Source organism: Panulirus ornatus, chromosome 62 (genome assembly GCF_036320965.1).
Source record: "Panulirus ornatus isolate Po-2019 chromosome 62, ASM3632096v1, whole genome shotgun sequence".
Classification (NCBI taxonomy): domain Eukaryota; kingdom Metazoa; phylum Arthropoda; class Malacostraca; order Decapoda; family Palinuridae; genus Panulirus; species Panulirus ornatus.
In genome coordinates, this window is record NC_092285.1 from 12,440,849 (window position 1) to 12,585,027 (window position 144,179).

The 144,179-nt window shown below is 38.6% G+C and overlaps 4 protein-coding genes across 27 annotated transcripts in view; 1 reads left to right on the forward strand and 3 right to left on the reverse strand.

Annotated features, from left to right (window-relative positions):
- Nucleotides 1-6,633, reverse strand: part of LOC139745702 (uncharacterized) — a 130,254-nt gene extending 123,621 nt beyond the window's left edge. The window contains exon 1 of the mRNA XM_071656140.1: nt 1-6,633. This exon is cut by the window's left edge and continues 1,710 nt beyond it. Coding sequence (XP_071512241.1) covers nt 1-6,613 — 6,613 coding nt within the window. The 5' untranslated portion in view covers nt 6,614-6,633.
- A 16,485-nt stretch (nt 6,634-23,118) lies between these two features.
- On the reverse strand, nt 23,119-116,952 carry LOC139745817 (histone deacetylase 11-like). 5 transcript variants are annotated; one of them, XM_071656394.1, is made up of 10 exons: nt 54,706-54,723; nt 52,890-52,948; nt 47,964-48,024; nt 46,206-46,344; nt 45,863-45,973; nt 42,597-42,688; nt 41,575-41,782; nt 39,246-39,412; nt 35,660-35,768; nt 24,936-31,659 (listed from the first exon to the last, which is right to left on the reverse strand). In XM_071656394.1, exons 3-10 carry the CDS (start codon nt 48,017-48,019, stop codon nt 31,495-31,497), a joined length of 1,047 nt encoding a protein of 348 aa, XP_071512495.1. In that variant the 5' UTR covers nt 48,020-48,024; nt 52,890-52,948; nt 54,706-54,723; the 3' UTR covers nt 24,936-31,494. The 5 variants fall into 5 exon arrangements, with proteins under 5 accessions (XP_071512498.1, XP_071512496.1, XP_071512495.1 ...); XM_071656397.1 differs by lacking the exons at nt 24,936-31,659; nt 52,890-52,948 and adding an exon at nt 23,119-23,287 and having other exon boundaries at nt 54,706-54,768; XM_071656395.1 differs by lacking the exons at nt 24,936-31,659; nt 52,890-52,948; nt 54,706-54,723 and adding exons at nt 23,127-23,287; nt 116,511-116,952.
- On the forward strand, nt 54,939-108,742 carry l(3)07882 (Nucleolar protein 14 homolog l(3)07882). Of its 7 annotated transcripts, none has more exons than XM_071656351.1 (16): nt 54,939-54,998; nt 59,395-59,587; nt 63,317-63,466; nt 65,023-65,143; nt 70,528-70,793; nt 75,602-75,828; nt 82,322-82,446; nt 83,086-83,319; nt 84,356-84,510; nt 91,180-91,320; nt 94,393-94,458; nt 95,376-95,540; nt 99,243-99,409; nt 105,115-105,447; nt 107,573-107,728; nt 108,551-108,742. In XM_071656351.1, exons 2-16 carry the CDS (start codon nt 59,405-59,407, stop codon nt 108,639-108,641), a joined length of 2,580 nt encoding a protein of 859 aa, XP_071512452.1. In that variant the 5' UTR covers nt 54,939-54,998; nt 59,395-59,404; the 3' UTR covers nt 108,642-108,742. The 7 variants fall into 7 exon arrangements, with proteins under 7 accessions (XP_071512452.1, XP_071512448.1, XP_071512451.1 ...); XM_071656347.1 differs by having other exon boundaries at nt 54,946-55,041; XM_071656350.1 differs by lacking the exon at nt 54,939-54,998 and adding an exon at nt 55,149-55,167.
- A 19,188-nt stretch (nt 116,953-136,140) lies between the features above and the next one.
- The window catches only part of chb (chromosome bows), a 238,667-nt gene continuing 230,628 nt past the window's right edge, over nt 136,141-144,179 (reverse strand). For 13 of the 14 annotated variants that reach the window (XM_071656220.1, XM_071656217.1, XM_071656214.1 and 10 more), the window contains 4 exons: nt 140,455-140,659; nt 139,252-139,604; nt 138,902-139,090; nt 136,141-137,285 (listed from right to left, as the gene is read on the reverse strand). In XM_071656220.1, the coding sequence (XP_071512321.1) occupies nt 137,082-137,285; nt 138,902-139,090; nt 139,252-139,604; nt 140,455-140,659 (951 nt within the window). In that variant the 3' untranslated portion in view covers nt 136,141-137,081. The remainder of the gene's footprint in view (nt 137,286-138,901; nt 139,091-139,251; nt 139,605-140,454; nt 140,660-144,179) is intronic. The other variant, XM_071656212.1, reaches the window with a different exon arrangement.

Genomic DNA, 144,179 nt, shown 5'->3' on the forward strand with positions numbered 1-144,179 from the left:
CATCTTCTGCTAATCCTTCAGCCTCAAAAACAGTTTTAAAAGAGAGAACTTCATCCTCAAACCCAGAATCACTAACAACGACAGTCTTAGATACTATATCTTTAACTTCAGGAAAGGCTTCAATCATGTGGGTTTCAACATCACTGGTTGATTCAGCTTCTGGTAAGACACCTTTCCTATCAACCATGGCTTCTTGTAAGGTAACATATGCTTTAAACATGGCTTCTGGTGAGACAACTTTACTCTCAATTATGGTTTCTGGTGGGACAATTTCAGCCTTAACTATGGTTTCTGGTGGGACAATTTCAGCCTTAACAAAGGTTTTTGGTGAGAAAATTTTATTTTCAATTACTGCTTCTGGTGAGACAACTTCAGCCTCATCTTGTGCTTCTGGAGAGACAGAATGAGTTTCAACAATGGCTTCTGGTAAAGCAACTTTATCCTTAACTAGGGTTCCTGGAAAGACAGTTTGAGTTTCAATTATGACTTCTGGAGAGACAATTTGAGATTCAACCATGGCTTCTAGTGAGACACCTTTAGCCTCAACCAAGGCATATGGTAAGGCAGTCTTAATTTCAGCCATGGCTTCTGGTGGGACAGTCTTAACCAGGGCTTCTGGACAGATAGTTTGAGTTGCAACAATTGCTTCTGGTGAGGCAACTTTAGCCTCAACCAGGGCTTCTAAAAAGACAGTGTGAATTTCAACCATGGCTTCTGGAAAGGTAACTTTAGCCTCAACCAGGGCTTCCGGAAAGACGGTTTTAATTTCAACCATGCCTTCTGGTAAAACATTAGTTTCAATCAGGGTTTCTGGAGAGAAAGCTTGAGATTCAAATATAGCTTCTGATGAGACAACTTTACCCACAATCTGGGTTTCTTGAGAGACACTTTGAGTTTCAACCACAGCTTCTGGAGAGACAACTTTAGCCTCAACCAGAGCCTCAGGCGAGAGTGTTTGAGTTTCAACAATGGCTTTTGGTGAAACAACTTTAGCCTCAACCTGATCTTCTGAAGAGACTGTTTCAGCCTCAACCAGTGGTTCTGGAGAGACAGTCTGAGTTTCAACCAATGCTTCTTGTGAAGTGCCTCTAACCTCAACCAGAGCTTCTGGAGAGAGAGTTTGAGTTTCAACCATTGCTTCTGGTGAGGAAACCTTAGCCTCAACCAGTGATTCTGGAGAGACAGCTTGAGTTTCAAACATGACATCTTGTGAGATAACTTTAGTCTCAACTAGGGCTTCTGGAGAGATAGTCCAACTTTCAACCATTGCTTCAGGTGAAGCAACTTCTGCCTTAACCAGGGTTTCTGAAGAGGCAGTCTGACTTTCAACCAAAGCTTTTAGTGAGACAACTTTAGCCTCAACCAAGGGTTGTTCTGGAGAGATGGTTTGAGTTTCAACCAAGGCTTCTGTTGAGGCAACTTTATCCTCAACCAGGGTTTCTGATGAGACAATTTGAATTTCAGCCAAGGCTTTGGCCGAAACAACTTCAGCAATGACCAGGGATTCTGGAGAGATAGTTTGAGGTTCAACCAAGGCTTCTAGTGAGATAACTTTAACCTCTACCAGAGTATCTGAAGAGACAGTTTGAGTTTCGACTAAGGCTTCTGGGGATGCAACTTCAGCCTCAACCAAGGTTTCTGAATACACAATCTGAGTTTCAATCATGGCTTCTGGTGAGGCAACTTTCGTCTCAATCGGGATTTCTTGTGGGACAGATTGAGTTTCAAGAACCACAGATTCTGGGGAGGCAGCTTTAGCCTCAACCAGTGTTTTTGGAAAGACAGTTTGAATTTCAACCAAGGCTTCAGTTAAGGCGCCTTTAGCCTCAACCATGGTTTTTGGAGACACAGTTTGAGTTTCAACTATGGTTTCTAGAATGGCAACTTCTGTCTCAACAACAGCTTTCAATAAGATAATTTCAGTATCAACCATGGCTTCTGGAGAGAGAACTTTTGCCTCAACCAGGGCTTCTGAAAAGATACTTTGGGTTTCAACCATGGCTTCCGGTGAAACAGCTTCAGCCTCAGCCATTTCAGCAAGTGAAAAAGATTCAATTTCAGCCACTGATTCAGAAAAGTTAGTTTTAATCTCAACCATGACAACTTCATCTAAAACCATAGCTTTACAAGGGACAACTTCATCACCAATCACTTCGTCAAGTGAGAAAACAGACCCAACCATGACTTCAGGTGAGATGGGAGCAACTTCAACCATAGTTTTAGATACAACATCAGCTTCAATCATGTCTTCAGTTACAAATAATCCCACCTCACCTGAGGCTTCATATGATAACATTTCGGCCTCAACCATAACACCATGTAAAAGATCTTCACTCTCAACCAAGGGTATACTTGAGACAGGTATGACTTCAGATGCAAAAGATTTATCCCTGACCATAGCTTCAGATGAGAGAGCTTCAACCATGGCTTCTAGGGAGACACCCTCGGTCTCAATAATGGACTTTGGTATGAGAGCCTCAGTCTCACTAGATACTTCAGGGAAGACAGTTTCAGATTCAACTACAGCTGTAGGTGTGGCAAAATCGGCTTCAACCACAGCATCAGGACAAACAGGTTCAGAATTAATTCTGGTTCTATGTGAGAAAGTATTAACCTCAGATATAGATTCTGTTAACACATCAGACTTAACCAAAACTTCAGAATAAGTAGCTCCAGCTTTAACAATGTCTTCAAGTAAGACAGCTTCAATTTTAAAAAAGTTTTCAGGTATGACTGCTTCAGTTTCATCCAAAACTTCAAGTAAAACCGTTCCTCCCTGAGCCACATTTTCATGTGTAAAATCTTTTGAATTAACTTTATCTTCAGAATTACCCATGACATCAGGTAAAACTTCAGACTTATTTAAAGTCTCAGGTAAAATGGCTGCGGGGACAACCACGACTGTGGGTAAAACAGTGTCAGCCTGAACCATATCTTCCACCTGCCACAAACTTTCAGATGATATATGTTCTGCCTCAGCAATGACCTCTCGTAAGCCAAATTTTGCTTTACTGAATGTCTCATTTAAAAGAGTTTTACCTTCACCTACTACTTCAAATGAAACTGTTTCCAATTCAGCCAAGGTTTCAGGTGAGAAAAATTCATCTTCAAACTCAGCTTCATGTGACAAGATTTCACTTATGGAAAATTCTGGTAATACAACTTGAGTGAAAACTTCTGGAGAAATAGCTTCAATCTCCGATACAGTTTTATCATTTGATGTAAAAGCCTTAAGCTCATCCATAACTTCAAGAGAATAACTTTCATTCTCAATGACATTAGATGAAACATCTTCATCCTTAATAACAGCTTCAAAAGACATACTTTTAGCATGGGTTATGACCTTTGGTATGATGGCTTCAACTTTAACTTTGGCCTCAAGTAAAGAAGATTCTACTTTGTCTCTTTCGCTTGCAAAAAAAGACTCTTTGTTCAACACTTCTGGTGAGTGAACTTCAATATGAACCAATGCTTTTGGCAATTCTGCCTCATACTGAAGCATATCTTCAGGTGACACTGCCTCAGTCTCATCCACTGTTTCCACTGAGTTAGATGAAAACTCATCTCCGAGTTCTAATAAATCAATATTGTCTTCCACTGAAAATTCAGGTAAGGTTAATTCAACCTCAGTTATGGCTTCAGGTGTAAAGGCTCCCATCTTGACTACATTCTCAGCTTCAACTATTACATCAAGCCTAACCACGTCTACAGTATCAACACCTTCAGCTATCGCTTCTAATGTGATAGGCTTAACTGTTATATTAGATGAAAAAGCATCAACCATGCATTCAGAAGATAAATCTTCAATCTCAACCAAATCTGGGGAGACAATTCCAGTTTCAACCATGATTGAAGCACAGGGTTCTTCAACCTGATACACAGCTTTAATATCAACTTTACTCTCTGTCTTACCAAAACCTTCTGTTACAAATGATGCTTTAGCTGTAACCACCCTTTCATCAACAGAAAGTTCATTCCTATGAAGAGTTTCACCCATATCCTCTGTTACACCTTCAAACAAAGCTAGAATATCAATTACTTCACTTTCAACAAAAGATTCACTTTTGATTACATCCTCCTCCTCCACCACAGCTTCATTATCTTTAACTGCACCTTCCTCTACAAAAGGCTTATCTATAAAAATAAAATCATCCCTATCCAAAATTTCAGCCTTAATCAAAACTTCAGTCCCAGCCTCATATACATCTTTAATTACTGTTTCATTTTCAACCACAGCTTCCTTAGTCATACCTTTACCCTTCAAAATTGCTTCCTTAATAACAACTTTAGCCTTTGAAGTACTTTCACCCCAAATCATAGCTACATTCTTGACTCCACTTTCATCATTACTCAAAGATTCAACCCCAATTGCACCTGTAAGATTAATAAACACGGAATCTTCCTCAACTATAGCTTCCTCTTCATTCAACAAGTCAGAATCAACCACTGCTTCAATCTCATCTAGAAGATTACCCTTTACTAAACCTTCAGCTTCATCCCCATCTTCAACTTCATTTACAATACCCTTTTCAATGCCAACTACTGTGGCTTCATTCTTAACCATAGTTTCATTCTCAATCATAGTTTCAGTCATTAACACAGTTTTAAGCTCAATCAGTGCTTTAACTTCATCACCAACTTCACCTTCAATCACAGTTTTAGCATCATCAGCAAAGTTATAGTCAACCAAAGCTTTGTTCTCATTTATAGCTGAAGCCTTAGCTTCTGGGTGTGCCAAAATCACATCCTTAATTATAGAATCAGCCTCAACTATAACTTCAACATCTCCTATAGCTCCAGTATCAGTGGCAGTTCCACCTTCAACTGCAGCTTTTCCATCAATCACAACTTCAATTCTGGGCAGAGCTTCAGCTACTTCATCCTCAATCTTAACTGTACTTTCAGAATTAATAGTACTACTGTATATATTTTCAGCCTTAATAATATCAGATGAGTCACTTAAAATCAATACTTTAGTTTTATCTGCAAATCCTTCTTTACCTACAACTTGAGCTTCATTCACAACTCCATGCTCAACCACAGGTTCAGGTTTTACAGCCTCACCCTCAGCTCCAGCATCAACCAAAGATCCATCTCCAACTACGAGTTTATCCTCGAACATTACTATATCCCCAATCATAGCATCAGCTCTGTCTACAGTTTTATAATCTAACATCACCTGAGTTTCATGTATAGCTTCACTACTAGCTACATTCTTAAAGATACCTACATCTTCAGCTTTAATGTCAGTCAAAGTCATAAGTCCGTCTGTACCATCAACATACTTAACTTCAAACTCATCTTTGGCTTTAACCTTAACCATATCTTCAGTCTTAACAAAAGATTCAACTTCATCATTAACCAAATATATATCCTCTCTCAAAACCTCTTCCTTAATTACTTTACCTTCAATCAAAATCCCAGGTTCAAATGCAAATAAATCTTCATCTTCAACAACAGACTGGGCCTTAAATATGACTTCAGTTATAGCCCCAACAGAAGTCTCAACCACATCTTCAGTCACCATGATAAGTTCATCCCCTAATAAAGATTTAGCTTTAAACACAGCCTCAGCCTCAATCATAGCTTCAGCTTTGAGAAAAGCCTCACCCTGAACAACAACTTTAACCTCAACTACATCTTCAACATCAGCCTTCATCAAAGTTTTATCTTCAACTAAAACAGCAACTTCTGGAACATTTTCAAGTACAGTTTCAGACTCAGCCACAGCTCCAACCTCACTTACAGTTTTAGCCTCATACATTCCTTTAACCTCAGCAGCAGTTATATCCCTAAACACATTCTCAATTTCAAAAAAGTCTACAGCCTTAAGCATGGTTTCAGCTTCAACCACTGTTCCATGCTCATCCACACCACCTAAGAACATACACTCAGTATCAACCACTGGCTGTTCGTCAACATCAAATTCATCCAAAAAAGCTTCACACTTAACGATGGTTTCTGGTGAGAGAGATTCAGAGTCACCTAAGATTTCATGAAGCTGAATTTCCACTTCACCTCTGGGCTGAGGCCAAATATCAACTTCCCTATGGAAAGTTTCTGGAGGAAAGGCATCTGATCTTTGAATTAATACATTAGGAGACACTTCATTAACGTTCTTAACTTTACCTTTAAGGACAGCAGAATCCACTTCTGAAACTAAAACTTTTGATACTTCTAATACACCAGCCTCTAGTTCCTTCTGTGAAGTTTTATTCAAAATATTATCTTCTTCAAAAGCTACAGCTCCAGTAATAACATTTTCCTTGCCTGCCACATTGATTGCAGTATCAGACAAATTAACACCAGTCTCACCTCTAGGTATTTTACCAATGGATTTAATAGCATAATGATCATACTCCTCAACCACTTGATCAGAAAGTGAGTACATGTTACTTGGCACATCAGTGACAACTGTATCATCTGACACCCTTGAATTATCTGATACCAAAATGTCCTCTTCTTCATGAGAGAAACTGACATTCTTTTCATTCGCAGACCCATTTCTACCTTGTGACAAAAGTTCCAACTTTTCCTCTAAATATTCTAATGTAGCATATCCCTGATCTACATCAGAAAAGAGCTTTTCAATGAGGTTAATAGCAGTATGCATATTTTTGTTGTGTGCATTACGCCCAATGATGCTACTAGCTAACAGTTTGAGAAAAGAGTCATTAGTCCTAAAATGAGCACAGATTAGATGGTCTGTGTCATTATAAACAAGGCCAGTGATATGAAGCAAATCAATAGCAAATGCTTTGGCTCTAAACTCACCTGCAAGATATGCCAACTCATCATGGTCAACATGAGATTCTGAGGAGTAACCTTGGGATGCAGGGTCAGGCTCAGCATACATTGGTCGAGCAGTACTGGGCCCAGGTTCTTCCTCCTCATCACCTGAGGGGGAAGTGGGAGGGTCCTCTACTTCAGATTTGGTTGTAATTTTGGGTTCTCTGTTTACAGTATCTTCTATGAGAGGTTCACTATGAACTACAGATAGATCTAGATCTAAAAAGGTTGTTTGATTTTTAATTTTCTCTTCAACGTCAGCTGATTCCTCTATAATACTTACTTCAACTTGCTTAATATTAGGGTCCAAGTTATCTACTTCTAACACAGTAAACTCTGAATTAAAGGACTTTAACATGGAAAAATCTAGCTTTTTGTTTTCTGGATCTACACTTAATGCACTGCTTGTGACCATGGTATCACTCTTACAAACAGCATCACTAGATGTACATGCATTCAATGTTACTGATGCAACTTCACTACCAAACACACCAACAGCCTCTACAGCATCTTCAGTATGTTTTTCAGAATCATATTCCTCTGCAGCAAGATCATTATACAAACAATCATCTGTAAGGGACGTATGGACAACACTTCCATCATTTCTTTCATTATTGTCATCTGTGGCCATTGCTGAAATAGCAACTTTAATTATGCTATGGTTAACAGGCATTACTATACTATCTCCTTCTTCCAGATGAGAGAGGGTGAGTACATCAAAGTTACTAGAAGTACCATCATTTGACCATGAACTTACTTGCTGATCAAAATTTGTGTTGTAATCATTCAAAGTATCCATGCAACTACTTACTGGTGCATTGCCATCATCAGCTAAACTGTCAAAAAACTCCATTTCATTTCTCTGTAAGTCACTCACCAATGGGTCACCTGCCAACTGTGTGTTTGGAGCTTCATCCATTCTAGTATGTTCCCCAAAACTAGCTCTCACTTTGTTAAAGAAAATTTTGTTACCCTTATCAACATCCCATAAATCATAGCCATCACCAACCAAAATGCCAAAAACATCCGTACCTGTATTAATATTCGCATCCTCTTCAGTACTACCTCCCACCTCACCCAATTTATGGATCAGGTCTCCCTCAGGAAGCTGGCCATCACTTCTGAGGGATATTTCTGGGTACTGCTCCAGGCTGGGTAAAGATGAAGAATCAGGATTGGCATCTACTGGGGAAAGGGTAGAGTGCTGGGAGTTGTAAGCATTATCATCTATATTATCTGCAGAAAATGGTGTTTGTGCAATATTTTCTGGGTTCTCAGTTTGATCTACAAGGACATCAACAGTATCAGTTGAGGAAATTTTAGCAACTGTATCAATAGGATCTGCCTCTGAACCATCTGCTCTACCATCTTTAATAGCTATATTAGGTTCTACTTCATTAAGATCATTAGAAACTGTGTCAAGTTCAGAAAAATCTTCAATCTCCATGGAAGCCTCAGTTTCTTGATTATCTGTGTTTTCTGAACTGGCAAACCAAGAAGAAAATAAGCTTCCACTTTCTGTAGCTTCCTCCACTTGCCTATCTAAATTAATTACGTCTTCAGGATCTGATTCTCCAAATCCTTCATCTGTAGGTATGATATCTGCATTCATGATGCTGTCATCAACTAGAGCAATCATGTCAGGTGGTGTATGAGTGTTGGTTTCAGTAATACTCTCCACAGTTTCATGCGCATTACTTGCTTTACTCTCTTCTTTTTCTGTTTTTTCTTTTTCTTCACCAGTGAGCCAAGATGATACTGTGGATGCTGCATGAGATAACCAAGATGAAGATGGATCAATACCTGGCTTAATTTCATTTATCTCTGCTTCATTTGGAGGATCCTCTGCAGCTAAAACACTGGTTGTGGGCTGCTTAGAAATTTCTTCCATCCGAGATGAACTAACAATGTCTGGAACTGCTGATCCAGAGCCTCTAGAGCCTGGTGTTGCTGTGGGTTTTATATCAACATTTTGAGAATACACAACATCAAATGATGCCTGGGAGAGTAATGGTGAGGGGTGAACAGACACAAAATTTTCATCTATTGCAGATGAAGCCTCAAGAACAACTGAAGACATGGCATCCAGTGCTGGGTGTGCAGTAGTTATTACTTCATCATCATAGAGAGTTGTACCTTCAATTACTTCAAAATTTGCTGAAGCTGATTTGACAGCATCCACACTCCTACTAACATAATCATCATTAATACCAGAAGCCTTAATGGATTTATTTTCCTCAATTGATGGTGTAGCTGGAGCAGATGAAACCTGTGGAGATTCAGTGTGTGGAGCTGGATCTACAGCTGTCATATGCTCCGGAATCTCTGGCAAATTCTTTTTCTGTGCAGTTTCATCTGTGGTATCTTTCTCCTGTTGTTCAACATAATCTTTTTTGCTAGATTTGTTTCCTTCAATACTGACTTCATCTTTATCATCATCTACTCTTTCCTCTTTCCCTTCATACTCCTTCATACCTTGGTCACCCTCCCCATCATTCCCATCTACATCATTTTCTTCTTTCTTTCTTTTTCCAGTTTTACTTACTGTATTTTCTTCCACAACATCTGACACTTTTAAGAGATTATACTCCACATCCTCAGCATTAATGGCAATTTCTTCTAGATTTGATGTTCTAACACCTTTATCTTCCTTCTCAGTTATATCACCATTCTTAGATGATTCTTCACCAATTACAGCATCTTTATGAAGACTACCACTCAGTTCTTCTCCATTGGCAAAAGCTTCAGTTGATACTTCAAACTTAAGATCTGCTTGATAAACCTCTGTTTCCTTTACATATTGTTTAGGCACATATCCCCGTTTTCCTTTTATCTGAAAAGAAATAAATAAAACGTATAATCTTGTTTATGAGATAGCTATCCACATTACTTTCTACTCCATCCCCACTTGCTTAAGATGAATTGAATTGTGTAAATTCTGTGATAATTTATTTGGTGAAACTGAGGAATGGGTTCCCTAACCCTAGCTCTGCTTGCTAGCAGAGAGCACAGACATCCAATTCCCTGCAACAACAATAAACCAAAACATGCACAAAAATATGTAATTATGGCCTGCCTGTTTTAAGTAAATAATTTCCAAGCAGGCTTTGGATAATATCAATTCACCCATCTATCATCAACAACTTCAAATCCATACAATGTATCAGGTAAAATCCCTCATATGCATCTTCAACACATACCTAGTCTCAAACTTCAACATGGACTACCACACATACAAGACCTAATTTTTCATTCGGCATATGAAGATGATTTATCTAAAAAGGCCAATGCCTCTATTCAAACCAACTCTCTTCACAAAATGCTTCAACTGAATTTAGTCCTGTCAGTCCACTGAAATATCCCTAGCCATAACCAATTTTCAATACAACTACCTATCTTTTCTGTGGTGTTCCCTTCCTCACTGTACCTTACACTGTATTCCTACAGACTTCTATCTTCCTGACCACCCAATCATCCACTCCACACTCTAAATGCCATATCATCCTAAATTACTCATCCATGCACCCATTTAACAATTTCTTCACAACACAAATCCTCAATTCACAACAATTTCTGGTGTTATAAGAATCCACCGCCCAGAGGCTACAAGAGTGAAAGGTCACCTTTGGCAAGGTTGTATCAATGGGAGTATGGTCTCATTAAAGAACTTCTCACTCCAAAGGAGGCTACATTTCCCAGCTTATGGAAGTAGTGAAGCCTTAGGTTGCAAAATTCTATAGAAAGGTCTTGGATAATACCTGAACTCTCTCAAAAATTAATCTTGTGGTAATCACAAATAAAAATTAATAATACAATTTAAAAAATTCTATTTTCATGAGAAAGGGATCCCATCCATAATACAATGAGGTAGCTGCTGTGCAATGTTATCAGATTTATACATGAAGTCAACACATAACATTCTAATGCCTAAATCATTTCTAAAGTCTAACATAATTAGAAGCAGCAGGTGGTAACCATCCACCATCCTGGGAACTACTTCTGCCTGGGTGTCAGCAGGATTAGTGATGATGATGCAGTAAGCCGTCAAAGTGCTGTTTGTAATATACACCCCCTAACCCAGTTTGCTGTTTCTTTTCATTTCCTCACATAAATGTGGGTTGCTGGCCTGCAATCCACAAATCACATCCTTTTCATTTCAAACTCAACAACTGACAACATATAACTTAACCCTTTAACACTTTTCTCTTGTTTTCCTCTTTTCTATAATAAGATTATGGCAGTACACTTTCCCATTGATTATCCAATGTTTAATCAGAATGGTGCCTTTAGTCAAGGATGGCTGAATAGCTTCTAGGGCCCCCTTGACCAAAAAGAAGCAAATGAGACCTATCCCATTTCTTCTGAGACAGCTTTTTTATACAAAGCTCTCTCAACTTATTTATACCACAACTGTGGTCTCAAATTTAAGCTTCACTGTGCAAAACAACATCTGTCTGCTTTTTGTCTGATCTTGTCACTGAAAGCTAGTAGTCCAATCCTGTTTCTCCTCTACAATATTACTTCTCAATAAGTTTTTAACTTTACCACTGTTTCCAATCCAAAGGTGGTGTTTGTGCTTCCTGAAACACAAAAACTCTCTTTGTGAATTTCGAGTCTTCCCACTTGAAAGCCCTGTGACTCAAAATTTCTCTACCCCTAAAACCTTGTTTATATGCTTTGTAATTTCACCTTAATTCCTCCTCTGACTATCTGCCATCCTGCAATAAGGCACTGCTCTCTTCACATCCATGTGCTGAAATCCTCTATGCAGCAGACTTCAATGTACAGCACTAGGATTGCTTAAGCTCAACTTGGAAAGATCTTGGTGGAACTGAAGCCCTTTTCTTCTACCTCCTTACTCATCTAAAACAAATAATCAAACACTCATCATGAATTCCAGGACACCACGATCATGCTCCCAACATGCCTGGCTTCATCTTTTATTTCTGAATCCACTCACAATGTCCTAAAAACATTTCCTACCCCCATACGTTGTCAAAGGCAATGCATGGCTATAGTTTATTTACATTATGCTCGGAGAAATCAGATCTGTTCACTGACTAGTACTTCTAATTGCATGAGCATCAGCAACCCGCCTCAGTATGCCTCAGGCTATCTTGAGGAAAGATGTTCTTTTTTCCTCTTCCTGGCTCCCACTTTATTTGGGAATGTCACTTCTGGGTGATATATTTCTTCTACCTTCAGGAGAAAGCCTGAATTTTCAACTGGAAGCAAGAAAAAATAGGCACATACGAGATTTCTAGGTACATTGGGTACTCAGAATACATGATCAGGCAGCTGCTTCTTGCAACATCTCATCACTGCATTGATTCAATCAGGATATCAATACTCTATGGACCCAAAACATGAACCTTAAAGACTTCAGGAACCTTCTCAGTTCCATACCCAATGTCCACAGAGGGTAATCATGTCCAAAAAAGAGAGATGACTTAGTACTTAAATGTGTGACAGCCCATGACAGCTCCTAAATACTTAAATTCCGTCACCTCTTCCAGTCTCTCTCATATCTATAACACAGTCTAATATACCTTCTTTCATTACATAAGGTTTTGCAAAATCTATACTTTCACTCTATTTCCTTTCAAATGCCATTACTTTACCTTCACACACATTTACCTTCAACTGCATATGCTTACGCACATAAAGCACAGCCTTCTACAACTCCTCTTCACTCTCAGCACACAACACAGTATCATTTGCAAACAGGCTTGTCACTAGCTACCATGCCTCATCACCAGACTCCATCTCTGCACCCTCTTACTTAGTTTTGGTTTCATCTTTCATCACTTCATCCACATGAATGTTTAAAAGCAAAAGTGACATCACACAGCCCTGCCTCACACCCACATGTATCTATTTCTTATCTTATTTTCCATATATCAATTTTCATAAACTCAAAATAAATCCAAAAACAAAACTTACCTCAACTCCCCAGAGATCAGACCTCTCACCAGCTTCCTTACTGTATACAGTCACCTCTGCATTGACAGGGAAGGAGAGAATATCCTTATCGTTGCTAGGGTAGCTAATGAGAGTAATACCCTTTGACACACGTTCTGAAATAAAAACTTTCTATGATCATGCTGTATCTTAATATTCACACTTGGGGAAGAACAACGTGATTTCAGAAATAGTATAGGATGTGCAGTTCAGTTGTATGCTTTAAAGAATGTGTGATAAGTACTGAAGAGAATCAATGGGATTTGTATGTGGCATTTAGGAATCTCGAGAAAGCATATGATAGGGTTGCTACAGAAGCCTTTTGGAAGGTGTTAAGAATAAACAGTGTGGGAAGAAAGCTGCTTGAAGCAATGAGGAGTTTCTGTCAAGGGTATAAGGCATGTGCACAAGGAGGAGAGGAGAGATAGTGGTTCCAAGCGAAGGGGGGTCTGAAGCGCAGATGTGTGATGTTACCATGTCCGTTTTATTTGTTTATGGAAAGGATAGTGAGGGAGATAAATACAAGTCTTGGAGAGGGGTAAATATGCAAACTGTAGGGGATCAAGGGGCTTGGGAAGTGAGTTAGTTGTTGTTTACTTATAACACAGCATTGATAGCAAATTCAAGTGAGAAACTGCAAAAACTGGGGACTGATCTTGGAAGACTGTGTAAAAGGAATAAGTTGTGAGTAAATGTGGAGAAGCAAGTTTGTAATGTTAAGCAAATTAGAGAGTGAGGTTAACTGGGTTGTTAGTTTGAATGGAAAAAAATTGGAGGAAGTAAAGTGTTTTAAATATCTGAGAGTGGACCATGGAAGTAGAAGTGTGTCACATGGTGAGTGAGGGGTTAAAGGTTCTGAGAGCACTGAAGAATGTGGAAAGAGAGCTCTTTGTCTGGTAGGGGAAAAATGGGTATGACTGAAGGTATATTAATCAAATGTTATATGGATGTGAGGCATGGACTATAGATGAAGATGTGTAGAAGAGAATGGAGGCGTTGGAAAAGCAATATCTTGTGCCAATATGGGGCATGAGGAAGTTTGATCAAGTAAGCAATAAATGGGTCAGATGGGGAGGGGGTGGTAATAAAGAGTGTGGCTGAGAAACCTGAAGGCGTGCTGAGGTGATTTAGACATATGGAGAGAATTAGCAAGGAGAGGTTGACAAAAAGGATAAATGTGTAAGTGGAGGGAACAAGGAGAAGGGGGAGAACAAAGTGAAGATGGAAGAATGTAGTGAAAAAAAATGAGATCAGGGCCTGAAAGTGCAGGAGGGTGAAAAGCTTGCATGGAATTGAGAGGATTGGAACAGTGTGGTGTGCAGGAGTTGACGTGCTGTCAATGGACTGAACCAGGGAATGTGAAGCAACCAGGGGATATCGTGGAATGGTCTGTTGGGCCTGGCTCTGGATAAGGAGCTGTGGTTTTGCTGCATTACACACAACTAGAAAATGGGTTGTGAGGGAATGTGATCTTTCTTCTGTTCCTGGCACTACCTCACTAAAATGAGAAATAGTGACTAAGTATAAAATATATTTACAAATACAACATTTGGAATTGCAACATATCTAATAGAACATAACCTCTTTGCAAGTAAGGGTATAGGTGTACCAAATTTGGTAAACATCCAATAATACAATGAACACTTTGTTAAGCATTTAGAGCAAAGAGCTAACTCATCACAGACAATAAACAGCCAACGGACAAAATACTAGAACATGAACCTGATTGGCTGTTGATCATTACAGCCATTAACTACATCCTTTATAATCAATTTCTCTTTTATTAGTAGACAATAATTTTGGAGTTCTAAACTCAACCAATATCAAAACAATATTAAACAAGAGTAATTTACATCGTCCAATGTCTTATCATATGTTAGAAGTTGTTAAAGGAAAAATCAAACTCATTCACTTGCAAAAAATATTCTATGCCATATATACCTCTGGCTAATGCATATTACAGGATGTTATAACTTACAGCTTCCCTTCACTTGACACCAATGAGTTATAACATTTGATAAAAAAAATTTTGTACTGCAATTTTCAAATATAAGTAAAAATGTGCCCCCAAAATCAAGTTAGTTTATCACCTCGACAATTGCCTAACATGTAAGTACGAAGTATCTATCATGTTTTGTTCCCAAGTAAAGCCTGCACACAAGAATATGTTCAAAGACAGAATAATGTTGGCAATAAAATGTTCCATGACAAACCTGTACTGAAACTTATTGAACAAATATTGCAGTCATTCTATGAGACTTGCTTTATGTAACAGCATATCATTCCATAATCTATATCTGACATTTACCATTACATGTAAACAGGCACCTAATTTACAAGTCTTAGCAGAAAACTCCATAATAAAGTATAAGAAGACTTGTATAAGCTCCACACTGATCCCAAAGAGCATATGGCAAAGCTACCCATATCCAGACAGAAGCCTTAACAATGCACCAGACTAAGTCGAAACATAAGCCCTCTTGGTATGATAATACTATTACCAAAGCCAGCGTCACAGTACTATTAACTGAACATGTATGTCTCCCTTTAACTTCCACTTAGAGAGGACTCATATCTGATATATGCACAAATTGCATGGAGTGATTCAGCTGTCTTATTTTCCATTTTTCCACGTAGAAGTCAAAAAGATTGTCCTTACTGTTGCATAATTCTTAAAAATCTAGTTACATAATCATGAAAAAATTATACACAACAGCACCAGACCATTCCCCCCAAAACCATTCTACAACTTAACATTAACCCAAAGCAAAAATAAAAAGCTTGCCCTGACTTGTGCTTTTGTAAACAGTACTTACAGATCCCCGAACCCTCAACAAATATATCACTGATAAAACAGAAATAACCCAACAAACACTATAAATGACCTCTCAACTCAGTTTTACACTCTAACCCACCAGAAATACACCTATTAGAAATATACTCCTCAGACAAGCACAAGTCACACTCTCCTGTCAGGGCGATGGACATCATCCATCACTACAGTCTCAACATACCCCGAGACCTTACATGACCACATTGCAACTCCATAAAGAAGACACTGAGGACTGCTATGGACTTAATGCACATAAACACACACACATCACCACACTTTTAAACCTGGCTTGATAAAGATAAGGGTGTTGTGAATAATGAAAGTAAAAGAGAAAAGGATATAATGATGGTAACAGAGTAATGCAGGAAAGGGTGTACTGAAGACATAAATAAGATAGGGTGTAATTTAGCAAAACAGAATCTTTTTATTTACCTAATCCTGAAAATCACCCATCTAGGTTAAAGGCCAGCCACAGATTGGCCAAAGAAGCTTGCTAAGGATAACAGTCAACTTCAGATATTGCACTGCTAAATTCTTCAATATTCTACAGCTGATTCTATTGGAATATCTATTGGAATTTTCAACAATTTCAATGTCATTTTTAATTACATTCATTGCTGGAGCATGTGTTTATTTCTACATTTGGTATGTATCATTTGGATCTACCGTAAGGATGGCTATAAAGTCTGCCAAATATATGCCTGAGTTTTGTGACTATCAGTGAACTTTTGTTTATGGACACCAGAGTGTAAGTCTGTTACAGAATTTTCTTTTTAACATTTTTGACTTTAAAAACATCCTAAGTTTCTCAAGATTCATCTGTTAACCATCTGTTTAACTTGTAACTCACAGCTTACCTAGTTAGTCTTCTAACCTGACTAGACTCTGTTATACTCATCTCTTATTTGATTATCTCTAGTATTTGTGCCAAAAGCTTTTCTTCTATATATATTTCATTTGTCTGTCCAACACAAATGATTTTGTCTGGCTCTGTCTTGTCCTTCATTATTGAAATCTTTGGCACATAATATGACAGGTGACTGCACCTTCATTTCACACAAATCCTATTGTCATTCAAAGTTTTTGTTTCATAACTGTTCTAGTCTATATCTAGAATCTCCCTATCATAGTGGAACACCTAAGAAAAATGTCACTTACCTTGCCTTCTTTACTACTAAACATTATATCTAACAGTGATGACTTGTTAGTTCCCTGCCTATAGTCAGTATATACTAAAACAAAAAAATAATCCCTTAAAATATCTATACGCACAATGTCCTCATTTTGTTGTATTTGTGTCACAGTCTATGTCTAGGTACTTAATATCTCTTCCTACAAGATTGAGAATTTTCTGTGATTTACTTCACTGATTAACCTACTGACATTCTTACTGATATTGATACTAAAGTCTGACTATATATATGCTGTATGAAAGACACACATTTTCTTTTTATGAAGTGGTATTTGAATACTAATGCATTCTTGAAAGGTACTTTAAAAAAATTATAACCGAAGCATGATGCATCATATCTACCTAGACCTCAATCATCTTCCACTATCATCTTTACTGATATTCAAAGTCATGCAGCACACATGGCCTCTACTCTAGTAACTAATTCAGCTGATTTCTTTGGTAGAGGAAATCCTTTGGATTTATACACAATAAGACAAGGTTGTCTCAGGGTTAGTACGAACTTATAAATCTGTCAGTTAATCTGCTGATGAGGCCAACATTTAATAAACATATGAAATTAATGAGACCTAATTACAATTTTTGTAACATCATTATCACTTACTGGGGTATGGGAAGACCTGTCTCTCCTGCCTCTTTTTTTTTTTTTTCATTATCTTCCAACCCCAGGGATGCCTTCTTACCAGGAAAATCTCTAGTTTCATCTCCCTCTTAAATTTTCTCCTTTATGTTAATTTAACATCACAGAATGAATAAAAATCTTATCAATGAACAGCATAAATCAGTACAGTACTTAATAAAATAAATTCTCTTCCATGACAATCTGTTCGGCTTTCTTTCGCCCTTCGATAAATCATTTTGTAGACAGAGTCCTACATTTTCAATCTATTTTCTTAGGTTAACAAAACTACAAGACCTTAATCCTGCAACATTCCTTTTTAGACATTCATCTTAGGCTTTTCACAGCTTCAAAAGTGCAGGAAAATCATTGCACTCTTGTGATGCATATTGTCAATCGAGGTCTGTCACAATCTTGCGCCAATCATCATACTTCTAAGTATCATAATACAATGCTAAGTCGCAGTCAGAACTTACCTTTGCAGTGCTGATCTGCACACAACCGTAAATTTGACACTCTGGCTACTACACCACCAAACACCATCAAAAGGAAGAGCAAAGCCCCTGGCCAACGTTCCATGGTGCTGCCATCCTACAACTCAGCTGTTTATTGTTCCAACACTGTGTCACCTGTCAGGCTCCCGCACCGCTGGCTCACCCCCTACCATTTTCTGGGAAAATACTTCGGGATTCTGTGATAGAATAGGCAGAAAAGTTTTCTATACCGAGATATATTATCCAGAATTATATATGATAAAATCAAATAGATCCTTAGATAATAGGAGGATATTATTCATATCTCACATATATATCATATTTCAGATGAGTTAATGAGACGATTAATCACTATTCATATGCGTATACGAGTAAAAATGAAATGAATACGTTTGAGTAAAAATATGAGATGATTTTCTTTCAACTAAAAATCTACATTTGGTCTAATATAATAGAATAAACATTTCAGCCTTCATGGAACAACTTTATTCTTTTAAAAGCGTAGCCCCAGTAGGAGCTTGGTAGAGACACGTCAACTTTCTAAGTTTCGGGCTCGTTTGTTTCTGATATTGCATTAGTATTTTATTAGTTATTTATGCATGCTTTCGTTAATAAAAGGATAACCATTTGTTAACAAGACATACATTTATCCTCTGTATAAATGAAACCTATCAGTATATGATCAACCCAAAAAGCTCAAAAACTTAAAAAGCTTGTGATAATTTATCAAAATGAAAAGCAAAAAGACTCCAGCAATAGCAATAAACCTTTTCCCCATATATGCAACCGGCTATCATTTTAACCAGCTGGGCACAAACATTATGGCTGCATCTTTTGTTTACACTGCATATCAAGAAATAAGTACGATACTGATTTTTTCACCATTTGCATATTTTATCAAAATCCATAGACAGTGAAGATATTTACATATTTTACTGAGGAGAGCACATAAACTATATACAAAATAATTATTTACGGTGTTTTCCTCATTCTGCAATTAAAATGACTGCTGGCATAGAATCCAACCTAACAACGAGAACAAAATTAAATTGGGCTGGATAAAATTAGAATTTCATGAATGATAAATTATCTTCAAACTCAAGAGAATGTTTTAATAATTAATAACTAATATCAGATGGCTAGGTGCAGAAGCCCCTACTTAATAAGAGATAAGTTATAAACACATTAAGATTATTGCCACCTAAGTTTTTTTTCCATAGAAACGATTTTATTCGTTTTTTGAAAACATCTTTAGTTTGATATTGTCTGATGGTAGAATATTTCATAAAGCTACACCGGTATACCGAGATCATTTCTGTATTTTAATTACAGCAACGTATCATGCTAAGCTGATAACTTAATCACCGATAAGATTTGAGATGTAAATAATTCCTTTACTTATATATATATACTTTTGGAAATATTATCCATACAACTGCCTCGCATGAGATTTCGTAATTTTTTCTCAAAAATATAATTTCTTAGTAAGACTGTGACGAAACTTTATCTTTTTTATGCAAATTGTAATGAATTTGATCTCTACGATTTGTTTGACGGGGGGTTAAAAAAAGCGGTGACCAAACTCATTACAATTTGCATAAAAGACATAATTTTGTCACATTTCTTACTGATAAGTAATATTTATGAGAAATTTGACGAAATTTTAGGCGAAGCAGTTGAAACATTTCTAAAAGTATATAACTTGAGATATTTGCATTTCAAATATTATCAGTTATTGAGAGAGGTAAACTAGTTGTAATCTATATTTTTAAGCATGAAGGATTGACTCAGTTACCAGTAGTATGAGTGAAAGACATACATTTCAATATCAAACATAACTGCAAATCTTTTTACCGCATTCATAAAAAGAGACATGCATACCAACATTGATATCATTTGAATACACGAGATATGAAGTTAAACACGATAAAAAGTAATGACAATTTTCAATATATAGTGAATATAGATTGGGTCATTGTTCACTTTTATTACCATTAACAGTGAAACTGGTTTTACATTTAGATAAGGAAAGGTGGACTTTTTTTGGGTGAGGGTGGGGGAATAATTAACTGAATGTTGGGAGAATTTAGGGATGGAGAGGTAGTCATTATGGGTCATGGGGATGATATATACAAATGTAGGGTGGGGAAACAGGAGGCACTGTAGCAGGACGGGAAACACCAGGTGGAAGTGCAAGCTGCTGGTTAAGTTTCATGGCAGACTCGTGTGCACTGAATGGAATGCTACATGTAAATACTGATTTTGAACAGATGACAGTAATTCATAAACGTACTTGAAGGAAGGATGTGAAGGAACCAAAGGTCGTAACAAATTATGGAGTATTAGTTACAAAACGTGTAGGGAAATGTTGGTTATGACTGTAGCAAGAGGAGGTGCTTAGTGGACATCATTATTTTGTGATAGTAAAGGTGAGGATTAGGACAAAGTGGGTATATAAATTCAAGGTGGTAAATGTGAGGTGAGAGTAGTCTTGGAGCATATAATTGTAAAGGTGACTAAGTAGCATCAGAAAAAGGAAGTAGGGAGAAAAAAAAGGCTGAAAGTGGACACATGAGGAAGATTTGGAAGAAGTGGTGTTACTTTCCGTACAGTATAAAGAAGAAACAGATTAGTTTAGCGAGGAAGTAAAAAGGGTAGCAGGGAAAGGTAGCTGTGTGATAGAGATAGTTAAAGCAGTAAATAAGGAAAGTATTTCTTAAGTATTGCAAATAGACTAAACGAAATGACGGCCAGGATGGAAAAGTAAGAATGTAAAACGGGGGAAACAGGTAATCAGATAAAGACTGGAAGAATTAGTGAAACTTATGGAAAGGGCATCACTAACAACTGTCATTCTATGTTTCCTTCACTTCTCGGTCATGACAGTGCTATAGCTGTCTTTCCTATATACAGAGCAACTCTCTTTGGTCCTCTTCTCTCCTCTAAATCTACTTTGGATAACTTTAATTTTCTTTTACCCCCCTGATACCCCTTTTCAGACTTATGCCTCACCCCTTAATCTCTTTTGTAATGTCTGAAAAGTGCTTCTTTCTCTGGACTTCAGCAAGGCTTATGGACCTGATGGCATCCATCCCCATGCAACGATTATACCTCTGAACTGCACCCATTCTTGCTTGTCTGTTCATTTTCTATATAAAAACCATAACATATTCTGCCCCTTGGAAGTACATGTTGGTTCATCCCGTTCTAAAAGAAGGGTGACAGTTCTACGCTCTCCAACTATTGCCCTGTCGTTTTGACATCTACTATATCCAAAGTCTGAATCCCCCTCATCTCCCATACCCTCAGACATTTTGAATCTCAGTCTTCTCTTTGATCACCAGTATAGCTCCCATGTCTGGTCATCACCCGAGAGATTTTGGGGAATTGTACACAGTTGCCCTTGATATATCCAAAGCTTTATAAATGGTGTGGCATTGGGATCTCATTCCTAAACTTCCCTCCTTCACTTTGCTCCCTTATACCTAACTTCCTCTCTGGCCGATCTATCTCGGTTGTTGATGGATCATCCTTTCCCCCTTTCTCCATTACCAGCAGTGTCCTTCGAGGTTATGTCCTGTTTCCTACACTTTTATCTCCTTATCAACTATTCCCTTTCTTCTACAACTGACCAAATGCACCCATATGCTGTGATGATGAACACTGCATTCCTCCGCATCCTTCAAATCTGCTCTCTCTCACTTGATCTGCATCTCGTCTCAACACAACTTCCTCAGTAAAATTAGACTTGGACAGGCTATCTCAATGGGGTTGATGAAATCTGGTTGAGTTTAATGCCTCTTTGACCCAGTTTTGGCCTGTCTCTTTATTGAAAATTCCTCACAACCTTCCTCTTTCCTTTCTTCTTGTTTCAGTTCTTGGTTTATGTTGAGATTTAGAGCTTAAGTGAATTGAGGGGACAAGAGTGTGCTGGCACAGTAGATATAATTCAGATTTTATAAGATTTAGAGACTTATGTTCTCTGTCAATGGTTTGTAAAAATTCTAATGGTTATCTTTTCTTATAACAAAAAGTTTTAGGCAACATGTATATGCAGAACCATTTACACAAATTTCCAAAAGTTGTGATTTGTTGTTGGAGACTTATGTTTAACCCATTAAGAAATAGCAATATTTAGATCACTTCTTGAGGCAGCATTGGTAATGTTTATAAATTTCTTTGCTCACCCGGCCTAGTGCTTGGCTTTGCTTCAAAGAAAAAGTGTTATTTTTTTCCCACAGAAAAGGGTTCAAATTCATTTTAAAACTCCTTGAAAATATGAGGTGACACATTGCCTATATTGCCGCAAAGTCCTTTTAACTTATGGGCAAAATCCTCTGTGGATTCCCAAGATAAGGGCAACATCAGTGTTGCACCTTATTAATATTCCCTCCACTTCTAGTATGTATACCCTCACTTATCCAGTCTTATTTGTCTGAATTACTTGTCAGAAACCTATCTTTAGCTCTCTCATGTATGCTCCTCTTACAACCAGATCCCTCTTTCTAGATTATTTCTTATTCAGTCAAGCCTACTCACACCACATACTGTCCTTAAACAAATAATTTCCAACAAACTGACCCTCTTTCTTACCTTGTCATCTATGGCATATGCCTCGAATCCATACATCAACAGAATTACTATACTATCAATCATACTCAACTTTGCCCTCACAGACAGTGACCGATCTTTTCTCATATTCCTTAATACGTTCATGATCTTCACCCCCTAACTCATTTAATGGCTCCCTTCAGTTCCCATGGTTCCATTTGCCGCCATGTCCAATCCTAGGTATCTAAAACTTTGCACTTCCTTAAAGTTCTTTCTGTTCAAATTCACATTCCAGATAATATATCTACCTAAACCTAATAAAATTACTTTTATTCACATTTACTCTCAACTGTCTCCTTTCCTACCAAACTCAGAAAACAGTTTCTGTAGCTTTTCACTTAAATCTGCCATCAGCGCCATGTTATCACCAAACAGTAAATGATAAGCCTCCCAGGCCCTCCATCCCAACAGAATACAAACATGTTCCTCTCTACAAAACAGTGTTCAAAAGTAATTACAGTTATCTACTAGGTCCATCTTCATTTCTCCATTGCCAACCAAAAGGTGGTCTAGCTTGGCCATACATGAATACTACAGCAACTGTCATCTGTGTCAGTCAAGCTGTCAACGTACCTACCTCCCTCCTTCAGTAGCCCCAAGAGACCAAATGATGACTCACCTTTTTTTTTAGCAGCACCATGAGACTCCTGCTCCACTTCTTTTCCTGCTTCTGTTTCAGCAATAGCTACTGATGTAGTGCTACTGCTTCATGCCTTTATATATATCAATACAGCATTGTTGTCCATACTTTCCTTGGAGAGTGTTGTAGTAGTATTACATCAAGATATCTAAAAATCAAAATTATTAAGGTATAACCACAGGCTCCCTTCTTCAGATCAGCCACAAACCTGACTACAATAATGTTCACATTAGATTATGATGGCTACATAATGATATCTTTATTGAAACATGTGAAGAATTATATTAAATGTTGAATACATCATTAGAATATACTCTTTCGTTTGAGGAGATATACTGCAATTCAGTTTCGAATAAAGTTATCCTCTTTTTTGCAAGTGTATCACACTGGGAAACCTAATAACTATGAGAAATACATATTTTACTCCCTTGAAAGCCATGAAATTACCTCACAGTGTAAAGCAGCAACTCTAAATGTGTATGGATGTTTTAAAACCACTTGATGTAATTAGAAGGTACAGTATTATTACACCCATAATTTTGTCTGAGTGTATCTCATGTTTTGATAGGGTTTTCAATTTGAAATATTTATAGTCTTTACTGAGGGTTCTGATCTCTATAGGAGACAGAAAGAGCTCCAATAGTATTTAGTACCAGATGATGTTTATGGTTACCAGTAAATGCAGTGCTGTTGTGAAATAGTGAAAAAGTTTCACTGCTATATCACTTTTCCTTAAAGTTTTGTTTGCTTATGCATACTTTTAGTTCTATGTGTATAGAGAAGACATGTTTTTTGCATGAAACCATAGTCTATAATTTATGATGTCATTTTAGGCAATAACAAAGAATGACAAGGATATGATCTCATATGCAATGTACAATATACATTCATGGATATAAAAAAATAACGTTCATTTTTTAGAATTCTAGATTAGATATCCAACATGAGGCTGCTTTTATAAAGCTGTGACTTCCAGCACTTCAGGCATGTGGGTCAAAGGTGTACACACCTCAGGCTGCCGCCACTCTTACTTCAAAGGTTTCCCATCAGGTTAAGCCAATTTTTCTCTGTTGGATTCCTACCTCTACAACTCCAACACAAATAATCTTTCTTTCCTGCTGTCTGATGGTACCTATCATAGTCACACTCTTTTACAATATTTCTGTCATTCATTTTTTTTTTCTTAGCCATCCTTCTCATTAATAACTTCTGCCTCTCCCTCTCACTTAATCTCTTTCACTTCAGTTCATTCATACTTGCACTTTCCTATTTTTCCATTCTCTCTTATTTTTCTTTCTAATTGTTACTGTCACTCCTAAATCCACATCCTCAGTGCAGACCTACCTCATACTTCTTAAAAAAAAGTACATATTAATTGGACAAAAAAAGCCATTGTTTATAATAGACAGGAGTATGTGGTAGGAAGCTACCAACAAGGGAGGTATATTACCAGAACTATCTGCCTGGGTATTGGGAGGGTTAGTGATGGCTTATGAATAAACAAGCAAATTTTATTTATGCTGTCCATTTCTCTAATGCCTGATTTATAATTACCCCTTAGCCAATTTTAGTCTAAGAAAGTTTTAGTCTTACCCATGACCTCATTCTAAAAGCTCCTGCAGTCTAAGGCTGCACTACCTCCAGTTGCAGGAAAAAGCAGATTCCTTTAGTGAGAATTTTTTTTTATGAGACTTTACTTCCAATGATACAGCCCCTCCAAAAGTATCTTTTCACTTACAGTGTAACCTCAAGTATGTGGAACCCAGTAACACCACGCAAACAAATAAAAATCATAATTATCCTTTCATTTATTATGATAATTACTTGACATTTCAAATCTTAAAAAGATAACAAATTCTCTATTTACATTCAATTTCAAGTATGCAACTATCACAGAACAGATCAATCATGCAAGTATATACAATTATGTGACATGTCATAAACCTACCAAACTAAGGAGTCACAATTTACAAATCATAAGACACTAGAAGGTGTGATCTGTCAAAACTACAAAAGAACGCATAGTTAACTTGTCAAAGAATTATTACATTGGATACTGTAACTCAACATGGTTAAAAAAAATTCAAATGCTTTCTGAAAATATGCATCACTCCACATAAATTCATATAATTTGAAGTTATTACCATGATTTATGTCCACAAGCCTTATTGCCACTGGATAATCCTTAAAATCTTAAGAGGTACTCACTAAAGGATTATCATTCATGACAAGTTAAAAAGACCTTAGGTAAGGATGTCTTTGAAGTCACTGCCATCATGACCTATGTCTGAAAAACTTTCAGTAAGACCTTTGAAGTAACCACCTTCATTCAATATTAATGATACTATATATCCCATATTGCTGTCAGACATAATATAAAAATCTATATCCAAAAGCATTCAACCTAGTTGTTAAGAAATACTTCTATGTATAAAATGCTCGTTATATCTTAAATTACTCTAAAAGTACTGAGCTTCCACTTGAAGATTAACCTCCCCAACTCTAGTTTGGAGACAATTCTATAAAACGTTGTGCTATATACTATTTTAGATAATTCTCCCCTGAAAAGTTAAGTACGTGTTTATCAACACAAAAAATCTGCTAGAAAATACATGGATAAAGGTTATACCGTGCTGTAAGTGCTCCAGCCAAAGACATGATAAGATCTTCTCAATAACGAATTACTCATACAAACTTCATAATATCCTTCATGTGTTACAAATCAGAGCCTAGTTTATTAATAAAGTTATTCTACTTTATATGGCCTGATTCAGCCCACTAAAAGCATATTTTCAGTTACTTCACACTTTAGTAACTTAAAACTCACAGATAACCCCCAATCTATCTTTTTTTTTTTTTTTTTATACTTTGTCGCTGTCTCCCGCGTTTGCGAGGTAGCGCAAGGAAACAGACGAAAGAAATGGCCCAACCCTCCCCATACACATGTACATACACACGTCCACACACGCAAATATACATACCTACACAGCTTTCCATGGTTTACCCCGGACGCTTCACATGCCTTGATTCAATCCACTGACAGCACGTCAACCCCTGTATACCACATCGCTCCAATTCACTCTATTCCTTGCCCTCCTTTCACCCTCCTGCATGTTCAGGCCCCGATCACACAAAATCCTCTTCACTCCATCTTTCCACCTCCAATTTGGTCTCCCTCTTCTCCTCGTTCCCTCCACCTCCGACACATATATCCTCTTGGTCAATCTTTCCTCACTCATTCTCTCCATGTGCCCAAACCATTTCAAAACACCCTCTTCTGCTCTCTCAACCACGCTCTTTTTATTTCCACACATCTCTCTCACCCTTACGTTACTTACTCGGTCAAACCACCTCACACCACACATTGTCCTCAAACATCTCATTTCCAGCACATCCATCCTCCTGCGCACAACTCTATCCATAGCCCACGCCTCGCAACCATACAACATTGTTGGAACTACTATTCCTTCAAACATACCCATTTTTGCTTTCCGGGATAATGTTCTCGACTTCCACACATTTTTCAAGGCTCCCAAAATTTTCGCCCCCTCCCCCACCCTATGATCCACTTCCGCTTCCATGGTTCCATCCGCTGACAGATCCACTCCCAGATATCTAAAACACTTCACTTCCTCCAGTTTTTCTCCATTCAAACTCACCTCCCAATTGACTTGACCCTCAACCCTACTGTACCTAATAACCTTGCTCTACCTATCTATATATCTGATGCCTGCTCCCTTCAGCAACTCCCTCAGAGAAGAGTGCCCATGGTAAAAGTGTCTCCATAACCGGTGAACTCCAGTGCCACTTTATAGCCTTTACAGCCTCACCCTTAAAAGGCCACTGGCAGAGGGCACTCTAGCACAGTGTTTACAGAGGTCATTATGTAATGTTCCTACCAACTACTACTACCTAATGTGTCTACTTCATGTTCCTACCAACTACTTTGCCTAATGCTACCACATAATATTCCTACTTCCTATTTCTACCCAATGTTCCTGTCTAATGTCTACCCACTACTATCTACTCTTCCTACCATTTTGCCCAAAGGCTAAACTAGTGCATAGTGCTCACCACTGGAAAAATCTAGACTTACAAAAAGAGAGTTGTTGTCAAGTGTCATGTGTGATGTGTGACAAGATTATTTTTTGTGAGCAAAATGCCAGCAGTCCACATATGGATGAGCAGAAAGAAAAGGCAGCTATCCAGGAAGGAGAAATGCAACCTGACAACCACTGAAGTGCTGGCTCACTACGTAGCTGTCACTAACTTTCCCAATGCCCAAGTGGGTAGTGACGGTTCATACCTCCATGGTCGGTGGTTGCCTACCAAATACTACGTGCACCAATCCCCCAAAATATAACCCTGGTAAAATGCGCTCACACTGAAATAACCCAACAAGCACTAAACAACCAACCTCCCAAGCCAGTCTTAAACTCCAACCCACCAGACACACCCCCATTAGGATCCACATTCCCCACATGATAATGGAAAAGACACGGAAAACTTACTCTCAATTGCTCTGCACTCTCTGCATACAGTCGCACACACATGTTCCTGCTTATGTTGTAACCAACTACTTGTAGTTGGTTACAACCTGCTACTTTTATTCTTTTCCCCACTGTCAACAATTGTTAACATTTGTGCAAAAGCTAATTTGGATACTGTGCCTGTGTTAGTAAGGTAAGTACTATTTACATGTGTAGATAGTGAAAGAAGAGGGTGGTTAACCAGAGATGTGTAAGACAGTAAGAGGAAGGTAACAAGACAGACTGCTGATAGCACATATATAAGAAAGAACAAGTTGGGCAGAAGGAAAAGTGGTGGGCCCTACCTTACTATCCTTAGTTTGTACCCAACATAGTCCCCAGCACCCATACCGTCCTATGCGGCCCGTCGATCAGGAAAAGCATGCAATCCTGCCAAGACCCCCACTCCCCCCGTCAAACAGAACCACTTTTGGGAACTGGTACCCGCCAATAAATCTCAGGGGGATGAACAGCCAACCATCAACCACAATCACACAATGGAGGAGACACACTCAGCCAGCCCGAGGGTCGACACCAGATGTAACACAGCGGGCAAATGACTACTCAACCTGTGCTCTTGGACCACATCCTGTAAAGGGAATGCATCCAGGTTAGGGCTTTCACGGAGCACACCTCCAGGTCCCAGTATGAAAGCCCTAGTACCTTGGAGAGCACTCACACTTTCTTGACACCATGCACCTTGCCAATTTAGTGTGGCAGAAGTTATGCACACGGTGTCTTTTCTGGTTAGTTCCCATACGCCCCGAAGGACTTCCGGGGTGCCGTAGTGGCTGCACTCATGTTTGTGTGCAGCCGAAAGTGTGAAGCAAACTCCAGAGACTTGCGTGTCGATAATGAAGGTCTTTGACCCTCTGGAAGCCACGATGTCTGGCTTCCGGAAGGACCCTGCAACAGGAATACAAGGCTCGCATACCACCTCGTACCCCTTTTGCCACAACCACCCGGCTAAAAAGGCAATGATGTCATGTTTCTACCTAATGCTCCTGCCTAATGTTCCACCTAAAACTTCTGATTATTTCTCCTACCATTTTGCCACAAGGCAGGGCTTGTGCAAAGCACTCACCACAGGAAAATCTAAGGTCATGAAGACTGTGTTATAAGAGTTAAGTGTTGTCAAGTGATTAGTGTGATAAGGAGGGACTGAATGTTTGTGGGTAGAATACCAGGAGTCCATGTGTGGGTGAGGCAGAAAAAAAGAGACAGATACCTAGGCAAAAGGAGGAAGAGAGGGCAACTTGAACACCAGTGAAGTAATGGCTAAGCATGCAGCAGTTACTAACCCTCCTGATACCCAGGCAGATATTGCTGGTGATATACCTCCCTGGTTAGTGGCTGCCTACCAAAAAATCTTGAAAAAACACAAATGGACTGCTAAGGGGCCATTATCCACATAAGGCTCATGCCCCTAGTAGAGTCCCTGCTGAGGAATTGTGCACCAACTCTTATAAGCCCACTAGAAATGTTCAAAATGTAAATAAAAGAACTTAAGGGTGTAGAAGGCAAATGTGATGCCTATCTGTCAATCAGGAGACCAGGAAGTAGCACTGAACTACAGAGCAGTCTCTCTGATTCATTGTGCTTTGTAAAACCCTGGAAAAATAATCAAAATGCAAATGGATGACCAACTGCAAAGGAAAAACTACTGAGAGAGAAAGTGGATTCTGGAAAAAAGAAGTCATGCATAACAGACCTCTTAAGACTGCTAAGAGAGAGAGCTGTGTTTTAGACAAGAGTCCAATGGGTAAGATTATGTATGTCTAAGCTTCCACAAATCATTTGCCAGCTTGGCAGGAATAATGGGAAAACTCTTCTGATGGCTTAAAAAAGCACATCTGAGGAGCATTTTCAAAATGGGTTGGCATGAAAAGTGATATGCCAGTGGTTTGGGTCCTTGGACCATTGCTCATTTTGAATTACTTAAATGACTTGCCATAAGAACTACTCACAGTTTAATGTGTTTGCAGATGATGCTAAAGTCATAAGAGTAATGAACAATAATGAGGATTGCATTAACTTTTAAGGAGACCTAAATAAACTTTAAAGTTGGTTATACAGTGGACAAAATTCAACCTGAGCAAATGCAAAATAATGAGGTTGCAAAACAGAGAAAGATGGTCTGAACATGAATTATATTGAAAAGGAAATATGCTGCAGGAATCTGTGTGAGAAGACGCTCGAGAATTGACACTGTGCCATACTTATCGTCAGAGCTACACCTTAGAACCACATATGGAGACAAACTGTCTGCCAGCAAATATTGGAATGGCACTAAAGTATACACAGTAAAAATAATTAAATTTTTTATGTGAGACTGTATGACACCAAGGACAAAGGATTATAAGAACTGCCATTGGTCTGACCTAAGACTGGTAGCCCTGCTTTCATGACAGTGTAATATAAAATTTGCAGGTAACATTTCCTGTCATATGCCATAATAAATTTTATGTTGATTTCATATTTCAATGGATGTAACTATGAAATGTGGCTACCACAATTATCAGGAAATCTGTCTCACAGTCATGCTTGCCAACTCTACTAAAACAACATAAGTTGTAATGAACACTTCATGATTCATTGGACCCATTTACAGAGTGTATGTGAAAAATATTCAGTTATCTGTAATGTCCTAAAATAGGCCAAACTACAATACACTTCTCAAGTTTCATCACTGTTCTTAAAAAAGTGCCCAAATGCAAAAATACAGATGGTATAAGAATGAACAAAATTTTGTTCAGTCAGAGTTTAGAAGCCATAAATTTGTTCTATGGAAACAAGAATAGCACAGAGTAATTTGAAGATAAACTTTACGTTTTATACTAGTCTGATGATATCAACAGTGAGCAGTCCCTGAATATATGCAAAGAAAGAACAACCAAAGGCCATAAAATGATATTAGGTGAATATACTATTACAAAATATGAAAAAAGGGACTTTTATGGAATAAGAGTAGTGGATGAATGGAATAAACTGAGAGATGAAATCACAAATGTTAACAGCATAAATTAATCTACAAAGATGAATGATGGCAGAAAAAGTTCTTGAGATGGGTACCCATGAGTGCAACACTCCCTGTGCCATAAAGACAGGTAATTATACACATACCTGTGCATATAATACACATCTTTTTCTTTCTTAATTGTTTGCCATTTCCCATATTAGAGACATGAATTGGTGAATAAGTATAAAAAAAATGATGTGTGTAAGAATGAGTTTAATTATCTGACTTCATGATATTTATCATCACAGGAAAATCTAGAGTCACTGAGTTGTGCAAGTTGCAAAATCAAGTCTTACGTGCAACAAGGAGAAACTGTATGTTTGTGGACAGAAAGCCAGCAGTACATGGGAGGCAGAATGAAAAGACAGCTACCTGGGTCAAAAGAGTGCAACTTGGCAACCACTAAAGTGCTGGCTCACTATGCAGCCATCATTAACCCTTCCAGTACCAAGGCAAGTAGTACCAGTAATATACCTTCCAGGTCGGTGGCTACCTACCAACTAATTACCAACTACGACCACTGCTCTTATACCATAAAAAGTACACATCCAAATGCACAAATTCATTAATAAAAAAAAGCTTAAAGCAATTATTCACATCATGTAGTACTCAAAACATAAAACTTCTGGCAAACGAAACCTGTTCACCATGTTGATATCAAGGCAGTAGTTACATCTTCCCAAGCAGTGTAAAAAAAATATCAACAATATGTGCATTCACATAATAAACATAAATTCAATGCATAATGAAGATAAAGCTTCTTTGTTGATATACTGTTAAACTGTTATTCATTTCCTAAATGAGAAATCAATGTGATGACACATCAATGAGAGACTTTTTGCTTAGGTTGGCTATTGAATCTGCAATGACAGAAGCTGTTGCACGTTGATAACCTCCACTGGTTAACATAACAATTGGAATATTTCGTTGTCTTACTTTCTGGAATACTATTTCATCTCTCTCGATAATACCCTGTAAATAAATGAAAGGAGTATTAGCTGCTGAATCACTCTGCACAAGGCAAAAAGAATTTCATTGCTTTTATTTTAAAGAGTATGTGGAAGAAACCAAGACATGCTTCTGTACTTCCATACACTGCATAGTCAACTACTAATAAATAGTAGAGCTATGTAAAAAACAGAAAGCTAAGTCTCTCCTCTCTCAAAGAGTTTATTTGATTGTAAATGATGCCTCAGTGGGTCCTTGCAAGTCAAAAGTGAAAATGGGTAATTTTTCCTTTATGCACCTTAACAGAGCACATTCAGAAACAAATGAGTAAAGCCTCATTTGCACAAAGCCACTCTTAAGCTGTCATGTATAATGCTCTGAAATCAAAGCCAAGCTCTATGATTACCGAGATTGCTTTGCAATTCTGGGTCAGCCTACTTATGGCATGCAAATCCCACAATACCACATCTGCCAAATTCATGCTATCTCATGGACACCTCCCAGCCTTCTAAATATTCAGGATCTGACACCCAAAAGCCCCCTGCACTCCATCCTTACATTTCCTTCTTGGACTCCCCTTCCTATGATACGACATACTCTCTAAACCTTAAAAGAATTATCAGTTCTTAAGTATGAAAAGCTTTCTCCAGAGGGTTGTGTCCTATGAACCATGAGAGATGTCCCAGGTCTCTTGGGCTTAGAAACCCTTTACCCCCACCTCTTACTGGTGAGTCACATGCATCTCAACCTTCATTAACCACCTGCTATGTAGTTAAAGGCATGGTTTAGCTTAAGTCCACCCTCTACCTAATCAACAGATCCCACTCAACCATAATGTTATGGTCCCACAGTTGTCACTCAAGATAAGAGCTCATTATTCTCTGTGATTAATGTTAGAAAAAAAATAAAAAAAATTGAAAGACAGGGGAAGGAAGAGCAGGAATAAATTGGATAAATGGACCTGGAAAAATGCCTCGGAGAAAAAGAATTTTCTATATTTAAGAACTTATTTTTCTTTCCAGTCAGTTTGTCTGCCAACCCAAGAATAACAATATGAAGGAAGATCGATGAAAAAAAAATCTTTATCAAAGAGGATTAGTTACCCTAAAAACAATTTATGGTAAACATATCACTTTTCCTGGAGAAATATAAAAAAATATATCAATGAATGACTCAATATATGGTATAAAAATATGACACAATATCACAAAAGTATAATTACAGCATCAATGACAAGGCATCTATAAGAAACAGTGTAAGTTCTGCATTTCTACAGCTTTACATTTGGTAAAAATTCAGCCAGAAATGAGCCAGTGCTCCATCAAAGTGGTGCATTTTTAACAATGTTAGCAAAAATCAAGCCAAATATCTAACAAGAAGATACAGTGTTTCCACTGAGGACATTCCATGCATCTAACAGTTAAGCAAGATGATAAATGCTGGCAGTTAACATGTGTTCAATAGCTATTTGATGTCATGGAAGTTCAAGAGATAGGGCCAAATGAGTGTATGACTCTCTCCCAGTACTGTGCAGTACATATAGGTGAACAAATACACATGGGTAAGTATCACTGTCATTTCATCTTTTCCCAAACCACTAAGAACTTTCACACTTGCCTCAGCTAAGAAATGACCAGAACTTTCACCAACTGCTCCTCAGCACATTCACATCCAACAACCTATCCTTAAAATTTCTGTCAGTAATACATAATCCAATAATACCTACTGACGTCTAAACCCACTCACCAATGGTTATTTCCATCTTTTTTTATCATACTTAACCACAGTTTCCTGCATTAGTAGCACCAGGAAAAGACAAAGAAAGGAAACATCCACTCCTACTCATTACCTAGCTGTCATATGAAATGCATGAAAGCCATGGCTTCCTATCCACAACCAGACCCTACAGACCTTTCCATGGTTTACCCTGGATGCTTCACATGCCCTGATTCAGTCCAATGACATCATATTGAGCCCAGTATACCTCATCATTCCAATTCACATCTACCTATTTATCTATATCTCTGATGCCTGTTCCCTCTGAGAACTCTCTCAAGGGTATGATCATGGCAAAAGTCTCCATAGCTGATAAACTGTAATGTCACTTCTTTGCCCATGAATACTTATGTATGCAGTTTCTTTGAAGCCACATATCCCAAATCACCATACCTTTTTCATCATACACTTTAACAAGCTGCTCCCCATTTTTATTTACAATGGGTATCCCATGCCCCCTAATCAAACTCTTAATTGCCTCATCCACTATTGCATTCAAATCCTTTGCTGCAAGGTCTCAATCCACTGCATCAGCTCCTAGAAAAGGTCCCTCACCTCCTCACTCTGCTCACTATCAGGTGGATATGCACTGATAAAGACCCATCTTTCAAGACTCCTTTCATTCTTACAAACATCAGTCTTAAACTCACTTCACTGCACTCTTTAAACACATTCTTACAGCTTTTCCTTCATAATGAAAGCCCTCCTTTGCTCATGTTATAAATCAATCCTAAAAATGACCTCCCCAGATATTCCCAAATCATTCTACACTGATCACCTTCAGCCATGTATAAACAAAGCCAAAACATTCAGTTTCTTCTCTTCAAACATAGCCCCTGTCTTTACTTTCTTCTGGCACTTGTTACATCCAAACATTCAGATACTTCAGTCAGAGGTTTCAAACAGCAATCCTCACTTGACTCCTCCTGTTCCTGCTTTTGGAAAGTGATAATACAAGATGAGCATTTCTAACCCCCCCAACAACCTAACCCCATAGTCACCTCTTAGGGATAAAGGATATATGTGATTATAAACAAGGAATATCATGAATTATGTGTTGTCAAGTTATGCAGTATATGTTTAAAAAGAAAGATTGTGTTTGCAGATTTAGCTGAAAAAATCCACATGTATATATGGCAGAAAAGGAAAGACAATAACCTGAGCTGCAAACAGGGGATAAGACAGCCACAGCAGGAGCTGTCTTGTTATACTGGTGTCACTATTCCTCTCATTATCCAGGCAGTGGGATCTCCTAAATCAATACTTGCCTACCACCTACCACCACAAGGAAGAAATATAAAGTTGCAATAATATCTGGGAATACACCAAAAGAGACCTCAGAAATAAAGAAGTCCAGCATAAAAAAAAGTTGGAAAGTTTATTCCATGTAATACCAGTAGAATTACGAAAAATGCATAGAACAACAGTGGAAGCATTTAAAAGAAAACCTGATGCATGACTGAGTTAAGTCCTAAATGAACGAGGATTGTCAACTATGGAATATGCATGGCAGCTGGGAGAAACAATATCAAGCAAGATGTGTAGGAGTCTTATATGAACACAGAATTGACAACTTAGAAATATGTGTGACAGAAAGGAGAAACAGCATTATTCATTAATGAATAAGCAAGATGAACCTAGGATTAACAACTACGGAAAGTGTGCATCAGCTGAGAGAAAAAGAATTATTCATCAAGCAAGATGTATGGTGAGTGCTAAATGCATGCCCTACCTTCTTGGCAAAATCTGGCAGTATGCACATGTATGTAAGTAGGATACTCTACAAAAGTAATTTCATTCGGTATCATTACTCCAAGATCTCATATAAATTTTCATGATGTTATCACAAGTCCTGATTTCCTTGCTTGTTCTGTCCTAATTGTTCTCTATTACTGAAATTCACAAGCACTGCATTCATCAGACACAATCTCTGGTACAGAGAAAAATCTACAATTGGTGAATGAATTACAAAAGAAGTATTCACATAATACAAACTGTATCTAAAATTAACTACAATGAGTGCAACATTCATACTCAGTACTTGATTCATACACAGGACATTAAATAGGAGCATAAACTAAATTTCAATCCTCTTTTACCAAAAAAATATCAATAATTTTTTTTTACTGAAAACTTCGAGTTTTTACTCTAAGTTGTTTAAGGAATTATTAGATGGCACTATCAAGCATAACAATCATGCATAATGGTGTGTGTGTGCGTAAAAAAATAACATGTAAAAATAACATACCTGTTTGGAGACAGACAGAAGACCCAAGCAATCACCCTCCATTATGTCAGTTCCAGCATTGTAAACTACAACATGGGGACTAAATTCATTGATGGCCCCTTCAACATGACTGTAACATTTATAAAAAGCTTTAATATTCATAAATTCATTACAGATTAATAGAAAAATTTTTGTATGTTTTCCTTTTAAATCACTAATGTTAATCATTTATTTCTCAGCTACAATAAATCATGGATTAATTTAAAAAGCTATAAAGTACAATATAATAAAATTCCTAACTTTTGTATTCTAAAAATCAATCTCTTATTATCTAGTCACTTTAATTTTCAATCTGTTCTGTATTATGAACTCCATATTCATTTACATAAGATAGATGACACACCTTCATGGCTCCTTCACATTATCTTTCATTCCAGTTTGATGATATGAAGAGTGCGGCACATCATTAAATAGCTGTTCTCTAAAATTAGACTTATGTACCCACTCATCCCTCAATGCTTATACACAACTTCCTCCATTCCTTATTATCAACAAACACCTTGTCCAGACACCAGTTATAAATCATACCTATTCCTAAACAACTTGTTGGCAAAATCATTTCATTTCTCTCCTGCTTTAGATTTTCCCCTTGTATTTTCACGCAAGAAACTCTTGAAGCTGGTGACACAAGTTGGAAATGTGTGCCAGAGGAGAAAGTCTTAAGTGAATGTGACCAAAATGATGGTAATGATCTGTAGTCGGTAGATGAGACACAACTGTACGAAAGTAAATCTGAATGAGGAAGACCTGGAGGAAGTAGAATGCTTTAGATACCTGGCAGTGGATGTGGCAGCAGAGAACCATGGGGGATGATGTAAATTATTGGGTGGGGGAGGGGACTTAAGTCATGGGTACACTGAGGAGTGTGTGGAAGATGTCAACATCTGTCAGAGCAAAGCTGGGTATTTTGATGGCAACAGTTGTCTCAAGTACTGAATAGATGTGTCTTAGGTTCTAAGTGCAAAAGAATGGAACAGGGTGGATATGCTTGATTTTTTTTCATTGAAAGCTTCAGTCACAAACAAAAGTCCACAAGGCCATGTCTTAATTGAAATACAGAGATTAATGAAAGGGAAAAGAAGAGACAAGGAAAAGTATTTATAATCTTGGAAGAAGTGAAAATTTTGTCTTTCATAAAGTGCCAAGTCATAGTTATTGGGAAAGATATTAGAGCATACAGAGTTCTGCAGCTTTGAGTTGTTGAGAAAGAAAGATATCACAGTTATATTAAAAAACGACTGTGCACACAGTAGATGGTGAGGGAACTTATGAGAAGAAAATAAGTGAGACTCGAGGAAGTGTATGGTGCTTACGAGAAGATGGGAAGTCTAACCCTTTAGTCCTGTCTTGATGAGACAGAAAGTAAGACCACCAATTCTAACATAGAGCAAGGTATACTGAACTAATTTGGACACATAAAAAGGATGAACAAAGAACGATTGACTACAAAGACCTACATTCCAGATGCAGAGGGAAGAAGGGGGAGGGGACAGAGTAATGGAACTGAAGAGGCTTTACGGTAAAATGGTCTGAACATTCAGGAGGGTGAGAGGCAAGCATTGGATGGAATGAACTGGACTAATGTTATCCATGGGGAACATGCTGTCAATGAGGTGAAGAATAAATGAATAAATATGAGGTAGCCAAGGTCAGCCATGGAATAATCAGTAGGGTTTGGCCAAGCATGGTAGGCTCCATTTTTAGTACATAATACATGAAAACTAGAGGGTGGATCTCTGCAAATGAGACTTGTTCATCTATTCCAGATGATATTATGTTAAGGTGCAAAAATGGATTCTAATAATACCCTTACACAATCATTTCATCCTAGTATTTGAAATAAAATCTAAAATGAATTATCATTCTTTCCCCATCCTCTATCATATGGCAAAAACTTACGGAAAATTATTGAAAAATGATGAATATATAATATCACTCTTGCTCCATTATAAAAACTAATACTGATCCTAAACCATCTTCTAATATTTGGTAAGGACTGATCAAAGGAGCAACATAACTTTATTTACAATTTAACATATTTCAGATCAAAAGCCAACAGGATTTAACACACAAGATGTTTTAAGTACCTCTTATGACAAACTTGAAATAAATCTTTGATAAAGATATTATACTGTACAATAAAGCTTTGTATGTTAGCTATGAAAGCAGATTAAATCTGTAACATTCACTGAATGCAGTGTTAAAGGTAAGGTGTACCTTGGAAATGTATTTTTCAGTCTCTGTCTAATTTCAAAATCTAAGAAGCTGAATCCCAGGCTGAGTTCTTTTCAGTACTCTCAAGGTGTCCCTCTCACATCAAATGCTAAGTTCAACTAAAACTGTTATATGAAATCTTAGACAAAGAACACTCAAACTAAAGTAATTAACCACTAAGTTAATGCTGATAGGGCAAAATTCTTATTTTTTTTTTTTTTTTATACCTCGTCGCTGTCTCCCGCGTTTGCGAGGTAGCGCAAGGAAACAGACGAAAGAAATGGCCCAACCCCCCCATACACATGTACATACACATGTCCACACATGCAAATATACATACCTACACAGCTTTCCATGGTTTACCCCGGACGCTTCACATGCCCTGATTCAATCCACTGACAGCACGTCAACCCCTGTATACCACATCGCTCCAATTCACTCTATTCCTTGCCCTCCTTTCACCCTCCTGCATGTTCAGGCCCCGATCACACAAAATCCTTTTCACTCCATCTTTCCACCTCCAATTCGGTCTCCCTCTTCTCCTCGTTCCCTCCACCTCCGACACATATATCCTCTTGGTCAATCTTTCCTCACTCATTCTCTCCATATGCCCAAACCATTTCAAAACACCCTCTTCTGCTCTCTCAACCACGCTCTTTTTATTTCCACACATCTCTCTTACCCTTACGTTACTTACTCGATCAAACCACCTCACACCACACATTGTCCTCAAACATCTCACTTCCAGCACATCCATCCTCCTGCGAACAACTCTATCCATAGCCCACGCCTCGCAACCATACAACATTGTTGGAACCACTATTCCTTCAAACATACCCATTTTTGCTTTCCGGGATAATGTTCTTGACTTCCACACATTTTTCAAGGCTCCCAAAATTTTCGCCCCCCTCCCCCACCCTATGATCCACTTCCGCTTCCATGGTTCCATCCGCTGACAGATCCACTCCCAGATATCTAAAACACTTCACTTCCTCCAGTTTTTCTCCATTCAAACTCACCTCCCAATTGACTTGACCCTCAACCCTACTGTACCTAATAACCTTGCTCTTATTCACATTTACTCTTAACTTTCTTCTTCCACACACTTTACCAAACTCCGTCACCAGCTTCTGCAGTTTCTCACATGAATCTGCCACCAGCGCTGTATCATCAGCGAACAACAACTGACTCACTTCCCAAGCTCTCTCATCCCCAACAGACTTCATACTTGCCCCTCTTTCCAAGACTCTTGCATTTACCTCCCTAACAACCCCATCCATAAACAAATTAAACAACCATTCTTATAAGAAAATATAAAATGTTAAAAACTTACGTGCTAACTCTTTCAAGGTACTCTTCATCTTCAGTGTATGCAAAAAGTTCAACCTTGCGGCTAATCGCTCTTTTTGCATATTTGTCATTAGGATATATGTATTTGTTATAAATGTCAAGGATATACACATCTTTTCGACCCATGAAGTCCCGCTCGTGGCCATTGCCCTGTTGATGTTGAATGATACAAATCAACCTATGAAGTGTAAGAAACTTCTCTCTGTACTTGAAGAATTACAAACTTGAGAGGCATTTGTCTGTGACCTTCAGAGTATAGCAGAATCAATTAAATAGCATGTCATATAACCAAAAAGGTCCCTTCCTTATCAAAACAGTTGGCTAATAAGAGCTTACTTTTCAAAAGTGATGGGCACATGAATTCTCAGATCAAAGGTGAATGGGTATGCCACTATGCGACTCTGTATCCTGAATAATATATAAGAAAGGCTAAACTTTCTTGATTTTTAAAGCAAACTTCTGTACAGTACTTGAAGAAAATGCAAGATATATCAAGACAACTCTAAATGAATGGAGGTTGTCAATAATCCATATATGTTATTCAAGTACTTAACTAAGTCCTCAACACTAACCATAATACATACGAATATGATACAGGTTGAATATCCCTTATCCCAAACACTTGGGACCAGAAGTGTTTCAGATTTTAGATTTGTCAGATTTTTGGAACATACTTTATATACCCTTTATACACATAGCCTGAAGGTAATTTGTAAAATAATTTTAATAATTTTGCACATGAAACAAAGTTTGTGTCACAATGAACCATATGAAAGCTAAGGTATGACAACCTCAGCCACCCATGTGGACAATCTGTGGTTGTTTGGCATCACCTTTATTCCAGACTCTGAATTTACATGCTACTGATATGCAATCATTTTCTTACACTTAGTCACACATAAATACCTAACAGTAAAAAAATATATGAAATACCATTAATACAATGGTATTATCAGCAGAATACCTGTATCAGGTGTTAACCAATAACAACAAACAACTGCAGGTTTTCAGTTTCCACCTATGATACTGTGTTTTGATTAAAAGGTTACAGTACACAGTATTCTACTTCTTAGGTTTTATTTGAGATACAAAAATAAATAAGCATCTAATTTACACTAATTACAGGTAGCTAAAAATGTAATGAAAACTGAGAAAAATCTTAATGCAGTAATGTTGCTGGTCATGTTATGCTCAAACATGGCATTTAAGGTGGAGATGAAATTAAGATTCCACATGAAAATAATGTTTTGCACTTACCAAAAAACAAGAAAAAATTGATCTCTGCTTACAAAAGAAGATACATGCAGCAAAAAAAAAAAAAATGGCTTGAGAAACTTGAGGGGGATAGTACATCACTACTGACATCATCGTGAGAAGGAACATCAGAAGTTGAGGGATCAGGAAGTGGGTTCTCTGGGGACGAGGAGGCATTCTGATGGATGGCTTTTTTAAGTGTTTCCTCTGGAGTCATCTGCCTCATGAACAATGTTTTTTTTTTTTGTCTTAGAAGTCTCTCTGATTTCATAAACTGTTTTGAATGCATGCTGCTCTAGCCCTTCAATAAATCCATCACACATTTTCACCATGTCTTCTTAAGATACTTTTACCGCAGCATTAACAAAGCCATCTTCATCGGCTTTATTATCACGATCACCTTGATTCAGAACCATTTCAGCTATTTCACTATCAGTCAGTGGGTGAAGAACTGGAGCCTCATTAACTGTAGGCCTTTTCGACATTTTCAACAAAATCTTTGTACCACACAGCAGAGAATTAGCAAAAAACACAGAGCAATGCACATAGGTTTGGCAGTGACGATGGTTTGCAACAAACTGATGCCAACAGAGCATCAGACCTAACATGGGCAAGTGAGGTTAGAAGTGGAATTTTCCAATCGTAACATCATGTCAGCGCTCAAAAAATTTTGGATTCTGCAACATTTTGGATTACGGATGCTCAACCTGTAGTGATTTTTGTCTAACAAATGCTTCATAATCAGAGTCAACACTATACATACAGCCATCTGAAAATAAATAAATAATCTTCAAAAGAAGATTGAAAAAAGATATTCAATTAGCACATCTTAAATCATAAACTATGTATTTAGCAGAATCAAACATACATTTACTTCATATGGTTCTAACATCTAAAAATAAGGAGAGAGAAAAGTAGCCAAAGGAAAGTCCCTTATGAGAAAATGGACACCAAATGAGAAACATTCCTTCTGCTAATATTGTACTTATTTCACTGCAACATTTTCATATAAAATGTATATGACTAAGATACTAGCAATTCTTTTTTTTCCTTGTTACCTGATGAGCATCCAGATCAATGATCATAACTCTTTCCAAATGGGGATAATGGTTCAGGATGAAATGCACAGTAAGAGTGATGTCAGCATATGCACAAAATCCACCACCCTTATTTCCCCAACAATGGTGAAATCCCCCTCCTATGTTGATTGACCAGCCTCGCTCAACAGCTAGTTTTCCAGCTAGAACACTTCCTCCAGTCTGATACCTGTAAGAGTTGTAAATAGTATGTAAGAATACTCTATTTCTTTTTAAATCCTAGCCCATTAAAGGGGATTATGGAGTGAAAGCAAGACAATAAATTAGGAATGCAAAGTTAAAAACTACATTCACAAGTAAATATCATCATTACTATAAAAATAATCTATATATGAGGTTACAATGCAGTGCATTGTTATCCTTCATTGAGACTGTATTATCGTTAATGGACAAAAAGGAGTAGAATCTTGCTGAGGAGCTTCTCACTTTAAAGTTAAAGGGTGATAAGGTGTTAAGGTGAGAAGATGGGGACATCTGTTGATATCTGTAAAGTGGTAACTCCTAACCATATGTTAGTGCCCTCTTGACAACAGATAATACAATCTTTTAAACTAATTTCTTTTTTCTAAAGCACACCTTCCAAGTTTATTTAAATTTTGTACTGATATATCAAATTTAACTTTCCTCGTTTTTTTTGTGTTTCTTTTGGGAGAGATAATGAGCTGAAGGAAATAATGCAATAATAATAATGCAGTCTTTGGATGTTTACATGTGGTTTGGGAAGATCCCAAGGTAAAATGTAAACAAGAATATGGCCCTGTATTTGCCTAACTTCTATCCTCTTATAATCATCACTAATAACTCTTACATTACACTTATTCATATGATCATATTTGTCTTTTGTCAAGAGCAGCAGAAGGCACATGTTCATCCATTGCCATATACACTTTTACCAGGAATCAATGTATAACTCAACTCTAAAACATACTCATAGTTATGTTCTTCAGGAAATATATTCACAGCATATAAAATGATTAACTCACCTGAAAGGCTTCAAAACTCTCTTCTGTAGTACGATATTAGGTAAAAGAGCTACTGGGGCCACTTCAGTGATTTTTGCCACATTGATGCTCCACTGGAATATTCAAACATGAACTTCAATATATCAGTGTGTTGTAATTCATGTAAATTTTAATCATATACCATAATGAAAATACAAATAAATGAGTTTCAAAGAATGTAAAACTGTCTCTCTCCAGAAGCCTTTTCTTCACCTGTTCTTGTGCTACCTTGTTAATGTGGCAAACAATGAACAACTGTAAAAGAAAGAAAGGGTGGCGCTGGGGTTGGATGAAGGCAAGCAAGTTTGAATATTTATTATTATTTTGCTTTGTCGCTGTCTCCCGTGTTTGTGAGGTAGCGCAAGGGAACAGACGAAAGAAATGGCCCAACCCACCCCCATACACATGTATATACATACACGTCCACACACGCAAATATATATACCTATACATCTTCATCTTAATGTACACATATATATAAACACACAGACATATACATATATACACATGTACATAATTCATAGTCTGCCTTTATTTATTCCCATCGCCACCCATGGAATAACATCCCCCTCCCCCCTCGTGTGTGCGAGGTAGCGCTAGGAAAAGACAACAAAGGCCCCATTTGTTCACACTCAGTCTCTAGCTGTCATGTAATAATGCCCAAAACCACAGCTCCCTTTCCACATCCAGGCCCCAGAGAACTTTCCATGGTTTACCCCAGACGCTTCACATGCCCTGATTCAATCCATTGACAGCACGTCGACCCCAATATACCACATCGATCCAATTCACTCTATTCCTTGCCCGCCTTTGAATATGTACATGAGTGTATATGCATACGGCTGTGCATGCGTATGTATATCAGCATAGGTTATGTATATGTACGTGTAGGGACGTGCATGTATATATGTATACATGATGATGGGGGAGAAAAAAAAATTTTCCACGTAATTCCTGTGCATCATAGATGGCAACTAAAAGGGGAGGGAGTGGGGGGATGGAAATACTTCCCACGTATTCCCTGCGTGTTGTAGAAAGTGAGTAAAAGGTAAGGGAGCAGGAGGCTGGATATCCTCCCCTCTCGTTTTTTTTTTTTTTTACTTTTCCAAAAGAAGGAACAGAGAAGGGGGCCATGTGAAGATATTCCCTCAGAGGTCCAGTCCTCCGTTCTTGGCGCAACCTCACTAAGGTGGGAAATGGCAAATAGTATGAAAGAAAAGAAAAGATGTTTGTATATGTATTCATATATATAATTTTTTCATACATAATCGCCATTTCCTGCATTAGCGTGATAGCATCAAGAACAGAGGACTGAGCCTTAGAAGAAAAAATCCTCAACTGGCCCCCTTCTCTGTTCCTTCATTTGGAAAAGTAAAAATTGGAGGGGAAATCTCCATCCCCCCACTCTCACCCCTTTTAATCAACTAAAGGGTGCAGGAGTGGGGGGCTGAAAACTCTCCACATCTTGTATTCTAGTTTCTAAAATGAGGAGACAGAAGAGGCAGCCAGACAGGGAAAGCTCATCCTCCTCAAAAGCTCAGACTGGGGTGTCTAAATGTATTACCAAGATGAGAAGAGAAGATATAAGTAGTATGTTTGAAGAAAAACCTGGATGATCTGGCTCAGAAAGAAACGAAGCTCAAGGGTAAGGGGGAGGAATGGTTTGGAAATGTCTTACGAAGTCAAGGGTTGGCATCAGAGGACAAGAGCTAAGAAAGGAGAGGCAATACTCCTGAAGCAGGAGTTGTGGAAGTGTGTGATAAAATCTAAGGAAGTAAATTCTAGACTGAGGTGGGTAAAACTCGAAGTGGATGGCAAGAGATGCATGATCATTGGTGCTTATGCACCTGGCCACAAGAAGAAAGATCATGAGAGGCTAGTGTTTTGGGAGCAGCCAAGTATGTCAGCAGTTTTAATGTACAAGACCAGGTATTAGTGATGGGTGATTTATATGCAAAGATAAGTAACACGGCAACTGAATGGTATAACTAGGGTGCATGGGGTATTCAGAAGAGCATGTGGAGTTGTGTGCTGAAAAAAGACTGTCGACTGGAAATATCTGGTTCGTAAAAAGGGATATACACAAGTATATGTATGTGAGTAAGATATGGTTAACAGGCATTATGATATTCCACATCAATTGAAAAGAACTATATGAAGGTATACCAGCAGAGATTGAGTGTTAAATGGCAAAAGGAGAGAGTAAGTAAAGCGAGGGGAATAAATGAGGAATGGGAGGTATTTAAGGAAGCAGTGATGGCATGTGCAAGAGATGCACATACATGCAGATTAGATAGAGTAGCGAATGATGGGAAGAAAAGTAAAATTGCTTATGAAAAAGAAAAGAGAGGCATTTGGGGAGTATCTACAGGGAAGAAGTGCAAATGATTGGGAGATGTATAAAAGAAAGCAGTAGGAAGTAAGGAGGAAGGTGCAGGGGTTAAAAAAAGAGGGGAAGTGAGAGTATCAGTAAACTTCAGGGAGAACAAAAATATGTTTTTGAAGGAGGTAAATAATGTGCGAAAGACTTGTGAACAAATGGGAACATGGATGCAAGGCTATAGATGAGATTAGGTGGAATAAGTTGGATGTTTTGGAAATGAAATGTTTGATGACATGTAGTGTGAGGTGGTTTGATCATGTAACTAATGAATGGGTAAGTGTAAGGTGTAGTAATAAGAAGAGTGTGGTTGAAGAGGGTGTGCTGAAATGGTTTATACATATGAAGAAAATGAGCGAGGAAATGTTGACACAGATGATATGTGTCAGAAGTGGTAAGAACAAAGAAAATGAAGAGACCAAATTGGTGATGGAAGGATGGTAAAAATGGTTTTGAGCAATAAAGGCATGCACAAGACAAGAGTGCATTGGAGCAATGTGGTACACTGGGGTGAATGTGCTGTCAATTGACTGAACCAGAGAATGTGAAGCATCTGGGGTAAACCAAGGAAAGGTCTGTGGAGCCTGGTTGGTTTTGGTGCAATATAAATGACAGCTAGAGGATGGTTGTGAGGAGATGCAGCCTTTCTTTGCCTGTTTATGGTGCTATCTCACTAAAGCAGGAAACATAGATTAAGTATGAAAAAAACTGTCATTAGATATACTAATGCCAAAATATTATAAAGTTCACTGAAAATCATTTCTTAAGAATCAGACGTAAACATTTCATCCTTTTATATTATCGGAAGTCATCCATTCTGGCCTTGCTATGACCATAATACTGTCATCAAGTATTTTTGTTCATTTACCTTTAGACTTCTAAGATATGATGCAGAGTGAACCATCCTAAGGTCTGCCTCGGTAGCTTCATTGGGGCTTACAAGCTTCATATCTTTCATCAGCTGTTTCTTCTTTAAATGCTGAAAATATGACACTGATTAAATGAACAGTATGGAACTAGTCATTCATATGTTATTGAGAGAAAATTCCCTTTACCATAAAAGAAGGTCTCCACTATGGTTATGTATGAGGTTTCATCACATATATCTCAGAATCTACCAAATTCATGGACTTGGGCAAAAATCACATCAGAAGTTTTTAAACTCAGATAAAAAATTCAATTTCACACAAAAAACATTCAAGGAACTTTACCTTTACCACATTACCCCATTTGCAAGCATCAAATGGATGCAATTTCTCCATACCAAGCAGGTGAATGTTGTATTCATCTCGATACACAACTGGGACACTATCTATTCCAACATCGATGTATAATTTGCTCTCTGCTGCCCTAAAACAAAATACTTAACATTAAAATGCATGAGATAAAAAAAGGACAAGAAATGAAATTTACTTACTCCAAAAGAATAATCAAAAGGGCAATCAAGAAGTATAACTAAATATGGATAAAGAAATGAGACACTGAGTCAATATTTTAACTAATGAGACATTCTATGTGACATTCTCAGGCAATAATCTGGCTAAATGTAGAAAAACTTACAGTTGAGGAAACACAGCACAACTGTAGGTTTTTCTATATTTCTGTATCCATATTTTGTGTTTAGTTGTAACTCATGCTATTCATCATGATATTGTTAATGTGTGTCTTTATCATTTTCCCTTACTTTTCATGAGCTATGTGCCGCGTTTTTTCCTTTTTACTTTTCATATCCAAGTTTTGCGATGCATTTTTTTCTCTTTTTTTGCAGATTCCTAATGATGCCTCCGTAAAGGCAAAAGTTTGAGTGAAATAAAACAGATAATTTTGGACAATTGGTGTTGAGCACCCAACTAGTGGCAGAATAATACTCAGAAAATTAGCGAACATAAGAAAGAAGATTAATAACTGCTGTCATATTCAATTCTATGTGCATCAGAGAAGACCTCCTCCTAGCTTACACATGTACATATTCATACATGCTTGCCTTCATCCATTCCTGGCACTATCCCACCCCATTGGAAACAGCATCGCTACCCCCTGCTTCAGCGAGGTAGTGCCACGAAAACAGACAAAAAAGACCACATTCGTTCACCCTCAGTCTCTAGCTGTCATGTGTAAAGCACCAAAACCACTGCTCCCTACCCATATCCAGGCCTCACAGATATTTCCATGGTTTAGTAACCCCAGATGTTTCACATGCCCTGGTTCAGTTCAATGACAGCATGTCGACCCTGGTATACCACATCATTCCAATTCACTCTATTCCTTGCACACCTCTCACCCTCCAATATGTTCAGGCCTGATCACTCAATTCTTGGCAAACTTTTTCTTATGTGAACAAAACAATTGTGTCCAATATAGGTTGTAATTTGGTTTGATGCCACATGTGTGTACAATACGATAGAAAGTGTTCATGTTAATGAAGTACACAAACAGGTCTTTTCTGTGGATATAGAACAAGGAGTGGAATAAAGGGAAAACACAAGAGAATGAAAACAGATAATCCCATGCACAAATTATACAGCTATACCTAAAGTTTGAAAGAGAAACTTGAGGAAACATAAATGTTTTCACATGGGTCTAAGGAAAACTGACAACAAATACATACAAAGGTCGGGTGGTTATGCCAAGAAATGGAGATCAGATACTATACTACACATCAGTGGTCTGAAGATAAAAAGGACTCGGAAATTCTGAACACTATATTCTGTGAGCGTAAAATTGAGAATAATGAAACAGGCTGTGATACTGGAATAAGCACTAACAAGTAAGCACTTGGCTGTAGCCATAAGGAATATGAATTTTCCATCAGTTTGCTTTATTGTTATACTATCTATTGTACCTGTAATCACAATAATAATCCTTTGCTGAAAATCAAAATTCATCTAAAATAAACTGCTCTTAGAATATAGAATTTCTACTTTAGTAAAAATTCAAAATAACAGTTTCTGACAACAGTGACTACTCACAACTCTTTTGGCATGGCATCATTTTCCACAGTTTCTTCGGGGCTAACAGTTGCCATTGCACCTGCAATTAAATACTAGAATGAATTTACTGAATGCTTTCAGGCACTACTACACCTAGATACTGCAAATTACCTTTATCTTAACCTAAGCTATTTTAGAAGCTCATTTCTACACCCTAAAAACAGAGCTGGAACAAACCTACTTTATCATACCACTGGCACATTTGGTTGATTGTGGCTACATCCCACAAGCTATATGAGCTAAAGTAGCCAATGTAATGGGGAGGGAATCTACCTAGATGTTTCACATAAAGAACAGGATGAATAAAAAAAAAAAAAATAGAATAGCAATTACAGGCATGCAGTAATGAAACAAAGGTTTACCACAAAACATCTGTTGTCTGAGAAGGAGGCAATTAAGTTCGACATCTTGATTCACACACACAATTAACATAGCAGGAAAGAGGAAGGAGCAGAGAAAGTTTGAAACAAAAGATATGCAGGAGATAACCCAAAACTGTTCCAAAAATTAATCAAGAGTAAAGCAACAGTAAAACGGGCCACTAATCAGTCTGAAGGATCCAGAGAGAACAGCTACTGAAGATGACATAAAAATCTAAATATTATGTTCAAAAGCATATTCAAAGCAGAAAATAAAGACCCAACACCTCTACATGAACTGGGAAGGAAAACTTGGAAAGCACTGAAACAATGAGAAGACTTTATTAGCCTATTAAGAAAGTACTGAAAACCCATCTTTGGGAGCTCCTGCAGTTTCTAGGCTGCACAACAATCAGAAGCAGGGAAATAATTGACTCCTTGAAAGCAAGAAGCTACCTGAAACTCTTTTCCTTTTCATCAACTGAAGATAAAAGAGCCTCACCAATGTTGACATCTAATGTGAAGTGCAAACTGGAAAAGATGAATTGGAAAATTGGAAAAGATAATCAGGAAGCTACCAGATTATTACTTCAAAGTGAGAGACAAAAAGGGCTCTGAGAAAGGAGGAATACACAAAAAGTCTTTGTGATTTCTATGAAAGCAAGCTCTGTTCTCAACAAAGGAAATGGATTGGTAGATTGTTTTCTTTGTGAATAGCTAAGTTAGTAAAGAGGTGGCTAAAATAACTGGATTTTCTGGTAAGCATATGAGGAAATCTTCTTCTATGAACAATAAACTATCTGTGGCTAAAACAACTGGATTTTCTGGTAAGCAGATGACAGAAACTTCTTCTATGGACAATAAACTACCTTAATATGGAATGAAAAGGTAATACGTTTTGGGGAATCTTTAAAAATGGGTTTGGGGTACCAATGGTGTAGTGCAAGGCATGGCCTTGGGACCATTGCCATTCTTGGTCAACATAAAGGTGTCTGAATAATGCTTTGGTCAAAGCAGGAATGAAAAGGTTTGCATCAACTTACAAAGGGACCTTGACAATCTCTAAAGTTAGTTTGATACATGGCTAACGAAGCTCAACTGAGTAAATGTAAAGTAATGAAATGAGGACACAATGAAAGAGCCTTGACATGAATATTTATCGATTGATTTATTTATAATTACTCCAGGACCAGCTGCTATAAATGAATCCTGGCATCATCCAGAATCTTTCTAAAGGCTCCTGTAGCCCAAGGATGTCCTACTTCCAGTAGCAGGGAAGACGATGTTCAATAACCTATTTACAACATACAAATTCACATTCATTTATTTTTCTTAGAAGAAAAGGGACCCCAAGTATAGTGACTTGCCTGAATTAGAAATAACCAGCTTCAACTAGCTTCACATACGTAGACATCATTCAATAATCTTATGTTTACATCAAAATTTCTAAGCAGAAATTTGTGGTACCTAGGCGTATGATGATGATGTCAGAATTCAAGCCAGCTAATTTTTGGCTTCTAAAATACTGGTGAATGATTGTAACTGCAAATCTGGTATAATCTCAAATCAAAGCATGTCAAGCATTTTTAATGCACATCATTATTAAGGATATGAAATACTGGGAAAGACTGAAAACAATGAGGCTGTACTTTCTGCAGTGCAAAGTAGAGGTGCAAGTAATTCACAGATGGGAAATCTTGGAAAGCCTGGTTCTCAACTTACATTCAAATACAGTTCTCTATTGAAAAAACAGAAATAGAAGATTCTGTACAACATTACAACAGAAATCAAAAGGTGCAAAAACACAGTAAAAGATTCTACACATCCAGGGCCTAAAATTACATACTACTTGCAACTATTGGAAAATATAAACTGTAAATTGGAAAAAAAAAGTCCTTACTGTATAACTATCTACAAAAAGCACCTGACCAGGAAGGATGTGATGTTTACATGAGCTTACAAGTCACAACCTTCAGTTGTCAGATGGAGTACAGTGGCAACACATCAGCTTGGCCTCAGGCCAAGGTGTATGGATATATGACCTCTGAAACTAATGCAAAGTATGGCAAGGCTTAGTGAATTTCAGTAAAGTTCTATAAAAAATCTTATCTTTTATGTACATTGCTTGCCTGCCATATTGGTACTCAAATCTGTGTTATAACTATACAAAAAATTCTCTCCATGACTTAAAAGCCAGCAGAAATTTCCCCAAATGAGAATCAGGTATTTATCCAAAATTCACTGCTAGTTTTGTCTGTGGTATGGAGGAGGAAATGACTTGTAAAGAATACATGCCTCACTGGTAATACTACACAATTAGATACTTTTGTACTAATTACTGTGCTGTAACAACAGCTATTGTTTTTGCTTATATCACACTTCAAGCTCTAAATTTTCCCTAACCTTGAAAGCCTTGCCCCTTCACTGGGAACCTGCCATATTTGCTAAAATGACCTAAATGTATATTCTATTTTTGTTTACAAATGTTCAACTGAAAAATATCATTTGATGTAATTTTTGTCAATACTGAAGTTAATAACTTGGCAAGCCTAAAGTAAACTATAATTATATGAGGTTAACTAAGGTCTTTTGTGCTGCTTTTATTTTTCTCAATAGCTCTATGAATAAAAGTAAACTTTTATCTTTTGTGTGTGCTTATATTAATCTCTGGACACCATCAAAAATTATAACACCTAAATTGTTACAACTAGTAGAATATTAATGTACCTGTAGATGATTTCTCCCTGAAGTTTAATGATATTTGCTCACCTAAACTCTTGTTTGCCCTCTCTTTTAACCCTTGCACCTACCTCTTGACCTCATACTACTTTCTCTTATCTATCTCCCAATCACTTATATTCTTTGTCTGTAAGGCCATACATCTCTCTTTTCTGTTTCACTAGCAACTTTACTTCATCATCCGAGCACTCACTACCATTTCCCAGAAACCTGCCCACCTACCATCTGCTAGCCTCACACTTTTCTCATACATGCCAGCACTGCCTGCCAAATATCTCCCATTCCTCACACTTTCCCCTAGCTTCATTTTCTCTCACTCGTCATTCTACGTCCAGTTACTCCTAGTTTACCTCACACATACATCTCTTTTCCAGGCTCACTCACTTTCACCACCCTCTTTTCACTTACATCATTTCCTCTTTTCTAAAAACCTCTACAAATCTACACCTTTGCCTCCACTAGGTAAATATCAGCCATCCCACCAGCTGCCCCTCTCAACACATTCATATCTAAGAATCCCTCTTTTGTGACCCTATTAATAACCATATAATCCAATAATGCCCCTTAACATCTTCCCTACTCACCCACGTATCCTTATGCGTGTCTTTCCTTTAAAACCAGGTATTCATAATCACCAGTCCTTTTTCAGCACACAAGTCTACAAGCTTTTCACCATTCTTAATCATAATATTGAGTACCCTATGCTCCCTAATCATACTCTCAACAACTACATTATTCACCTTCACATTTACATCACTCATCTCTACTACCCAATCTCATGTATCATAACTGCTGACAAATTCACTCAGCTGCTTCAGAAACATTTGCTTTTCATCATTATTCTTCTCACTGCCAGGTCCAACAGTACTAATAATCACCCATGATTTGCAATCCACCTTCATTTTTACCCACATCAGTCTGGAGCTCACTTCCTTAGACTCTTTCACATATTCCTATAACTTTGGCTTCAGCATTTAGGGATACCCTTTCCTAAACTTTTCCCCCTCACACCAACTCCTGACTATACCCCTATGACACTTCTAAACCATTTTTCTCCTTTACCCTTGAACTTTGTTTCACTCAAAGCTAGAAAATCTAAGTTCCTATCCTCAAACATACTACCTATCTCGACTAACATACATTCAGACACACTACTGCTAGGTCACTGGTTGTCAATCTACATAAAACTTCACAAACATTAAAAAAAGAATTATCATGCTTTCCTTTTAACTCACACTTCAATGCACAAAGCCACAGAAAGTGGAAAAAAACCATACTATGAAAATCCAACATTAAAAAAAATCATCTCAATACAATCCCAACTCATCTTACTTGGCACTCAATTCTATGGAACAGCACTAGACCCCTCCCGTCCTAACCACCCCATAACTAAGTACCAATCCCTAGGTAAAAATAAAAACCTTAACCTGCCTCACACCAGCAACATCTACTCACATATCTCTTCATCCCAAACAAACAGAACACTGACAAATCTCATACACACCAAAATAATTCAGCAAGCAATAAACAACTGACCTCCCAGTTCAGTCTTAAACTCCAGCCCTCTGGACACCCTTAAAAAAACACACTCACCAGACAAACATAAGTCAAACTCTCCTGCCTGTGCCTTAGATATCATACATCCCTACAACACTACAAACAACAATTCAAAATATCCCAATACCCTTCATGCCCATGATGCAAATAACATAAAGATGACACCAAGCAGTTACTACTTAAATGCCTTACATTTTTGCACATCGACACATACAAGACATTATAACACTTCATGACCTACAGTCCCTACCAGTGGATGTGGCCAGCTTCCTGAGTGCTGCAGGAGCCTCATAAGGATAGAATGGACTCCTGTGGAAGGAAGGTAAACTAAGGTATAAGGTCAATGGTGGATACATGGAAAAGTGAAAAATTTTAGGTTCTCTTAATTTCTAGACATGCTTTTTCACACATTTGTCTCCAAATTCTACCTCACCTTCTATGCCCAGCCCATTTCCATGTTACTTTGAGGATAAAAATGTACAGCATAATTTACCACAACATCAACTCTACAAAAACACTTACAAGCTAGCAAATCAACTGGAAATTTTCAATGATATCTGAATGTTCAAATCATTGCACCTGTGAAGTAAAGCCATCAAATTAGGAGCTATAAATGTGCATCGAATCATTTGTTCTACCATGTAGGCCAATTCTTTCAATGATTTTTGTCTTTATATCAGTTACAAGTGAAGTTTGTACAGGACTGAATGAGTTTGATTGATGTGGTATAATTCAGCAATGTGCTGTCAGAGGACAGACCAGGGAATTATGAACTAACATTAACTACTTAAACAAGCTACAAAGTAATTGACCTTTGTTATGATATTTCAAAGCCAAGATATCTGTCCTACGACAGCAATGTGAAACCAATGGTCTGGCCAAACAGGCCTGACTCAAGTGATCTATCTACATAAACCTGAGTGACAGTCTGTTGAGCTTTGTATGGATAATGGGCTCTGGTTTCAGTACATTACAAATGAGAGTTACGTAGTGGATGTGTGTAAATGAGGGCAATATTCATTTGTTCATGATTCATATGTGGGAAAGGCAATAATGTTCAGACAAAAATGTCAATTAACAAATGGATGCCTGTAAAATACACATCTACACTGAAACAATGGTAATTCACCAGTTTAGCTCCAAATCAAAACTAGCTTTGGGACATAATAAATACTTATGTTTTGGGTGCTTTACAAAATTCTTTGTGCTTACAGTTCACACTTCAGAATGTATCAAATAAGGGGATAACAGTTACGTATCTGGGAAAATGTATTAATGTAACAACAAAACCTACAAAAACCACACCTAAAAGTCACAATCATAGAAGAAATGTATCAACATTACAGTCATCTCCCACAGAGGCTTATAATCATGCCTGTTTACATCCAGCACCATATTGATGATGCAGTTTCATAAGGGTGACTGGTACATTTCAACTAGGTTACTGAAACACAAATCTTATCTGCTTGAGAGATTTGGTTTAGATATATTGTTTATTGTACTACAAATGTATCATCTACTGTTATTTTAATCAACATTTGTTGCCTTACTTAAAATCAGTCAATACAATGTAATGCTCCCTATTATGCTTCAAAGACATTTCAACTTTCACAACAAAGTACAGAAAGCACCTAATACCAAACTGAGTAATGACTTCACGCTGGTTTTGAAGAGAAGCTAAAGTGATGAATTATACATACAATAACAATGTAGTTGATCAATTTCTATGCCTGACTCACAATGGGGTTAACCACAACTTCACAAAAATTTTGATTGTTGGCATCTTCACCATCTTCATTAGGCAAATATATATATATATTTCTATAGCTGTTATGTGGTCTACTATCATTCCTTTTCTATAGACATGACTGATTCCAACAAAATATTGCAAATAATTCGTTAAGCCAATTTTCTTGGTGGACCTATTCTGTCCATATAACATGTACAACCGTGTATTTAATATAAATAAGATAGATAAAAAAAAATTCTCGCACACGTATGACTGTCATACTCGTTCACGTATATAAATCAAGGCATGACAGGGGTGTCATTATGATATACTTAACTGTAATCTTGAGACAACTATTCCACAAACAAGCAATATTGACAACGAATTAGCTGGTGAAAATATTAGTTAACTCATTCTGGAATCATTTATCATTTTCTTCAATGACAACTGACAAGAGCCGAAAAAAATCATAGATTGTATTTTGTAGATGAGCCGATTAAAATATCTTATGTATTAAGTTTAATATGTAACTTTCCAGTAATCATTATACATATATAAATAAAACGACTATTTTCACCGTGACCAAATGTAAACAACACGTGCAAACATCAATATAGTGGAAGCATATCTGTAAACTCCTTACATTGATCAGAACAAGGAATTGTGGGATTGCGTATGTTTTAAGAGTACAATCTCCACATGGTTTTAATTTCGAATACAGAAGTGTTTTATGGGAGAAAACTGACACGGAATCGCCATCCTTAAAACTCCAAATACTTAATTCATAACTGTAGTAGAGGTTGTGTAAACAACTAAGAGTCTCTGTCGACTAGTGTAATTTATCTATATCAACAGGGCTTGCCTTCCTGATAATTCTATTTATTCCCACTTTGACCCTTGTTGATCCAACTCGAGGGCAGTGGTCTTGCAGAGTATGTATTTATTATTGATAATATAACAAATGTGGTGTCAACTGGAAAGGCACTTGTATAATTTCAATGTTTTCTACATTTGAATCGATTCTGGACATAATTGTTTCTACTCAGGAGAAAGTCTTGTCAGTGTACATAAGCCAGTTTTCTTGGTATCATGAGTAGACTTGGAGTTAAGAGTTACACCAAAATCTTCTCATGATACCAAGAATCTTTTAGCTCTGCACTTTAGTCTACTTTAGTAATATTGAGAAGTGTTGCTTTGGGTTAATTTAAAGAGCTCTGAGAATAAGAACTCAATACTTGGAACAGGAATTTATCTCTGAGAAAAAAATAAAGCTAAGTAATGCAAATTGATTCCTTTGTTAATCATTGTGGTCAAAGTCTTTTATAATACTAAAGCTCTAACTACACATATAATTAGTCGTCAGCAATGTCTGAAAAGACATTATAACAAGTATGTTTGTTTGATGTATAGATTTGTTCATCCAAGTAGTAAAATATTTTCTAATTACCTTAATAACTTGGGAAGTATTTTGTCGTACACCAAAGGACAGCACAGGAAGGTAATCCTGAGGTTTATAACATTCCTTGTAGCTAGTGTAGAGGCATACAGGGGCCAGATTGGTTATAATTTAGAGACTAGGTTTGCTGAACATAAAGTATCATATAGATATAGCCAAGAAAGTTATTTTTTATCATGTCCGTAGTGAAGACCACTCAATGATTAGGAACACTGCCTCAGTGGTGTATAAATCAAAATGTAGTTTAAAAAGAAAAGTGGATTCCACATATATTGCTTGCAGTGAAAAAATGAAACTTTCACTTTGTCAAAGGATGCCAAACAGCATAATCCTAGCAACCATAAGTTTCATATTTGCTACTGACCCCACCCACATATGATAGATCATATAATTTAATCTGATGTTATCTTCTCTACATTTTTCTTGTCAAACCTTCAATATATGTGTATCTAATCTTTTGTTACTTTCCTAAAGAGGGTATAGGGTGAGATATTGAGCTCCTAGAATTATTCTTTTATTTCTTCAGTGTGGGTTTTATCATAAACTTTATCTGGAAAAACTTTATCTAGAAACTTGCTAATGTAATGTCAATCTTAAAATTCTCTAAACTACCCTACTCCCTCTCCTCCAACCACCCTACATCACTTGTACTCTCAGTATCCAAACTCTGAAAAATTGATCCACAACAGAATCACACAATACTTTCCGTTCTCACCCACAAAGCATAGCTTCATACCAACACACTTGGACTGTACTACTGGTAATAGACATCAACAAAGCATTTGATACTATCCCTGTCACATTCTCACTCAAAAACACTTGACACCACTCTCCACCACAGTGTCAAAAAGTGGTTGGTCAGTTTCACATCTGGCTGCCATGGCCGAGTCACTCACAATGGGATCACCTTTAAAGAACTAAAACTCTTCATGAAATTCTCCATGGAGCAGTTCTGCCTCCAACACTCTTCAGCCTGTTCATACATGACCTCCCATTACCTCAGGCCGACCTCAGCAGAAGAGCCGTTTGTGTGCAGACCTAACAGTCACATCAAAATTCCTTACCACCACAGTAGCAACATCAGAAATGCATCTTAACATTGTACAATTAGAACAATGATTCACCCAGAATGGAATGTCTGTATCTCCAGAGAAGCCTTCAATCTCTCTTTTAACCCCAGATAGACATGATGAAAGCCGGCAAGGCAGCAGGTATGGATGGTATTGCAGTGGAATTTATAAAAAAAGGGGGTGACTGTATTGTTGACTGGTTGGTAAGGTTATTTAATGTATGTATGACTCATGGTGAGGTGCCTGAGGATTGGCGGAATGCGTGCATAGTGCCATTGTACAAAGGCAAAGGGGATAAGAGTGAGTGCTCAAATTACAGAGGTATAAGTTTGTTGAGTATTCCTGGTAAATTATATGGGAGGGTATTGATTGAGAGGGTGAAGGCATGTACAGAGCATCAGATTGGGGAAGAGCAGTGTGGTTTCAGAAGTGGTAGAGGATGTGTGGATCAGGTGTTTGCTTTGAAGAATGTATGTGAGAAATACTTAGAAAAGCAAATGGATTTGTATGTAGCATTTATGGATCTGGAGAAGGCATATGATAGAGTTGATAGAGATGCTCTGTGGAAGGTATTAAGAATATATGGTGTGGGAGGCAAGTTGTTAGAAGCAGTGAAAAGTTTTTATCGAGGATGTAAGGCATGTGTACGTGTAGGAAGAGAGGAAAGTGATTGGTTCTCAGTGAATGTAGGTTTGCGGCAGGGGTGTGTGATGTCTCCATGGTTGTTTAATTTGTTTATGGATGGGGTTGTTAGGGAGGTAAATGCAAGAGTCTTGGAAAGAGGGGCAAGTATGAAGTCTGTTGGGGATGAGAGAGCTTGGGAAGTGAGTCAGTTGTTGTTCGCTGATGATACAGCGCTGGTGGCGGATTCATGTGAGAAACTGCAGAAGCTGGTGACGGAGTTTGGTAAAGTGTGTGGAAGAAGAAAGTTAAGAGTAAATGTGAATAAGAGCAAGGTTATTAGGTACAGTAGGGTTGAGGGTCAAGTCAATTGGGAGGTGAGTTTGAATGGAGAAAAACTGGAGGAAGTGAAGTGTTTTAGATATCTGGGAGTGGATCTGTCAGCGGATGGAACCATGGAAGCGGAAGTGGATCATAGGGTGGGGGAGGGGGCAAAAATTTTGGGAGCCTTGAAAAATGTGTGGAAGTCGAGAACATTATCCCGGAAAGCAAAAATGGGTATGTTTGAAGGAATAGTGGTTCCAACAATGTTGTATGGTTGCGAGGCGTGGGCTATGGATAGAGTTGTGCGCAGGAGGATGGATGTGCTGGAAATGAGATGTTTGAGGACAATGTGTGGTGTGAGGTGGTTTGATCGAGTAAGTAACGTAAGGGTAAGAGAGATGTGTGGAAATAAAAAGAGCGTGGTTGAGAGAGCAGAAGAGGGTGTTTTGAAGTGGTTTGGGCACATGGAGAGAATGAGTGAGGAAAGATTGACCAAGAGGATATATGTGTCGGAGGTGGAGGGAACGAGGAGAAGAGGGAGACCAAATTGGAGGTGGAAAGATGGAGTGAAAAGGATTTTGTGTGATCGGGGCCTGAACATGCAGGAGGGTGAAAGGAGGGCAAGGAATAGAGTGAATTGGAGCGATGTGGTATACAGGGGTTGACGTGCTGTCAGTGGATTGAATCAAGGCATGTGAAGCGTCCGGGGTAAACCATGGAAAGCTGTGTAGGTATGTATATTTGCGTGTGTGGACGTATGTATGTACATGTGTATGGGGGGGGTTGGGCCATTTCTTTCGTCTGTTTCCTTGCGCTACCTCGCAAACGCGGGAGACAGCGACGAGGTATAAAAAAAAAAAAAAAAAAAAAAAAGACATGGATCCATTTCACACCCTCCATTCACCTTGAATGGACTGTCTCTCCTGCAGAACAAAGCACCAGTCTTACAGGTGAAGGGTAGAGTGTCTTTAAAGATCTTAAAGGAGAGTATGGTAACTTTGATGCAAAATTTGTGGCCATTCATGGATGGTTCAATAGATTTAAGGCTTGAGCTAATTTTCATATTGTGAAAAATGTGGTGAGTCTGAACATGACTAGGATTAATGTAAAGGGATTTTTTTTATGGTTTAATATTTTCCTTCTTACTTTCTGTCCTATCTCTTATCTTCTAAACTTCCTGTAGGATATTGTTGGGCTGTGTGGGAATTATTGGATTGGATGTATTTTTCACAACTAGATATGAACTTGTGATGTATTTTGTCATAAAAGGTAGGGGTGATTTATGTCTCCACAGATGGTGTGGTTACTCGAATTAATTTTTAGGATTTTGTCCATTATCCTCTGTAAGAAGAAATAGCTTTTAAAATGTTTTAAACTAATTCTTATGTCATGGGCTTCAGTCAAAGAAGCCAAGCCCTTAGGAATGCACACAATAACAAAGGTAGGACAACATATGTAGACTTAATCCTTAGGGATTGCTATCCCTGTATTTATACTGTAGAGTTAGGCCATTTTAGGTTTTTAATCTCCAAGGTTTAAATTTCATTAATTTCAGAATTGTAAATATGAACAAGAATAGTGTCAAGCCCCAGTCTGTCAGGAACAGAAAAGGATTTGAAAGAGGGAAGGAGAAAAGACATAACCCTTTTGAACTCCACATTAACCGAGTGAAGCATGATGTTCTAGGCTGTAAAAGAAAACAAGACTTTGGTCTACCTGGTGTTGCTAGAGCAAAGGCAGTAAAAAAGGTAACAGTAAATTCAGGGATTTTTCCAGGATTGGTTTTTGTCAGCTTTCAGCATTAACTGATGGAGCAAAGGGATTTTTCCAACTACATTAATCTATCTCTTGAAACATACCACTGTAGTTGATATAAAAAGCTAACATGCATGTTACATTTTAGATGCACCACATTGAGCGTTGGGTCAATTAACTGAAATTATTTGGTTAACTTATGTTTTAAGAGTTTCTTAAATTTGATGGATTAATTGGTGAAAGTTAACTAACTCACTGCAGAATTATTATTATACACTATGTATCAGATTTTTTTAAGTAGCCTCAAGAACCTGTAGCAAGTGGTGGGATGACACAGTTAAGTTGCTATGAAAAAGAAAAATAACCGTATGGGTGCTTCTTACAAGGAAGGAGTGTGAGTGATTGGAAGATATACAAGAGAAAGCTGCAAGAATGCAAGAGGAATGTGCAGGAGCTGAAATTACTGGCAAATGAGAGTTGGGGTGAGCGTGTATCATCATTCTTAAGGGAGAATGAGAAAATGTTTTAGGTGGTGGCCATCTGTTAGAAAAATGAGAACACCAGAAAATGTCAGAAGGGGGCGAATGAGGAAGTTGTATCAGACAGAGATGAGGTGAAGAGATGAATTGATTACTTTGAGGGGTTGTTGAGTTTGATGATAAGATGGAAGATGCAGGGTGTTTGGGTTGGGGAGATATGCTTTGTGAGAAAGTCATTGTAACTGGTGTAGTGAAAAGAGAAGAGTTGGTGAAAGTTGTGCATAGGATGATTTGTAACAAGGTGCTGGAGTGGATGGTATTGGAGTTGAACTTTTTAAAAAAGGAGGTAACTGTGTTGTTGACAGGTTAGTTAGGATTTTCATTATGGATATGGATCAGGTCAAGTATCTAAAGATAGGTGGAATGCCTGTTTAGTGCCAATGTTTAAAGACCATGGGGACAAAGGTGAGTGTTCTAATTGCAACTGTTTCCATTGTTTTATTCACTGCCATGCCCACTCTCCTCAAAATTTTCTCCATTGAGTCTCGCACTCCAGCTAACCTGTACCTCTGCCCTTCTAAACCTGATAACCTTGCTTTTATTCGCATTTACTGTCAACTTCCTTCCTTGACATACTCTCTCAAACTCAGACACCAGCTTCTGCAGTTTTTCACTGAAATCTGCTACTACTGCTGTGTCATTATCAATCAACAACTGACTCACTTCTCAGGCCGCCTCATCCCCTGTACTAGATGTGTATGTGGATATCATGCTTATGTATTTTGAAGATGTGGATGTCACTTTCTAAAAACAGCAGATGCTGATGTGAATGTCAGACTGTGACATCCTTGCAGATGTGGGTGTTTTCAGGATATTTTGTTGTATATTTTAATAGACTTAGAATTATTCACTCATTATAGAATATTAGTCATTTCCAAGTGGCAGCTACTTTTGTTACAAAATACTGTGTGACTTTCTTATTGTTATGATGAGTTTCAGCCACACAAGTTGCATTACCAGGATGCAGACCCAACTTGTCCTGCATCCCACCAATCACTTTCCCCAACCTCCACCCTTTTGAAAGTGGTTAACTACTAATCTATTAATAGCTGTTCTTTCATCACTCAGTCATTCAGTATTTAAAGTTCAAGATAGGCAGGTTTTTCTTCAAAAACAAAAGTTTCTCTGCCTTTTCTGCTGAATGTTGCTTATGTTTTGCATGATAGATCAGGCCAGCACCACTGAATAGCTGCTAGCTAGGGACACTGCATGGGGGACAGCAAAGATATCAACAAGCAACCTTTGCCAAATCAGGGTAGATTCTCATCTTTTCTTTACACCGTTGCAAACTGTCTTCATTTGTTCTGTTGACTCTCTTTTCCTTGTAACACCTCTCAGTATCTTCCATTGCACTCTTACTTGCTGCATGTCTCTCTCCTGCTTCATCATCACTACTGGAAGCAAGAATAGAGGTCATTGCTTTATCCAGTGTCCCATAAATGTTGATTGCATTAATTGTTTGTGCTTTGTCGACTTCTTCGTTTTCTCGTTGGTTCATCGTCTTCATTTGCCTTGGTGCTCAGCTGAGTCAGCTCTTCGCATAGTCTGGCATCTAATGATTTCACTTGATCAGTGATGTAAGAAAAGGAAAAGAATTTACTTTTATATCTTGGATCAAAATATAGTGCAACTGTACAAATCTTCACTTTCAAGCCAGGAAAATCTTTCTTCAACATCAGCTCGCTCTGTTTGTTTCATGATGTTTACTGCCTGTGTTGCTTTTTTATCTTGGGTTGACTCAATCAGTGACTTGATATCTGGTTCAGAGCCTGAAACTGAGGTATCAGTTACTTCAAAACTTCTGATGTGCTTGTCTGAAGAGTGGTTTTCAACGAAACTACAATAGGTATCACATCCCCTCCTGTAGATGATGGGTCACACAATTGTTTTATGATATCTTCATAAGGTTCTAGAGCTTATGCACATTTGGACATTATTGACCATTCTGTGGTGCCGAGTTGCTTTGTTTTGGAGTTGGTAGCAGCATACAAAAATAGTGACTCCTTTACTTCTAGTGTTCTTTTTAGCATGTGCAAGGTGCTGTTACACCTTTTGGGTGTATTATGGACAACACATAGCTTGGGTTCTTGCAGCCTGTCCTGAATCTTTTTTTAGTTTATCTTGTGCCATGCATTTCATCTTGTGATGATGTTTCAGTTTTAACAACTTTTATTTTATGCACAGCACAATCCAAATTATTTACATCTGAAAGGAATAGAGCTTTTTTCATACTTACTCCAGCATCAAACAAAACATTTATACTGGAGATGTCCCCTTTCATCAACAAATCATCAAACTTTCTAGAAATATACTCTCCTGTGTGCTGTTCTTGTAGTGGTTCAGCACCTTACACAAATTTCATTCTTTCAAAGTCCTTATTGATATCATGTGTAGTTAGACTTGGCAGTGAAACACCTGCTGAGGAAATTGCTTGTTTAACATCTACTTTATAAATGAGTAAAAGTAATAAATGACTGTTGACTTGTCATTTTGTTGATATGTGAGCAACAGTGGGAGGTAGGAATTCTGTTTGGCCTTTACTGGTTCCTGGATATAATCATCTGCATTGAATTCTGTGACTTCAATTTTGATCTACTTGAGTTTGTCAGAGTAAACTATTAATCCTCATAGTTCTTTTGTTCATTAATGTGGTACAACTTCACTATTCTGAGCCTCTGCTCTCTCTACTATTTTTTTTCTCTCATATTGTACCTCAGACATCAAACTCCTTCTCTTACCATCTTCTGCAAAGTATTTCTTTCTAGGATAAAGTTGTCAGCCAAACACCTACACTTGAGTAAAGCTAGTGAATGAATGACATTATATTGACATGGGCAACACTGATAGGTGGGAAATCTCATCAGCCATTACTGGTCCCTGAATGTAGACAACATTCATATATTTCATTCATATCCCCTTTTGTGGTACAATTTTACTGATTGCATCTCTAATCCTGCAACTCCTCCACACCATCTTTCTATAACTTAATTTGCATTGAGTTTTGTTTCAAGCCTCCATTATATTTTCCCTGAATTTAAATCTTTGATTTAAATTCAGTTTCATCCATACTCAAATTATGAATCCTCTTACTTGGTTAGGAAAGAACAAGTGTTATAATACTTCAAAGTTCCCTATTAAACATTTATCATAACACAGAAATACTTCACGACTTTGTTTTCACAGAGGGAAAGGTCTTTGCTACTAGAGTACAAATTACGCAACAAGAGCAATGTATTTGTTGACAGACGGATTGGTGAAAATGACACAAATATGGACCCTGATCGGAAAATTGCTCTCCGACTTGCTGCTGAAAAGAAAAGGCAGTTTAACAAGGTAACATAACTCATGTATCTCCTAGTGCTTATTTTAGATGTCAAGAATGAAAAACATGGTGGCCATAGGTGTAGTAAGAGGTTCGTAGAAGGCTGCAGTTTCTTCTAATATAGTTGTCATATATGAAGCATTTTTTTCAAGTATATTTTCTTTGTTACATTCTTTCCCATGAGCTTGAGACACTCCTTAGAAAATACAAGTCAAGAACTCCCAAGCCTCATGATTTTCAGTTGAGGTGTACAGATACCAAATTTTAGCTGATGGTGATACCAGTGCTGGTTTTCAGTGCCAGTACCAATACCTTCAAAAATTAATAAGAAAATAGAAATTATGGCTTGTTATTCTTTTGTTTTTTTTCAAATAAGGTTAAGAAATCATTTTATGAGTAAATGTTCTGTAGGTTTTGCCTCTTTTATGAAGGGTAGGTGAAAAAAAACATCATTACAAAGCTAGTTTTGACTATACTGTGTCATGAAAGTGAACCATGATATGGTACATGAATTCATGAGTGTATAAGCTTCTGAAGTTAGGCATAAATATAAGATACAAAAACTAAAAAAAAATTCTGCTCAAATTTTAATGTATTTTTATATCCCTGGGGTAGGGGAGAAAGAATTCTACCTCTCTGTTTCCTGCATGCTGTACAAGGTGACTAAAGAGAGTGGTAGTGGGGGACAAGAACCCCTCCCTTCTTGTAGTTCAATTTCTAAAACACAGAACCAAAGAAGGAGCCATATAGGGAGTGCTCATCCTCTGTGAAGGCTCAGGCTGAGGTGTCTGAATGAGTATGTAGTTAACAGAGATTAGAAGAGTGGAGATAGCTAGTATGTTGGAGGAAAGAAATCTGGATATTTTGACTGTGAGCGAAACAAAATTCAATGATTAAGGGTTTGGAAATACCTTAGGAATAGAGTCATGGGTTGATGAGAAGGACAAGAGCTAAGGAAGGAGTAGCACTACTCCTGAAGCAGGAGTTGTGGGAGTGTGTGAAAGTGTAAGGATGTAAATTCTGCGGGTAAAAATGAAAGTGGACGGTGAGAGTTGGGTGATTATTAGCACGTATGCACTATCTCATTATTATCCTCTTTCATTGTCCTTGAATAAAACGTATCAGGTCATGCCATTTTATTCATTTTCATTTGGTTTATTGCTGATAGTATGTCTTCAGCTTTTATGCTAGTTTGCTTAAGAATGTTTTCCTCTTATCAGTGAATTTGGATTCAGGACATGGGCTGTGTCTTCAGTCATAAATACTAATGCAAAAGTCATTTTATATTGTTGCCATGGCTTCGTTGTCTTGAACATGTCACAATTTTCTGAAATTAATGCAACTTTAATGAGAACATCATTATGTCTCAGGGAATATATTTATTTGATATTCTGCATATATCAAGGGAATGACTTATTTATGAATATTTTGGCAGGTTATTTCAAATATCTTTTTCCTCTTTGTTGTTAGTCAGTGTTTATGTTATTCATTCAAAATATCAGGAGGTATTATATTTATTTTATATTGAAATAGAGAAATTAATGAGTCCCATGTTTTCCATTCACAGAAAGAACTATTCAATTTGAATGATGAAGATGAACTAACTCATAAAGGTTTATCTCTGGATGATTACAACATGAATGACAAATTGGATATTAGTGATGACGATGAAGATGACATGCTTGATGGTCAGTTTTATTTCTTTGCATTATTGAGTTGGTTACTTATTGTGATCATATGAATGGTGTGCATGTTCTTCTAGTACTGTTTAAGTGAAAACTTTCTAAGGAAGGAAACTTTCCTGTGAAAATGCCATTGATGATTTTGAAATATTCAAAATTTAATGTCCTTTTTCTCTCTTTTGGTGTCCCTGGCTATCTATCTTTTTGTACCTTTGGGGACTCCCTCAAGGAGATGACCGTGGCAAAAGAATCTTCATAAATGTTGAACTCTAGTTTCCCATGAACAAACAAGGTGATTATTGGGGTTTGGACCATTCTGAATCCCAAGATAATGAAGTAGAAGCTGTCTTCACTTGACCTTTTCAGTTGAATTACTTATCCATATCTCTGGTGCCTGTTCCCTTTACGAACTCCCAAAACCACAGCTCCCTTTCCACATCCAGGCCCCACAGGCCTTTACATGATTTACCCCAGATGCTTCACATGCCCTGGTTCAATCCACTGACAGCATGTCGACCCTGGTACACCACATCGTTCCAATTCACTCTATTCCTTGCGCACCTTTCGCCTTCCTATGTGTTCAGGCCCCAATCACTCAAAATCTTTTTCACTCCATCCTTCCGCCTCCAGTTTGGTCTCCCATTTCTCCTTCCCTCCATCTCTGACACATATATCCTCTTTGTCAATCTTTCCTCACTCATTCTCTCCCATGTATCCAAACCATTTCATGACACCCTCTTCTGCTCTTTCAACCACACTCTTTTTATTACCACACATCTCTTACCCTTTCATTACTTACTCGATCAAACCACCTCACACCACATATGGTCCTCAAACATTTCATTTCCAATACATCCACCTTCCTCCACACAACCTTATCTATAGCCAATGTATTGCAACCAAATAACATTGTTGGAACCATTATTCCTTCAAACATAACCATTTTTGCTCTCCGAGATAACGTTCTCACCTTCCACACATTTGATCGCTATTTCCCGCATCAGCGAGATAGTGCCAGGAAACAGACAAAGAATGGCCCATCCACTCGTATACACACACACACACATATATATATATATATATATATATATATATATATATATTATCCCTGGGGATAGGGGTGAAAGAATACTTCCCACGCATTCCTCGCGTGTCGTAGAAAGTGACTAGAGGGGACGGGAGCGGGGGGCCAGAAATCCTCCCATCCTTGTATTTTTTTTTAACTTTCTAAAATGGGAAACAGAAGAAGGAGTCACGCGGGGAGTGCTCATCCTCCTCGAAGGCTCAGATTGGGGTGCCTAAATGTGTGTGGATGTAACCAAGATGTGAAAAAAGGAGAGATAGGTAGTATGTTTGAGGAAAGGAACCTGGAAGTTTTGGCTCTGAGTGAAACGAAGCTCAAGGGTAAAGGGGAAGAGTGGTTTGGGAATGTCTTGGGAGTAAAGTCAGGGGTTAGTGAGAGGACAAGAGCAAGGGAAGGAGTAGCAGTACTCCTGAAACAGGAGTTGTGGAAGTATGTGATAGAATGTAAGAAAGTAAATTCTCGATTAATATGGGTAAAACTGAAAGTTGATGGAGAGAGATGGGTGATTATTGGTGCATATGCACCTGGGCATGAGAAGAAAGATCATGAGAGGCAAGTGTTTTGGGAGCAGCTGAATGAGTGTGTTAGTGGTTTTGATGCACGAGACCGGGTTATAGTGTTGGGTGATTTGAATGCAAAGGTGAGTAATGTGGCAGTTGAGGGAATAATTGGTATACATGGGGTGGTCAGTGTTGTAAATGGAAATGGTGAAGAGCTTGTAGATTTATGTGCTGAAAAAGGACTGATGATTGGGAATACCTGATTTAAAAAGCGAGATATACATAAGTATACTTATGTAAGTAGGAGAGATGGCCAGAGAGCGTTATTGGATTACGTGTTAATTGACAGGTGCGCGAAAGAGAGACTTTTGGATGTTAATGTGCTGAGAGGTGCAACTGGAGGGATGTCTGATCATTATCTTGTGGAGGCTAAGGTGAAGATTTGTATGGGTTTTCAGAAAAGAAGAGTGAATGTTGGGGTGAAGAGGGTGGTGAGAGTAAGTGAGCTTGGGAAGGAGACTTGTGTGAGGAAGTACCAGGAGAGACTGAGTACAGAATGGAAAAAGGTGAGAACAATAGAAGTAAGGGGAGTGGGGGAGGAATGGGATGTATTTAGGGAATCAGTGATGGATTGCGCAAAAGATGCTTGTGGTATGAGAAGAGTGGGAGGTGGGTTGATTAGAAAGGGTAGTGAGTGGTGGGATGAAGAAGTAAGAGTATTAGTGAAAGAGAAGAGAGAGGCTTTTGGACGATTTTTGCAGGGAAAAAATGCAATTGAGTGGGAGACGTATAAAAGAAAGAGACAGGAGGTCAAGAGAAAGGTGCAAGAGGTGAAAAAAAGGGCAAATGAAAGTTGGGGTGAGAGAGTATCATTAAATTTTAGGGAGAATAAAAAGATGTTCTGGAAGGAGGTAAATAAAGTGCGTAAGACAAGGGAGCAAATGGGAACTTCAGTGAAGGGCGCAAATGGGGAGGTGATAACAAGTAGTGGTGATGTGAGAAGGAGATGGAGTGAGTATTTTGAAGGTTTGTTGAATGTGTTTGATGATAGAGTGGCAGATATAGGGTGTTTTGGTCGAGGTGGTGTGCAAAGTGCGAGGGTTAGGGAAAATGATTTGGTAAACAGAGAAGAGGTAGTAAAAGCTTTGCGGAAGATGAAAGCCGGCAAGGCAGCAGGTTTGGATGGTATTGCAGTGGAATTTATTAAAAAAGGGGGTGACTGTATTGTTGACTTGTTGGTAAGGTTATTTAATGTATGTATGACTCATGGTGAGGTGCCTGAGGATTGGTGGAATGCGTGCATAGTGCCATTGTACAAAGGCAAAGGGGATAAGAGTGAGTGCTCAAATTACAGAGGTATAAGTTTGTTGAGTATTCCTGGCAAATTATATGGGAGGGTATTGATTGAGAGGGTGAAGGCATGTACAGAGCATCAGATTGGGGAGGAGCAGTGTGGTTTCAGAAGTGGTAGAGGATGTGTGGATCAGGTGTTTGCTTTGAAGAATGTACGTGAGAAATACTTAGAAAAGCAAATGGATTTGTATGTAGCATTTATGGATCTGGAGAAGGCATATGATAAGAGTTGATAGAGATGCTCTGTGGAAGGTATTAAGAATATATGGTGTGGGAGGCAAGTTGTTAGAAGCAGTGAAAAGTTTTTATCGAGGATGTAAGGCATGTGTACGTGTAGGAAGAGAGGAAAGTGATTGGTTCTCGGTGAATGTAGGTTTGCGGCAGGGGTGTGTGATGTCTCCATGGTTGTTTAATTTGTTTATTGATGGGGTTGTTAGGGAGGTGAATGCAAGAGTTTTGGAAAGAGGGGCAAGTATGAAGTCTGTTGGGGATGAGAGAGCTTGGGAAGTGAGTCAGTTGTTGTTCGCTGATGATACAGCGCTGGTGGCTGATTCATGTGAGAAACTACAGAAGCTGGTGACTGAGTTTGGTAAAGTGTGTGAAAGAAGAAAGTTAAGAGTAAATGTGAATAAGAGCAAGGTTATTAGGTACAGTAGGGTTGAGGGTCAAGTCAATTGGGAGGTGAGTTTGAATGGAGAAAAACTGGAGGAAGTGAAGTGTTTTAGATATCTGGGAGTGGATCTGGCAGCGGATGGAACCATGGAAGCGGAAGTGGATCATAGGGTGGGGGAGGGGGCGAAAATTCTGGGAGCCTTGAAGAATGTGTGGAAGTCGAGAACATTATCTCGGAGAGCAAAAATGGGTATGTTTGAAGGAATAGTGGTTCCAACAATGTTGTATGGTTGCGAGGCATGGACTATGGATAGAGTTGTGCGCAGGAGGATGGATGTGCTGGAAATGAGATGTTTGAGGACAATGTGTGGTGTGAGGTGGTTTGATCGAGTAAGTAACGTAAGGGTAAGAGAGATGTGTGGAAATAAAAAGAGCGTGGTTGAGAGAGCAGAAGAGGGTGTTTTGAAATGGTTTGGTCACATGGAGAGAATGAGTGAGGAAAGATTGACCAAGAGGATATATGTGTCGGAGGTGGAGGGAACGAGGAGAAGAGGGAGACCAAATTGGAGGTGGAAAGATGGAGTGAAAAAGATTTTGTGTGATCGGGGCCTGAACATGCAGGAGGGTGAAAGGAGGGCAAGGAATAGAGTGAATTGGAGTGATGTGGTATACCGGGGTTGACGTGCTGTCAGTGGATTGAATCAAGGCATGTGAAGCGTCTGGGGTAAACCATGGAAAGCTGTGTAGGTATGTATATTTGCGTGTGTGGACGTATGTATATACATGTGTATGGGGGTGGGTTGGGCCATTTCTTTTGTCTGTTTCCTTGCGCTACCTCGCAAACGCGGGAGACAGCGACAAAGCAAAAAAAAAAAATAAAAAAAAAATATATATATATAAACGCCCATACACGCACATTAACCCATATACATACACATATACACAGACATATATGTACACATATATATATTCATGCTTGTCTTCATCCAGTCCTGGTGCTGCCCTGCCTCACAGGAAACAGCATCACTACCCCCTGCTTCAGCAAGGTAGTGCCAAGAAAACAGACAAAAAAGGCCACATTTGTTCACACAGTCTCTAGATGTCATGTGTAATACACTGAAACCACAGCTCACTATCCATATCCAGACCCCACAGGCCTTTCCATGGTTTACCCCAGATGTTTCACATACCCTGGTTTAGTCCATTGACTGCATGTCGACTCTGGTATACCTCATTGTTCCAATTCACTCTGTTCCTTTCACACCTCTCACCCTCCTGTATGTTCAGGCCCTGATCACTCAAATTCTTTTTCATTCCATACTCCCACCTCCAATTTGGTCTCCCGCTTCTCCTTGTTCCCTCCACATGACATACATCCTCTTTGTCAACCTTTCCTTACTCATTCTCTCCAAATGTTCAAACCATTTCAACACACCCTCTTCTGCACTCATAACCGCACTCTTTTTATTACCACATATCTCTCTTACCCTTTCATTACTTACTCGATCAAACCATCTCACACTACATACTGTCGTCAAACATTTCATTTCCAGCACATCCACCCTGAACCAAGGTATATAAAACAATCAAGGTAAACCATGGAGTAGTCTGTGGGGTTTGGCTATGGACAGTAGTTTCTGTTATGGTACTTTTTACACAACAGCTGAGATTAGTTGTGTTCAGATGAGGCCATTGTATATTCATCTCAGATGCTGCTCCACTAAAGCCTCAGCATTCACTTGTCCCTAATATTGCCTTGTTAAATTAGGTAAGGCACTTAGGGCTTAAAGAGTCTTGTAAACAAGACTTGAGAATTCATGCTTTCATATATTGTCCCACAGCACAGTTTGTTAAGGAGCAACATTTTGGTGGTGGTGGATTTTTAACCAAGCGAGAGGAGCTGGGAGCTGATGGCAAGGATGAAAGCAAACCAAAAAGTAGGAAGGACTGGATTGATAACATCATAGCGGAATATAAAAAGAAAAAGTTTGAATTCAAGAAAAAGAAAGAGGAACACTATGAAGCTGTCAGCAAGCTAGATGCTGAGCTTCAGTCATTTATGCAGATTATGGCTACCAATACCATGACTGATGATGATAAGGACAAGGTAATTAAACTGTAAATGTTTGTTATTCAAAAAGGCATATTTGTTTGAGGATAGGGCATTGATAATGTTACATCTCTTCTAAATTTAGAAGCATAGATTTTCTGAGCAGTTAAAAGTAAATTATGCTTGGCAGAAGTAAAAAACCTGGAATTACCCTCAAGTTCTTTATGCACTTCATCCAACCTGTGTACACAGAAAGCAAATTATTGATAAGTTAGTATGTAAGTGAATTCTTAATATAAATTGAGTATGCATTTGTAACTGAATGATATATATTTTTTGAACATGTATCCAATGACATGCATTAACAAGTTAATACTAGAAACAGAAGAACAGCTCCACTTGTTCACACACTCTCTAGTTGTCATGTATATTGCAACAAACCAAAGAACCAACTTGTGGCCAAACTCCACAGATCTTTCATTGGTTTTCCTTAGCTAATTACTATGTTTTGGAAGTAAGTTTGTAGTACAAGTAAAACAAGAAAACAAATGGTAGCATCATTGAACAATCTTTCTCTTGACCTTCTGCCATTTTCTTGTGAACATTTCCCAATCACTCACTCAATTTCCCTGTAAGCTCTACCCTTATACCCCTCTTTTTTTCCTTCACTAGCACCTTAACTTCATCATCCCACCTCCTAATACTCCTTTTTCAAATGCCATCTTTCTTCCTTCCACATGCCACACGCCTCTCCAGTGCATATCAGCACTGCTTCCCTAAATACCTCCCATTCATTACCAATTCTCCCAGCTTCATGTACCATTTGCCATTTTACACTCAATTTACTTCTTTTCCAAGCTCATTTACTTTCACGATCCTCTCCACAACCATCTCTATTCCTCTTTTCCTAGTAATGATCAGACCAAGTAATGATCAGACATCCCACAGTGGATGAAAAGGAACATAGTGCTATTGAGGATCTTTCTACTCCAATGGATTCCATAATTTCCCTGTTATCAATTGCAGTGTAGCCTTAAAGCTGCAGAAGCCCCACAAGAGGGGTCTTGGTGTTATATATATATTATATATATATATATATATGGGGGAGGAATGGGATGTATTTAGGGAATCAGTGATGGATTGCGCAAAAGATGCTTGTGGCATGAGAAGAGTGGGAGGTGGGTTGATTAGAAAGGGTAGTGAGTGGTGGGATGAAGAAGAAAGATTATTAGTGAAAGAGAAGAGAGAGGCATTTGGACGATTTTTGCAGGGAAAAAATGCAATTGAGTGGGAGATGTATAAAAGAAAGAGACAGGAGGTCAAGAGAAAGGTGCAAGAGGTGAAAAAGAGGGCAAATGAGAGTTGGGGTGAGAGAGTATCACTAAATTTTAGGGAGAATAAAAAGATGTTCTGGAAGGAGGTAAATAAAGTGCGTAAGACAAGGGAGCAAATGGGAACTTCAGTGAAGGGCGCAAATGGGGAGGTGATAACAAGTAGTGGTGATGTGAGGAGGAGATGGAGTGAGTATTTTGAAGGTTTGTTGAATGTGTTTGATGATAGAGTGGCAGATATAGGGTGTTTTGGTCGAGGTGGTGTGCAAAGTGAGAGGGGTAGGGAAAATGATTTGGTAAACAGAGAAGAGGTAGTAAAAGCTTTGCGGAAGATGAAAGCCGGCAAGGCAGCAGGTTTGGATGGTATTGCAGTGGAATTTATTAAAAAAGGGGGTGACTGTATTATTGACTGGTTGGTAAGGTTATTTAATGTATGTATGACTCATGGTGAGGTGCCTGAGGATTGGCGGAATGCATGCATAGTGCCATTGTACAAAGGCAAAGGGGATAAGAGTGAGTGCTCAAATTACAGAGGTATAAGTTTGTTGAGTATTCCTGGTAAATTATATGGGAGGGTATTGATTGAGAGGGTGAAGGCATGTACAGAGCATCAGATTGGGGAAGAGCAGTGTGGTTTCAGAAGTGGTAGAGGATGTGTGGATCAGGTGTTTGCTTTGAAGAATGTATGTGAGAAATACTTAGAAAAGTAAATGGATTTGTATGTAGCATTTATGGATCTGGAGAAGGCATATGATAGAGTTGATAGAGATGCTCTGTGGACGGTATTAAGAATATATGGTGTGGGAGGCAAGTTGTTAGAAGCAGTGAAAAGTTTTTATCGAGGATGTAAGGCATGTGTACGTGTAGGAAGAGAGGAAAGTGATTGGTTCTCACTGAATGTAGGTTTGCGGCAGGGGTGTGATGTCTCCATGGTTGTTTAATTTGTTTATGGATGGGGTTGTTAGGGAGGTGAATGCAAGAGCTTTGGAAAGAGGGGCAAGTATGAAGTCTGTTGGGGATGAGAGAGCTTGGGAAGTGAGTCAGTTGTTGTTCGCTGATGATACAGCGCTGGTGGCTGATTCATGTGAGAAACTGCAGAAGCTGGTGACTGAGTTTGGTAAAGTGTGTGAAAGAAGAAAGTTAAGAGTAAATGTGAATAAGAGCAAGGTAATTAGGTACAGTAGGGTTGAGGGTCAAGTCAATTGGGAGGTAAGTTTGAATGGAGAAAAACTGGAGGAAGTAAAGTGTTTTAGATATCTGGGAGTGGATCTGGCAGCGGATGGAACCATGGAAGCGGAAGTGGATCATAGGGTGGGGGAGGGGGAGAAAATCCTGGGAGCCTTGAAGAATGTGTGGAAGTCGAGAACATTATTTCGGAGAGCAAAAATGGGTATGTTTGAAGGAATAGTGGTTCCAACAATGTTGTATGGTTGCGAGGCGTGGGCTATGGATAGAGTTGTGCGCAGGAGGATGGATTTGCTGGAAATGAGATGTTTGAGGACAATGTGTGGTGTGAGGTGGTTTGATCGAGTAAGTAACGTAAGGGTAAGAGAGATGTGGGGAAATAAAAAGAGCGTGGTTGAGAGAGCAGAAGAGGGTGTTTTGAAATGGTTTGGGCACATGGAGAGAAGGAGTGAGGAAAGACTGACCAAGAGGATATATGTGTCGGAGGTGGAGGGAACGAGAAGTGGGAGACCAAATTGGAGGTGGAAAGATGGAGTGAAAAAGATTTTGTGTGATCGGGGCCTGAACATGCAGGAGGGTGAAAGGAGGGCAAGGAATAGAGTGAATTGGATCGATGTGGTATACCGGGGTTGACGTGCTGTCAGTGGATTGAATCAGGGCATGTGAAGCGTCTGGGGTGAACCATGGAAAGCTGTGTAGGTATGTATATTTGCGTGTGTGGACGTATGTATATACATGTGTATCGGGGTGGGTTGGGCCATTTCTTTCGTCTGTTTCCTTGCGCTACCTCGCGAACACGGGAGACAGTGGCAAAAATATATATATATATATATATATATATATATATATATATATATATATATATTTTTTTTTTTTATTATACTTTGTCGCTGTCTCCCGCGTTTGCGAGGTAGCGCAAGGAAACAGACGAAAGAAATGGCCCAAACCCCCCCCCCCATACACATGCATATACATACGTCCACACACGCAAATATACATACCTACACAGCTTTCCATGGTTTACCCCAGACGCTTCACATGCCTTGCTTCAATCCACTGACAGCACGTCAACCCCGGTATACCACATCGCTCCAATTCACTCTATTCCTTGCCCTCCTTTCACCCTCCTGCATGTTCAGGCCCCGATCACACAAAATCTTTTTCACGCCATCTTTCCACCTCCAATTTGGTCTCCCTCTTCTCCTTGTTCTCTCCACCTCCGACACATATATCCTCTTGGTCAATCTTTCCTCACTCATCCTCTCCATGTGCCCAAACCACTTCAAAACACCCTCTTCTGCTCTCTCAACCACGCTCTTTTTATTTCCACACATCTCTCTTACCCTTACATTACTCACTCGATCAAACCACCTCACACCACACATTGTCCTCAAACATCTCATTTCCAGCACATCCATCCTCCTGCGCACAACTCTATCCATAGCCCACGCCTCGCAACCATACAACATTGTTGGAACCACTATTCCTTCAAACATACCCATTTTTGCTTTCCGAGATAATGTTCTCGACTTCCACACATTCTTCAAGGCCCCCAGGATTTTCGCCCCCTCCCCCACCCTATGATCCACTTCCGCTTCCATGGTTCCATCCGCTGCCAGATCCACTCCCAGATATCTAAAACACTTCACTTCCTCCAGTTTTTCTCCATTCAAACTCACCTCCCAATTGACTTGACCCTCAACCCTACTGTACCTAATAACCTTGCTCTTATTCACATTTACTCTTAACTTTCTTCTTCCACATATATATATATATATATATATATATATATATATATATATATATATATATATATACTATCCCTGGGGATAGGGGAGAAAGAATACTTCCCACGTATTCCCTGCGTGTCATAGAAGGCGACTAAAGGACTAAAGGGGGAGGGAGCTGGTGGCTGGAAATCCACCCCCCCTTTTTTTTTTAATTTTCCAAAAGAAGGAACAGAGAAGGGGGCTAGGTGAGGATATTCCCTCAAAGGCCCAGTCCTCTGGTCTTAATGCTACCTCGCTAATGCGGGAATTGGCAAATAGTATGAAAGAAATATATATCTATGGCAAAGCTGATTTTTGGAATTTTTTTTTATTTTCTGAACACCTAACTAATGACTGTTCCTCATTGTTATTCCTTTTTTATCTAAAATTTCACTCAGTCATGTCACCTTTTCATTACTTTCTATTTTGAAACATAATTTTATTTTTATTTACATGTAAGCCGCTTTTTCAGGGTTAATTGAAATTCTATATGAGAACTGGTCGTCATTAGAAACAGTCTTTATATCTGTTGAATGTATTACCTTGATTATGTGGTTAATTTGAAAATTTCCACTTTTAGGCTCAGAAAAACTGTGAGTTTAGAGATTATGACATCTTAATGAGGCAGTTAATATTTGATCGTAGTGGGAAAGCAATGGCAGTAGAGAAACTCAAAACTCCTGAGATGTTAGCCAAGGAAGAACAAGAACGGCTGCTAAAACTTGAAGAAGATAGGGTACGGCGAATGAAAGGGAAGGAGGACAAAGGGAAGGTTGGATTGAAGAGTGCTGATGACCTTGATGATGGGTGAGTTCACCTTTACTCTGGTGGTCATATAATTGCTGTAAGAATCAAGATATCATATGCTTTAGGTTTAGGACCAATTTCAGTATCATTAATGGATGTTGACGTCAATGAGTAATGGTAATGAGTGTCTAGTCATTCATTGTAGGTCTTGATGAGCTTGAGGTCATTCAGTAACTTTGATTGCTTTTTACTTTTGTTGTTGCATGTATGGACCTTGACAAAGTATATGTTGAGATTGACAGAGAGGCCTTGTGGAAGGTTCTGTATGCACTTATCTAGGGTGAATGTTTCCATGGCTGTTTTGGACCATAATTGAGGGGAAGGAAATGTAAGGGTCTTGGAGCAAGAAGCAGTTCAGGTTCGTCTCTCAAACATATTACCTATGTCTCCCTTTTTCTCATCTTGGTTACATCTTCACACATTCAGACAGCCCAACCTGAGCCTTTGAGGAGGATGGACACTCCTTGCTTTGCTCCTTTTTCTGTCCCAACTTTTAGAAATCGAAAATACAAGTAGGGGAGGGTTTCGAGCTCCCTGCTCTTGCCCCTTTTACTTGGTTTCTACAACGTACAGATGGTATTCTTTCTTTCATTTCTCAAGGAATCTTGCCCCACCCCCTACAACATGCAGGGAATACTTGGGAAGTATTCTTTTTCTGTTATCCTTGGGGATAAGTATGAATATTTAGTTATAATTGCTCTGGACCCTTTTACTGAAAGGGCACAGGATTTTTTTTGTTTTGTTTGCCGAGATGGCACAGACAGCTGAGCCCAAATCAAGGCCATCCCATTAACAGGCAGTAATGAAGTGAGAAGGAAGTGGAGTGAGTATTTTGAATGTATTTGATGACAGAATGGCAGATGTAGGGCATTTTGGTTGGGGTGGTTTGTGAAGTGAGAGGGTCAGGAAGAATTGTTTGGTTAAGAGAAAAGAGGTAGTGAAAGCTTTGCAGAAGATGAATCTGGAAAGGCAGCAGGTATGAATGGTATTGCAGTAGAATTTATTTAAAAAGGGGATGACTGTGTTGTTGACTGGTTGGTAAGAATATTCAGTGTATGTATGGATCATGATGAAGTGCTTAAGGATTGGTGGAATGCGTGCATAGTGCTATTGTACAAAGACAAAGAGGATGAAGGTGAGTGTTCAAACTACAGAGGCATAGGTTTGTCAGGTATTCCTGGTACATTGTATGGGAGGGTATTGATTGAGAGAAGTAATGTACGGAGCATTAGACTGGGGAAGAGCAGTGTGGTTTCAAGTGGTAGAGGATATGTGCATCACACGTTTGCTTTGAAGAATGTGTGTGAGGAATACTTAGAAAAACAGATGGATTTGTATGTAGCATTTATGGATCTGGAGAAGGCATATGATATGGTTGATAGAGATACTTTGTGGAAGGTCTTAAGAATGTATGATGTGGGAGGTAAGCTGCTAGAAGCAGTGAAAAGTTTTACCAAGGGTGTAAGGCATGTGTACGAGTAGGAAGAAAAGAGAGCGATTGGTTCCTTAGTGAAGGTCAGTCTACAGCAGGGGTGTGTGATGTTCCCATGGTTGTTTAATTTTTTTATTGATGGGATGGTTAGGGAGGTAAATACAAGGATTTTGGAGAGAGGGGCAAGTATGCAGTCTGTTGGGATGAGAGAGCCTGGGAAGTGAGTCAGGTATTGTTCACTGGATACAGTTCTGGTAGCTGATTCGAGTGAGAAACTGCAAAAGTTGGTGATTGAGTTTGGAAAAGTGTGTGAAAGGAGAAAGTTGAAAGTAAATGTGAATAAGAGCAAGGTTGTTAGGCTCAGGAGGGTTGAGGGACAAATTAATTGAAAGGTAAGTTTGAATGGAGAAAAATTAGAGGAAGTGAAGTGTTTTAGATATCTGGGAGTGGATTTAGCAGCAAATGGAACCATGGAAGCAGAAGCGAGTCACAGGGTGGGGGAGGGGCTGAAGGTTCTAGGAGCGATGAAGAATGTGTGGAATGAGAGAACATTATTCTATAGAGCAAAAATGGGTATGTTTGAAGGAATAGTGGTTTCAACAACATCTTATGGTTGCAAGGCATGGGCTATAGATTAGGTTGTATGGAGGAGGGTGCATGTGTTGGAAATGAAATGTTTGAGGACAATATGTGATGGCAGGTGGTTTGATTAAGTAATGAAAAGGTACGAGAGATGTGCGGTAATAAAAAGAGTGTGGTTGAGAGAGCAGAAGAGTGTGTTGAAATGGTTTGGACATATGGAGAGAATGAGCAAGAAAAGATTGACAAAGAGGATATATGTGTCAGAGGTGGAGGGAACAAGAAGTGGGAGACTAAATTGGAGGTGGAAGGATGGAGTGAAAGTTTTTGAGCAATCGGGGCCTGAACATACAGGAGGGTGAGAGGCATGCAAGGAATAGAGTGAATTGGGGTTGTCGTGCTGTCAATGGACTGAACCAGGGCATGTGAAAAGTCTGTGGGGCCTGGATGTGGATAGGGAGCTGTGGTTTCTGTGTATTACACATAACAGCTTGAGACCGAGTGTGAAGAATGTGGCCTTTTTTTTTTCTGTTTTCCTGGCGCTACCTTGTTGAAGCCAGGGGTAGCGATGCTGTTTCCTGTGGGGTGGGGTATCGCCAGGAATGGATAAAGGCCATTAGATATGAATATGTACTTATGTATATGTATATATGTGTGTGCATGTTTATGTGTAAATGTTGACATGTATATGTATTTGTTTGCTTGTATGGGTGTTTATGTATATATGAGTGGATGGGCCATTCTTCATCTGTTTCCGGGTGCTACCTCACTGATGCAGGAAATGGCGATTAAGTATAAATGAATATATAATCAATGGGCGTTTATTTATATATTTGTGTATACGAGTGGATGCGCCGTTCTTCACCTGCTTCCTGGCCCTACCTCTGATGCAGGAAACAGCAATCAAGTATGATAATATATAATAAATATTCAATTCTATGTGCATTAGAGAAAACCTGCTCTCAATGTATACTGATGTGTATATACAGTGAACCTTTGATATAACAGATTTCAATATAACAGACAAACAATACTACAACACATTAATAATAATTCAAGAAATTAAGAATCTCAAATGCCTCAAGCTACTGTGCTGTCAGGTTGAATGCAGAGTGTTTCTGTTATTTCAGTATTGTGACTATTTATTAAATAATTTTGCAATCCTTACAATTTAAAATGGCATCAAGTTATTATAAGAGGTGCAGTGAAAGCAGGTATTCCGTCCTAACTTTATCATAAAGAAGTATCCTTTCACAGGAGAGGGGTGGCATCACCTCTGTCTCAGTCTGATTCATGCCTCCAACTGCCGGGTGGGCCAGCGAGTGTTCCCACACTGCTGGGTGCCCACCACCCAACTGTCATACCACACACTAAACTCTACACACCCTCATGAGATTGTAGTACCTAGATGTGACATTTTGTTACAACAATAAGAAAACTAAAAACAAGAAACAACAAAAAAGTGAAATTAAATTCAGCAAGGCATAAGGCAAATATACACCCAAATCACTGCTCAGCAACAATACACTTTCTTTACATGCAAGCAGAACAAAAGTGACAACAGATTAGTGTATTCACTCTTCTCAGGAACAGCCATTAACATAAACTTGCAAGCATGTGGGGTGGTGTCTCGCACATTGAGGGCACTGCTGCCACAACTGGGAGCATAGCTGCTGCTGGTGTGTACTCACCTTGACCCATGGGTGCTGTGGGGATCAGGGAAACCCGGGGGCATAGGTAACTTGAGTTTCACAAAAACAGGCAGCCACTGCTGACCAGTTTCACTGAGTATTGTCTATGCGGCTTTACATCCATGACCACACCAGACCTGTCTCTCGCCTTCGAAGAGATGTCTCGCATGCAGACAGTGCCCACTGACTCGAGCCTGGCTCTCTGCTATGGCTCACTCCATGTTTCACAGAGCAATTCTCTATTGCTGGTTTATCAGATAATGTTACTGGGACACATCTTGCAACTGTCTTCATGCTGCCAGCTGTGTGGGTGACTTATCTCCTTCTCTTAAGGAGGTGTTGAGATATTGGAGTATAGCATGAGTCGCTTTGCTGTGCAGGCTACCTTCAACACCCGTGTTGCCCCTCAACACCTGTTTGGCTGTCTTTACCACTGCTTTGGCTCATCCATTGGACTAGGGGAAGTGGGCTGAGGAGATGCAAGCCATGATTCCCCATTTTTTGTTGAAAGCTTCCATCTCCTTGCTGTCTAGATTGGTTCCCCTGTGTAAGATTTCCTTGAGTGTGCCCCATCTCCTGAAGAAGGTGAATAGTCTTGTGATAACTTGGGATTTTCCCGCGTAGGTTCGAATCGTACTTTTTCCTCCATGTAAGAGGTGCAATTAAAGCAGGTAATCTGTCCTCGCTTTATTATAAAGAAGTATCCTTTCACAGGAGAGGGGTGGCATCATCTCTATCTCAGTCTAACTCCTGCCTCTAACTGCCCAGCAAACATTACCACACTGTCGGGTGCTTACCGCCCTACTGTTGTACCAGACACTATACCCAATAGTGAGAGAGGAGTTAAAAGAAAGTGCGTGACCTTAAATGTGGCACACAAATGGGTTACATTTGAGTTACCAGATATTCGGCATTAACAGACACCCTTTCTTCCTATTAGTACATTAAATTGAGGATTTACTGTATATATAATATGACTGTTGGGGATGAGAGAGCTTGGGAAGTGAGTCAGTTGTTGTTCGCTGATGATACAGCGCTGGTGGCTGATTCACGTGAGAAACTGCAGAAGCTGGTGACTGAGTTTGGTAAAGTGTGTGAAAGAAGAAAGTTAAGAGTAAACGTGAATAAGAGCAAGGTTATTAGGTACAGTAGGGTTGAGGGTCAAGTCAATTGGGAGGTGAGTTTGAATGGAGAAAAACTGGAGGAAGTGAAGTGTTTTAGATATCTGGGAGTGGATCTGGCAGCGGATGGAACCATGGAAGCGGAAGTGGATCATAGGGTGGGGGAGGGGGCGAAAATTCTGGGAGCCTTGAAGAATGTGTGGAAGTCGAGAACATTATCTCGGAAAGCAAAAATGGGTATGTTTGAAGGAATAGTGGTTCCAACAATGTTGTATGGTTGCGAGGCGTGGACTATGGATAGAGTTGTGCGCAGGAGGATGGATGTGCTGGAAATGAGATGTTTGAGGACAATGTGTGGTGTGAGGTGGTTTGATCGAGTAAGTAACGTAAGGGTAAGAGAGATGTGTGGAAATAAAAAGAGCGTGGTTGAGAGAGCAGAAGAGGGTGTTTTGAAATGGTTTGGTCACATGGAGAGAATGAGTGAGGAAAGATTGACCAAGAGGATATATGTGTCGGATGTGGAGGGAACGAGGAGAAGAGGGAGACCAAATTGGAGGTGGAAAGATGGAGTGAAAAAGATTTTGTGTGATCGGGGCCTGAACATGCAGGAGGGTGAAAGGAGGGCAAGGAATAATGTGAATTGGAGCAATGTGGTATACCGGGGTTGACGTGCTGTTGGTGGATTGAATCAAGGCATGTGAAGCATCTGGGGTAAACCATGGAAAGCTGTGTAGGTATGTATATTTGCGTGTGTGTGGACGTATGTATATACATGTGTATGGGGTGGGTTGGGCCATTTCTTTCGTCTGTTTCCTTGTGCTACCTCGCAAACGCGGGAGACAGCGGCAAAAAAAAAAAAAAAAAAAAAAAAAAAAGATGCAATGACCTCATCACATGAGGGTCAGGCAGGAACTTCAAGTAAGAAATGTGATCCCAGAGGTAGGGGTCAGGTCACCAAAGGCAAGGGTAAGGTGATCAAAGTTCAGGTTATGGAGTAACTCATAAACTTGTACATGTTGACAATTCTTTTGATTATGAAAGGAGCTAATATATACATACCTCGATTGATGTTGAAGTTATTATGAAAGCTTTGTTTAATAATGCTAGATTCTATGATATTTCTATCTATAATTGAAGGACAAGACAGTTTTGTCCCAGTCAGAAGGTCCACTGAAGTCTTGCATATGCAGGAATAGAATGCTTGGTTCTTGTCTAACACAAACACTGTACTGATTCTGCTTTAGTCTTGAATTTATTTCAGTTCCAATTTGTCCCAAGTAATCATTATTGCAGTTTTTACAGACTTCAGCCACACTATTTGTGAATAAAGTGAGAGACAAATGGTTGTAAGATAATGTATGAAAGATCTGAAGAGGATGAGCTGAACTAGTTTGGACATATAATGAGGTTGATTAAGAGGGTATATACTTTCCCATTCTCTCTCCTGTTCTGTTTCTCTCCTGTCTCCTGCCATCATACTGTAATCACATACTATTAATCATTACTCATATCTTTTCTGTGAAAAAAATTTCTCTTTTCCCTTAGGCTCAAAGGTAAATTATATTGTTGCTTAACAGAGACTATTTGAATTTCAAAATCTGATTAATAGGACTCTGTTATATTATTGAAATTCTTGGTTAGCGATATATAATTCATACATCTTTTTTCAGGTTTATGGTAGAAAAGGAAAGCAGATTTCATGTTAGTTACAAGGATGGTGAAATTATAGCAAAACCTGAGGATGAAGAAACGGATGTGGATGATCAGGATCAGGATGAAATTCCTCGTGATTCAAGTAGATGTTCTTTATTTTTTTGTATAGCACATATGGCATTTTATTGCAAGAGGCTCAATACTGATGTATGTAAAGAAAGATAATATAAAGCTGCTTCTATAAATTCTGTTTAAATAATTTCCAGTATTCAAAACAAGAAGGCATAATGATTTTTTTCTCCATTCTCTTGACTCCACTTCACTTCTTACATTTTTATATTTCAATGCCAAAAATCCACAAGCATCACTCAAAAGACTATTTCTAAGGTTTACAGCAACTCTGGAGACATTTAGTATTAAATTCCTTCTGGTTTTATTACAGTATCAGAAAAGGGAATGAATGTGTGAATAGAGGTGTTATGACTTGTTGAGTCAAAAGTGTGTAAAGTGAAAAAGTTATGAGGCAGTATAGTAAGTGTTTAAAGCAAAGTTTCACTTTAACATACTGGGCATTGAGGAATATCTAACACATTCCATTGACTTCAACTTAAGATTTTTTTTCATAATAATAACCTTGGTGTAACTGAAAGAATTTTGTTTTAACTGTATATATAAAGTATTGCATTGGTCTGTAATCAGCATGTAGCTTAGGAGGTTGATAAATGATTAACATCTCTAGGTCTTTCTTTATATTTACAATATAACATTGTTACCATTTCAGAGGAGGAGGAAGAGGGAGAAGATGAGCAGAATAAAAGTAAGGATGAAAAGGATGATGATGATGATGATGATGATGATGATGATGAGAGTGATAAATATTCAGATATTCTGGAAGAAAGCACAAGTGAAGAGGATGAAGAACTACCAGAAGAAAAGGTGCAAGTGTTGAAGATTAACCATAAGAAAAGGGATATGATGGAGGCAGCAAAAGCAGAAATACCATATACATTTGAGGGTAAGACAGTGTATGGTTATTCCTTACTTACAAGACACATCCCCACACATGCATGGTTTTTTTAGGAACAAAACTTGGGAAATGAAATTCTGTTGTCAGAATATAGAACATTGGTACAGAATTTTCTGTGAAATATATAATGATGGAGCTAGGACATAGGGTACATCTGGCAACTCAGACTGGGGTGTCTCAATACATGTATATGTAGCCAAGATGAGAAGAGAAGAGCAGAGGGATAGTAAGCATGTTTAAGGAAGAAACCTGGATGTTCTGCCTCTGAGGCGATTGAGGCCTGAACATGCAGGAGGGTGAGAGGCGTGCAAGGAATAGAGTGAATTGAAACGATGTGGTATACTGGGGTTGACATGCTGTCAGTTGACTGAACCAGGGCATGTGAAACGTCTGGGGTAAACCATGGAAAGGTCTATGGGGCCTGGATATGGATAGGGAGCTAGAGCTTTGATAGCTAGAGATTGAATGTGAACAAATGTGGCCTTTTTTGTCTGTTTATATGAGTGTATGTGTGTGTGTGACATGAAAATCATGTATCTCATTTTTGCTTACTCAGAAATGCTGAATTTTTGCATGAAGAATCCTGAGAGGTGCCATTTTCTTCTGAAAGGTGCCAACACAGTTCTTAGGGAGCCATGGCCCCTTTAGTCTTCCCCTTTGATCCACCTATGTATAGCATAGCTACTTTAAACTGAACAAAGCAGATGGGGCTCCCTCTATTTTTAGCCAGATAAACCAGTGCTCAGTATACAAAAAAATTGATTTCTTTTTTCAGAAACTTTGAACCTAACCATTCACTCTGGCACTTATGGTGCCTTCTATACCATAATTGAATATTGAAGGTACTGTGTATATTTACAGGGTGCTGTCTCCAAAGGTTATTTAGGAAGAGTCAGTGTGTGAATGATAGGTCCATTATGTTAACAAGCTTAGGAGTCAGTACAGAAGCTTAGAAATTAGATGTATCAATTGCTAAAACAAGAAACAAAGAAAATAAGTTACACTTAATAGAAAATGTTTTCAGTACCTCAAGACTACGAGTCTTTCTGGGTATTGCTGGAGGATCATTCACCACAAGAAGTAAGCCTCATCTTAGAGCGAATGATATCTTGCAACCATCCAAGTTTAGGAGCCAATAACAAGGAGAAGTGTGATGATATTTTTGTTTATCTCATGCAGGCAAGTCAAATTATTATTTTTCTCTTGTGTAATTTTCCTGTATAAAAGGTAAATGGAAAATTTAAGCTCTGTTACTACTAAGGTATATGCTTTTATTTTTAGTTTATTTTAAGTTTGAATGGAGAAAAACTGGAGGAAGTGAAGTGTTATAGATATCTGGGAGTGGATTTGGCAGCAGATGGAACCATGGAAGTGGAAGTGAGTCACAGGGTGGGGGAGGGGCGAAGGTTCTGGGAGCGTTGAAGAATGTGTGGAAGGCAAGAACATTATCTCAGAGAGCAAAAATGAGTATGTTTGAAGGAATAATGGTTCCAACAATGTTATATGGTTATGAGGCATGGGCTATAGATAGGGTTGTGTGGAGGAAGGTGGCTGTGTTGGAAATGAGATGTTTAAGGACAATATGTAGTGTGAAAAGGTTTGATCGAGTAAGTAATAAAAGGGTAAGAGAGATATTTGGTAATAGAAAGAGTGTGGTTGAGAGAGCAGAAGAGGGTGTATTGAAATGGTTTGGTCACATGGACAGAATGAGTGAGGAATGATTTACAAAGAGGATATATATGTCTGAGGTAGAGGGAATGAGAAGTGGGAGACCAAATTGGAGGTGGAAGGATGGGGTAAAAAAGATTTTGAATGATCTAGAACTGAGCATACAGGAGGGTGAAAGGCGTGCAAGGAATAGAGTGAATTGGAACGATGTGGTGTACTGGGGTCAACATACTGTCAGTGGATTGAACCAGGGCATGTGAAGCATCTTGGGTAAACTTTGGAAAGTTTTATGGGGCCTGGATGTGGAAAGGGAGCTGTGGTTTCAGTGCATTACACATGACTTCTAGAGACCGAGTGTGAATGAATGTGGCCTTTGTTGTCTTTTCCAAGTGCTACCTCATGTGCAGGGTGTGTGTGTGTGAGTGTGTGTGTGCTATTTCATGTGTGGCGGGATGGTGATGGGAATGGATGAAGGTAGCAAGTATGAATATGTACATGTGTATATATGTATATGTCTGTGTGTATATATATGTATACATTGAGATGTATAGACATGTATATTTGTGTGTGTGGACATGTATGTATATACATGTGTATGTGGGTGGGTTGGGCCATTCTTTCGTCTGTTTCCTTGCGCTACGTTGCTAACGCGTGAGACAGTGACAAAGCAAAATAACGATAAAAAAATGTATATCTATGTATATATAAAAGAATAAAAAATAATGTATATATTGAAATGTATAAGTATGTATATGTGTGTGTGTGTGGGTGTTTATGTATATACATGTGTATGTGGGTGGGTTGGGCCATTCTTTCATCTGTCTCCTTGTGCTATCTAGCTAACGCAGGAGACAGAGACTATAATAATAATAATAATAATAATAATAATAATAATAATAATTAGTAATCCTTGCTAAAGATAAAAAGTAAATGAAGGATGGACAGTATAGCTACAAATCATATTAGAAAGCAGTCTGTTGGTTAAAGTCATAAGAAATATGAACAAGGTGCAGTGAGTATAATAACAGTAATATTAATAAATGTTATGAGTTTTAGATCACTCAAAATAAAGCTAGAGGGATTTAGTGTGACACTAAAAGAATTGGAAATGCAAATGAAAAGTTATATGGGCTGGAGACTTCAGTTTCCATTTTGTGGACTGGGAAAAAAAAGCATTTAACTGTGGATGGGGAGAAAGCTGTCAATAGGATGTATAAGAATCCAACATTATTATACTCATATGTAAACAAAAAAACAGTAAATTGGACCATTCAAATGAGAAAAAGTATGAAAATATCCCCAAAAGAAGAATATGTTTGTGGGTAAAGGATCAGTATTATCAGTGTTATGTTACCTTAAGACCTTATTAATGGGGTTTTTGTAGCTTGATGGTTGTATTTCATTTGGCAAGATGTAATATGATAATACTGTACTATTTCTATTGGGAGAGTGTGGGTGTCTGGCACCCAAAGCAAAACTTACATAAAAAACACAATTTTACAAAATTAAAAAATTTGCTGTTAGGTGTTTGTGTATTTAATCAGTCTGGCACCTGTGGGCAAATGCCCTACCATGCAACCCCTTTACTAAGCCACTGACTCTTTCCCTTCAACTGACAGTGATACATTTTTATTGAAAGTAACCTCCCTCTTGGTGTTATGACTTGGGTGGAGGGTCCATTAGAATCAGTGATCCAGAGTAGTATGTATTCAGTACAGGAAAAAAAATATTGAAAATGAATTGGTTGATCACTTCAATAAGAATTCCATTACCAAAGTTAAAGTAACTGAAAATAAGAATAACTATAAATGAACCAAAGAGAAAACTCAACCCCAGAATTCAAGCAATCTTCATTAAACAAACAGAAATTGATAAAGATTGAAAGCAAAACTATGAATGCTACATATGAGACTGAGCCTACACGACTGTAACAGATGCTTCTGACATACATCGAGTGCTGTTCTGACTGACTGGTCATATCTCAAAAGTAGTCCACTTGTTAGTGAAGCAGAAAGAAAAGACAGCTACTTGAGTCAGAGGAATGCAACTTGACAACCACTACTAAAGTGCTGGCTCACTAAGCAGATATACCCAAACAGGTAGTACTGGTAATATACCTCCCTGGCCATTGGTTGCCTAACAACTACTTCCTACAAAAAATGATGTATTTCACTAATATGCAAGAGAGGAGGGGGAATCTAAAGATCTGCTGAAACACCTATAAGTTTGATTTTGTATGTGATTATAGTATTTGATGGAGAGAAAAGTAAACATAATGAGACACCCGATCAGTAACAGCCACAAAAATGAAGATCATCATGTATTTGTAGTAGATAAAAGTACACAAACACAGCTGCTATTTCACCACAAAGTGTTGATGAAAAACTAATATAGAGAGAATGAATACCTTCTGATTTTGATTTGGCTTTGTTAAGGCATTTGACAAAGGAAACTATGAGATTCTACCAGAAAAAGTAGCAAAACATAAAAAGTAAATAAGGGAAATGGATCAGGGAGTTTTGTTAGACCTAAAATTCAAGGTAGTAACAAATGAAACCATGCCAAGTGAAGATGATTTATGAAGAGTTTCTCAAGGAAAAACATTAGTTAGCCCCACTACTCTAAATAATATCTATTGAAGACAGAGGAAGAAAGTGTAGTCTGATACTTTGCATTATAAGTAAAATGAAATGCACTGAGAACAAAGAAATAATGCTAGAAGAATTAAAGATAATATAGGCAAAGGAGAATCTAATGAAAGTCATTGAAGAGATGAATTAAAAAACTTGATTCATGGAAAAATATTGATGTGATGGTTACACCCAATAAGAGCCAGTGGAAAAAGGAACTTTGTGAAGGAGATAGAAGTGAGAGAGTTAGGAGTAATCATGAACATAAAGCTGTAATATGGCAAACACACTGACAGAATAAAATTTTCTGGTCAAGTAATGAGTGGAGTTATAACATTATCCAGAATAGATAGAAACAGTTGATGAAGATCTTCAGTACATACATAAAATGCTTATCTGAATACTGCTGTATGGTTATCATAAATAGATGGAGAAATTAATTAGGTAGAATGATTTCAGAAACACTTCTCAATGGAGGACAAGTTAAAAGAACTTAAGCTGGCCATTTCAGGCTGCACATACTAACCACGTCTCTAACACAGATATTCCATAATGATAAACCTGCCTAACACCTCACACCATCCTTCAATATTTCTTTTCCAATAAGTTCACCCCTCTTCCATTCTTTTGCATTCAGGGCCCAAGTTACAATACTTTCAAGATGACTATGCCTACAAACATACCTGTCCTTTCCTTTACAGACAAACTTCAACCTCCACACATTTCTTAATTCACTCAGGACCATGGCCTGCCTTCCAACTAGGGATCAACTTCAGTCATTGTGGTTGCATCTGCTACTATATCTATTCTAAAGAGACGAAAGTTAAAGTCAGAAGTAATCATAAATGTGAAGCAAGAATATGGAGAACACACTGATAAATTAACATTATCAGGTCACATAATGAGTGGATAGAACACTGATAAAGAAGCTGTTTAATACATACATACAGTGAAAGCCTGAATATTTCTGCATTATATAGTCATCATCAAGAGATGGAGAAATTAATAAACTAGAAAGAATTCAGAAACACTTCCCAAGCAGAATTGAGAGAATTGAGTTTAAATTTAAAAAGTTGTAAGTCCACAGCATAGAAAGCAGCACAACATTAATTTGAGGGTCAAAAATTTTTTACTCAAACTCTCTGCTACAGAAAAAAGTAGTTCAGTTTGCAATAATAAGTCGGAACGCATCAAACAAGAATGTATGATAACCCAGCGGGAAAGGTGAAAAATTTATTCAGTCATGCCAAATGAAATCGAAAGCCTACTTAGATAAGCCAGAAATACTGAAAACTTGATAAGTGTTTAAAAAACAAATCATATAAGCCCAGGATTGACAGTTATACAACATGCAAGGCAGAAGTAAATACATTGCTGGTCATTAATCAAGGAAGTTAAAAGTATTCATAACACATTCATTCTCCTTTCTGTTAGAGATTGTTCCTGCTCTTATCCTTTTCATATGCCTGAACTATTTTAGCAGACCCTGGTTGGCCATCTCGGATTGCACATACTAACCGCACCTCTTTCTAACACTAGTATTTCTTAATGTTAAATCTCTCTCTCTAAAACTATTCCTTAAATGTTTAACATGCCTAACACCACACATTACCCTCTGGCATTTAAGTTCTGTGATCACTTTCTTCCAGTCTTTTGCATTCAAAGCCTAAGACAACCATGCAGTACTGGTGAGACTACTATATAGAAAAATTTCCATCTCTGTCTTTACAGACACTGACATCTCCCTCCACATACTTCTAATCACCCAGGACCATAGACCCATTTTCCACCTAAGGATTTACTTTAGCCTCCATGATTCTATCTGTGGCTATATTCATTCTCTCAGGTACCTACTGCACCCATCATCCCAACCTACTGCACTTAACTATTTTCCTTTTGCACATGTTTCCTCTTAACTTTCACACATTCTCAAACTCACCTCTGAGTTTCCCTCTGGAGTTGGCTACCAAACTTATCTACAAAAAACAAAATTCACCTTCTGAGCTCTCCTCACTCCAAGGTGCTCACATTTACCTCTCTCACCACCCAGTGTCATCGTAATAGACAACAATAGCGACATTACACATCCTTGAAACAGATGTATCTTCATGGGGAATTATTCACTTTCTTCCTGTTTGCACACATGCCTTATTTTCTTGATAGAAACTTTTCACAGCATTTAGTAACTTTCCATTTACCATATATATTTGTTGTACCTTGCACTCTCTCTCACGTCTACCACACTCTTTGGATCCATAAATGCCACATACATTTTACTCATTCTCCCTGTACTTTTTACATAACTTCTTGAAAGCAAAAAACCTGATCCACTTATCCTTTTCCTTTCCTGAAACCAAACTGATTCTTCTCAAGCAGATGCTTTCTACATGCCACTACCCTTTCAGTCATCACTCATATGCACCTTGTTAGAGATATTCAACCTCTGAAATTTGAAGATAAATTTTTGATCCCTGTGCCTTTTTACAAAGGCACTAAGCATACATTCTCGTAATACTTATGCATCTCACCTTCAGACAAGCAGATCTTGAACAACCGAACTAACCGGTCAGCAACACCCCACCAGTAGCTAGACAGTGGCAGGCTGCTGTGTCACATGTTCACTGTGTGGCTGTTGGCAACTGGGGTGTGTGTTTGATAACTTTCCCCCCTACACCTTGAAGCTTTGGAACTCTCTAATGTCTCATGTCTTTCTCAATAACTATTACCTGACGCATTTTAAAGACAGGTTTTTCACTTACTCCAAAATTCATAAATACTTTCCATTGTCTCTTTTTCACTTTCATTATCCTCTCCATATTTCATTAAAGGTTCAGCCTTGATATGGATTTCTGAGAAACAACTGTAATCCCATCATCTCCAGCTCTGCCATATTTCATCTTGCACAAAGTTTTCACTACCTCCTTTTTCACCATCTTAGTCTGCATGCCAATTTGTCCCAAACATGCCACACCTATCTGTCCATCATGTACCACATCCAGCAGTCCTTCAAAATACGAAATACTTGTTTAACGTGCCATACATGGCATTGTGGAAAGTTTTATTTCAAGATTGTGAACTATAGTTGCATTATTGTATTTATCCCATTGTTAATTTCCATCAGACACCTGTATATTCATATGTGTTTTCAGCTAGTAGGTGGTGTATGTATTGTATGTATGAACTAGTGAAATGTTACATCAGTGCATTAATAATTTTAGAATTTGCCCCTTTAAGTGTGTTCAATTGTTCTGATGCCTGGTAAAGGACCTCATGGGCATCATACTGAAATAAAAATCTATGATAGTTGAAAATTAGGTTCTCACTAAAAACATAATAAATCCTATAGTCAGGAATGGTTATGGAAGGTTATGGCTGCATGTAGTTTACTGTCAAATCATATATCTTTAAAAGAGACACCTTACATTCTTGAATTTGTATCAATAAATGGTATTCCATCTTTTAAGGGAACATTTTCCATATGGAAGTTTATTCATGAATTTAGAAAATCACAAACTTGCATGGATTTTTAATAATTTTTGTTTTTCAACAGACTTTACAAGTGTTAACTGATTCAGAGGATGACTCTCCAATCTCTGGGGTATCACCAATGCTTTATGTAGACTATATTGTACTGCATATCTTCACCATTACTCAGTTGTCTCCAGTAAACTCTGCAAAGGCTTTCTCACAGGTTAGTATTAATGATATTCATTTTACTGTGGCTTACATTTAGTTGTAAAATAAGATGTAACGATGACTACATCTCCTCATTACAGTATTTTAAGTCATATCAATTTGCTATAAAGCATAGTATAATAGTATTGTGATGTGGCTCAGATTAGTGTAATAATTTTACTATAGCATGAACACCTAAATTATTCACATTTTTTCATCATAACATGAACTGTAACAATGTAATGCGAGCCTAGCTGGCCATACACTGTTGGTTTGCTGATGCTGTCCCCTGCATCATTTCTCTGCTAGCATTCAAAGAGTAAGAATGCATGGTTTGCCGTTTGTATATTTCTACATTTATCCCTCCTTAAACCAGCCAACAGTAGTATGTCTAGGTGTCCAGCAGTTACTCCAACTAAAAGTAAGCTTGTTCAATTTTTTTTTTTTTTTTTTTTTTTTGCTGTCTCCCACGTTTGTGAGGTAGCGCAAGGAAACAGACGAAAGAAATGGCCCAACCCACCCCCATACACATGTATATAAATACACGTCCACACACGCAAATATACATACCTACACAGCTTTCCATGGTTTACCCCAGATGCTTCACATACCCTGATTCAATCCACTGACAGCACGTCAACCCCGGTATACCACATCGATCCAATTCACTCTATTCCTTGCCCTCCTTTCACCCTCCTGCATGTTCAGGCCCCGATCACACAAAATCTTTTTCACTCCATCTTTCCACCTCCAATTTGGTCTCCCACTTCTCCTCGTTCCCTCCACCTCCGACACATATATCCTCTTGGTCAATCTTTCCTCACTCATTCTCTCCATGTGCCCAAACCATTTCAAAACACCCTCTTCTGCTCTCTCAACCACGCTCTTTTTATTTCCACACATCTCTCTTACCCTTACGTTACTTACTCGATCAAACCACCTCACACCACACATTGTCCTCAAACATCTCATTTCCATCACATCCATCCTCCTGCGCACAACTCTCTCCATAGCCCACGCCTCGCAACCATACAAAATTGTTGTAACCACTATTCCTTCAAACATACCCATTTTTGCTTTCCGAGATAATGTTCTCGACTTCCACACATTCTTCAAGGCTCCCAGGATTTTCGCCCCCTCCCCCACCCTATGATCCACTTCTGTTCAAAATATTGAATGAATTTGAGTGTGCATCTAGTGCTTCAGCAGTTGTTCACCGTTACGGCATTAATGAGAGTAGTATCCACACCGTAAAGAAAAGCAAAATTTTCAGGAAAGCCTCCTCTTAATGTATTTTGAAGTTGGTAATGTATCTCAGGATGCCAACATATGTGAAGATGGAGGGTGGTTTTTTCTATTTAATTCTTTGACATTCACAAAAAATTATCTTCAGACCCTAAAATTGTGAAAATTTCATGACCATTGGAGTGTTTTTCTTTTTAAAATACTTGATTTTTTCACAAATAAGCAGAAACAATCACAATAGTAAGTTTGATTTATGCACAGCTCCATAATTACAATGATAAATATTACTTAATCATCTAGTACATTCTGCTAAGCAGTCACATTCGACATTGCTTGCCACAAAATAAACATTACATGAAATTTGGTTATCTTTAGTTACATACTGCACCGAGTTTTTTAATGATACATACAAAACTACGTTGTCATTCATAGAATTGAATGTTATACTTTTGAGAAATTTATGTGATGTGTGGATGGCATCATCTGAGGAGGTTCAAAGAGGTTGTGTGTCACCCTGCCAGCCAGCCAGACTAGCAATTCCTTATCACTTTTCTCCGTTTAGTCCACCTTATTGTACTTTCCTGTTTTAACAACACATTGCATTTTGAAAGAAGAAAAATGGAAATATTATTGTAATTGAATGTTCTCTATTAATACAGAAATAGCATATGGTAAGTAATAGATAAAATTCAATAAATGTACAAAATGAAAAGATCAGTTTTTATCTTATAATACATACTTATCTTCATTTCATCCTTCTTATCATCCAGTCTCTCCTAATCCATTACCAAGATAGAAGAAAGTTGCTACAGCACCATTTTATGCTAACCCAGACACACAATACACCACACAGATCACACATTACCTGAACTTCACTGGTCACAACCCCCTCTCACAGATTTTGAATACATGCGCTGGCCTAATTGATGTACAGAAATGATACATGGTGCTGATATTATTTGCTATGTTCTTGCATAATTCATACTTTTAGACACCCTAGCCTGAGCCTTCAAGGAGGATTAGCACTCCCTGCTTGGCTCCTTTTGTTCTATCTTTTAGAAATTGAAAAACAAGAAGGGGAGGGTTTCCAGCTCCCCTGCAACCAACACTTTTAGTTGTCTTCTATGACATGCAGGAATATGAAGGTAGAATTCTTTCTCCCTTACCCCAAGGGTACTATTAGCTATAAATCATGAATGCTGCCACAATAACTATTTTTAATGATGCAAAAATGTTTCAATTTTTCTGACGACTTTTTAACTGTTAAAATTTTGGCGCTAAGATTAGTACCCTGCTTTTCCTTCTTGTGACCAAAGGACTATTACTTAAGTGGAGGAAGAGGAAGTGGCCTTTACCCACATAAAAGCAACTTTACCTGGTTATGACAAACTCAAATATTCTTAACTCACATGGTTATGACAAGCTTAGATTTTCGTAACTCAATGGGAGGTTCAGAAAACTGGTTTTTAAGTAACGAGTATGCCACCTTTTGAAGTCATATAGAATATAATTAAGATACATGGTGCCATTCTGCTCGCCTTTGGTTTTGATTGTCATGGACAAAGTGGTCAGTGAGAGTTATAGCAGGGTGTTGTTATATGTTGGCAGAGTTCTTCATCAAGGTGGAGGTTTGATTATATAGCTTGTAAATTATTGACTACCAAGGTGACCTCTTTACTTGGGAGTAAGGGCCAGTGCATTGTTCTGCTCACCACTTACTATATAAAGTTCATTTCGGAAGTTTCAAGCTAAGAGTGTTCTCTGTTTTGTCAGGAGAAGGCTCAGAAAAGTCTGTCAATAACTCAAAACAACTTTCATATCCGAGATATTTCTTACTTTCCAGGTCCTTGAGGAGAAATATGAAGATTGTGCAAAAGCAAAATTCAGAAGATACCCCATGGCCAGCACGGTAAGGACATTTCTTGGAGCCTTTGAAGATACATAACATTCATCCACCATTCTCATATTCTAAAAGTATTTCTTTACATCCGTATTCACAAATTCCTTACTTGATTTCATATCATATCCTCTGGTTACTCAACTGCTCTGCTGCCCACTTTGTTTAGCTCTTTTAAAAACTTAAAGGTTGTCCAAAATCAAAATTCAGAAGGTACCCCATGGCTAGCACGGTAAGGACACTTCTTGAAGCCTTTGACAATACATAACATTCATCCACCACTCTAATATTCTGAAAGTATTTCTTTACACCTGTATTTACAAGTGCCTTAATTGATTTCATGTCATGTCCTCTGGTTGCTCAATTGCTCTGCTCTCCACTTTGTATGTCTCTTAAAACTTAAAAGTTGTGATCAGGCCAGCCCTCACTCTTCTCTTCTAAGGTGGGTAACTTTAAAGCCTCCAACATATCCTTGTAGGTTAGCTTTCTTAATTCTGATACCATCTTTGTTGTCCTCTAAGAGCCCTTTATGCTTCTTCAGGTATGGAAACTAGATCTGAAAAGCATATTCTAGTACGGATCACAATGTGACTAGTTAAGAAATAGTGAGACTGAGGAGGAGGATGGGCCCCTTACCCCTCCATACTTTCATGTTGGCAGTAAGAAATACTTTGAATGGAAGTTCATGACCTTTTTTATTTAATCTACAAGTTGCTCTTTGCAAGTGAAATTACCAAGAGATTTTGCATGCTCATGTGTTGATGTTCTAACACACATGGGAGGAAAGTAGGAACTTGTCATATTAGAGAGTATTTTATGAATAGATTATTTTACAGGATACAGATTGGCTAGTGCATAAATTTTTGGCTTCTGTGATATATCATGCATTTTATAGCCAGCGATTTATGAATTTTGTCACTTTGTTACAGTTTGCGTTCCTGAAAATTGCTGGGATTCTTTTCCCAGCTTCAGATTATGTTCACCCCATCATGACTCCTGTGATAACATTTCTTATTCAGCTACTGGGTTGTGCAAAGATTATGTCCCGAAGAGATATCACTGCAGCATTATTTTCAGCACATCTTCTGTTTGAGGTATTTATGCATCTCACCTTGTATAGATATTAAAAGTTTTACTTGTATTGAAAAATACTTTAACATAGAGTTGGGAGTTAGCAGCATTATTCATATTTACCATATGGTTTTTGTGATCTTCATTAGTTTTTCTTGTTTATCCTAGCAAGGCAACACATCTTTAGTTCTGAATTTATATAAATATCCATGAATATTATGGTCATATTAAGTAAAAGTGTGTAGCTGATTTTATCAGAATACCAAACTGGGGAGTACTGTTACTAAAGGTGATACATTCTCATGACATAGCTATAAATTTGGGAATACTTCCCATGCATTACCTGCATGTCAAAGAAGGCACCTAAAAGGGGAGGAAGCGGGGGCTGGAAATCCTCCCATCCAGTTTTGATTTTTTCAAAAGAAGGAACAGAGAAGGGGGCCAAGTGAGGATATTCCTTTGAAGGCTCAGTCCTCTGTTCTCAACGCTACCTTGCTAACACAGGAAATGGCGAATTTCAATTTCTAAAAGAGTTAAATAGAAGGAGGAGTCAGGCAGGAAGTACTCATCCTCCTCAAAGGCTCATTAATTGAAATATATATTTATTTATTTATTATTGTAATCACTGTTTCCCATGTCAGCAAGGTAGCGCCATGAAACAGATGAAGAATGGTCCATCCACTCATACACACACACACACATAAATGCCCATACATGCACATATACATACATATACACATCAACACATACATACACAGACATATACTTCTATACACATGTACATATTCATCCTTGCTTGCCTTCAGTTATCCCTGTCGCTACCCTGCCGCAAAGGAAACGGCATCGATAGGGGAAAAAGAATACTTCCCACATATTCCCTGCATGTTGTACAAGGTGATTAATAGTGGGAGTGGGGGGGCTGGAAATCCTACCCTCCAGTTTTTACTTCTCCAAGAGAAAGAACAGAGAAGGGGGCCAGGTGAGGATTTGTTTTTCTGAGTCTCAGTCCTCTGTTCTTGACACTACCCAGCTAATGCGGGAAGTGGCGAATGTGCATTTCAGTTTCTAAAAGAGTTAACCAAAGGAGGAGTCAAGCAGAGAGTACTTATTCTCCAAAGCTCAGATTGGGGTGTCTGAATGTGTGTGGATGTAATCAAGATGAGAAGAAAGGAGAGAGAGGTAGGATGTTTGAGGCATGGATGTTCTAGCTCTGAGTGAAACAAAGCTCAAGTGCAAAGGGGAAGAATGGTTTGGAAAAGTCTTGGGAGTAAAGTCAGGGGTCGGTGAGAAGACAAGAGCCAAGGAGGGCATAGCACGACTCCCAAAGCAGGAGTTTTGGGAGTGTGATAGAGTGTGAGGAAGTAAATTCTAGACTGTTGTGGGTAAAACAAAGTCATTGGAGAGGGATGGGTGATTATTGGTGCTTATGTACCTGGTCATGAGAAGAAAGAACCTGAGGGGCAAATGTTTTGGGAGCAGCTCAACGAGTGTGTTGGCAGTTTTGGTGCACGAGACTAGGGTATTAGTGATGGGTGATATAAGTGTGAAGGCGAGTAATGTGGCAGTTGAGGGTATAATTGGTATACATGGGGTATTCAGTATTGTGGATGGAAATGGTGAAGAACTTGTGGATTCGTTTGCTGAAAAAGGTCTGGTGATTGGAAATACCTGGGTTAAAAAAGTTATATACACAAGTATACATATGAGTAGGAGAGATGGTCAAAGGGTGTTATTAGATTACGTGTTAATTGATAGGCATGTAAGAGAGAGACTTTTGCATGTTAATGTGCTGAGAGGGACAGCTGGTGGGATGTCCGATCACTATAGGCATGTAAGAGAGAGACTTTTGCATGTTAATGTGCTGAGAGTGGCAGCTGGTGGGATGTCCGATCACTATCTTGTGGAGGTGAAAATTTGTAGAGGCTTTCAAAAAAGAAAAGAGAATGTTGGGTAAAGAGAGTGGCGAGAGTAAGTGAGCTTGGAAAGGAGATTTTTGTGAGGAAGTACCAGGATAGATTGAGTGTAGAATGGCAAAAAGAGAGAGCAAATGAAGTAAGGGGAGTGGGTGAGGGATGGGAAGTATTTAAGGAAACAGTGATGGCATGTACAAGAGATGCATATGGCGTGTGGAAAGTGGGCAGATTAGAAAGGGTAGCGAAAGGTGGGATGAAGTAAAGTTGCTAGAAGGAGAAATTAGGCATTTGAGAAATACTTTCAAGGAAGGAATGCAGATGATTGGGAGATGTATTAAAGTTGCAGGTGCAAGGGTTAAAAAAAAGAGGGCAAATGAGAGTTAGGGAGAGAGAGCATCATTAAACATTAGGGAGAATAAAAAGATGCTTTTGAGTGAGGTAAATAATGTGCAAAAGGCAAGAGGAATTGATGACAGGTAATGATGGAGTGAGAATTTGAAGGATTGTTAAATGTTTGATGATAGTGGCAGTTGTAGGGTGCTTTGGTCGGGGTGGTTTGCAAAGTGAGAGTCATGGAGAGTGGTTTAGTGAAGAGAAGAGGTGTTGAAAGCCTTGTAGATGATGAAAAGCAGTGAGGCAGCAGGAGTCAACAGTATTGCAATTGAATTTATCAAGAAAGGAGGTGACTTGTTGATAAGGATACTTAGTGTATGTATGGATCATGGTGAAGTGCCTGAGGACTGGCAGAATGCATGTAAAGTGCCATTGTAAAAAGGCAAAGGGGATAAAGGTGAGTGTTCAAACTATAGAAGTACAAGTTTGTTGAGCATACCTGGTAAATAATATGGGAGGGTATTGATTAAGAGGGTAAACGCATGTACAGAGCATCAGATTGGAAGGAGCAGTGTAGTTTCAGAAGTTGCAGAGGATGTGTGGATCAGGTTTTTGCTTTGAAGAATGTGTGAGAAATAATTAGAAAAACAGATGGATACAATTGTATGTGGCATTTATTGATCTGGAGAAGGGTTGATAGAGATGCTTTGTGGAAGGCCTTAATAATATATGGTGTGGGAAGTAAGCTGCTAGAATCATAATTACTTGCCTTGTCATCAGGGAACAACAAGTGACACACTTCTCAGACTACATAACCCCAACAGACTGAATTCCCATCCTTCTCACTAAGACCTTTACATTTAACTCCTTCACCACCCCAACTATAAACAAATTCAATAGCTACGAGATAACACATCTTGGCCCACTTTCACGTGGAACCACTTGCCCTCCTCTCTACCCACTTGCATACACACCTTACTCTCTTGATAAAAACTCCTAACTGCTTCTAATAGATTTTTTCCCACACCATTTATTCATACTACAAAGCATCTCTATTATCTGTATCATATGCTTTCTCCGGATCCATAAATGCTGCATACAAATCTTTCTGTTCCTCCCTTGTATTTTTAACACACACAATCTTCAGAGTAAGCATCCTTAATCACTCCTGAAACCACATTGTTCCACCACATGCTAATGCTCTGTGCTCACAACCACCCTTTCAATCACACCTTGTTCATCAGCTTACCTGGTACACTGAACAATTCGAACCCTCACCTTTGTCCCCCCTTGCCCCTATATGGTGACACTATACATGCATTCTGCATCTGTCCTGTGTATTAAAGTGAAACTTGGACTACATGACGTGATATAGAGAGCCTTTACTCTGCATATTAAGAGATATAATAGCAATCTGTCTTTTTATTTTGATGTATAATAACAAAATATCTACACTTATAAATCTCTTTTTTCTTACAGTACATAAGCCTTTCAAAAAGGTTTGTGCCTGAATTGACAAACCTGTTAAATGGTTTACTCTTCATAGCCATACAAGAAAATAACAAGACACATCTTCCATTTACACCACCTTTTAAACCTGTTGGAGCTCCAGCATATCTTCTTGTACTTGAAAATGCAGTAACAGAGTAAGTATATATCTGGAGGGTAAACTGGGTATCATTTGTTCATCCTACTTCTGTGTACAAAAAGTTGGCAGTTTTTTTTCATGCCAGTGTTGTCCATTGTAGGATTATATTTGATAAATATGAATGTTGTAATATTTTGTGGATGTAGTGATTGAGTGACAGGATAGATACATTATATGTAGAGTTTAATGTGGCTTTTCACCTTTAATTAAGCAACAAGAAATGTGCATTCATTGTTTGAATTTTTTAGTATTATGTAATCATCTGGATTTTTCTTTTTACCATTTTTTGTCAGAAGTCTTATTGTGATTTATGCATTTTAGACTTGGGGATAGGGGAGAAAGTATGCTACCACACAAGGCAACTAAGATAAGCAGGAGCTGGGGATCGAAAATCTTTCCCTCCCATATCATCACTTTTTAAAAGCAGAAACTGAAGTCATGTTAAAAAATTTTCTTTATGGATCATTGCTCTGTTTCTGATAATGACTTCCTAAGGCAGGAAGATGCATATAGGTATAAGAAATGCAGTTTATGAATAAATTTGAACTATATGGGAGGTCCCTTGTCTACTGCCATACTTTCAATTATAACAAAAATTGGACTTATTTGATTACCTTGCACATGGTTATACAGGTTGTACCTCTCTAATCCAGCACTCTGTGGTCTGGTAAATCCCATGGGCCAGCACATTTTGAATCTGCTGCCATTATTTTGTGGATCTGCCACCAGGGTGGCGCTGTTAGTTGTAATAAGTGGAGACATGGAATTTCAGCACGTAGTGTGTGTGGAGAAAAGTGTAGTACTGACATGGAAACTTGCAGTGTAAGGTTGTATTAAAGGAATAGAGAAAAACTATTCTCTACTAAACAACCAACAGCAATATGTACAGGATGAGAGAGAGTGTACAGGCTGGCTGGCTGCCTGCCTGGGACTGATGCAGTGCAGGCTGGCTGACCTAACGATAACAATAAAACACTGATAGTAACAAGAGTCAGCCAAAGCCAACTACCAACCTATGGTCGTTTGTTACATTAACTATGTTTCACAATGCTGCTACAAAGTTTGTAGAGGAATTTGCCTAGTTTGTGGCAGTGGAAAACAGCCTCAGAACAAGTGTATATTGTTAACGAATCTGCCCTGTATTGGCATATTATGCCATGAAAAACCCTGGCCCAAGATACTGGCGAGTTTCCATCTGGTGATGCTTCCGATATAAATTGATGTAACAATTTTTGTTTGAAAAATTTTATGGTTGTATCATTTGTATTATCTGCGGCAGGGATGTGTGATGTCTCCATGGTTGTTTAATTTGTTTATGGATGGGGTGGTTAGGGAGGCGAATGCAAGAGTTATGGAGAAATGGGCAAGTATATAGTCTGTTGTGGATGAGAGGACTTGGGAAACAAGTAAGTTGTTGTTCGCTGATGATACAGCACCGGTGGTTGATTAGAGTGAGAAACTGCAGAAGTTGGTGAGTGAGTTTGGTAAAGTGTGTGAAAGAATAAAGCTGAGAGTAAATGTGAATAAGAGCAAGGTTACTAGGTTCAGTGGGGTTGAGGGACAACTTAATTGGAAAGTAAGTTTGAATAGAGAAAAACTGGAGGAAGTAAAGCGTTTTAGATATCTGGGAGTGGATTTAGCAGTGGATGGAACCTTGGAAGCAGAAGCGAGTCACAGGGTGGGGTAGGGGGCGAAGGTTCCAGGAGCGTTGAAGAATGGGTGGAAGGCGAGAACGTTATCTTGGAGAGCAAAAATGGGAATGTTTGAAGGAATAGTGGTTCCAACAATGTTATATGGTAGCGAGGCATCGGTTATGGATAGGGTTGTGCGGAGGAGGGTGGATGCGTTGGAAATGAAATGTTTGAGGACAATATGTGGTGTGAGGTGGTTTGATTAAGTACTGAAAGTGTAAGAGAAATGTGTGGTAATAAAAAGAGTGTGGTTAAGAAAGCAGAAGAGGGTGTGTTGAAATGGTTTGGTCACATGGATAGAATGAGCGAGGAATGACTGATGAAGAGGATATATGTGTCAGAGAGGTAGAGGGAATGAGGAGAAGCAGGAGACCAAATTGGAGAAGGAAGGATGATGAAAAATATTTTGAGCGATTGGGGCCTGAAAATACAGGAGGGTGAAAGGCGTGCAACTAATAGATTGAATTTAAACGATGTGGTATACTCGGGTGGACGTGCTGTCAGTGGATTGAACCAGGGCATGTGAGGTGTCTTGGGTAAACCATGGAAAGTTTTGTGGGGCCTGGATGTGGAAAGGGAGCTGTGGTTTTTGAGCATTACACATGACAGCTAGAGACTGGGTGTGAACGAAAATGGCCTTTTCTGTCTTTTCTTGCTGTGTGTGTGTGTGTGCTGTTTCATATGTAGTGGGGGGAATGGATGAAGGCAGAAAGTACAAATATGTACATGTGTATATATGTATATGTCCGTGTATGTATATGCATATGTGCTTGTGTGGGCATTTATGTATATACATGTGTATGTGTGTGGGTTGGGCCGTTCTTTTGTCTGTTTCCTTGCACTACCTCGCTAATGCGGGTGACGGCGATTAAGTATAGTATAATACATTATTTCCTATTTCAAACTTTGTTCTACATTAGATAACGTAGCAATATGTATGTTGAATGAGCTGGCAAGATCAGGGGTAGGAATATGTTTACACGGAGTTCCCCTAGGAGTAAAACTATTTTCTGTGGACTGGCAGTGACCAAGTCCCAAGGTTGCCAAATTAAAGAGGTTCAGCCTGTAGTACAATGTCTGCTAGGAGGCATCATGGTGTTGATTAACCAACACTGAACCATAAAGAAAATTGAGGTAGTGTTTATTGTAGCATAGCTGGCTGGTTGCTTTGTAGGAGTACACAGGCCAAGTTCATGGTATTAAGGGTGATATACTGATATTGTTCTATACAAAACTTTATTCCTTTTCTGTATAGTTTTGCATATTATTTCTTTATACTTACGTAGAGTAAACAGTTATTTCTAAGGTATAAAATGCCGAGTTTTCATTTTGAATTTTTCTCAATACGATTTCATATACCTCTCTCAAGGGTCACTCCCCAACCCCCCATTTCCCATAATGCTAGTACCTCACCAACTACAGATTTCTCAGCTATGAGTTTTCCAGAAACAAAACCCCCTCACTGGGAAGGGACCTTTATATATCTACTTACATTCTTTTTCTTTCATACTTGATTGCCATATCTTGTGTGAAGCAAGGAAGTGCCAGAAACAGACTAAGGGCCACATTTGCTCACTTCCATCTTCTGTCATGTGTAATGTACTGAAAACACATCTCCCTATCCACATCCAAGCCCCACAGACTTTTCCATGGTTTACCCTGGATGTTTCTTATACCCTGGTCCAGTCCATTGACAGTAAATTGACCCCACTATACCACATCATTCTAATTCACTCCATCATGTGCATGCCTTTCACTCCTGCAAATTGAGGCCCCCAATTGCTCAAAATCTTTTTCACTCCATCCTTCCATCTCCACTTTGGTCCCCCTGTTCTTGTTCCCTCCAGTTCACTCATTCTCTCTGTATGTCCAAACATTTCAACACACCCTCTTCTGTTCTCTCAACCACATTCTTTTGATTACCACACATCTCTTACCATTTCCTTACTTAAATCAAACCACCTCATACCACATATTGTCCTCAGACATTTCATTTCCAACAAATCTGCCCTCTTCTGCACAAACTGATCTATAGCCCATGCCTCACAACCCTATAATATTATTGGGACCACTATTCCTTCCAACATACTCATTTTTGCCATCCCAGATATTGTTCTCTCTTTCCACACATTCCTCAGTGCTCCCAAAACCTTCGCCCCCCTCACCCACCCTATGACTCAATTCCACTTCCTTTCACTGCTAAGCCCAGTCCAAGATATCTAAAACACTTCACTTTACAAGGTATCCCAAACACTTCAATTTCTCCAATTTTTCTCCATTCAAACTCACATCTCAACTACCTTGTCCTTCAAACCTGCTGAACCTAATATTATTACCTTGCTCTTATTCACATTTACTCCAGGGTTCCCACGCTACCGGGAAAACGGGAAAAACCTGGGAATTTTATTTGAGGTGCTCCCGGCTGGGAAAAGGCCTGGAAAACACATAAAATTGAAAATGTCCAGGGAAAACCCTTGAAACAGAAGTTAGGGAAAGGTTACTTCCCTTGGGCCTCATTCATCCCTCGCTCTCGTACCCTGAATATACTTTATTGCTACATTGCAGCTTTTTTCTGGGGCGAGTTGTATGGTACAAATCGAAATGAAATCGCGGTCTCGATAGCGCTTGCTCACATCTGTTATGGAGTAATGAAAGCAATGGTTAATAATGATCGTGATGGCCAATTTTTTTAAAAAACGTGCTTCGCATTTGCCAAGTCAACTCTTATTGACTCAGATTGGGTTAGTCTTTTCTTCCCAATGCAATATCGTTAAATACAATTACATTCAAAGAGTGTGAAATTTTTATACATATCGCATGTTTACTTTCAAAGCATTTAGTTAGCACTGAATTGGAACCAAGAACTTTAACAAGAGAGAAACAATTTTCAGAGGAAGTTACGGATGAATGTTGCAAGGAAATAGCTAACACTAAAATTATTGAATCTTTAAAAATTGAAAGGGCTTTTTATTAATGAGTCCAAAAAAGTTGTTGACATTATAGAAGGAAATCCTAATCCAAGACTATTCTCCTTTACGCCAAGGTGGATTAACCCTATGTCTGAATGGATTGGCATTTTTATTCAGTACAGCCATAGGCTGAAATTTGAAGATTTTTTTCACTTCTACAAATATGTAGATTTTGGCTACAGTTCCATGTGCTACAATAGAGTGTATGACTCTGCCCCTCAGTGGGCATCTATGGACTTTCTGGATGAAGACTGTTCAACAGAAGTTTTCTACATGTCAGGAAGTGAATCAAACGACAGTGATGCAACTGACATTTTTTCAGACTTAGATAATGATTTATAGACAGAAGATAATTCTGAAAAAATCCTGAAGGTAAGTAGTATACCCTAAAATACCGTGTTGAAAAATCACCCTAAAAACATCATCCTGTCAATACAAGTCCCTATACATCCTGTCAATACAAGACCCTAAAAACATCATCCTGTCAATACAAGTCCAGTCCTAAATCATTAGAACTAACATGGTAACTAAGTTATAAATGTGTTCAATAGAACAAACACAAACCAATGATCAGTGTTATCCAGATGGTTTGTCCATTGAAGTCCATTTAAGATTAAGAGGGCTGAAAACCCTGTAGAAAATATCCTGGAAAACATTTACAGATCCTGGAAATATCGTGGAAAAAGCCTTGAATTTTACGTCAGTAAGAGAGTGGGAACCCTGTTACTCTCAACTTTCTCTTTTCACACACTTTTCCAAACTCAGTCACCAACGTCTGCAGTTTCTCACTCGAATCAGCCCCCAGTGCTGTATCATCAGTGAACAACAACGGACTCTTTTCCCAGGCCCTCTCATCCCCAACAAACTGCATACTCACCACTGTCTCCATAACTCTTGCATTCACCTCCCTAACCACCCCATCCTTCTATGGCACAGAAGGCGACTGAAGGCAGCATGTTATTGTAAATTTCACCCCTTGTTTGTTGATAAATTTGTGCATAAAGCAAGTGTCGTTTAATTGAACAACACTTTGTTCTTTTCAGATATGCAGAACGTAATTTGACATTGGTTGGGATCAACAACAAAGAGGAAGAGCTGACTGATGACTTCAAAACAGATGTCTTGTATAAATCTGTTAAGCTCCTTCACCATGTTTGCAAATGTTGGTCAGAGCTCCCATCAGTACATTCTATAATGGCACCAACTATGAAACTACTGCATTTTCTTTCCTTGAATAATTACCCTGAATGTGTGAATAAGGCTGTAGAAGAACTGCTGTCAGCAATAAAATCCTTGCCCACTCAGGGATCAGCACTAGTCAAAGAAGAAGGGAAACCTGCATCTATAAAGATGTTTGAACCAGCAGTTGAGAATGTGTAAGTCAAGAATCTGACATGTATATTGTTTGTCGTTGTAGATATTTTTAAGTGAAAATGAATAGTGAATATATAGTTTAATTATTTACAAAGTATTTTCTTTAAATGGCGTAAATGGGGAGGTGATAACAAGTAGCGGTGATGTGAGAAGGAGATGGAATGAGTATTTTGAAGGTTTGTTGAATGTGTCTGATGACAGAGTGGCAGATATAGGGTGTTTTGGTCGAGGTGGTGTGCAAAGTGAGAGGGTTAGGGAAAATGATTTGGTAAACAGAGAAGAGGTAGTAAAAGCTTTGCGGAAGATGAAAGCCGGCAAGGCAGCAGGTTTGGATGGTATTGCAGTGGAATTTATTAAGAAAGGGGGTGACTGTATTATTGACTGGTTGGTAAGGTTATTTAATGTATGTATGACTCATGGTGAGGTGCCTGAGGATTGGCGGAATGCGTGCATAGTGCCATTGTACAAAGGCAAAGGGGATAAGAGTGAGTGCTCAAATTACAGAGGTATAAGTTTGTTGAGTATTCCTGGTAAATTATATGGGAGGGTATTGATTGAGAGGGTGAAGGCATGTACAGAGCATCAGATTGGGGAAGAGCAGTGCGGTTTCAGAAGTGGTAGAGGATGTGTGGATCAGGTGTTTGCTTTGAAGAATGTATGTGAGAAATACTTAGAAAAGCAAATGGATTTGTATGTAGCATTTATGGATCTGGAGAAGGCATATGATAGAGTTGATAGAGATGCTCTGTGGAAGGTATTAAGAATATATGGTGTGGGAGGCAAGTTGTTAGAAGCAGTGAAAAGTTTTTATCGAGGATGTAAGGCATGTGTACGTGTAGGAAGAGAGGAAAGTGATTGGTTCTCAGTGAATGTAGGTTTGCGGCAGGGGTGTGTGATGTCTCCATGGTTGTTTAATTTGTTTATGGATGGGGTTGTAAGGGAGGTAAATGCAAGAGTCCTGGAAAGAGGGGCAAGTATGAAGTCTGTTGGGGATGAGAGAGCTTGGGAAGTGAGTCAGTTGTTGTTCGCTGATGATACAGCGCTGGTGGCTGATTCATGTGAGAAACTGCAGAAGCTGGTGACTGAGTTTGGTAAAGTGTGTGGAAGAAGAAAGTTGAGAGTAAATGTGAATAAGAGCAAGGTTATTAGGTACAGTAGGGGTGAGGGTCAAGTCAATTGGGAGGTGAGTTTGAATGGAGAAAAACTGGAGGAAGTGAAGTGTTTTAGATATCTGGGAGTGGATCTGTCAGCGGATGGAACCATGGAAGCGGAAGTGGATCATAGGGTGGGGGAGGGGGCGAAAATTTTGGGAGCCTTGAAAAATGTGTGGAAGTCGAGAACACTATCTCGGAAAGCAAAAATGGGTATGTTTGAGGGAATAGTGGTTCCAACAATGTTGTATGGTTGCGAGGCGTGGGCTATGGATAGAGATGTGCGCAGGAGGATGGATGTGCTGGAAATGAGATGTTTGAGGACAATGTGTGGTGTGAGGTGGTTTGATCGAGTAAGTAACGTAAGGGTAAGAGAGATGTGTGGAAATAAAAAGAGCGTGGTTGAGAGAGCAGAAGAGGGTGTTTTGAAATGGTTTGGGCACATGGAGAGAATGAGTGAGGAGAGATTGACCAAGAGGATATATGTGTCGGAGGTGGAGGGAACGAGGAGAAGAGGGAGACCAAATTGGAGGTGGAAAGATGGAGTGAAAAAGATTTTGTGTGATCGGGGCCTGAACATGCAGGAGGGTGAAAGGAGGGCAAGAAATAGAGTGAATTGGAGTCATGTGGTATACAGGGGTTGACGTGCTGTCAGTGGATTGAAGCAAGGCATGTGAAGCGTCTGGGGTAAACCATGGAAAGCTGTGTAGGTATGTATATTTGCGTGTGTGGACGTGTGTATGTACATGTGTATGGGGGGGGGGTTGGGCCATTTCTTTCGTCTGTTTCCTTGCGCTACCTCGCAAACGCGGGAGACGGCGACAAAGTATAAAAAAAAAAAAAAAAAAAAAAAAAAAAAAAAAAAAAAAATTCTTTAAATGACGTATGACTTCCTGCGGCAATTATTAGTTTTATTTCATGATTATAAAACTACTTTTTCCATTGATATTATGTCTAAATATAAACCCCTTTTCAGAATGGAAGGCACAAAGAAGCATCATGGAACAAAGGCATACCTTGAAAAACAGAAACTCATACACAAGTTGAAACGTGAAAGGAAGGGTGCTAGAAGAGAGATCCTGAGAGATAATGCTTTCCTGGCCAGACAACAGCTTATGGAGACACTTAAGAGGTGGGTAGTAGAGTTGTACCACAAGAATGCATTCTTGCCTATGACTTCAATATCAGTATTTACACCATTCAACCAAATGGTTAATTTGAGATTATGGTAAAGTTTCAAAAGTAAGTGATACCTATGTTGTGATAAAAGAGTCTGGAACTCCCTCTAGGGGGTGGCCACGGCAATAGAATCTCCATAACTAGTGAACTCTAGTGCCACTTCTTAGCCTTTAGTGCTTGACCTTAACAGGCCAATGGCAGAAGGCAAGTTTAGTGCAGTGATTGCAGAGGCTCCTACCTAATGTTCCTACTGACTGCTACCTAATGCTCATCCTTAATGATCATCACTCAGTAGTAATATTGTTAGCAACCCTAAGGAAGAGTAAATTTTGAAACTCATATGTTGGAAGCAGATAATTTTTCTAGGTGTGAGATCACTCCTCCTTTACTGCTAGCTTGTGAAGCACATAGTTTGAATTAAATTTCACTACAGGAGATAAGAATGAGCAATTGAGCATATTGCCCATAGTAGGAAAACCACAGGGTGACACTGATGTATATACATACCAACTAATGGGCTGTAAATGGAAAGCAGTACTTCAGCATCAGATTGTTTCTTGTAGATGGTTTCTATTGGAAAATGAATTAATCTACTTGGTGAATACTCTGTAAGCCACAAGTGATTTAAATTATATTGGTAAGTACTTTAGATGATTTTTAAGACCTAACTACATATACAAGGTTTTCATTCACATTTATGTATCATGCTTTTTCATCTTTATCTTTGGAATGACGTGTTACACATTTTTTTTAATTTTACACATTCTTTCCATAGTGATGCTGAACGCAAGAGAAAGATTGGACAAATCATGAGTGGTCTGCAAACACAAGAGGGAGAATTCAAGAAGATGAAAAACAAAAAATGAATCTAGTATAAATCTAGACTGAGTTTGTTGTAAAAATTAATTTTAAATGGATGTGGTTCATATTTTGTTTATAAAAGATGCAATAAAGAATATTTGGAAAATAGAGTTGAGAAATCCTAAAATTTTCTGACTTACTGTTTGTGTGAGAAATATAAACGAGTCTGAGATAGTGAATATCTAGAAACTTTTTTCCCTATCAAGTATTTCACATGATTTTTTTTTTTACCTTGAGTAGCTTAAGATTGTCAGATTTATTGGCAATTTTAGATAATGAAAGCAATGATATGAGTAGTAAAAGATGGTCAAGTGTGAAAGTGGGTTGTCCTGACATTTGGATTTATTTTTTTCTGTAACTGCATTCCATAGTGCTTCCATATGGTGCAGGCTATACTGAACCTACCCCATAGTGGAGTGCCTGTATTTACAATTTGTCTGTCTGTATGCATGCCTCTTCATGTCAAACAGCTACCTTCACAATGGAAGATCAGAATGTGAATTTTGCTAAGACAACCATGAAAGAATATAAAACATACCTAAAAACCATTGAAACAATAACAAAAATAAAAAATTTGTATCACCTATGCCATGTGAAGACTGGCTCCAAGGATAACTGGGAGTGGTAGGGAAGAGCTACATGTTTATGTTCCAACCAGTGACAGACAAATCATGTTTAAAAGATCTATGGTACACTACTAGTACACTACCAGCTAAACATAACATACCTAAATAAATATGAAACGGTGAAAAAAAATGTAAATTCAACTGTCCACATGGCTTACCCTGTGCCATGGTGGAGCAGGTGGACAGAGCACAAACAGATGTATTTACCTAGTAAATGCTTGAACACACAAGGCTGTGTTTTAAGGCCTGATTTATATGTTTTCACTTCAAAGAGTGTAAACAATTCACATAAACCCAGATATATCATACATTATATCCAAACAGGAAAAAAAACTAGATAAACAATAGTACTTGACTAACAGCATGTGGACATGATCACAATATGTGGACGCCATGTCTGGCATTTTTTTATCTTTATTTTTCTTAAGGATGAATGTATGATGGCCTTAGGCAACTTATGATCATCATAGTAACCCTAGAAGTGTACCTTTGAGGAGGTAAGTTTTAAATTACTGAATTTAGAACCCAATGGCAACATGAAGTGGATACAAGTTTGGACCCAAACAGATTACAATACTCTGTACTAGAAATCTGACCTGCTTTGGATTCAAAGTAGTAATCTTTCATGAAATAAAATAAAAAACAGTGAATCTCCATATGCTGAACAATATGCTAGAGAAATTTCAATATTTGGGTCACCAGACTACACCATGACACCAAACACTATAATCCGAGAATATCACAAAGAACTGATTGTGATGAACACCCCTACTGCAAAGCTTTCCCATATGGCTTTCCTTTTGCTATACTAAAGCATAACTCACTGATCACTGTATTACAAGGTCATTCTAGTTACCTTTATGCTCTTTAAGTACTCAACATTCCAGCTCTCCACTTTAATTTTTTTTTTTTAATGCATCACTCACTATTTTCCTTCATTCCTCACTCAGTCCATTCTCCTTTCATGAAATGTACAACATTAAACAGGGAACTTTTCTATTACAAAGCCTTGTGTCATGTTCATCTGAGTAATGTTCACAATATCTTCAAGTAACTACAGTTTTAAATTTTTCTCCGTTACTTTCCTCAGAGCCCATGCTTTTCATCTATCTTTTCAACAGTCTTTGGACGTTAAACCTCTCTCCATATACTGCAAGTTTTTCCCCCTAAAGTGGCCCCTCTTTCACAATATTATAGCAGGATAATTCATGCAGAGCCACTTCCATATATTTTTCTACATCTCTAAAATGGGAAAAAGTGAATAAATGAGTGTGGGTTCATGCATCCACAAAGCCTAGTTCAAACAGATGTTTGCTTTTACCGTGTAAGTCATGAAGTGTAAGAAAAAGGAGAAATATATTTTCAAGCATCAAATAACAGGAATATGAGGAAAAGACAAAGTATTAACATTAAGGACAATGAAAATGCAGAATGGAAAGGGAAAGACAATCAACAGAGAGATGCAATTAGACATATGTGAAGATTGATACAGATATGGAGACCATTTAATGAAAACCAAAAAAGAAATACTTGATACAACATAGTTTAGAAAGCAAATGGAGAAAAATATAAATCAACATAGATGACACACAAAAATTAAACGAGGCCAAAATATTTTTATAGAAATAAAATGTCAGCATTGACTGGGGAAGCAGAATGGAATGATGGCATCCATCAATATTGTTGAGACTATGAAAAACAGGACATTTCAAGCAGGAATACAAGATGGAATGAGAACCAGAACAAGTGTTGGCTAAGTAATGACAATTACAATGCTATCTTTGATTAAGACATACATTATAGTGCTCTGTTTTTGCAAGTTTTGGTGTCAGCATTCTTGTTGGGCTAAGGTAAACACAGTAGTACGACAAAGGATGACTCCATTACATATAAAGCAGAGAGACTCAGTGACAAAAGAGGATGCAACTCTTGAACTGCCATGCCAATTATCAGTAAATAAATACATTCCTACAAGAGCCTTATTTGCTCCTCTACTTTACTGGTGAAATCCATGTTGGGCCAAGCTGAATGTAATTGGGATACTGGTAAAATGACACTTACATGTGCAGATAAATGAATGGCTCAAGATGGTTGAATCATTCAGTTGTAGTGCTAAGTATTCATAATAGAAAAATAATTTGGCATATGTGTCATCTACGTCCCATGTACTGTATGTGACATCTATAATGGCTGTCTCAATACAATTGGAAAATAAAGAGGGGATGTGCCCCTTAAAGAATACGAGTTGATATGAGAAGTCCATAATGATTCAACCCTTAAATCATGAATAAAATTCATCAGATGAATAAGAAACAACAGGCAAGCAATAAACATAATACAAATACAGTGCAATATGAAATCAATTACAGCATAAGTCAAGTAAGGAACAAATGCAAATAAAAAATAGCAGCTAAATAAGAAGCAGTACCCAAATTAGAGACAGCATAAATAAGACATGAACTTCAGCCCTTTGTGATAGGATACTGCATGCAAGAAACCAACTTCAGCCTTGTTTTTACAAGAAGTGTGAAGACACCAACTTTAGCTTTGCCTAAAGATGAAACTTTGGAAATGTAAAAGGATGCCATTTCCAATGGAAAAGGGAGGAACATGTAATCCCAGTTTTTGGGTGACCAAGCTAAAACCATCCAACACATGTACATACATAGACGACTCCACATGCACATATACATACATATACATTTCAACGTATACATACATATACATACACAGACATATATACACATGTACATATTCATAGTTACTGCCTTCATCCATTACTTCCGCCACCCTGCCACACTTGAAATAGCACACACACACACCCCACTCCAGCGAGGTAGCACTAGGATAAGACAAAAAGGCCACTTTCGTTCACACTCAGTCTCTAGCTGTCATGTGTAATGTATCGAAACCACAGCTCCCTTTCCACATCCAGGCCCCACAAAACTTTCCATGGTTTACTCCAGATGCTTCACATGCCCTGGTTCAATCCATTGGCAGCTCATCGACCCCAGTATACCGCATCGTTCAAATTCACTTTATTCCTTACATGCCTTTCACCCTCCTGTGTGTTCAAGCACCAATCACTCAAAATCTTTTTCACTCCATCCTTCCACCTCCAATTTGGTCTCCAGCTTCTCCTTCTTCCCTCCACCTTTGACATACATCCTCTTTGTCAATCTTTCCTGTCATTCTCTTTATGCGACCAAACCATTCCAACACACCCTCTTCTGCTCTCTCAACCACACTCTTTTTGTTACCACACATCTCTCTTACCCTTTCATTACTCACTCAATCAAACCACCTCACACCACATACTATCCTAAATCATTTTATTTCCAACACATCCACCCTCCTCCGCACAACCTCATCTATATCCCATGCCTTGCAACCATATAACATTGTTGGGACAACTATTCCTATTCCTACTCAAACATACCCATTTTTGCTCTCCGAGATAATGTTCTCACCTCCCACACATTCTTCAATACTCCCAGAACCTTCACCCCCTCCCCCACCCTGTGACTAACTTCCGCTTCATGGTTCCATCTGCTGCTAAGTCTACTCCCAGATATCTAAAACACTTCACTTCCTCCAGTTTCTCTCCATTCGAACTTGCCTCCCAATTAACTTGTCCCTCAACCCTACTGAACCTGATAACCTTGCTCTTATTCACATTTACTTGCAATTTTCTTCTTTCACTCGCTTTACCAAACTCAGTCACCAACTTCTGCAGTTTTTCACCCGAATCAGCCACCAGTGCTGTATTATCAGCGAACAACAACTGACTCACTACTTCCCAAGAACCTCTCATCTACGACCATGGAGACATCACGCACCCCTCCTGCAAACCGATATTCATTGGAAATCAATCACTTTCCTCTCTTCCTAATCGTACATATGCCTTACATCCTTGGTAAAGTATATTTAAAATTACTTAAGGTCTCCAGATATTATAGGTCACAAATGTGGTAGTCAGCTATCTATGTCTTTTGAACATAATAAAATCATATTTGTTATTGATTGTAACTGGGTTGGTGTCTAGACAGGGTGCAATTATTGTCCTTCCCTCATTGTTATCTAAATAATAGCCTTGCAGATACTAATGCAAGTTAATCAGATTTATAGGTAATGAAATAAACTCTCCCATGCTAACTTCAAAGCTTTACACACTTGCCCTATGCCGCAATTTTGGTTCACTTTCCCCTCTTCCATTGCTATCACTTAGGATTCGCCCCTTGAGAGCTGGTTGCTTGTATGCCCCAACTACTAGCGACACATGCAATACTTGGCAAGGTGCTGCATCACATGATTAATGCAAGGCCTTTGGCAACTCAAGGGTGTCATTTTGATAATGGATTGTTTCCCAACACCTTGAAACTTTGGAACTATGTACCTCTCTCATGTCTTTCCAAATAACTATGACCTGGCACATTCTAAAAGACAGGTTTTCCACTTCCTCCAAAATTCATAAAGACTTTCTCTTGCCTCTTTCTTTTTCCCTTTCATTAACCTCTCTATGTTTCAGTTAAGACCTAGCCTTGATGTAGACTTCTGTCTGTGACTGGATCCTCCAACATTAATAATTTTGCATACATGATCGCCGTTTCATGCGTTAGTAAGGTAGTGCCAAGAAACAGATAAAGAATGGCACATCTGCTCACACATGTACACATACATGTAAGTACACATATGCATAAATACACATACACATTCATACTTGTTCACACACACAGAAAACAGTACAAAGGCATGAAAGAAGAGATGAGAATAATAACATATACATTCTCTTCTTCTCCCCCATATCTGATCACCACCATGTCCATGAGGTAGCGCCGCTAGGAAAAAGACGGAGAAAGGCCACATCTGTTCACATCCATACACGAGCTGTCATGTATAATACACTGCTAAATCCAGGTCCTACAGACCTTTCTTCATGTGGAAGAAATTATGGAACACAAATGCAATTTCTTTATGTAATCAAGGGGGGAAGGAGAACAATGTATACAGAAGATACTTAGAGAGCTAGATCATTTCCAAAGAAAAAATATCCTCCCTATACATATAAGCCACTATCCTTCACACATACTCATTGTGTGCAGTGGAGCATTTTTAAGTACATGTATCTTATTCACCACCAGTGCTATGCCTTGGTACAAAATACAAGTACTGTAGTGTGAAAATAAGCCTATTATAAAAAAAGAAAAAAATACTTCAATATTGTACTACGTTTTTGGCATGTGCAATATAATATTTCTATATATTTTGATGTCATTTACCACTAACCACTATGCCTCTGCATGAAAAGTAAAATATTATGTGAAAACGAGTTCAAGGTGAAGAGATCAATACTTCTCTCCAACATCTTATTTTTTCAGGAGCAGTCAGACATGTTAAACACACATCCCTACATCCCTAAACAGCAGTATTTTTTGTTACATTTGAATGACACAGTCTAACATACCAGTAAATATCAGTGTTTAAAGCTTAAAAGTAGCAATTGCTGGATAAGATACTTCATAAAAAAGGTAAAAATGATCAGACAAGTTCCAAGATATTTCAGCCACACTATGCAAATGAAACATGTGATAACATGTACATATTTGTGCTAATATATAAGACTTTATGTATGATTTTCAAGCATTGTTTAACCTTAGTTGTTTCACTTTAGCCTACACAAGCCTACATAATGTCTTTTCATCCTTCAATTTCCTGCCCATTTTTGGGATATGCGAGGCAATTTTAACATACTGATATTAAAAAAATCATAACTGGATTGTTTATAGTTAGCAGAACCTATTCCAACTGCAGAGATATCACCACTTTAAAGGTGTTAAGATAATTTCTTAGCTTTTGACTGCCTTTCATTTATACCTATCCATGAAAATGAAGTCTTTAATATTGACCGAAAATCATATGTACTTGTTACAGTTTGTAAAAGCATTAAATTTGTAGTAATTACTTTAAAAAGTATCAGATTAAGTTACTTTAGTACTGTATTTTTGTTATATAAATCAGTGCTTTTACAAAAGTATATTACTTGCCTAAGAAACCAAATTCCCTTCAGTGGTGATCACAGCACATGGAACAGAATACGATTAACCATAAAGAATCCAACGATATGACTTTTGTTGACAGCAATAAGTTATAATTCATACCAAATGATTTTCATCGAAAATAAATTTTAGAAGATAAAACTGCCAATTACTGAAATAAAGAATTACTGAACTTACTGGGATCTTGTTAACTTCTTGTGCTAAGTGAAAGAAATATTCCACCATGATTTTTTTTAAAAAAATAAGTGTACTTGTCTTTGGATGACCATAAATGCAAGTGCAGAGGCACACTTTTTCAGTACCCGGGGATGGATGCTATCAGGACCTTAAACCTTACTTGTGTCCAGAGAGAAATGTGCTTTTCTGACAATCCAAAAACAGATTACAGGAAAGAGCATAAGATTAGGGGTTGAAGGAATGTTAGTCATCCAAGGTGGAGTTAGAGGTGAAACAGGCACCAAAGAGAACTGCTTTGTGTACAGGAGACACAGATATAGTACCGTCAGAAGGGAAAAGTGAAGAAAAGGTAGAGCGACAGAAGTTGTTAGAGACGCCCTTAGCTTAAGACCAGAAAAAGTCCTTTCAGTGGTTGACGAGGAGAAGTTATAGCACTTCCTTAAGCAAAGGAACCCTCATTTCCCACGGGCAGGGTATATTTCAGCCTTATATGCACTCTGAGCAAAGCTGATGTTTACCTAGATCGGTTGGAAGCTAATGCCAGACGCATGAAAATCAAAGTACAACTTTCAACCTGGAACACTAACGAGAATGTCATGTTTGAAGAGATTAAACTATCATCTATAATTTCAAAAATCATATATTACTTGTATTTGGCCTGGCGCGCATTCTGTACTAAATATTTATGGTAGTCTTAACAACAAGGCTTAACAGTCGTTCTGTCAGACCTGGTATCGATCATCCTTTTGTACAGGAAAGTTGTCTAAGGATGACCATAGAACTCTTGGTCAGTTTGTGACCGATTTCTGAGGTTCTTTGACTTTTAAAGGGAGAAGTGACAATTGCAACAAGTGTGGTGTCTGCCCCCTGTTAACAAATGTGGTTGGTTGCGTTGCTGAACATCGTAATAACACCCTTGTTGTCAAGCTATCCGTCAATACACGGGGACATCTCCTCATAAATAATCATCCAAATCAGATTCACACTAATCAAATTATAACAACATGTTACTTACAAATGCAGAAGTACCTCAGTGAAACGACACCGTTGTCCAAGTTGTGACCCGCACCGCCTCACATCACACACTGACCACCTCCCACACCAGGGGTCACCACCAACACCACCTGCACCAGGGGTCACCACCAACACCTCCTGCACCAGGGGTCACCACCACCACCTCCTGCACCAGGGGTCACCACCAACACCTCCTGCACCTGGGGTCACCACCAACACCTCCTGCACCTGGGGTCACCATCAACACCTCCTGCACCTGGGGTCACCATCAACACCTCCTGTACCAGGGGTCACCACCAACACCTCCTGCACCAGGGGTCACCACCAACACCTGGGGTCATCACCAACACCTCACACCACACACTGACGACCCCCCTACACCAGGGGTCACCACCAACACCTCTGCCCAAATCTCACGGTCAACATGAGACCTTATGTATAATGCCTCATCGTCCCTTCCCACTCTGGCAATTTACTTAGATGACGTCATACTAACATGTGCCAAGTAGGTAGTTAACGAACAACAGATTCACATAAAAAATGGACACAGTCGTTAGAATACAAATCGTTTTACCCAACACTAATAGTTGATGCCATACTCCTAAAATACAGTTTTAAGGGCAAATTTAAACTTGTTTAGTGTGGAATTTGATAACATTTCTTTGTGATAGTAGGAATTAACGAGAAATAAATTCCGATTTGGTTGAAGGCTGTGAGGGTTAGGAAAGGAACTGTTTATGGAAAAATGTTTTTATTGCCTGAAGATTAGGTGAGCTATAATTGTTCATTTACATAAGGAAAACGATGCCAAGGACATACGTACCGATTATAAGGAATAAGTCTGGTAAGTATACAAGGAAAAATTAATGGAAAAATGTTAAGATACGGGAAGAACTGTTGCATGGTGTGTAAGCCTTGTTTAGAGGGACAAATGCACGTGTTAAGAGTGAATGGAGAGTTGCTGAGTTATGGTGTACCCATCTCCCCATGGATAACTCTTCACAACTCTCGTTTCTCTTTTGATGGTTTTGTAATTCCACCTCATAACTCGATGAACACTTGGTTGGAACGGGCATGAGAGATGCATATAACTAGGTGGATAACCCAAATACAATAACAATATTATTGTGTATGATGCGATTTGGATTTCACATTATATAAGTCTAAGGTTGTGATGACATACAACAGGCAACAACTATATTTGAATACTAGACCAGGCAACAGGAAATCCCACTAGTACATCTCCATCCATAATTGATTTTACTCTATAAGGTGTTGACACCAAGGTAATTCATACAAAGATATTGTCCCTTGCCAGTAGCCATTGCAACTTCTTTAAGAGGATAGCAATATGGATGTAAGTTACTGAAGTGGATTCAAAATAGTTGGTAAAACTGTATTCCACTTGTAGCAATAAGTTTAAATAATATTGGATATGACCTGCTCGATATTTTTAGAGTTATGGATTTTTGTGAAAAGAGGTAAGCTAAATTATTAGTTTTAGTAGATAACTATTTTAAAAGGATTGACGTCAAACATATGGATAACACTGATACTTACATGACTTAATTTCTGCTGAACACGGAATCCTTAAAGTTTTTTTTTCCTAGATAATAGCGAATATTTTCAGTCCACTAATTGTAATTGCTAAAACGAATGCTATAAAACACATCTTGAGTGCCACTATACCTTCCACCATAGAACGGAACTGCAGTCTTGTAAGTAAAACTTTTAAAAGAATTATTAAACAAGCAGGTGCTTGAAGGGACCTGTGGCAGGTCAGTGAGGCTTAGGTTGGTTGATTTTCCGAGCAGTTTTGGGAATAGAATTGCTTTGTTCCACTGCACAACCAGTGAATATTTTCTGATATTGCGTTTTGGTTTGATTTATATTGTATTTTCCCTTGGTTTTTGAAGTATTTTGAACGATACTGCCCCTTATTTCTGTCGTGAATCACTATCGTTTGCAATGTCCCCCATCGTAAACCACGCTGTCCACTTTGGGCCCTTCCTTCACCCCCCATTATCGAGGGATAAATGGACCCCCCATTATCGAGGGTTAAATGACCCCCCCCCATTATCGAGGGTTAAATGGAGGGAGGATATTTCAATAGGTAATTTGCTGTAATAAATGGTCCCAATCATGCAAAACATCAAAAACCATTGGACAAACATCACTTTCACTTCCACACTGGTGAATTTAGGTACATCATCGTATCAACCCAAAACATGGAGTGAAAATCCTATATTTTAGAATTTACCAAGAAATTATTCAGAGAAAGGAAGAAAATATATTTGGTGGAACAGGGAGGCTATGATTGTGTACAGTCTGTGTTTGTGTTACATTTTGTTTTTCTACTGTAAAACACTTATGTAAGTAGTTGAACTGTATACATTTTGGAGTTTACTGATACAGTGTCTGTAAAGGGACATTGTTTTTTCTGAGAATACATCTTTGATCTATCTGCAACCTGCATGTTTTCTTGCCCTTCGTAACTATTAGTATGTGTTTTGAAATATTAAGTAACACGATGGAGAATAACAAGGAAACGTAGTTATTCACTGGTGACGTCAGTTTGAAGATAGTGTATTAAAGTAACTAGAGCATGGCTGACGAATCCCGTATATGTTATTTTACAGAAGAGAAATGTTGAATGGGCTGTAAGTAAGAGTAAATTTACAAGTATGGCGTGAAAATCCCGTATACTTTATACTGTTCAGTAAATAAAGTTCAGTTGTCCGTCAATCTGAGTGCGGGTAAACTATTATACTGATATATAGGGGAGATAGGGGAGAAAGAATACTTCCCACGCATTCCTCACGTGTCGTAGAAGGCGACTAAAGGGGACGGGAGCGGGGGGCTGGAAACTCTCCCCTCCTTGTATTTTAACTTTCTAAAAGGGGAAACAGGAGGAGTCACGCGGGGAGTGCTCATCCCCCTCGAAGGCTCAGATTGGGGTGTCTAAATGTGTGTGGATGTAACCAAGATGAGAAAAAATGAGAGTTAGGTAGTATGTTTGAGGAAAGGAACCTGGATGTTTAGGCTCTGAGTGAAACGAAGCTCAAGGGTAAAGGGGAAGAGTGGTTTGGGAATGTCTTGGGAGTAAAGTCAAGGGTTAGTGAGAGGACAAGAGCAAGGGAAGGAGTAGCACTACTCCTGAAACAGGAGTGGTGGGAGTATGTGATAGAGTGTAAGAAAGTAAACTCTAGATTGACATGGATAAAACTGAAAGATGATGGAGAGAGATGGGTGATTATTGGTGCATATGCATGAGAAGAAAGATCATGAGAGGCAAGTGTTTTGGGAGCAGCTGAATGTGTTAGTGGTTTTGATGCACGAGACCGGGTTACAGTGATGGGTGATTTGAATGCAGAGGTGAGTAATGTGGCAGTTGAGGGAATAATTGGTATACATGGGGTGTTCAGTGTTGTAAATGGAAATGGTGAAGAGCTTGTAGATTTATGTGCTGAAAAAGGACTGGTGATTGGGGATACCTGGTTTAAAAAGCGAGATATACATAAGTATACGTATGTAAGTAGGAGAGATGGCCAGAGAGCTTTATTGGATTATGTGTTAATTGATAGGCGTGCAAAAGAGAGACTTTTGGATGTTAATGTGCTGAAAGGTGCAACTGGAGGGATGTCTGATCATTATCTTGTGGAGGCAAAGGTGAAGATTTGTAGAGGTTTTCAGAAAAGAAGAGAGAATGTTGGGGTGAAGAGAGTGGTGAGAGTAAGTGAGCTTGGGAAGGCGACTTGTGTGAGGAAGTACCAGGAGAGACTGAATACAGAATGGAAAAAGGTGAGAACAAAGGACATAAGGGGAGTGGGGGAGGAATGGGACGTATTTAGAGAAGCAGTGATGGCTTACGCAAAAGATGCTTGTGGCATGAGAAGCATGGGAGGTAGGCAGATTAGAAAGGGTAGTGAGTGATGGGATGAAGAAGTAAGATTATTAGTGAAAGAGAAGAGAGAGGCATTTGGACGATTTTTGCAGGGAAATAATGCAAATGAGTGGGGGGGTGATGTATAAAAGAAAGAGGCAGGAGGTCAAGAGAAAGGTGCAAGAGGTGAAAAAGAGGGCAAATGAGAGTTGGGGTGAGAGAGTATCACTGAATTTTAGAAAGAATAAAAAGATGTTTTGGAAGGAGGTAAATAAAGTGCGTAAGACAAGGGAACAAATGGGAACTTCAGTGAAGGGGGCTCATGGGGAGGTGATAACAAGTAGTGGTGATGTGAGGAGATGGAGTAATTTGAAGGTTTGTTGAATGTGTTTGATGATAGAGTGGCAGATATAGGGTGTTTTGGTCGAGGTGGTGTGCAAAGTGAGAGGGTTAGGGAAAATGATTTGGTAAACAGAGAAGAGGTAGTAAAAGCTTTGCAGAAGATGAAAGCCGGCATGGCAGTGGGTTTGGAAGGTATTGCAGTGGAATTTATTAAAAAAGGGGGTGACTGTATTGTTGACTGGTTGGTAAGGTTATTTAATGTATGTATGATTCATGGTGAGGTGCCCGAGGATTGGCGGAATGCTTGCATAGTGCCACTGTACAAAGGCAAAGGGGATAAGAGTGAGTGCTCAAATTACAGAGGTATAAGTTTGTTGAGTATTCCTGGTAAATTATATGGGAGGGTATTGATTGAGAGGGTGAAGGCATGTACAGAGCATCAGATTGGGGAAGAGCAGTGCGGTTTCAGAAGTGGTAGAGGATGTGTGGATCAGGTGTTTGCTTTGAAGAATGTACGTGAGAAATACTTAGAAAAGCAAATGGATTTGTATGTAGCATTTATGGATCTGGAGAAGGCATATGATAGAGTTGATAGAGATGCTCTGTGGAAGGTATTAAGAATATATGGTGTGGGAGGCAAGTTGTTAGAAGCAGTGAAAAGTTTTCATCGAGGATGTAAGGCATGTGTACGTGTAGGAAGAGAGAAAAGTGATTGGTTCTCAGTGAATGTAGGTTTGCGGCAGGGGTGTGTGATGTCTCCATGGTTGTTTTATTTGTTTATGGATGGGGTTGTTAGGGAGGTGAATGCAAGAGTTTTGGAAAGAGGGTCAAGTATGAAGTCTGTTGTGGATGAGAGAGCTTGGGAAGTGAGTCAGTTGTTGTTTGCTGATGATACAGCGCTGGTGGCTGATTCATGTGAGAAACTGCAGAAGCTAGTGACTGAGTTTGGTAAAGTGTGTGAAAGAAGAAAGTTGAGAGTAAATGTGAATAAGAGTAAGGTTATTAGGTACAGTAGGGTTGAGGGTCAAGTCAATTGGGAGGTAAGTTTGAATGGAGAAAAACTGGAGGAAGTGAAGTGTTTTAGATATCTGTGAGTGGATTTGGCAGCGGATGGAACTATGAAAGCGGAAGTGACTCATAGGGTGGGGGAGGGGGCAAAAATTTTGGGAGCCTTGAAGAATGTGTGGAAGTCAAGAACATTATCTCGGAAAGCAAAAATGGGTATGTTTGAAGGAATAGTGGTTCCAACAATGTTGTATGGTTGCGAGGCGTAGGCTATGGATAGAGTTGTGCACGGGAGGGTGGATGTGCTGGAAATGAGATGTTTGAGGACAATATGTGGTGTGAGGTGGTTTGATCGAGTAAGTAATAATAGGGTAAGAGAGATGTGTGGTAATAAAAGGAGTGTGGTTGAGAGAGCAGAAGAGGGTGTTTTGAAATGGTTTGGTCACATGGAGAGAATGAGTGAGGAAAGATTGACCAAGAGGATATATGTGTCAGAGGTGGAGGGAACGAGGAGAAGTGGGAGACCAAATTGGAGGTGGAAAGATGGAGTGAAAAAGATTTTGAGTGATCGGGGCCTGAACATGCAGGAGGGTGAAAGGCATGCAAGGAAAAGAGTGAATTGGAATGATGTGGTATACCGGGGTCGACGTGCTGTCAATGGATTGAACCAGGGCACGTGAAGCGTCTGGGGTAAACCATGGAAAATTCTTTGGGGCCTGGATGTGCAAAAGGAGCAGTGGTTTCGGTGCATTATTACATGACAACTAGAGACTGAGTGTGAGGGAATGGGGCCTTTGTTGTCTTTTCCTAGCACTACCTCGCACACATGAGGGTGGAGGGTGTTGTTATTCCATGTGTGGCAGGGTGGTGATGGGAATGAATAGAGGCAGACAGTATGAATTATGTACATGGGTATATATGTATATGTCTGTGTGTGTATATATATGTATACATTGAGATGTATAGGTATGTATATGTGCTGTGTGTGGACGTGTATGTATATACATGTGTATGTGGGTGGGTTGGGCCATTCTTTCGTCTGTTTCCTTGTGCTACCTCGCTAACGCGGGAGACAGCGACAAAGCAAAATAAATAAATAAATATGTGAAAATCTTATATACTTTATTTGTGGAAATTTGTTCATAGAAAACGTTGTCTGCCATTAATTTGAGGGCAGACGATTATAACTGAAACATGGCGTGAAAGTAGTATACTTTATTTTACCAAATAAAATATCATTACAGAGAACGTTTTGTAAATTTCATGATATATTATTATAACAGCAATATGATGTGGAAATTTCGTAGGCTTTTGTTAATTGAGCACAAATTTGATGGCCATAAGGGAAGTTAAAACAAAATTTGTACATAGTTTGAGAAAGGGAAAAGGTGAATTAAACTCCTTAACAATAATGAGATTTATTAGGATAATGAATGTGCAAAGGAGTCACCTGGGGCAGCCAGCATCCCTCACACCTACAGGATTAACCATTACACCATCCACAACTCTCAACTTGCTTAGTATTTCAACTAAGCTTAGATTTCGTGTAATATCCTTGAAACTAGGTGTGATATTTGTAATTCTGATGTGTCCTTCAGTAAATCTCATTCCCTCTGTTCACCTCAGAGAAAATGGTGAAACTTGGCAGACAACCATCATATGACTCAAAATCACATTCTAGCTACATTGTATAAGAAAATTAACTGTACAGAAACTTAACGGAAGTTTCAGTTGTTTTTCTGGTTACAGTAAACTTTTCACAAAAAATGAGCTATTTGAAAAGAAAGACTTTAATGAATAGAAACTGTACAAATTGGTCATTAAAACACTAGTAATAGTAACCATTCAGTTTTGTTCAGACTGACCACTTCCCTCAAAAATACCTAATGAATGGTCATGTCTTGCAGGTCAATGGCCTATTGCTATTGTAGCACATTTAAAATGTCCTCTGCATTTTGTTTCTTTACAGAAGCCCATATGAATAGCTGGTTGCCATATATCTGATAGTATAATGCATTTTGACAGATTAGTGCTCTATGCTGAAATTAATGAATAAAAAACTCACAAACAGTTTTGCATTAGGGTTTGTAAAAAAAATATTATGGTATCTTCAAGATACAGTTTTCCTACATTATCTATGAATGCAAGAACCACCTTTAGTGCAACCAATACTAAAGGATTTTATGACTTTTAGACTACTCAGTACTGTTCTGGCTACCTTACAGACATCACACTCCAACAAAAAAAAAAAAAAAGAGCTATCACATTTATAGAAAAAGAAGAGAACTCATTGGCACATAAATCATTATATACAGCTTTAACATGATTAGAAAACAAGATAAGATCAGCAGTTATGAGCCACAGACGAAAGGCCTCAATTAAAGCTTATGTAGTTTTCAGAACTCAAACATTAATAAGCCACACAGAGCAAGTGTCCTATAAGCAAGGATCATTACTTTAAACTTTCTCATATCCTTATGTCATGTGTATCACACAAGCATAAAATTCACAACATAGATACTGAGCCTTAACAAATCCACCAAAATTTAAAACTGCTGTTTCTGTCAACATATATATATATCCCTGGGGATAGGGGAGAAAGAATACTTCCCACGTATTCCCTGTGTGTGAAAGAAGAAAGTTAAGAGTAAATGTGAATAAGAGCAAGGTTATTAGGTACAGTAGGGTTGAGGGTCAGTTCAATTGGGAGGTGAGTTTGAATGGAGAAAAACTGGAGGAAGTGAAGTGTTTTAGATATCTGGGAGTGGATCTGGCAGCGGATGGAACCATGGAAGCGGAAGTGGATCATAGGGTGGGGGAGGGGGTGAAAATTCTGGGAGCCTTGAAGAATGTGTGGAAGTCGAGAACATTATCTCAGAAAGCAAAAATGGGTATGTTTGAAGGAATAGTGGTTCCAACAATGTTGTATGGTTGCGAGGCGTGGACTATGGATAGAGTTGTGCGCAGGAGGATGGATGTGCTGGAAATGAGATGTTTGAGGACAATGTGTGGTGTGAGGTGGTTTGATCGAGTAAGTAACGTAAGGGTAAGAGAGATGTGTGGAAATAAAAAGAGCGTGGTTGAGAGAGCAGAAGAGGGTGTTTTGAAATGGTTTGGTCACATGGAGAGAATGAGTGAGGAAAGATTGACCAAGAGGATATATGTGTCGGAGGTGGAGGGAACGAGGAGAAGAGGGAGACCAAATTGGAGGTGGAAAGATGGAGTGAAAAAGATTTTGTGTGATCGGGGCCTGAACATGCAGGAGGGTGAAAGGAGGGCAAAGAATAGAGTGAATTGGATCGATGTGGTATACCGGGGTTGACGTGCTGTCAGTGGATTGAATCAAGGCATGTGTATGGGGGTGGGTTGGGCCATTTCTTTCGTCTGTTTCCTTGTGCTACCTCGCAAACGCGGGAGACAGCGGCAAAAAAAAAAAAAAAAAAAAAAAAAAAAAAAAAAAAAAAAATATATATATATATATATATATATATATATATATATATATATATATATATAATATAAAGGGAATATATATATATATATATATATATATATATATATATACATATATATATATATATATATATGTCCTGTCAATGGATTGAACCTGGCCATGTGAAGCGTCTGGAGTAAACCATGGAAAGTTTTGTGGAGCCTGGATGTGGAAAGGGAGCTGTGGTTTCGGGGCATTAAACATGACAGCTAGAGACTGAGTGTGAACGAAAGTGGCCTTTGTTGGCTTTTCCTAGCACTACCTCCAGCACACAAGGGGGGAGGGGGTTGCCATTTCATGTGTGGCGGGGATGGATGAAGGCATCACGTATGAATATGTACATGTGTATATATGTATATGTCTGTGTATGTATATGCATGTATACGTTGAAATGTATAGGTATGTATATGTGCGTGAGTGGGCGTTATGTATATACATGTGTATTTGGGTGGGTTGGGCCATTCTTTTGTCCGTTTCCTTGCGCTACCTTGCAAACGTGGGAAATGGTGAATAGTATGAAAAAAAATATATATATCCCTGGGGATAGGGGAGAAAGAATACTTCCCACGTATACCCTGCGTGTCATAGAAGGCGACTAAAAGGGGAGGGAGCAGGGGGCTGGAAATCCCCCCTCTCGTTTTTAGTTTTCATAAAGAAGAAACAGAGGAGGGGGCCAAGTGAGGATATTCTCTCAAAGGCTCAGTCCTCTGTTCTTAACGCTACCTTGCTAATGCGGGAAATGGCAAACAGTATGAAAAATAAAAATATATACTATTCGCCATTTCCCGCATTAGCGAGGTAGCATTAAGAACAGAGGATTGGGCCTTTGAGGGAATATCCTCACATGGCCCCCTTCTCTGTTCCTTCTTTTGGAAAATTTAAAAAAGAATGAGAGGGGAGGATTTCCAGCCCCCTGCTCCCTTCCCTTTTAGTCGCCTTCTATGACACGCAGGGAATACATGGGAAGTATTCTTTCTCCCCTATCCCCAGGGATAGGGGAGGGTGTAAGGAGGGCAAGGAATAGAGCGAATTGGGATGTGGTATACCGGGGTTGATGTGCTGTCAGTGGATTGAATCAAGGCATGTGAAGCGTCTGGGGTAAACCATGGAAAGCTGTGCAGGTATGTATATTTGCGTGTGTGGACGTATGTATATACATGTGTATGGGAGTGGGTTGGGCCATTTCTTTCGTCTGTTTCCTTGCGCTACCTCGCAAACGCGGGAGACAGCAAAAAAAAAAAAAAAAAAAAAAATATATATATATATATATATATATATATATATATATATATATATATATACATATATATATATATATATATATTTATATATATATATATATATATATATATATATATATATATATATATATATATATATATATATATATATTTTTTTTTTTTTTTCTTCTTTTTTCCAAAAGAAGAAACAGAAAGGGGCCAGGTGAGGATATTCCCTCAAAGGCCCAGTCCTCATCCTCTGTTCTTAACGCTACCATCGCTAATGCGGGAAATGGCGATTAGTATAAAAAAAAAAAAAAAAAAAATTATATATATATTCTGGAAGGAGGTAAATAAAGTGCGTAAGACAAGGGAACAAATGGGAACTTCAGTGAAGGGGGCTCATGGGGAGGTGATAACAAGTAGTGGTGATGTGAGGAGATGGAGTAATTTGAAGGTTTGTTGAATGTGTTTGATGATAGAGTGGCAGATATAGGGTGTTTTGGTCGAGGTGGTGTGCAAAGTGAGAGGGTTAGGGAAAATGATTTGGTAAACAGAGAAGAGGTAGTAAAAGCTTTGCAGAAGATGAAAGCCGGCATGGCAGTGGGTTTGGAAGGTATTGCAGTGGAATTTATTAAAAAAGGAGGTGACTGTATTGTTGACTGGTTGGTAAGGTTATTTAATGTATGTATGATTCATGGTGAGGTGCCCGAGGATTGGCGGAATGCTTGCATAGTGCCACTGTACAAAGGCAAAGGGGATAAGAGTGAGTGCTCAAATTACAGAGGTATAAGTTTGTTGAGTATTCCTGGTAAATTATATGGGAGGGTATTGATTGAGAGGGTGAAGGCATGTACAGAGCATCAGATTGGGGAAGAGCAGTGCGGTTTCAGAAGTGGTAGAGGATGTGTGGATCAGGTGTTTGCTTTGAAGAATGTACGTGAGAAATACTTAGAAAAGCAAATGGATTTGTATGTAGCATTTATGGATCTGGAGAAGGCATATGATAGAGTTGATAGAGATGCTCTGTGGAAGGTATTAAGAATATATGGTGTGGGAGGCAAGTTGTTAGAAGCAGTGAAAAGTTTTCATCGAGGATGTAAGGCATGTGTACGTGTAGGAAGAGAGAAAAGTGATTGGTTCTCAGTGAATGTAGGTTTGCGGCAGGGGTGTGTGATGTCTCCATGGTTGTTTTATTTGTTTATGGATGGGGTTGTTAGGGAGGTGAATGCAAGAGTTTTGGAAAGAGGGTCAAGTATGAAGTCTGTTGTGGATGAGAGAGCTTGGGAAGTGAGTCAGTTGTTGTTTGCTGATGATACAGCGCTGGTGGCTGATTCATGTGAGAAACTGCAGAAGCTAGTGACTGAGTTTGGTAAAGTGTGTGAAAGAAGAAAGTTGAGAGTAAATGTGAATAAGAGTAAGGTTATTAGGTACAGTAGGGTTGAGGGTCAAGTCAATTGGGAGGTAAGTTTGAATGGAGAAAAACTGGAGGAAGTGAAGTGTTTTAGATATCTGTGAGTGGATTTGGCAGCGGATGGAACTATGAAAGCGGAAGTGACTCATAGGGTGGGGGAGGGGGCAAAAATTTTGGGAGCCTTGAAGAATGTGTGGAAGTCAAGAACATTATCTCGGAAAGCAAAAATGGGTATGTTTGAAGGAATAGTGGTTCCAACAATGTTGTATGGTTGCGAGGCGTAGGCTATGGATAGAGTTGTGCACGGGAGGGTGGATGTGCTGGAAATGAGATGTTTGAGGACAATATGTGGTGTGAGGTGGTTTGATCGAGTAAGTAATAATAGGGTAAGAGAGATGTGTGGTAATAAAAGAGTGTGGTTGAGAGAGCAGAAGAGGGTGTTTTGAAATGGTTTGGTCACATGGAGAGAATGAGTGAGGAAAGATTGACCAAGAGGATATATGTGTCAGAGGTGGAGGGAACGAGGAGAAGTGGGAGACCAAATTGGAGGTGGAAAGATGGAGTGAAAAAGATTTTGAGTGATCGGGGCCTGAACATGCAGGAGGGTGAAAGGCATGCAAGGAAAAGAGTGAATTGGAATGATGTGGTATACCGGGGTCGACGTGCTGTCAATGGATTGAACCAGGGCACGTGAAGCGTCTGGGGTAAACCATGGAAAATTCTTTGGGGCCTGGATGTGCAAAAGGAGCAGTGGTTTCGGTGCATTATTACATGACAACTAGAGACTGAGTGTGAGGGAATGGGGCCTTTGTTGTCTTTTCCTAGCACTACCTCGCACACATGAGGGTGGAGGGTGTTGTTATTCCATGTGTGGCAGGGTGGTGATGGGAATGAATAGAGGCAGACAGTATGAATTATGTACATGGGTATATATGTATATGTCTGTGTGTGTATATATATGTATACATTGAGATGTATAGGTATGTATATGTGCTGTGTGTGGACGTGTATGTATATACATGTGTATGTGGGTGGGTTGGGCCATTCTTTCGTCTGTTTCCTTGTGCTACCTCGCTAACGCGGGAGACAGCGACAAAGCAAAATAAATAAATAAATATGTGAAAATCTTATATACTTTATTTGTGGAAATTTGTTCATAGAAAACGTTGTCTGCCATTAATTTGAGGGCAGACGATTATAACTGAAACATGGCGTGAAAGTAGTATACTTTATTTTACCAAATAAAATATCATTACAGAGAACGTTTTGTAAATTTCATGATATATTATTATAACAGCAATATGATGTGGAAATTTCGTAGGCTTTTGTTAATTGAGCACAAATTTGATGGCCATAAGGGAAGTTAAAACAAAATTTGTACATAGTTTGAGAAAGGGAAAAGGTGAATTAAACTCCTTAACAATAATGAGATTTATTAGGATAATGAATGTGCAAAGGAGTCACCTGGGGCAGCCAGCATCCCTCACACCTACAGGATTAACCATTACACCATCCACAACTCTCAACTTGCTTAGTATTTCAACTAAGCTTAGATTTCGTGTAATATCCTTGAAACTAGGTGTGATATTTGTAATTCTGATGTGTCCTTCAGTAAATCTCATTCCCTCTGTTCACCTCAGAGAAAATGGTGAAACTTGGCAGACAACCATCATATGACTCAAAATCACATTCTAGCTACATTGTATAAGAAAATTAACTGTACAGAAACTTAACGGAAGTTTCAGTTGTTTTTCTGGTTACAGTAAACTTTTCACAAAAAATGAGCTATTTGAAAAGAAAGACTTTAATGAATAGAAACTGTACAAATTGGTCATTAAAACACTAGTAATAGTAACCATTCAGTTTTGTTCAGACTGACCACTTCCCTCAAAAATACCTAATGAATGGTCATGTCTTGCAGGTCAATGGCCTATTGCTATTGTAGCACATTTAAAATGTCCTCTGCATTTTTTTTCTTTACAGAAGTCCATATGAATAGCTGGTTGCCATATATCTGATAGTATAATGCATTTTGACAGATTAGTGCTCTATGCTGAAATTAATGAATAAAAAACTCACAAACAGTTTTGCATTAGGGTTTGTAAAAAAAATATTATGGTATCTTCAAGATACAGTTTTCCTACATTATCTATGAATGCAAGAACCACCTTTAGTGCAACCAATACTAAAGGATTTTATGACTTTTAGACTACTCAGTACTGTTCTGGCTACCTTACAGACATCACACTCCAACAAAAAAAAAAAAAAGAGCTATCACATTTATAGAAAAAGAAGAGAACTCATTGGCACATAAATCATTATATACAGCTTTAACATGATTAGAAAACAAGATAAGATCAGCAGTTATGAGCCACAGACGAAAGGCCTCAATTAAAGCTTATGTAGTTTTCAGAACTCAAACATTAATAAGCCACACAGAGCAAGTGTCCTATAAGCAAGGATCATTACTTTAAACTTTCTCATATCCTTATGTCATGTGTATCACACAAGCATAAAATTCACAACTTAGATACTGAGCCTTAACAAATCCACCAAAATTTAAAACTGCTGTTTCTGTCAACATATATATATCCCTGGGGATAGGGGAGAAAGAATACTTCCCACGTATTCCCTGTGTGTGAAAGAAGAAAGTTAAGAGTAAATGTGAATAAGAGCAGGGTTATTAGGTACAGTAGGGTTGAGGGTCAGTTCAATTGGGAGGTGAGTTTGAATGGAGAAAAACTGGAGGAAGTGAAGTGTTTTAGATATCTGGGAGTGGATCTGGCAGCGGATGGAACCATGGAAGCGGAAGTGGATCATAGGGTGGGGGAGGGGGCGAAAATTCTGGGAGCCTTGAAGAATGTGTGGAAGTCGAGAACATTATCTCAGAAAGCAAAAATGGGTATGTTTGAAGGAATAGTGGTTCCAACAATGTTGTATGGTTGCGAGGCGTGGACTATGGATAGAGTTGTGCGCAGGAGGATGGATGTGCTGGAAATGAGATGTTTGAGGACAATGTGTGGTGTGAGGTGGTTTGATCGAGTAAGTAACGTAAGGGTAAGAGAGATGTGTGGAAATAAAAAGAGCGTGGTTGAGAGAGCAGAAGAGGGTGTTTTGAAATGGTTTGGTCACATGGAGAGAATGAGTGAGGAAAGATTGACCAAGAGGATATATGTGTCGGAGGTGGAGGGAACGAGGAGAAGAGGGAGACCAAATTGGAGGTGGAAAGATGGAGTGAAAAAGATTTTGTGTGATCGGGGCCTGAACATGCAGGAGGGTGAAAGGAGGGCAAAGAATAGAGTGAATTGGATCGATGTGGTATACCGGGGTTGACGTGCTGTCAGTGGATTGAATCAAGGCATGTGTATGGGGGTGGGTTGGGCCATTTCTTTCGTCTGTTTCCTTGTGCTACCTCGCAAACGCGGGAGACAGCGGCAAAAAAAAAAAAAAAAAAAAAAAAAAAAAAAAAAAAAAAAAAATATATATATATATATATATATATATATATATATATATATATATATATATATAATATAAAGGGAATATATATATATATATATATATATATATATATATACATATATATATATATATATATATGTCCTGTCAATGGATTGAACCTGGCCATGTGAAGCGTCTGGAGTAAACCATGGAAAGTTTTGTGGAGCCTGGATGTGGAAAGGGAGCTGTGGTTTCGGGGCATTAAACATGACAGCTAGAGACTGAGTGTGAACGAAAGTGGCCTTTGTTGGCTTTTCCTAGCACTACCTCCAGCACACAAGGGGGGAGGGGGTTGCCATTTCATGTGTGGCGGGGATGGATGAAGGCATCACGTATGAATATGTACATGTGTATATATGTATATGTCTGTGTATGTATATGTATGTATACGTTGAAATGTATAGGTATGTATATGTGTGTGAGTGGGCGTTATGTATATACATGTGTATTTGGGTGGGTTGGGCCATTCTTTTGTCCGTTTCCTTGCGCTACCTTGCAAACGTGGGAAATGGTGAATAGTATGAAAAAAAATATATATCCCTGGGGATAGGGGAGAAAGAATACTTCCCACGTATACCCTGCGTGTCATAGAAGGCGACTAAAAGGGGAGGGAGCAGGGGGCTGGAAATCCCCCCTCTCGTTTTTAGTTTTCATAAAGAAGAAACAGAGGAGGGGGCCAAGTGAGGATATTCTCTCAAAGGCTCAGTCCTCTGTTCTTAACGCTACCTTGCTAATGCGGGAAATGGCAAACAGTATGAAAAATAAAAATATATACTATTCGCCATTTCCCGCATTAGCGAGGTAGCGTTAAGAACAGAGGATTGGGCCTTTGAGGGAATATCCTCACATGGCCCCCTTCTCTGTTCCTTCTTTTGGAAAATTTAAAAAAGAATGAGAGGGGAGGATTTCCAGCCCCCTGCTCCCTTCCCTTTTAGTCGCCTTCTATGACACGCAGGGAATACATGGGAAGTATTCTTTCTCCCCTATCCCCAGGGATAGGGGAGGGTGTAAGGAGGGTGTAAGGAGGGCAAGGAATAGAGCGAATTGGAGCAGCGATGTGGTATACCGGGGTTGATGTGCTGTCAGTGGATTGAATCAAGGCATGTGAAGCGTCTGGGGTAAACCATGGAAAGCTGTGCAGGTATGTATATTTGCGTGTGTGGACATATGTATATACATGTGTATGGGAGTGGGTTGGGCCATTTCTTTCGTCTGTTTCCTTGCGCTACCTCGCAAACGCGGGAGACAGCAAAAAAAAAAAAAAAAAAAAAAAAAAAAAAAAAAAAATATATATATATATATATATATATATATATATATATATATTTTTTTTTTTCTTTTTTTTTTCCAAAAGAAGAAACAGAAAGGGGCCAGGTGAGGATATTCCCTCAAAGGCCCAGTCCTCATCCTCTGTTCTTAAAGCTACCTCGCTAATGCGGGAAATGGCGATTAGTATAAAAAAAAAAAAAAAAAAATTATATATATATTCTGGAAGGAGATAAATAAAGTGCGTAAGACAAGGGAGCAAATGGGAACTTCAGTGAAGGGCGCAAATGGGGAGGTGATAACAAGTAGTGGTGATGTGAGGAGATGGAATGAGTATTTTGAAGGTTTGTTGAATGTGTTTGATGATAGAGTGGCAGATATAGGGTGTTTTGGTTGAGGTGGTGTGCAAAGTGAGAGGGTTAGGGAAAATGATTTGGTAAACAGAGAATAGGTAGTAAAAGCTTTGCGGAAGATGAAAGCCGGCAAGGCAGCAGGTTTGGATGGCATTGCAGTGGAATTTATTAAAAAAGGAGGTGACTGTATTATTGACTGGTTGGTAAGGTTATTTAATGTATGTATGACTCATGGTGAGGTGCCTGAGGATTGGCGGAATGCGTGCATAGTGCCATTGTACAAAGGCAAAGGGGATAAGAGTGAGTGCTCAAATTACAGAGGTATAAGATTGTTGAGTATTCCTGGTAAATTATATGGGAGGGTATTGATTGAGAGGGTGAAGGCATGTACAGAGCATCAGATTGGGGAAGAGCAGTGTGGTTTCAGAAGTGGTAGAGGATGTGTGGATCAGGTGTTTGCTTTGAAGAATGTATGTGAGAAATACTTAGAAAAGCAAATGGATTTGTATGTAGCATTTATGGATCTGGAAAAGGCATATGATAGAGTTGATAGAGATGCTCTGTGGAAGGTATTAAGAATATATGGTGTGGGAGGCAAGTTGTTAGAAGCAGTGAAAAGTTTTTATCAAGGATGTAAGGTATGCGTATGTGTAGGAAGAGAGGAAAGTGATTGGTTCTCAGTGAATGTAGGTTTGCGGCAGGGGTGTGTGATGTCTCCATGGTTGTTTAATTTGTTTATGGATGGGGTTGTTAGGGAGGTGAATGCAAGAGTTTTGGAAAGAGGGGCAAGTATGAAGTCTGTTGGGGATGAAAGAGCTTGGGAAGTGAGTCAGTTGTTGTTCGCTGATGACACAGCGCTGGTGGCTGATTCATGTGAGAAACTGCAGAAGCTGGTGACTGAGTTTGGTAAAGTGTGTGAAAGAAGAAAGTTAAAAGTAAATGTGAATAAGAGCAAGGATATTGGGTACAGTAGGGTTGAGGGTCAAGTCAATTGGGAGGTAAGTTTGAATGGAGAAAAACTGGAGGAAGTGAAGTGTTTTAGATATCTGGGAGTGGATCTGTCAGCGGATGGAACCATGGAAGCGGAAGTGGATCATAGGGTGGGGGAGGGGGCGAAAATCTTAGGAGCCTTGAAGAATGTGTGGAAGTCGAGAACATTTTCTCAGAAAGCAAAAATGGGTATGTTTGAAGGAATAGTGGTTCCAACAATGTAGTATGGTTGTGAGGCGTGGGCTATGGAGAGAGTTGTGCGCAGGAGGATGGATGTGCTGGAAATGAGATGTTTGAGGACAATGTGTGGTGTGATGTGGTTTGATCGAGTAAGTAACGTAAGGGTAAGAGAGAGGTGTGGAAATAAAAAGAGCGTGGTTGAGAGAGCAGAAGAGGGTGTTTTGAAATGGTTTGGGCACATGGAGAGAATGAGTGAGGAAAGATTGACCAAGAGGATATATGTGTCGGAGGTGGAGGGAACGAGGCGAAGTGGGAGACCAAATTGGAGGTGGAAAGATGGAGTGAAAAAGATTTTGTGTGATCGGGGCCTGAACATGCAGGAGGGTGAAAGGAGGGCAAGGAATAGAGTGAATTGGATCGATGTGGTATACCGGGGTTGACGTGCTGTCAGTGGATTGAATCAGGGCATGTGAAGCATCTGGGGTAAACCATGGAAGGCTGTGTAGGTATGTATATTTGTGTGTGTGGACGTATGTATATACATGTGTATGGGGGTGGGTTGGGCCATTTCTTTCATCTGTTTCCTTGCGCTACCTCGCAAACGCGGGAGACAGCGGGAGAAAGAATACTTCCCACGTATTCCCTGCGTGTCGTAGAAGGCGACTAAAAGGGAAGGGAGCGGGGGGCTGGAAATCCTCCCCCTCTCAATTTTTTTTAATTTTCCAATAGAAGGAACAGAGAATGGGGCCAGGTGAGGATATTCCCTCAGTGGCCCAGTTCTCTGTTCTTAACGCTACCTCGCTAACGCGGGAAATGGCGAATAGTTTGAAAAAAAAAAAAAAAAAAATATATATATATATATATATATATATATATATATATATTTTTTTTTCTTTTAAACTATTTGACATTTCTCGCGTTAGCGAGGTAGCGTTAAGAACAGAGGACTGGGCCTTTTTTGGAATATCCTCACCTGGCCCCCTCTGTTCCTTCTTTTGGAAAAAAAAAAAACGAGAGGGGAGGATTTCCAGCCCCCCGCTCCCTCCCCTTTTAGTCGCCTTCTACGACACGCAGGGAATACGTGGGAAGTATTCTTAATCCCCTATCCCCAGGGATAATATATATATATATATATATATATATATATATATATATATGAACAAAGGAACTGGCTATGAAACTTACTTAAGTGATAAATAAGAGTTCTTAGTATGTACCAAAGTAGGCACAGGTTTAATCTTTGATAATCACTACTTGATATCTACAGGATAATAAAGCATCAGTAAGCACAGTAAGAATAAATTTTCTGAAAATATCCCTCCTGATCCTCTTAAGTTTTATCAAAGTGTGACTTTCCTGTCACCATTTCTTTCCTGTATTCATTAACACTAAATTGAATAAGCAAGATGTTGAAGATCCTGTGCTGTGTGCATTTTATTTGGTACTATGATTAAAATGACACATTCACTCAGTTTCAGCTCAAGACATAATGAGCTTAAGCTCAAATTACATGCTTCAGAAGAATTTGTGCCTTTGAGAACAAACATCCTGCAGCTCAAAATTGCTGAGCATCTCATACTTGTGGTAAGATCTGAATTTCTTGTAAAAACTAATTTCAAATGTCAATGATACCTAACAGGTTCATAAGCACAACCATGCCAAAAACCTATTTAATTAATGGAGATGATGGGTGTTAAATAACATATCTGATAGATTAAAAAAATAATCACCATTATTAAAGATTTAGTATCCTTAACCACAGAAAAAAAAAGAGCAGTATGTACATGAACTATATTACAAACACAGCACTATCATACATTCCACCACAAGCTTAGCCCATGGCAAGCCAGCATTTACATAAAGCCATATCAAACACATGGGAAACTGGAATGGTGGACCCCAGACATCTATCTATAATAGCCCAAAACAATTTTAATGACTGTGTAGTCAAAACTATTGCAACGGATAATCGTTAGGTCACAGGCATTAGAGTCAATTTTGTCAAGACCCAAGTCAACCACAGAACAAGATTTAGAAGAACTTTACAGTCAGAGACAAATAAAAACCAATTGCATTAGTATCAATGTCAGCTAAAGGGGTTACAAAGGCATATAAGACTATCATGATGTCACTTCCAAGCACAAATGACTAGCTCCCAGCCCCTAATATTGAGTTACACTATTTTCAGGATCATATCATATCTTTATCAAGAACTGATACCAAACTTCAGATTTTTACAGCAGACTGTACACCATGCAGGAGAAAGTAACGTTAGGCAGCAAGAAATGGTGTAATCTCCTTTAAAATTAATTGCACCCCTAATGGCACATATGCATCAAAACTGCTCAAAGACTGCTTCTTAATATCCTATAATTGGTTTAAGATATCTCACTTTGCCAGGAAAAGCCATATCTATGTTATCAGTAATCACAAATTATTCTATCACACAAAGATTGCCAAGTAAGCAAATGTCAATAAAAACTACTCATAACACTATGGTTAAGCCACCTGGCACAGCAGCAATGAGTAGTCATTCTCAACAAAGAAAGGGCATTTTCTCCATCGAAGACCACATGCACAAGAATTAAAAAGTTTACACAACAGCATAACCTCTTCATGTTCCTGAAGCTCAAGTAAAATTTTGTGCCATATTTGTCATGAGCATTATATTTTCATTTACATGAAACAGTGTACATGTAATCATTTCAAAACTTTTCACTTTTTTGGTATATCAGATTTACTGTACAAATGAAAATCTTTTTTATCAAGTAATTCCAACTTGCAGATATATCTTTTGTCCCCTTACCCTGGATACTTATAAGTGCATTTATAAATCATGGTCTTGTGATGCCTGAACCATTCAAATGTTCCATGAGACCAAACTTTTGCACATCCATCTAACCAAAACACAACCTCTCTCATCTACTACATGGGAGGCTCAGATTTTGGAGAAGATGCTCCAGAATTTTGTGTCTCTGCACGTTTGATGTATAAGTTAAGGAGTTTCAACTTTGATCCAGTCAGACTTTCAAGGTGTGGCCGCATAGCTTCCTCACCCACTGCGTTGTGAAGGGCCACCATGCAGAACACAGATGCCTTGCGGACACAAGATTCTTTGTTGTCATATGCCTGGATAAAAACAAAAAATATTAATCACTGCATACAACTATAGACATTAATCTACATCTGTTTGTATTCCTGTAACAGGAAGAACGGATATTGGATAATTATTTCCTTTCCTTGTGCCAACTAAATATCATGCATTGACTTTTCCTTCATAAGAAAAGTTTTTCCATCAATTAACAACTGATAAGTCTGTGAGGGGAGAAAAAACTACTTTTAATTTCTACTGAAAAATGAGACCAGTAAAAATCAGTCAGCAATTCTTTCTTGTTTCATTGTCAAATTTTACTAATATTTCTAGAATATATATTGATATTGAACACCTAAGTTTTTTAGTCATGTTAAAGTTTAACCTTTATGTGGTTAGCTTGCTACGTTGTACATTGTAAGTATCTTGCTAACTCTAAGTCTGTAATAAAAAACTCATCTATAGCTCATGCCTTGCATCCATACAAAGTTGTCCCACATAGAGACCTTTCTTTCCACAAGTTCCTCAATGCCATTATGGGTTAAACAAGACAAAGACAATAAAACTCCTATGGGAAAGCCTTACTTGAGTTAAGGAAATACTGTATTAAGATTCGTCAATTATCTGAAATGTTCAGGAAATTTTTCATTGGCAACTTACTTAAAAATACTATCAAAGCAGTTTCCTTGTACTTATCAGTCAAGCTATGAGTGGGCTAATCCATTTAGTATTCTTTTTGGCTATCTATCTATATCTCTGACACCTGTTCCCTTTGGAAACTCCAACATGGGGGTAGAAACAGCAAAAGAGTCTCCACAACTTGTGAACTCCAGTGTTGTTTCTTAACCTTTAGTGCCTTACCCTTAACAGAGGCTCCTATCTCATGCTCCTACCGACTACTTCTACCTAATGTTCCAATGTGTGACGGAGATAATGTATGTTTTTGGACTAAATGCCAGCAGTCCATGTGCGGATGAAGCAAAAAGAAAAGACAGCTACCTGGGTCAGATGGCACTCCTTTTTGAGATACCAAAAAAAATGAATGTTAAGAAGCAGCGAATTACTTGAAATCTTTCATGGACTACCAGTCTGTATGAGTTCAGGATTGCTCTATAAATGCCATCACTGTTGTAACAAATGTAATATCATGTGCTGGTGTTTGTTTGGTTTGGTTTAGTAGCATGTATAAATGATAAATAATCTCAGTACGCTAGAGTTAAATCCATTACAAATAAACTTTGAACAGTCTGAAGAAAACCAAGTGGAACTAGATATCTTTTTGCTACCTACAGAGGCAAACACCAGCTCATCATCTGATATCCCCATAACAAATATTTTAGTGCATATCAAAAGTTTGGTAGCAATTTCAGCTATGATCTCTGTCTCTAGAACAGCATAATTTTCAGTAATTGAAAACCTCAACAGAGTGTAAAAGTAGATCAACAATATGAGAAATCTAATCTTTAAAACATATAAAATTATTAATTACAATGAAACTTATGGTGATCAAGAGAACACAATCAAATCTTATGCCTGCTCAAAAAAATCTTATCCATGCAAAATAATATCATAATCAAAATATGAGCCACAACCTAATAGTCTTCCATGACATACAGTAACTTATGTTAAATATTTTGACTGGTGTCTTTACTACCTTAATCAATCCAGGCATGATTTCTGGCAAAGCTGCAGCCACAATAGATGGTTGGTGAGCCTCAACTAATTTATTGAGCATTTTGATGGCTGCCTGGTTGACTGGATACTCCCCCATCTGTATAAGTGGTTTTAAGACACGAATCACCACTTCTGGAGGGAGAATTTCTGCTACAGTGCCAGCACAAACCTGATGTAAAGAGATAATGTATTAAAATCATGATTAATACAGATGTGTGATGCTTTCATTTTTGTACAGCACATAAAAAGTAAATAACTTTTATCCACTTTATAATATATTCCATGGAAATACAAGTTCTTAGAAATGGAAAAAAAAAGTACAACACTTACAGAAGCAGCCCGAAGCACCTCTTTTTCTTTATCAGCATGTGCATTAAGAACTCTAAGGATGATTAGCTCAGAAAAACTTAGGAAGTGATGAACCAATGGACTTCTTCGCATCATTTCAGTGAGTACTGCTAGCACCAGCGCTCGCTGACCACCGTCATCACATGTAAGACATTCTAGTAGTAACCGTAAAACAGCACGAAAGTTTTCATTCCACACAAGAGTGGACCCAGTACGTGCCAATCTGATAAGGCTAGTTAGGGCACCACGTTTCTCAACAGACCGCCCTTCTTCAGTATTGCCAAGTTCTGCTACAACCCCTGACATCACTTCAGCATCACTCTCTTGTCCATCCCCTGTGAAGACAAGGTCTCCTTTAGTTTTTGTTCAAATAATTCAATGAAGAAAAAGGAATGATACAATGACTTGTATCTTAAAGAAAAATCAAAATGCAAATAGCAATGCTGTGCCTGTTTTAGAAATAATAATGTGTGACACCATATTCACAAGAAAGAAAGCTACATGACCTCCATGTCCTTCCATCTTACCTCAAGCTGTCACATGTATCACCCCTGCATCCCATCCTCCTACTCACTCATCATTGCCCCATGCCAAAACAAAGTCAATTGAATTACTTTTTTAATATTTTTTTTGTACATATGGTACTCACTTGTCACCGGGGATGCATTCTTAGAAATAAAAACCTGACACAAACACTGGAATGTGGATCACATTTTATCATCCGATTCACTAGAATAGTGGGAGTTATATTCCTGGGGTAGATATCTCGACCTACCATTCACAGAAAAATGGGAATAAAATGTCAAGAAATATATGTTATTAATCTAAGAAGTTATACAAAAAATAAAGCAAAGAATATTTGAAGTAAAATATATTTATATCTGCTTATTTATTTTGCTTTGTCGCTGTCTCCCGCATCAGCGAGGTAGCGCAAGGAAACAGACGAAAGAATGGCCCAACCCACCCACATACACATGTATATACATAAATGCCTACACATGCATATATACATCTTTTTTGTTATAACATAAAAAAGATGCAAAAAAATTAATACCATTGCCAATATACTGCATATTTCAACTATATATACTATATATATAAACTAAACAGAAATTAAAATCTTTCATGCAGGCAACATAATAAACATACCCAAAATCAAACAAAAGAAGCCAAAAAAAGAAATACCTCTACCCAAATCATCATCTGTGAGGGTGTCCAAGCCATTTCTAGAGGAATCAGACATCATGGACAGTTGACGATGTGTAGGAGATGAAACACTTGAGGATCTTCCTGAGAGAACACCATTAGTATCTTCAGAATGTTTATCATCCACTGCGTCGATATTTCGAATGTCAGCACCACCAGCTGATAACTGGCTGATCCCAGAATCCTATTAAAGATACAAAAATGTATATACATATAAATGGGATCTTGGGGCAGAAATTAATTGTGTCTTACTGTTATTTCATAACCCAAAGACCCCTATGCTACAGTTTCTTGCCAGCTTCAAGGATGTGCTAAAAGCAGCAGCATGGAGGTCTGCACTCCTTTGGAGTGAGTTCTTTGATGAGACTGAACTCTGATGATAAAACATTACCAAACATGAGCAGGCCATGTTAGGTAATGCCATTATATGTGTATTTGTAGGCTGTTAATACAGCTCTGGTAGCAAAGTTGAGTAAGAAACTGTAGTGTCAGGTTGCTATTGTCTGATTGTCAGGTCATCTGCATATGAAAGGACCTTCATCTTGAGGTTTGCTAGAAGTTAGAGGTTATGTAGGAAGATATTCAAGATGGAGAAAGACCTGCTCCTTAGGGAACTCCATTGTAGAGTTTTAGGGTTCCTGAGATGAAGCCATTTTGAGTGACTCTGCCATGGTGACTGGCTATGAAACTGACCAAACACTTTTCATCACTGTTGTGGAGGGAGGTGGCACACATCTTTTGTGTGAAAATCTTTCAAGGTTTAACACTGAATGCTTTGTTGATGTGTAATGCCACTAGTACTGTTTATAAGGGCAGCTATGGTTGGTTGAAGTCATCTAGGACATGTTGTGGGAGGTCAGTATGTAGCGTAGCAGTGAATTGGTTGGGTCTGAAGCCATGTGTGTGGGATATTTTGTTGACTTCTGTTGTGGAGAGTTTCACATAATTTGGACAATGAGGGTGGAGGTGTGATACTACAGAAAAGAAAGAGTAAATCAGGCAGTTTGGAGGGTTTTAAGATTGGCATTCTTTTAGCAAGCTTTCTGATATTAGGGATTTTGTTGTGTAACCTGGGGTAATTAAAGATATCTGTTAGTACTTGCATTGTGAATGGGCCACTGTATTTTATGTGAAAATTTGGAATGCTATCAGGGATTGTAGCAGGAGAGTTCTTCCAGGTTTTAAATGCAATGCTTGCATCAGTGGGAGTGGCAGTTGTCTCTGGATGGATTCTGTGTTGGTATTCAATGATTTTCTTATTTAAGTAGGAGGCTGATTTGTGGGAGATTTTTGAGTGGTGTCTGATGTGTATGTCTGTGTATTCTTTGGGAGAAAGGATTTCTAATTGGAATAGGTTGGAACTGCTTCATGAGTGGAGGCTGGATTGATGTGGTAAGTGTGGATCTTTTATATCATGAGCCAGAGTTCACTGCTGTGGGTCTTGCTTTCCATTGTGGAGAGGAAGGAAAGCCAGTTTTCAATGTAAGTGATTGGGTTAAAGATGGTGTTACTTAATTTGGATTAATTTTCTGATATCTGTTTGATGATAAATGGTTTTGATTAAGCTGGTTTCTTTTCTCTATGAGGTAACTTGTGGGGAGAAGTGTGGGTTTTATTACTTTCTATGCCCTTGTGGTATGCGCTTTTTGCTGGCTTGGTAGGACTTTTCGATGAAGTGTGAGACAGCATGATCTATGGATAGCAAATCACCTATACTGAAGTTCTGGAGCATTGCTTCTATGTAGTGTGTAATGGATGGCCAAGCTACTTTCCTGTAGTTTGTGTAAGTCTTTTTTGATGATCGTGTGGATTGGCTAGGCCAGGTACAGTGTTACCAGGATGGGTAGGTAGTCAGAGAACAATTTGTGTATTGTGTTCCATGCTGCTGTGTATGTTGAGCTGGTGAGAAGGTGATGTCTGGCAAAGTGATGGGTTTGGAGTCTGGATGTCTGGATGTGTAGTTTATGAGCAATTCACCTTCAGATCTTAGGAGTGATCACATAAGTTATCATTATTTTTTTTCCTTATGCTTGATCACCGTTTCCCGCATCAGCAAGGAAGCACCAGGCAACAGACAAAGAATGGCCCATCCACTCATATACACACATGCCCATACACACACATATACATACATATACATGTCAACATATACATACACATATACACATGTACATGTTCATACTTGCTTGCCTTCATCCATCATTGTTACTACCCCATCCCACAGGAAACAGCATCGCTACCCACTGCTTCAACAAGGTAGTGCCAGGAAACAGAAAAAAGACCACACTCGTTCACACTAAGTCTCTAGCTGTCATGTGTAATGCACAAAAAGCACATCTCCCTATCCACATCCAGGACCCACACCCCTTTCCATGGTTTACCCCAATGTCTCACATGCCCTGATGCAGTCCACTGACAGCATGTTGACCCCAGTAAACCACACTGTTCCAATTCACACTATTCCTTACAAGCCTCTCATCCTCCTGTACATTCAGGCCCCGATTGCTCAAAATCTTTTTCTATCCAACCTTCCACTTCCAATTTGGTCTCCCGCTTCTCCTTGTTCCCTCTAACCTGTCACATGTATCCTCTTTGTCAATCTTTCCTCACTCATTCTCTCCATATGTCCAAATCATTTCAACACACCCTCTTCTGCTCTTTCAACCACGCCCTTTTTATTTCCATACATCTCTCTTACCCTTTCATTACTTACTCGATCAAATCAACTCACACCACATGCAGTAATCACTTATACTAAGTAATGAGCTATATCAGAGCATATCATTAGTATCTTTTTAGTAACTAGCTATATCAGAGCATATCATTACCATCTTCTTAAAAGCATTCAGTGATGGTTTTACATCATTCCGCTTTCATCCATTTGTATATGTCTATTGAAAATCATATTATGTGAAATAACGTATCTACGCAATTTTTTTTTTTTTTTTGCTTTGTCGCTGTCTCCCGTGTTTGCGAGGTAGCGCAAGGAAACAGATGAAAGAAATGGCCCAACCCACCCCCATACACATGTATATACATACGTCCACACACGCAAATATACATACCTACACAGCTTTCCATGGTTTACCCCAGACGCTTCACATGCCTTGATTCAATCCACTGACAGCACGTCAACCCCGGTATACCACATCGCTTCAATTCACATTATTCCTTGCCCTCCTTTCACCCTCCTGCATGTTCAGGCCCCGATCACACAAAATCTTTTTCACTCCATCTTTCCACCTCCAATTTGGTCTCCCTCTTCTCCTTGTTCCCTCCACCTCCAACACATATATCCTCTTGGTCAATCTTTCCTCACTCATTCTCTCCATGTGACAAAACCACTTCAAAACACCCTCTTCTGCTCTCTCAACCACGCTCTTTTTATTTCCACACATCTCTCTTACCCTTACGTTACTTACTCGATCAAACCACCTCACACCACACATTGTCCTCAAACATCTCATTTCCAGCACGTCCATCCTCCTGCGCACAACTCTATCCATAGTCCACGCCTCGCAACCATACAACATTGTTGGAACCACTATTCCTTCAAACATACCCATTTTTGCTTTCCGAGATAATGTTCTCGACTTCTACACATTCTTCAAGGCTCCCAGAATTTTCACCCCCTCCCCCACCCTATGATCCACTTCCGCTTCCATGGTTCCATCCGCTGCCAGATCCACTCCCAGATATCTAAA

What these genes read in the sequence shown, in the direction of transcription:
- LOC139745817 (XM_071656392.1), bottom strand. Translation starts at nt 48,019, where the DNA reads ATGGCAACTGTTAGCCCCGAAGAAACTGTGGAAAATGATGCCATGCCA. An exon ending in GATGCCATGCCAAAAGAGTT is followed by an intron (nt 46,345 to 47,963) that starts GTGAGTAGTCAC and finishes ATTTTGTTTTAG; the next exon opens with GGCAGCAGAGAGCAAATTAT. An exon ending in TTCTGTCTGTCTCCAAACAG is followed by an intron (nt 31,660 to 35,659) that starts GTATGTTATTTT and finishes ATTTATTTACAG; the next exon opens with GGTATTATCGAGAGAGATGA.